This window comes from Cucurbita maxima, unplaced genomic scaffold (assembly GCF_002738345.1).
Source record: "Cucurbita maxima cultivar Rimu unplaced genomic scaffold, Cmax_1.0 Cma_Scf00013, whole genome shotgun sequence".
Lineage (NCBI taxonomy): Eukaryota > Viridiplantae > Streptophyta > Magnoliopsida > Cucurbitales > Cucurbitaceae > Cucurbita > Cucurbita maxima.
Window position 1 is genome coordinate 1964860 of NW_019272029.1, and position 117904 is coordinate 2082763.

A 117904-nucleotide genomic window follows, 5' to 3' on the forward strand; every position below is an offset into this window, starting at 1 on the left:
GCATCTAATTTTAGATCAAAACAATGTAGCTAATCTCTTTACGTAATCAGCAAACCCCAGAAATCGCACATGGAATGATCTATGATCTATAACAGAAGCTGGTACACAAGAAACGTATGCTTACAGAATGCACGGAAAAGAGTCGAAATAATGACTAACAGCAGAACAGCAGCCCCCACTTGAAAATTTTAATAAGTCAATGTCTTTACATAAAGGATGCCATGTTGCATAGCCAAATGACGAGAGAAAAGTTCATTCATTGATATGTAAACATACAGAAAATGTAACGTACCTTGCGCATTAGATACAAGAAGTCTTCCACAGATAGTTTTCCCCTTTTGGATCCAATTTCCTGGGCTTTATACACCTGAAAAGAACATAAAATTCAGATTATCCTTACTCTACCACGTCGGTTTAGCAAGGAATACTTAATTATTGCACAAAAACTCTTACCAGTTCAGTTATGTACTCCACAACTATGTCCTCCATAAGTGCTACAGATTCTGGAAGGGGCTGTAATGCATACAAAAACTCATGAGTAGCTATTTTACTTATAAATGAAGTATGATAAGGACACAAAGACAAGAATTTTTCCTTGCTCTCATTGTACTTCTGATCCAGCTCTTAATAAATATTAAGAACCGTAACACAGCCATTATAAAGCTTCAGGATTTCGAAATCATAGTTCAGCTCTTTTGGCTTGCTTGTTATCTGATTTCTCTATTGTCATTCAGGTATTGAAAGCTTTAGAAATTTTGGAAAATACATGGAATATTGATTAGTTCTTTCCAATTCTCTTCAGGCAGGTATGCATCTTTCTGGGGGGATGGGATAGCAACTTGCATTAAAAATTTACATATCAGGCATCATGGAGATGTATGTTCTTATGATGAAAATATCTCCAAAGAATCGTCGTCCAACTATCCTAGACTCCCAAGAAGAGCTAATGTGAGATCCTAAGTCGATTGGAGAGAGGAACAAGTGCCAGCGAGGATGTTGGGGGATTGTGAGATCCCACGTCGGTTGGGGAGGAGAACAAAACATTCTTTATAAGGGTGTGGAAACCTCTCCATAGCAGACACGTTTTAAAACATTGAGTGGAAGCTCGGAAGGGAAAGCCCAAAGAGGACAATATCTACTAGCGGTGGGGTTGGACTATTACAAATGGTATCAAAACCAGACACCGGGCAGTGTGCTAGCAAGGACGTTGGGCCTCGAAGGGGGTGGATCGTGAGACCCCACATCGATTGGAGAAAGGAACGAGTGTCAGCGAGGACACTGAGCCTAAAGGGGGGGTGGATTGTGAGATCCCATATTGGTTGGGGAGGAGAACGAAACATTCTTTATAAGAGTGTGCAAACCTCTCCCTAGCAAATGCGTTTTAAAACCTTGAGGGGAAGCCCGAAAGGGAAAATCCAAAGAGGACAATATCGGCTAGCGGTGGACTTGGACTGTTACAGCTAAACAATCAAAGTTTTATCTACTAGAATTTACTCACTTTCTAAGGTCTACATAAGATTTCAACGAAAGATATACAGCCATGGAAGGTGAGAAGCAGAAAAAACCACAAAAAGTACAAAAAGAAAATTTCAGGTTTGAATTTCCATGGAAACAAACATAATCCTCCTTTCTTTATAAGTTAGAACAGAATGAATATATGATAACTTTCACTTACATTGGCGTCATCTCCAAAACCATACATCATGTGCTGCACTGAAAGAACAGAGGACACATAATTACATTTTCACATACAAATTTGCGCTGAAAAATCAAAGAGGAAGAAAAGGAAAACTAGTTACATTCTTTTTGAAAAACCCCTCTCTTGCGCTTAAAAGAAGTTTCAGAGGGTTGAGATGATCCAGTTCTTTGCTTTGAGGACGATCCAGCTGATGGATTATTCATCTTCACGATCTTCCCACAATAATCAAGGCGAAAAATTACCTAAACGCGAAGATAAAATCATCAAATTAAACAATATCAAACATCTATAACCATCGAGCCACTAAATCGAAACATTCCTATAAGAAAATTCCGACTATACGGAATTATAGCCGAAAACGTTAAAGGGAACAAAATCCCGAACTCGAGGGAAAGAAGATAAACCCTAATGAAAAGTTACACTATCAAGCAAACATTCGAAAAAGAAAGGGGAATTTCAAAGTGGAGCGCCTCGGAAGAGTGGTGTAAATTTACTTGTCGATAAAATATACGCCGATAAAGATGAAAAGAAAGAGAAGTATTAGGATCTGCAGAGATTGGGTCACGATTCTCACCGGAGATGGAGAATTCGAGTCACCGCATGAGATTCGCCGGAGCTTAAACTATTCTGCCGCCAAAGGTGTTCAATTGGGAAATTCCAAAAAGCTGGGGCATTAAAAATAAAAATAAAAAGCTAGTTTTTTCTTTTAGCCCATTGAGCTTCAAAATACCTTTAAAATCGATTTTAGGGTTTATATTGGAAAAAAAAAATGGCTTACTACTAGTAGATAGTATCCATTTTAGTTTATTACATATTGCCATCAACTTCACGATAGTAGATATTATCTGCTTTAATCAGTTATATATTATCGTCAACCTCACGATTTCAAAATGCATCGTTGGGAGAGGTTTTCACACTCTTACAAGAAATGATTTGTTCTTATCTCCAACCAATGTAAGATTTGACGATATTAAAAGTATGCTATAAAATAAAAAAATAAAAAAAAAATTATCCACGAATAAATACCTTTTAAAATAAAAAATAAAGAAATTGTTACGTTTATTATTTGATAAAGTCTTCGATAAAATTTCATATAAAATTCAAAATGAATTAATACTCCAAGACGATGATGAGCTTTACAAATAAGTTAGAAATAATAATCAAAATTCAATAACGTAGAAACTAAAAAAACGACATAACATTATCCAATTCTAAAAATTGAAACAAACTCTATTTTGAAAAATAAAAATAAAATATCCGGTCTGAAAAATCGGACGGGTTGAAAGTGTGCCACGTGGAAAATCAGACGATCGAGGCGTCGGGCAATCGGGCGAGTTCAAGTTTATCTGTACTCGCAGGCGAGTAGGAGGATGGCCACCATGAGAAGTCGTGTACAGAGAAAGATAGGAACGTAGATTTTGCGGACACGTCAGGGACCTGTGTTGTTATGTGGCACGTGATATTCACGCTCCTGACGTGGCGAAAACTGGGATGAGCCCACTCACGCGCTTTCGTAGGAAGAGACTAGTGCAAAAGTGCGTCGTTTAAGGCTATCGGATGCTGACGACGTCGTTTGTACTTGTAAGAAAATTCATGGAAGGTAGGTGACCTGTTTGGATACGTAAATAGCATAGCCCTCCCCTTCGGCTTCCTTGTATAAATGCACACTTTCCTGGCTTCTCTCTCTCTCTCTCTCTGCCTCTCTCTCTAAATTTTTGTTAGAAATTCTCGACGGAGTTCAACAAGGCAACTCAAATTCAAAGATCGTGGTGATCATCGGAGGCTTTTTTGTTGGCTAATTCTCGCGTGAATCTCGTTTAAATATCGGAATCTGATTCAGATTTTTATAGAACGATCAATTTTTTATACTTGAAACCAAAAGAAGAGACAGAGTATTGTATTGGAAATCGGTTTTAGAGAAGACGAAATGATGGATAGCTTCTGTTTGAATCCTGGAATCCATGGAATTGCTTCGTCATTATCAGTGAATGCGGCTCTTGATGTTCGTGGGAATCCGTCTAAGGTCAGTACGGCCGGTCGGTCCTCATCGGCAGTTGAGAAATCGCAGAAAACGATTTCGCCGTCTCCGTCGTCTACGTCGTCTTCTTCATCATTTCTGAAGTTTTCTTTGAAGTATCCCTTGCAATCTCTATGGAATCGGAGTGGTGAGGGTGGGGATTCGAAGCGTGGCGGTTTGGCGCTTGACGAAGCCGTTTTGGTGGAGAGTGAAGACGGTCGGAGAATCGTTCCTGAGGAGGAAAGTAGAAATGTAGCAACCGGATCGGAGTGGAGAAGTGAAAACTGGGTGATGAAAATTTTGCATGTGAGATCTCTGTGGAGAGAGGAGGGGAAGCAGGGAAACTCGGAAGATGAGCTTAGAAACGAGATGGAAAAAGACCGTGTGGCGGAAGATCGGGAAATTTCTTGTGATGAGGAAGAGTTTTGTGATACTTGCAGCATCGTCGAGGAAGAAGACGAAAAGGAGATTGAATTTGATAAACACTCGTTTTCGAGATTGCTTCGACGGGTTTCCTTGGCCGAAGCGAGATTATATGCTCAAATGTCGTATCTGGGAAGCCTCGCATACTCCATTTCCGAAATTAAGGTACAAAATTTGATTAAACAACGACAATTTCGTTTTTCACCGTTAATTAATGAATTAGAGAACTCCATGTTAAGATTTGTGTGCTAATCAAGCAATCTAAGTGATAATAGACTATAAATTGCTGTTATAAGAATTAGTAAACGATCTGGATTGCGTCTGCTCTGTACCTCTGTTGGTTTATCGAATCAGTTGTTAATTTTTCAATCTTTTGTTGGCATCAGCTTATTTTTCTTTCATGTTATTGAGCTTCAGCGAGCTTAAACAAATAAGTTTTGATTGTTTCGTTGGAGATCCTTTAACATCTGATTTCATTTTTGTTAATCCAGCCGAAGAATCTGCTGAGACATTATGGTCAACGTTATGTAACTTCTTCAATAGAAAAGAGAGAATTGGCTATGAAAACTGAGAAAACCCAAGAACTAGCTGAATCTAAAGAGGCTGAAAAGGATTTAAACAATGATGAACAGTGGGAAGAAGTGCAGAAAAAGAATGGACATCAAATAAGTGCATCTACTGCTTATGGGATTGCTGCTTCTGCTGCTTCTTATTTGCATTCTCATACCAGAAGAATACTGCCATTCAGATCCACTAAAACTGAAAGTTCACTTGAAGCAAATCAGGACAATGTTGATAAGATGAACTCAGATATGGCTTCTTTGATGGCAACCACCGACTCGGTTACTGCTGTTGTTGCTGCAAAGGAGGAAGTGAAGCAGGCCGTTGCAGACAATTTGAATTCAACTCGGTCGTCACCGTGTGAATGGTTTGTGTGTGACGACGATGAGAGCAGTACAAGATTCTTTGTCATTCAGGTACATTTCCCATCCCCTTGCCAGAAAAATAAGAAAATGAAGAGTAGCCTAGGCGTGAGATTACTCAAGGCTGGCATTTGATCGATTTTAAATATCTTTTGTTATTTGGATTGGTTCTTCTGAATGTTAATTTGATGCTAAAACAGTCTTATAAATGTTAATAAGCACCTGTTACTATTTGATGTAATTGACCTAATGTATATGGTCTCTCTTTCATTGGTGCAGGGATCTGAATCACTGGCATCTTGGCAAGCAAATTTGCTTTTCGAACCAGTTGATTTCGAGGTACAAATTCTGGCTTCGAGCTTTTTAAATCGAATGCTGTAATTTGTTGCATAGCATGCCATAGATGTTGAGATATGATGAATCTAATCTGCAGAAAACTGATCTCTGTGTGAATGTCTTGTTATATAGGGACTAGGTGTCCTTGTCCACAGAGGAATCTATGAGGCTGCTAAAGGAATGTATGAACAGATGTTGCCTGATGTCCTCGAACATCTAAAGTCTCACGGTGACCGTGCAACCTTTCGATTTACTGGACATTCTCTTGGTGGAAGCTTGGCTCTGCTTGTAAATCTCATGCTCTTGATAAGAAATGAGGTTCCAGTGTCTTCCTTGCTTCCTGTCATTACATTTGGTGCACCATCCATAATGTGTGGAGGTGACCGCTTACTTCGCAAGCTCGGTTTGCCTCGGAACCATCTTCAAGCTGTAACATTACATAGAGACATAGTACCACGAGCCTTCTCATGCCAGTATCCGAACCACGTAGCTGAACTTCTTAAAGCTGTCAATGGGAACTTCAGGAATCATCCATGTCTAAGTAACCAGGTGAGCTTCAAATCTTTTACTGATCAGAAAATACAAATGTCTGGTAGGTGCCATAATCTAAATTATGAACTATCTGAACTGCAGAAATTGCTGTATGCTCCAATGGGCGAGCTTGTAATTCTGCAGCCCGATGAGAAATTCTCTCCAAGCCACGATCTTCTTCCTTCAGGTAGTGGCCTGTATCTTTTAAGATGTCCACAATCTGATGCCAATGGTGCAGAGAAGCAGCTCCAAGCAGCACAGATGGTATTCTTAAACACGCCCCATCCACTTGAGACCCTTAGCGATCGATCCGCTTATGGTTCGGGGGGAACAATCCAGAGAGATCACGACATGAGTTCCTACCTAAAGTCAGTTCGAGGAGTGATTCGTCAAGAACTAAACCACACAAGGAAAGCAAGGAGAGAACATCGGCGTAAAGTCTGGTGGGCTCTCATGGCTCCAGGAAAGGTCGATATAGGAATTGTGATCGGACGGCCTACCATTTCGATCAACCTCGGGCAGGACCAGTTCAAATTCTCTGGGATCCTGCAAACGGGAAGAGAATCGTTTCAACGATTCAGTAGGCTTGTTGCTTCACAGCATATGAATCTGCTTGTGTTGCTGCTGCTCCCTGCTAGATTGCTACTCTTTGAAGTCAACAGGGTAGTTGGTTAAAAGTTATTGTTCTTGTTCTTACTGTTCTTCATCTGGTTTCTTGTCGCATTTTTGGTGGAGCTGGATGGATGGATGGGCCGTCTGTACAAATGTGGGTTCAATTGGTTGGCCAAACAACAGTTAGAAGATTCTTTATTCATTGGTTCCAAAATGTAGACAGCAACAACAACTCATGTTGCTAATTCAATGTAATGTAGCAAATCATTTGTCAAAGTCAATCCTTTTACGAATCAATTGCTTGTACGCTACTCTTGTTCTTTCTCTCCTGTTAATTTTCATTGGCCCTCTCATTGACAATGATCCATCGTTCGGTTACGGATTCAAGTGCTCAACTCAATCGAACTCTAACTCAATTTTTGACTAAGGGTATAGAAAATGTCCAGGTGAAATGGGTAGAAGTAAAAAGGAATACCAACCGCGAAAGCACTTTACCAGGTCGACAGCGTGTCGACCTTAAGAGACAAGTTAGCATGACAAATTATATAAGTACTCCAATAGTCCTAGCCGTAAACAATGGATATTAAGCAATGCGTAACCCCGTATAATATTATAGCTAACGTGTTAAATATCTCATCTGGGGAGGTGATAAAACTCAAGAGAATTGACAAATACTTGTACGAACGGAGGAATCTCATACCATATACATATAATTCGATCGAATTCCAATTCATATTTGTTATACCAAGATACATTTTTATTTAAATATAAACAATGTTCTATTAAAGTATTTACTAAAATTTGCATGAAAAAACATATTTATCTAAAATGAAAAGGTGAGGACTTTTTTGGGCATACAATTATTTATAAATAATAATAATAATAATAAATAAATAAAACAAAAAAAAAAACATTTATAAAGGAAGCAGCCGACCAAGCATCCTTCAAATTACAATCTGTCCACGTTTTTTGTTAGACAATCTACGTGTTCAGCACGTGGCTAGCGACATGTAGAAGTCAGTCCAAGGGAACTGAATCCGACGTGTCGGAAAATAATAGTCACTGCCTTTTCTTTTTTTTCTTTTATTTCCCCCTTTTAATTTTATTTTTCTTTATTAATCTTTTTCCATTTACAGACAAAAAATGGCTCCTTTTTAGTTTCCATATCTATCCATCCAACAAGGCAACTTAATTTCTGATATTCAAAATGCATTTTTTTGTTTTAATTATTTGTATAAATTTATATTAATATCGGTGGGTTTAAAATTTCATTATGGGTTGTTTTGATAATAATTCTGGGTTTTTAAAATTAATTTTGTTAATTAATTCGATGTAATTTAATTTAAAAATCAATAATAATGTCTTTTTCTCGTTTAAAATGGGTTTTTTCTTAAGAAAATAGAAAATTTTGAAATATCTAGAATTTGTCGAATTAAAGTGCTTTTGACTCGAGTCAATAACTGCAACTTGGGATAAGCACCACCCTACGCGCAGTTCACACGCGCGTCGGCATCGTTTGTAGTTGTACAACTAAGGCTAAATTATCAAATAATAATAAAATAAGGCTAAATAAATAAATAAAAAAAAATATATATATATAGTATACATTGTCTAATGTCTAGAAAAACACTTTTATTATTGATTTTCGACTTAATTCAAAAATATCTTTAAATTATAATATTTCAAAAAATGCTTTTGAATTTTAAAAATGCCATTAATATCCTTAATTTTTTTAAAAAAATTCAAAAATACCTTATTCATATGACATATGAATCTGTTGACAGGCTGTAGTTATTGAAGTGAGTTACCAACTCAAATCACGAATCTCTACCATGTTGATATTGTCACTTTGAGTATAAACTCGAATGTCTTTGCTTTTGGCTAAAATGCCTCGTACCAATGGAGATAGTATTTCTCACTTAAACTCAGGATCTTCTACTAAATATAAACTTACGATTTTCCACTAAATTAACCAACGTGTGACTCACTTCCAATAATCCTCACCAATTCTAATCTCAAACAAAGTACATCCTTTATTCAACACTTCAGTCACTTTTCACAACTCATTGACCATTTTCACATAGGTCCACAATCAAAGGCCTCTCATCATTTGTTCCGTAATATCAATAAGTGAAAAGCAAATTCAAAATATATTAAATTTTGATCCACATATTACTATTATCATCAATAGTGTTACATATGTCTACCACTCAAGACCGACATTAGAACTTGCACTTCTCCTTTGTGTAACATAATATTGATAAAAGAAAGGACCAAAAAAAAAAAAAAAAACAGAGCAAATCCAGCATATAGTGATGTTTAGCTGTAGTTGGGTTGAAATTTCTGTCATTTATTCAATTCCTAAACAAAATAGGAATAAGATTTCACACGGTATCGCGAGAATAGTTCAACTAGCAAACATGATGGATCAAAAAATCAGAAGTATAAATCCTACTAGAACGTGTAACTGGTGCAGAATAACAGGCTTAGGAGTATGATTTTATGAATATCTTGCAGAAATTAATAAACAGTCAAAATCCATTTGCAGCATAGGAAAATAAACATGGACAATGATGTGGATACAACTTTTATTCTCACTTTGTTCTTTATCAAACCATTCAAACAGGCAATTCTATTGTCCTACAGCAATATATGACAGTGTAACAGAGGAGCAATGGGGCAATTGCTTAAAGGGTGTAAATTACTGTCATACACTTGTGAGTTACAGATTAATTTTACCTGCCAAATACCAGGAGTGCATAGCCAGACTACCAAATGCTAAGATATTGGCAAGAGATGACAAGCCATGAATCATCCCGAATTTCTTGTTCATTGCTGCAAGTTTTGGGTTCACCTTTGCAACTTCTACATTTTTTGACAACCCAACTTCGTCGCCAATGTTAATTTCCTTCTCAACTTTGTACCTTTGTTTCATCAGCTGAAGAACAATAATGGAAAGAACAGAAGAGATGGAGTTGAATTGTGTTACTGTAAATAATGTTGAGATGCAAAAAGCTCAAAGCAGGTAAAATTACGATCAATTGAGTTGTGACACGATCGAGCTGATGAAGCACTGCGGTGGGACGGTGGCGTGTTTTAAGTGATCGTAATAATTCAATCTTAAGAAATGCTAGAAGTGTTCTTGTCATTTATATCAATGCAGGCTCTTTATTCTCCTTAGACTACATGTTTGTCCATTTAAAATATTACTTCAGAGCATCTTTAGAATGGTGTTAACAGTACGAGAAATATCTTCTTCTTCAGCTCATCTTTAAAATTTATAAAGATTATCTACAAATACCTGATAAGTTCTAGTACATCTAAAATACCTTCTTCTTCCTTTTCTTGTAGAAGTTATCTTCTCATATTTCTCTTACGAAACAAGCTATTCATGTTTCTGTCATTTTTTTAACAGAAGTATATTTCTATTATGTTGTGCTACTTCCACATGTCCCATCGTTAAAGATCTACCTTTATATGTTATTGTGGATGATTCGTATAATTCTAATGGTGTTGTTTTCTCTACCCACGGTATATCAATGCTATGTATATGCTATTTCCTTATGCTATCAGTGCTATGAATATGAAAATTAGCAAAAATATCAACAAATGTTAATATGGTATCAGCACGGATAAGGAAAAGCATGTATTAACAAACTTATAATTAAAGGTTTAAAAGTAAATAATCATCAATCTCTGTATATCTTGTCATGATAATCCTTGATTATGACCAATCTTGGAGGTAATTTGATTGCCTCGATAAAAAACTTGGACATCATAAGGTTACAAAACATCTTGAATTCAGAGATCTTCGTAAAGACATGGCAATCCATGACAATTTAGAAGGCATCAGAGTAAAACCAAACAGACAAAGGCTGAGTATTTAACTAGAGTTTCCCCAGACCATTGGAAAACTGTGCCATCTTATATTAATTTATTACTAGATATCCTAAAAAAATTCTCGTTTACTTCAAGAAAAAGTTCAAATGGGGCGAAGAGAAATTATGAGAAGCAATTTCAACAACTAGATGAAGACTTTTAGACCCTACTGTTCTGAATTTAGGATTGAATCACTAGTTTCTTCGGTGCTATTGTGAGATCCCACATCGATTGGAGAGAGCTGGCCTCGAAGGGGTGGATTGTGAGATCCCACATTGATTAGAGAGAGAAATGAGTGCCAGCGAGAACACTAGACCCCGGAGGGGGTGGATTGTGAGATCCCACATCGGTTGGAGAGAGGAACGAAACATTCTTTACAAGAGTGTGGAAATCTCTCCCTAGCAGACGTGTTTTAAAAAACTCCCCTCAAGGGGAAGCTCAAAGAAAACAATGCATGCTACCAATGGGTTTGGGCCCGTTACAACTATGAAACTAGAGTCGTAGCTTTTAGCTGTTTTGATAAGACAAGTTCATGGGGTCATTTTCAGGGCATAAATTTTCCATTCAAACATAAAAGAAACCACGTGATACACGTTGTCTCTAGTGAGTGAGAAGCCGCACACACAAAATATCACAACAAACATTTTCACAGCATAATATCAATTACGTATGTATCTTGTGGGGGAAAGAATTCCAGAAATATGAGACATTACCTCGATGGTCATGGGCGTGAACACAAACAGGTTGGCCAAATTAAAAGCAAACGCCGAGATCAAAAACCCAAGCTGGTACCTCTCAGGAGTTGCTGAAGACTTCCATGGATGAAGATAACCAAAAGCTGCAACGGATGTAGCACAGCAAACTCCAACCAGTGAGAAAAAAGCAGGGAACATCTTGCTTTGAAGATTCCCGAATTGGTGCCTCGGCAGATTCCTAAGATTGATATACGATAAGAGTAAATATAACATATTGAAAGCATAACAATCGTTGAAGATTGCCTCTAGTAGTATCTGAGACATAAGAAAAAATCATCCTCTGTACAAATTTAGAGATGTCCAAGACACTGAATCTCCACTCAGTTGATTGACGCGCAAGAAAAAGTTCAAAATAGCAAAAGAAAATCACTCAACTAGATTGAAAGATTAATCCATAAAAAAGAACAAAAATCAAATTCGCGTTTACTAAAAGTGTAATTCCTATTGCCTGCAATCATAGCAGAAAAGTAATTCTGTACTAAGAAATGGAAAACGAGGAAATACTTGAACGAGATGACGCCGCCGATGAAGGAGACCCAAAGAGAGACGCCCCAAGCAGTGGAGTAGCTGAGGAGGTGAGCCAGTTTGAGATACATCGAAACATTCGGCGCATTAAAGGTTTTGGAGTTCGATCCAAAGGTATCCGGCGAAAATACCACTCCGATTGCGAGAAAAGCCACCGCCGTCAGGAATCGAGTCAACCACGCCATTTCTTTCTCTTTTTCTCTCGAGTTGGGTTGTCTGCAGCTTGTGCAGAAGGAAGTAGATATAGACGAAGAACCGAGAAGGTAAGTTGTTGGTTCTTGTTGCTTGCCCGACGCAAATTTTATTATTTATTAATTTTATTATTTATTAATATTATTATTTTCCACATTTATGACCGTTGTTAAATTCAAATTTTAATATGTTCGCACTAAAAAAACAACAAAGACAAGGTAAAAACATATGAATATTAAATTAAACTGCCCGGTTTTGCCCGCAACAAAAACAAGTAGTGTGTAGTGTTATGGTTAAACACGACTTTCCACAATGATATAATATTGTTCACTTTGAGCATAATTTTTTCCTAAATTAATAGATGTGTGTAGTGTTATGGTTGAACACGACTCTCCACAATTGTATGATATTGTTCACTCTGAGCATAAGTTTTCCTTAAATTAGGGAATGTGTGTGTAGTGTTATGGTTGAACACGACTCTCCACGATGATATGATATTGTCCAATTTGAACATAAGCTTTGACTTTTTGCTGATGTGAGATTTTTTTCCCTAAATTAGCCGACAGACTTTCAGACTCTTCACAATGGTATGATATTGTCCACTTTGAGTATAAATTTTCCCTAAATTAGTCGATGTGGGACTTTCATCAACCAACGACTCTCCACAATGGTATGATATTGTCCACAACGAGCATAAGTTTTCTTTAAACGAGGGGATGTGAGACTTTCATTATCCAATACCTCTCCTTGAACAAAGCACCCTTCCCCAAAAAACTTCATATGTATAGAGATAGTATTTTTTTTATTATAAACACATGATCATTTCCTAAATTAGCAGAGATAGGCCTTTATGATTTTAATTTTTATAATAATAACGGTTTATTTCACGAGTTCATTCGCAACTCTTCCAAATATAGACACGTGTAGATAATATGGCGGGTAATTATTACTAATTTTCTTTTATTATATTTTTGTTGAATTAGTCCATGCTTAATCATTTTAATATTATTTTTGAATGAATCCAACGTTATTTGTCAATTGTATATAACAAATTCCCTATTTGGTACAAATACAGCTAACTTACTATATTTAAATTACTATTAAAAGTTTTATTTGAAATCAAAATTTAAAATATAATTTTTTTTATTTTTTTATTTTTCGTTTAAAGAAAGTATAGTTAATGTATAATGATCTGATAAATAAATTTAAAAAACATAAAATTTAAGGCACACAATTTATAATATATTTAGTAATGAATGAAAAATAAACTATATTAAATTTATAATTTATAATTTATAATTTGAATTCATAAAAATAAAATAATAATAGTTAATTATATAAAATTAATATTGCAACAAAGTTGATGAAAGTAATTATGAAAATCAAACAAAAACATTATTTATTTATATGAAATTACCAAGCAAACCTTTGAACCAAACCCGGTCTAAAGGCAATATAAAAATTAAGAAATTAAGAACTTTATTTAAAATATAAAAAAAAAGGAAATTTTAATAAATTTAGTAATTATTATAATTGAGAGGGACCGGTCGAGTAGAGTTTGATTCAAACGGTCCGGTCTAGTAAATTCGATTTATTTTAAGGGTTGAAGTAGAGACACGTGTCGAGAGATGATTATAACAACGTGGCGCAATCTTACAAAATCGCAAAATTCAACCCTCCCGCCATCGGCACAGAAATCAAAAAGCAAAAAAATTGCCCAATTCCCTCCTTTTTACTTCACTTTCCTCTCTCTCCGACCCTCGTATCTATTTTCATCTCGCTGTCGCCATTATTCAAACTTCCTCTGAAAGATTCAGCCCGGAATCAACAAAATCGCTCTCTGATTCTACTCCATTTCCACACTTCCAAAGATCTTTGCCGGATTATCTCTCTCCATTATTCAAGCTTCCTCTGAAGTTCCGAATTCTGATGTTTTACACTCTCTCTGGCTTCCTAGGGTATCGTTTCGTCTATCGTATTTGAGTTGTCGATGGAAATTGACTCTTGCAAAGTGTTTTTAGGTGTTAAGTTCGTTCTATTTGGATTCAATAACTTCGATGAGAAACAGGTATCTCGTTTACTTTTTTCATTCTCTGTTGATTGTTTGTTTGTTTGATAAGACTAAGAGTTAAGCAGTTGAAGAGTAGAGTTGGTTTGAAACGTTATTTTGTTGTTCTTATCTCTCTTTTAGGTTCGGTCGAAGCTAATCGATGGCGGAGGGGTTGATGTTGGTCAGTATGGCCCGAGTTGTACTCATGTGATCGTGGATAAGAATAAGATTGTTTATGTAAGCCCTAATTCGTTTCCCAGTCAATTGAAATTTCAATTTCTCGATTATTATGTAACTTGTTGTGATATTACAATGCAACAATGCCTTGTGAATTAAATTTTACCGTTACTATGTATGATATGTAGGATGATCCTGTTTGTGTTGCTGCTCGAAATGATGGCAAGTTGCTTGTCACGGGCTTATGGGTTGATCATAGACATGATTCTGGGTTGCTCGCAGATGCTAGTTCGGTGGGTTTTCAACTCTTTTTTTTTTTTTTTTGGTATTGTTCTGCGTTTCAATTGGAGCGATTGTCTTTATATTTCGAACATGGGTCGCAATATTGTATATACCATGAGAAAAGGTCTCTTAGATTTCTCATGCCAATGTTATTGGATGTAAGCTTAAATACTCTGACTGCAAAGTCCGAAAGGCATGGTTTAATTGAATGCAATATGATTAAAATTGCCATGTTCTTATTTTCTATTTGGCTGTATTTATTAACTAACTGAGCTCGTGGGGAAATAAGAAGTTGCTTGCATAAATGTACTTACAGAATTCAGAGTGTCTTTGGTCTCGATTCTATACCTTTTGTTATCAACATACTTATGGGTCTATCTTGTTAGCCTTTTAACAGGTATTGTACAGACCCTTGAGAGAGCTGAATGGTATCCCGGGGGCTAAAAGTTTGATCATGTGCTTGACTGGGTATCAACGACAGGATAGAGATGATGTTATGGTATTAATTATGTGCATTTATCTCTTTTATTTTGCTTTGACCACTGGTAAATTATTTATGGTTACAATTTTACAATTGTTTTTCATGTGCTTCGCAGACAATGGTTGGCTTGATAGGTGCTCAATTCTCTAAGCCACTGGTGGCAAATAAAGTTACCCACCTCATATGTTACAAATTTGAAGGTCTGTCTAACTTGATTCTTTTTATATGCTTTGATACCCATCGTTTTGTAGAGTGTTTATTGTACTTATTTGTTATTTTTCCACTTGGGCAAAGATTTTATGTTAGTAGTTATTGAACATCAGTATGATTTATAATCGCTAGTACGTCCACTTTTCATTCAACCAATGTCATTCTTGCTTCATTAACTATTGGTTCTTCTGATGCAATCAATAAATAGAAGGGGATTTAATAGTTCTGGATTTTAAAATACTGTTAATGGTTGTGAATTATTTGATAATTTGGGCAACGTGGGAATGCAGTTTTAGGTTTCTTGTCTGTCTATGAATTTGATCCAAACACATTAATGACTTCTGTCTTTAGTTGTGATTTACTAGTCGTTAGTTTTTTGAAAGCAAAGACTATAATTTCTAGGCTTTTTTTAATTTCAAACAAATAGTTTGCTAGATTATCTAGTTAGCTATAGTTTATGTTCACTTTCCCATATTCGTCTGTTCCAAAATCTTAAGGGGGATGTATGCACGGGTTACAAAACTTATGGCTGAGAAGATTAGTTTTATGTAATCTAAATTTGGTTGTGCAACTTATGTTGGTAGCTTCATGATCTCGAAAAGTTAATTACATAATATAAAGGGTGTTTGACAATCCTTGATTTATTATTCAACATGGGTTTATAGACCAAGCCATGCGAAATTTATTACTTCTCGTAAGAAAACATAATATAGCCATATAGGCTCAACTTCTCAACATTAGATTGCAAAAAATTAATTTGTGAGCCAAACACTTCTTAAAAGATTTGTTTAAAAATTTATTTTTGTTGTGTGTGCTGGTACGGTTATCCAATTTCTCTAATAGAGTGAACCATAATGATGAATACCATGTACAGGGGACAAATATGAGCTTGCTAAAAAACTGAGGACCATAAAGCTTGTCAATCATCGTTGGCTGGAAGACAGGTGCTTATTATTTGTATTCCCTTGTTGAATTCTGTAATATCAACTCATTTTCATGTGCTCTGTAAACAAATATAGATTTTATTTATTTGTTTGATTTGAATCTTGTTTCTCCTCAGCTTGAAGGACTGGATGCTACTTCCAGAATCAAATTACAACATGAGGTATGTAGGCTCATTGTCTTGGTCCCAACGCATGACAATCTTGTATTGAACACTGCATGGAACTCTGTTAAATTATTCAGTTTTGGTTGGCTCGATCAATTTTTCCCTTTGGTTTACCCCTTTTATTAGTGGAATTCATTTGGGTTTCAGTAATCTTTAATGAAATTACCCTCACTCGGTAAGAGAGAAGACACCACCCTTTGTCTGCAAATGAAGAATATATAGCTAGTCGTAGCTTATCAGGATGGTGATGCTAAATGATGTATGCTTCTATTTGGTTATGGTTTATCCATGGAGGCATTGCCTTTTTGACTAGTGAGACAGTAGGCATATGGTTATGAAAACCTTGATCTCACTTTTTTGAATGCTGGGTGTGTCCTAAATATTTGTACTATGTTCTTCTGCATGTTAGCCTGCTGATTATATATCTATTCATGTTCTCAAATCTCTTACGTTTCTCTACAGTGGATATGACATGGAAATGTTTGAAGCTGAGGCTAAGGATTCTGAAGAAGAATCTAACAGTGACATCACCAAACATTCCGCGAAGAGAAACACGAAGAGTCCTGACAACATGAAATTTGGTTTGCATTCAACCAGTGGAATACCTAAGACACTGCCAGCTTCAAGGACATTAGATGACCGCACAAACATTGCTGATACTAAGATCATGTTGACAGTTCCTACTACCGACACTAAATTTAGTCCTTCTGGAAAGTTTGACAAGCATGGTGCTGTCGGGAGACCTACTTGTCAGGAAGATGATGTTTTTAGTGCTCCTTGGACTTTTATGCCATCTGACATGCATATCCAAACTTCTGAATCTGAGAAGCCGAAAGTGAAAAATGAGGTGGTGACAACTCCATCAATTGCAGCGAGGTCCCCGCGGCTGTGTGCTACCAGTTACTCTAGGAAAAGCTCATCGAAGTCACCACTTCCACTGTTTTCAGGAGAAAGAATGGACAGAGCTGATATCTCATGCAAAATGGCAGTAGTTGAAATGAAAGATAATATTAGTGTTGATGTATCGTCAGCAAAAATGGAGAAAGTGAAGTATGCAACTTTCGCAGGCCATGAGCAAAATTCTTCGTGGGGAATTGATTTATTTGGCACAGGAGATTCAACTGCTACATTGCCTCTGAAAAGGATTTCAGATGTATCTTGCGACGTTTCTCCATCTCATAAAATGAGCGAGAACTCAAAATCATGTACCCTGAATAGCCCATCCGTAGACGAAAAATTTTTAGGGTTGGAAATGAGAAGTGTTTCTTTAAACAACAATGATTATAGTGAGCGTCGTGCTAAGAACTTGCAGCATAGTAGGGCTATTACTGACACCCCTAGTTCTATCAAAAAACCATTGACATGCGACTTACCTATCAGCAATGGTGTAAGCTCTCCAACTGAAGATGTCTCTGAGGACAGCAAGAAGACTCCTCGAACCCCCTTCCAGATATCAGGAAAAGTCTTGTCACCTGATAAGCCTGACAAGCTAAATCATGATTACGTGATTTTGGGAGATGTGGTTGGAAAAACTAAAGAAACAGATAGGCAGCAGAATGGTGTTTCGGCTACATCTGAAAGTGATAGAGGTACCAATGCTACGAACTCAGCTTCGCCCACTAATTTGAATTTTTCTGTTCAAAGTAGCGACTTTCCTTCCAAACAACAAAGAATAAAGATGTTCGCCAAAAAGAGCTTGGGTTCTAGACCAAAGTTGGGCAGTGCCGGTCGCAAGGGTTCTATTCTCACGAATAAAACCACTTCCTTGAATTATTCAGTTTCTTCATCTTTTGGGAATGATGAAAAACTCTTCAGCTCATCTCCTCAAGATGTCAGTATTGGAGTGAAACAGGTTGTGGAGACGACAGATATGGGGGATATTTCTCACAACTATGAAGCCATGGATGAGGATGACAAAACTACAAATCCAGAAAATAAAGAAGCAGATTTTGAGAAGTCAACGATGGATAAGGAGAATTTTGAGGAAGTTCAGTTAATGAGCAATGAGGATAAGCTAGCAAAAGAGACTGCATCTGGAGTAAAATGTAACAATAGTACTAGTTTACTTGATGATACGATTCCTTCGGGTACAGCAGAAGTGATTGAACCCAGAGAACCCATTTCCATTGGGGATGTACAGCTGGATGAATTAAGAGTAGAAGATGAAAAATCAAAATTGAACGTAGGAGGGAGAAGTCCAACGGAAGAAACAACGTTGATAAACTCATCGAAAATGAAGTCTAAACAAGGTAAGGTTGGTAAAGCACCCCGTAAGAAAACTGAGAAGACTGGGAAGAAACCCCAGTTGCTTGCTGCAGGTCCTCATACTGAAGTCCATACTATACCCGATTATAAGTCAGAGAAGGAAAATGAGCCATGTAATGTTGGTGACAAAACTACCGATCTTGTCGAGCATTGTTTAGCTAAACCTGCGGTCAAGTCTAATACAAATCAAAGAAAGGCCAATAAAAAATATTCAGAGATCAGTGTCAATTCTTCCATGGAAGTTGAAGAAGTTCTGAGAGAAGTAAAACCTGAACCTGTATGTTTTATCTTGAGTGGACATCGTCTACAAAGGAAGGAGTTTCAGAAGGTAATCAAGCATTTGAAAGGTAGAGTTTGCAGAGATTCTCATCAGTGGTCATATCAGGCTACACATTTCATAGCCCCCGATCCAGTCCGTAGAACTGAAAAGTTTTTTTCGGCTGCAGCATCTGGAAGGTAACATGTTTCTTCCGTCAATTTTGTTTTTTAAGAATTCATGAAATCCAAAGATGAAGTAAAGAAGTGATGGAGGTATTATTTATATTGTCTTTTCATGTAAGATATTTAGAATTCAATTGCTGTATGCTACTTTTTAACAACTTAGTCTACATAAAAGATCTGAAGTACAGGGTTTAACGGTGCAGGTGGATTCTCAAATCTGATTATCTTACAGATAGTAGTCAGGTTGGAAAACTCTTGAAGGAGGAGCCTTATGAATGGTACCAAAATAGCCTCACTGAAGACGGAGCAATCAATTTGGAAGCACCTAGGAAGTGGCGGCTCTTGAGGGAGAAAACGGGTCATGGTGCTTTCTATGGAATGCGTATTATCATATATGGGGAATGTATTGCTCCACCTCTGGTACGTCAGTTCGGAAGTTTCAAAATTTGCCGTCGTACTTTACAGCCACTTAAGCTATAATGCTCCTTTCAAACGTTACTTGGTGAAGATATTGGTTTTATTGACATATACATCATCTGCTAACCATGAAACAGGATACTCTCAAGCGTGCTGTTAAGGCTGGAGATGGAACAATACTAGCCACATCTCCACCTTACACTAGATTCCTTAACTCTGGAGTTGATTTTGCTGTTGTCAGCCCTGGCATGCCACGTGCTGATATGTGGGTCCAAGAGTTCTTAAATAATGAGATACCCTGTGTAGCAGCTGATTACTTGGTTGAATATGTCTGCAAACCTGGCTATCCTCTTGATAAACATGTTTTGTACAATACTCATGCATGGGCGGAAAAATCTTTTGGTAACCTTCAGAGTAGAGCAGAAGTTTCCAAAGACGAGAGCCCACAGGACGATTGTAGCGATAACGATATAGCTTGCCAAGAGTGCGGGTCTCAAGATAGAGGTGAAGTGATGCTCATTTGTGGCAATGAAGATGGTTCAATTGGTTGTGGAATTGGTATGCATACAGATTGCTGCAATCCTCCATTACTGGTTATTCCAGAGGGTGATTGGTTTTGTTCAGACTGTATTAGTAGTAGAAACAGCAACTCTCCAAATAAAAGGAAGAAGGGAGTGTCAGTGAAGAGGAAGTAACATTAGATTTTGCATATTAATTTTAATGATCAGAAAAGTTGTTTTGTTCTAAATCTTGTATATTTCCGTCTTGCTTAAACAAATGAAGTTGAATGTACTATTCCAGGTCTTTTAGATGGCATGGGGGGTTTCCTCAGTTGATGGTCTGCTGCGGTTTGGATCTTTTTCTCCAATCACTCAGGTTTGCAAGCTATTTACTTTGGATGGTTGGTAATGGTAATGTTTACCATTCCAGGTTTCAGTTAGGTTCAGCTTTAGTTGCCATTTCTGCATACATATGCTATCCTTGAAAACTTCGCTTTGTTTATGATTCGAGTTTAGAAACCCCTTTTCTTTTTGCCTAAAATATTTGCATAGAAACGTATTTTCACGTTGGTCTTACCATGATATTTGCATGATTTATGATTTAAGTTTATGCATTCCAACTTGAACATCCATGGCACATGAATTTTTTGAGTTCAAGAATCATGTGGGTGGAGATTTAAATTTTTTACCTTTATTTTGGAAATATATGTTTTACTTGAAATATGTTTAGGTTGACATGTGGGTCGAGAATTTGAACCTATGACTTTAAGGTAAGTTATAAATTTATTTTATCATAAAGTTATGTTGATGTTGAATAAGTAGAAATCTTGTGTGATATTTGCATAAATTAAGTTAAAAATCTTGTTTGATGTTGGAATAAATTTGTGACCTAAAGTTCAAAGACGAGCCAACTTAGAATTATGCTAGATGTACTAGATGACCAGAAACTAAATTAAGTATTATGGAATTGTGGGGAATTGGAACAAAGTATATAGAGGGGAAAGTGCTTAAATAATCCTATGAAAGAGTAGTTAAAGATTGAAGTTTAGGGATTGAAGAAAGATTTGATTTATATTATCAATGAAATTATGTTTTGATACTTGATAGTTATATTATTATGTTTTGAAATAACTTGATTGTAGTTTTTTGAAATTTACTTATAAATCTTGATTAGCTAGGGGGGTTGATTTGGAAGTATGAGGTTGTGAATAGTGACATTTTCCATCACGTTTGAATTACCTGGTTGGCAGTTTCTTTAAATGGCCAAGGCTACACCATGATAGAAAAGAGTAGGCTTTACCTGCTTTGTGGAAACTTCTTGGGCCCCATCACCCTTTTATCTTCAACCAACTCTTCCATCATATCTGCAGCCTTCCTCTCTCACATAAAAAGCCAATAAAGTTATTAGGATGTACTCAAATTTGGTAACTTTTGCAATGCAATTGTTTCAAAAATGAGAAGTTGACTTATGGTAATAGTGAAGGGATTAGCATACTGTTAAAGGGGTTTACTTAGATTGTTACATTAAAGTTTGGCAGTTTGTTCATATCCTCTAATTAAAATCTGTCATTATTTCTTTATTTCTTATTATGATTATTTTTTTTTACCTACCATCATTTATCTTGACTTTGCTTTTAATATATGGAATGTATTTGAAGGAACTGTTCTACTGAGATCTCTCGAATGATATTTAACATTATAATGAGCATTTCTATTAACTAGGATTCCTATTCTTTTATAATATTTATATTAGGAATCACAGATCTCTACAATGATATGATATTGTCTACTTTGAGTATAAGCTCTCATGGCTCCAAAAGGCCTCATTACCAATGGAGATAGTATTCCTCACTTATAAACATATGATCTTTCCTTAAATTAGTCAAGGTGAGACTCACTCCCAATAATTTTCGACAATTTATTATTTTTTTTGACAAGTAGGTGAAAATATATTATATTGATTCACTGTTTTATCATTGAATTTACCAATTCCTCTTCATGTGACTTTCTTGCTATTATTGATTTATCACCTATTAGCCAAAAAGTAAAAAAAAAATAATAATGTACTTATGTTAATCTTGTTTGTTTTTTTAACCCTTTTCCCCAGTTAAAAGCTGAGCGAAAAGGTGGGGTAAAAAGTGAAAATAAAATTACAGATGTGGTAGTGAAGTGATATGGGAGATAACAACCCTTCACTTATGTTCATAACGTCTTTTACAAAATTATTTTTATATTTACAATTATTTCAAAACCTACTCTACTCAAACCATTGTTTTTTTTTTTTTTTTTTTTGGTGCTTTTTTAATTAAAAAAAAAACCCTCAGATCTCACACAATTCAAACAAACTTAAAAAAATACCCCAAAAACTGAATTAAAATACCCAATTCCTTATCCCCCACACACATTCTAAATAGTTTGAATTAAAGTTATTATTATTATTATTATTTGGAATGATTTGAATTTGTGCAATGTGAAAAGAATTTGTCAGATCTCCCCATTACACCAAACCAGCTCTGTTTTTTGACCAAAACCCATAAGAAAAAACCCCCTTTTTATTTAAAATTAAAAAGGAAAATCCCATTTAATTAATTAATTATTTATTTATTTATTTTAAATTTTGTAGAGAGAGAAAAAGGCACATGACATGATAGCATCACATGGTGTAACTGACATCATCATATCTGGCCACGACCTCCAATATTCTTAATATCACGTGTTTCTTTCCTAATCACTCCCTTATTTTACATATTTACACAAAGGCCCCTACTCTTATTCTTATTTGCAATTCATTCAATATATTATAAATATGTTTTTTATTTTTTATTTTTTATTTTTCCCCTCGTGAAAAACAATTGCAAATCCCAACCCCCCCTTTCCCTTTTCTTTCACCACAAGAAAAATAAAATTTGATTCCCAAATTAAAAAAAATATATATATATATTTTTTAATAATCAAGTACATTTTTTATTCAATTAATTTATTCGTATATATGATTTAAATCTAGAGACTAAAATAAAAATATTTAAGAATTTAGAGATTAATAAAACTTAGAAAAAAAAAAAGTTCGAGTTTGCTAATAATTACAACATGTTATATATATATTTGTATTGATTTGATTTTTCATGAAATATATTAAAAAATGGGGAGAAAAGAGGAAAGAAAAAAGAAAAAGAAAATAAAAGAAGAGAAAAGCAAAAAAAACCCTCCCATTTGCTATTCTCTCAAGTTATTCTAAAGGGAATTTGGTAGGGAAAAACTTTGCTTAAAGGATCGAGACATGTGAAATGTGATCGAGTCCACACCATCTCTTCCAAGCAAAGATAAACACTTTCTTCTAAAACGTCAATACATTTTTTTAATTCTCTTGAAATTTTATTTTATATCTTCTTGCACGTCAGACTGTTGTACTGTTTTTATGATATAAATTTTACAGACGTTTATTTCTAAAATTAAATTCGACTGATCTAACATAGAATAATTTATAGATCATCGATTTTACCTTAAAGAAAGTAATGACAAAGCTCGTTGTATCGCTAAAAAAATGCAAAAGAAAAGATGGGGTTGGGTGAGGGCCATCAATTCATCCAATCCTTATGATGTTAAAGTGACAAAAACAAGAATCAATTCCATATATTGATTCTATACCTTTTTTGTTCGTAGGTGGCAGGAAAATTACCACACCACTCCTTGAAATCATTGAATTTACTCACCATTTTTTAGGTTAAAAAAGGTGGAAAACAATTGATTGCCCAACAACCCCTTTCATTGTATTTGGATTTTTACCCCAAAACTTACCCTTTTAATGGGTTAAAAATGCAAATTCACCTCACCCTCCACTCTATTTTAGGGGGCATGGTCGTGAAATGTTGGAAGAGTTTCCACATCTTTACAAAGAATATGTTTAGTTTCGGTCTCCAACCAACGTGAAATTTCATAATTCATTTCCTTTTGAGGCCTACTATTCGGTGCCTGGTTTTGATACAATTTATAATAGTTCAAGCTCACTACTAATAGATATTATTCGTTTTAGCATGTTACATATCATCATCAGCCTCATGATTTTAAAACCGTGGCAATCCCATTAATTTAATACCCACCAAACTGATGAACTGATAATGATTCTGTACATTAAGTTCTTAAAAAAACAGTACAAATGAAGAACAGAGTGAAGAACAGTGACCAAAATTTTTACGGCATTAATTTGAAAGTTGTTTTCTTTTTTGCTTTTTTGTTTGTACAATAATAAAAAAGAACCTCAAGATTTCCAAAGCCCATGTTTTACATATAGATTTGGTCGTGAATTCAGCAGCTCAGTGCCTCGTACTTCAGTGGCAGCGGTCGGTTTAATCCGGCCTGCAATAGCAAATTACCAACTACGGTAAGATCACGGCAGAATACTCCTTGGAATGTCGATTTCTCCGTCGATGATTTGTTGTCCGGTGCGCCAATTCGTTCGGTTTTCATAGGCTTCGACGGCGTTCTTAACGCTGCTTTGATGAGCTCCCTTTCTAGGTGACATTCTTGAGCTTGTAGTAGCTGCTGCTGCACTTGAATTGCAGCAGCCTGTGCTGCTTGTAATGCAGCTGCAGCCTTCTTCCTCTGTTTCTCAGTCGCTTCCTCGTCGTTGATCGTCGCCATGATGCTCGAATACCCCTTCTGCAGCATTCTATACAGCAACAATGCTGACATTTTTGCCTTGTCTCGAACCGAATCGAGATCACGATCATCTGAAAGCTCGCATCGCTCGATAAAGTTCGTAGCTTTATCGGGTTTGTGACGTAAACATAGCAGCAAATGAGCTCTCTCCAACTCCGACCTCGAACACCCGCGTCGGAGCCCGATCAATGAATAGTAATCCACATTTCCAGTTTCTCCTGAAGCAACCCTTTGCTTCAATTCTTGAATTTTCACTGTTAATGCACATAGCTTCCCAGGAATCTCTCTGTATCTCATGTTCTGTCTCTTCCAAGCTGGACCCGGCAGCTTTCTGTCTCTCAATATGGTATTATACAGAAGCTTCAAATGTTCCAAATCATGCAAACAATCCGGTAAGCATCGAATCGATTCGAACAGCACGGCTCGAGTCTCTAATGCTTGAATGCAGCTAGGATTAAGTGCTAATGTTCGATTACAATCCGCAATCGACTCAGCAATTCGACCAGCCGATCGATAAGCAGAGGCACGGTCCATGTAACATTCAGCAAGGAAGCCTTGAGGCGCGCCTCGACGACTATCGACAATCTTACTGAAATGGCGAATAGCCTCAGAATAGAGACCAGCATCAAGAGCAGCAAGAGCCGCCGTCCTCCGGCGAATCAGAAGCTTAATGTGGCTAAGGAGATTACTGATTGTTTCCGAATCCGACAGGGCTCGTGGCGGCGTATTCGGCGGATTCGTAGTCGAAATGTCACTGGAGAAAGGGAAATCAGACAGCGAGAAGCTATCTTCCGACCGGCATATACTCTCACGGCGGAATGCCGCCGTAGCTAGCCGCTTTCCGGTCTGAAGTAGAACCATGGCGTCTTCCATCAGCCCCAAATGACAACAAGCTTGACCCAAAATCAAGTATCTAAAACAGAGCAAAACAGAGTATTTAGAACAGAGTGGTAAAAACAGAGGAACTTGCAGAAAAAGTAAGCCCAAAAGATCGAATAATGGGGTTTTTTACAGTTCTTTGAGCATTGAATCATAACAATAAATAACAAAAACGCCACAACATAAAAAGCCGAACCCAGAAAACATTTAATGCACCCAAATCAAAAACGAACCATTACCCAAGAAAAAGAAAAAAAAAAAACCAATGAAACAGAGCATTTTCCATTTATGAATACCTCCAATGCCCTTCTTTGTTGCCATTTTTACAGAGCCCAGCCATGACCTTCTTCTTCAAATCAGTAACAGAGAAGCATTTAAACGACGAGTCACAACCGTGTGACTCAGACGAGCCAAGAAGCTTAACTCGGTCCTTGGAGAGCTGTTGGGAGGAGCCATCAGAGCCGACGGAATCCTCGCCGGAAATCTTGAAACTGGGAATATAATCCTGTAGCATATCGGCGACATCTTTAAACCGGCGAAGACAGAGCAGAGCTCGAGCTTTGAGCTCGAGGGCTTGTTCGAGACGAGGAGAGAGAGCCAAAGCCGCATCGATGAGATTAAGAGCGGCGGAAACCTCTCTGTGTTCTTGAGTAGCGATTAGGGTTCTTGCATCTTTGATGTATTTATCAACAATCTGAAATTTAGGGATTGAAAATCAGAAACCCATTTGAGAAAAATGAAGAAACAAGAACAGGAGTTATGTTAATGTTACCTTTCTGTTGGTGAGCCACCAGTTTTTCTTGTCAATGGAAGAGGAGTATTGGGAAGAAACCGCCATTGTCGTTTCTGGGGGCTCTTCCCTCAGGCCTTCGGGGGCTCTGTTTTTTTTCTCTCTCTCTCTAGGGGGGCGGAGAGAGTGGGGGAGAGATTTGAAATGTGAAGCAGAAATGGCGGAGAGAGTAAATAAAGGGAAGAAGGAAGATGAAGAGAGAGAGAGAGAGGAGAGAGAGAAAATAAAATGCCAGCTTTGACCCCAAGGAAAGCTTTGATCCTTCAGCTTCATAGCTGGCAACACACCATAGATTCTCTCTTTCTTTCTATTACAGTGGGGAGGGCTGATACAGGCAGTGGGCCCCACATCGTTTATTTATTTATTTTTATTATTATTATTTTTAAAGCTAAATTCGTTAAAAAAAATATCTAATAATTTGTATTTATATTTTCAAATATATATTTACTGAATTTTGATTCTCATTTATATTCTTAAACTATAATAAAACTAATATTCTTTTTTAATATAGACTATTGAATTAAATATTTTGTTATATAATATATATATATTTTTTTAATTTAACACAGATGAAATAAATTCATGATGTAAAATACTATATTTATTATCATTTTTATATATATTTTTTCAAAAGTTATTTTTCGACATATCAAAAATCAAAAATCAAGATTGCCTACCAAATGTATATTCGCCAAACTCAAAGAATTTGAAAATAAAAAACATAAATTAAATTGCATACCAAATAAATATTAATTTCGTCTAATAAGTTGAAATGATGTGTCCAGTAATTAATAAATTTAAAATTTTTAAAAATTATAAACGAATCAAATGAGTAACAAAATAAATTAATAATTTAATCCAAACGGTACTTAAAGATTTGATTAATCGGTATTATCCTCTAATCTTATCTACGAACCTAGCAGCAAAATTGTTTTTTTTTTATTTTTTTTTTTAATGAAATTTGAAGACTAATATGGTCATTAAAAAAAATAGAAAATAGAATAATCTTGGATGGCAAAGAAGGAAGATGGAGTTGATAAGTGACCGGGTACAGGCAGTGAGGAGATGGGAAGTGACCGGCTATTGCGGGTAATTATGTTATCACGGGTCATTGGATTCAACCACCGGTTTGAAAAAGATATAAAAACGCCATCAAATTGCCTGAAAAGTAAGCAAATTACGAGTGGGAAAGATACCGGCTTATTTATTTCCGATTGACCCTTAATTTACCATTTTAGCCATCATAATAATAATTATTATTATTATTATTTTCTTTATATATATATATATATAAAAAAAAAAAAAAACAAATGATTTTCTTTTTTTTTTTAACTCATAATCTTTCCATACATCATTAATCTGAACAACTCTTTTATTGCAATAGGGACTATGTTGCAAAAGGGTTGATGCCCACGTTACAATTATTACATTTTTTATTCGCAAAAATATATATATATATATAAATATATTAAAATTAAATAGGTATTTTAATTATATTTTTAACCCGCGTAAATAAATCTATATATGTTATATTGTTCATTTTGGCTTGTTAAGTATCGTGTTAAGTTCAGCTTAATGGTTTTTAAGACATGCTTGTTAGGGAAAGATATCCACACTCTTATAAGAAATGTTTTATTCTCCTCCCGGTACTCTCCAACATCTTCTACAATAAGGTATACCTTACTTAACTTGACTTTGAGAAAGATATTAATTACATTATTTATTTATTATTTAGTACATAAAAATTAAAAAGAAGGCACAAGAATCATGCCTTTTTCTTTTGGGAGTTTACTTTTGATTTCATTTTCATGCTTTGATTTTAATGAATGCACATGTATTTTAGATAGCCACATCTACCTATCCCATATGCCCTTTTATTATTATTATTATTATTATTATTATTTTAAATCCAAATTGTGAAATTCCCATTCTACCCTCGTCCCCCCAACCCTACATTCCCATTTCTTCTCATTTTTATTTTTGGCTTTGCTTGTGCTTTCAGTTATGCCTTCTCTTCTTCCCACTTCTGCCACCTCACCTTGCCACGTCATCTTTTACTTTTAATTATATATTTTTAATTGTTTACTTGGGTACCTATTTTTGGCTTTTAATTGATTTTTTTTAAATATATTTTATTTTGTAATTGTATGGAGAAAACATAAAATGGAAAGTATTTTGACTTTTGGGTGATGATTTTACTGTATGAAAAATAAAAATTAATTTATTCTAATTTAATATTAATCACCAATAGAATCCATAGGTTTCCAAATTGACCCATTCAATTAAGTACAAAATTAAATTAATTTTTTCAAAAAAAGAAAATGAGTCACTAAACGTGCTCAAAATAAATTAATAAAATTCTGTTTATTGTTTTATTTTTTAATTTTCAATTAAATAATGTCGAGTTTTTTTTTTTATTATAATTTTTCTCGACACGCATCAGGATATATATAATTTATATTAATAATTGTCAATAATAATCTTAATATGTATATTTATTTTTTAAAAAATTATATAAATTATTACTTAACTTCAGCCACAAATAATGGGAATGCCTAGGTTCAGTTCCCAACTACAATTTAAATATAATGCATCCACGTGTCGACTTATGATTTGGAATAATTACAAGGATGACTGTGCATGCCAGCTCGGCATCAATTTTATTTTAGTTTTATATTTGTTTTTGTCTTGGTTTTCATTATTGCGTTGTTGCCTATTATAGGAACAATGATTTGAAATGTGCCAACAGTGGAAATAAAACGACAACGTTTTAACTTATAAGTTATAAATAGCTTATTTTATATTCTATTAATTCATTCTTTGTGAGGGAAGTTAGGGAAAATATTATTAGGCGGAAAAATAATAATATTCTTTAAAAATTAATAAATAGCTGTTTTAAAAAACATAAATTAATGCAATTAATTGAATGATATTAAATTAATCACAAATTATGGAAGTTTAACTTAATAATTATAATTTCATGATTATTTTTAAGTGGTGTAAAGAATTTTTTTTTTTTTTTTTTTAAATATTCATACCAACCGATTGTCAATGTCGATATTGATTGTAACAACTTAAATCTACCGCTAGTAGATATTGTCTTATTTTGATTTTCTAATAAGATTTTTAAGACGTATCTATTAGGAAAAGGTTTTCACATCCTTTATAAGAAATATTTTGTTTTTCTCTCCGATCGATGCCGAATCTCACATTTCAGCCCAAATAGTATTAGAGGCAGACATTGGGTGGTGTGTTAAAGAGGAAGTTGAACCCCGAAAGGAGGTGGACACTGAATGATGTGCTAGCAAGGATGTTAGGCTCTGAAGGGAATTGGATTGTATAATCTCACATTGGTTAGAAACAGAAACAAAACATTTTTTTTATAAGGGTTCAGATACCTCTCCCTAGCCAACGAATCTCGAAATGAAAAAGTAAAAAAATTACAATATCTACTAGAAGTAAACTTGAGTTGTCCCAAAAACATGAATATAAATAAGGTACATTTTATTAATACGAGTTCTCTTAGAAGATAAATGATTGTTGGAAGTAGGAGCGTAGGAGAATGATGACCGGACAGCGGACCCTACAAAAGAGGGGGGGGCAGCCCCTTGGGGTTGTGTCCGTGAAAGAGGGTAAGGTTGTGGGGACCAGTGGGACTTTTAGGACCAAAACCAAATGCCATTTCTCCATTCCCACATAGGGTCAAACCTAAGGTCACTAACCCTCCAATAAACTGCCATTGGAGACATGGCTTCTCTGTCACAGCTCACCTTATCCTCGCTGTCATCCACGTATACATCGCACTCTCTTCTTTTTTCCCAATGCACATACACATCACTCTCCATTATTATTATTATAGCTTTATTTATATATATATATATATATATATATAATTAAATAACGTTCATCCTCACATTAATTTATGTTTTATTATAAAGTTTTATCGTCACCCTATATTTGTTTCGAGTTTTCTTGATTTTCAATACAAACTTATACCTTCATCGAAACCCTATACAAACCCAGTTTTACGATATTAGATTCAAGTTAAAAAACCGAACAACAAAAGATAGCAATTATAGAATACACGCGCGACATACGACATCTAATTACAACACGAGCCTTGTTCGTTGTCTCAAATAATTTCCACTTATGTTGGCTTTACGGGGGCCACTCATTTTGGCTCGATTCAAAACTAGGGTCCTCCATCTTCCTTGGTGTGTTCTTAAATATACGAATGAATCTTCTCGATAGGCCTACAAAGCAAAGACTTTTTTCCCTTAGCCACATTTTTGTAGTATATGGAAGTTGTCCTCCTAGAAAGGAAGCCTTTGTTTTGCATATGAATTTGCCCAATTTAATTATTTTATTATATAAATAAATAAAAAAACCCGAATTTAATTACAAATTTAATTATTTATATTATTTATAAACACATGTGCTGTCTGAATGAGAGGAAAAATAACCATATGAATATATTTTCATAAATGGGGACATTGGCATTTGCTTTCAATTAAATTGTTTTTAAGACTATTTATTTTCTTTTTTCTCTTGTCATTTCATTGGAATTATTTATTTATTTTATTTATTTTTAACTTAAAATTCATGCATTAGGGTAGATGGTATAATAATGAATGGAAGGCGTTTGAGAAAATTATTTTTGTTTGAAATTATTGGTGGCTAAACATGTGTATTGTTGAATTTATATATGTTTTTTTCAAGATTTATTAAATAATTATTATAATTATTATTATGGTTTGACTTTTGATTGGAGTCAAGCTTATGCTTCAAGATTGTATGGGAATTCTACTTGGAGGACTTAGGGTTATACACTAATTATTGGCCCAATCATTTTAGCTTAAATTTATTATTATTTTTTTTCATTAACAATTGAAAGAAAAAAAAAACTTGTCCGATATAAGTTTGAATTTTTTACCTCTTAATTGAAGATATATGTTGTAATGACTCATACCCAGAATTCGAATTAGGATTCAGAATCGAGATTCGGTACTTAATGGTCCCAACAATCCCCTGAATCCCTTGCGACAAGTTTGAATTTTTTACCTCTTAGTTGAAGATATACGTTGTAACGACTCATACCCAGAATTCGAATTAGGATTTAGAATCAAGATTCCGTACTTAATGGTCCCAACAATCCCCTGAATCCCTTGCGACAAGTTTGAATTTCTTACCTCTTAATTGAAGATATATGTTGTAACGACCCATACCCAGAATTCGGATTAGGATTTAGAATCAAGATCCGGTACTTAATGGTCCCAACAATCCCTTGAATCCCTTGAGACAAGTTTGAATTTTTTACCTCTTAGTTGAAGATATATGTTGTAACGATTCATACCCAGAATTCGGATTAGGATTTAGAATTGAGATTCGATATGTAATGGTCCCAACAATCTCCTGAATCCCTTGAGACATAGTTACGTCATTTACTCCTCACTTCTAAGAGTAAAAATTATCTCTACTAACCCAGACATGTCCTTTTAGTATGTTTTGTTTTCACCCAACGTACATTTGTTCCAAGCAAAGTACGTTTAACCATAAAGTTCCTACGAGTGAGCCACTCGAAGGTGCACCTTGTTGGTATAAATAGTAACTTTCATTTCAAGTATTTTGTGATCCTCTTATCTTTAAGATCGTTCTTATTCGGACGTGGTTGGTTGAGGTCGATTTAAAACAAATAATTAAGAAGAGAGTGGACATGTTTGCAAGGAAGGGGGCAAGAAGAAAGGCATCGAAGTCCTAAAGATTCCCCAATATTGAAATCATACACCATTTTGGATAAGGTTTTTCTGTTGCAATTATAAAATATATATATATATATATGTGGCCTTCTTCACTCTGCACGAAGCTCTCATAAGCTCCAATCATGAAGCTCTCATAGAGCTTCCTCCAATGGCGTCCTTTCCCTCCCTTCATTCTCGATCCAAACCAAACCAGAGGCCATTAACAATGCCACCAACAAGCTCTGGGGATTTCCTGCTCCATGCCCACCCCACGTGCTCCCCGATGAACCTTCACGTGCCCATTCGACTTTTTTTACTCTCCATTTCCCATGTGCTTCCTCTTACCCTCTTCCCTTCTCTGCACCCTTTCTGTAAAAACTGCTTTTTTTACCCTTATATTTCTCTCTCTCTACCTTACTCATAATTTACCCATCTTTACCATTAACCCACCTCCATTTCCTTTGTTTATAGCAAAACCATTATTGGGTTTCTATAAATATTTTAAATTCCGTCATATTTTCAATCAAGTTTTCATTTTTATTTTGAGGGTAAGTATGAGATTACACGTCCGTTCGAGATGTAAACGAAGTATTCCTTATCAAATCGTAGAAGCCTTCACCTAGGAGATGAATTTGGCCAAAACTGACAATATTACTAGTAGTTGCCTTCCACTGTTACACGGGCGGTTATATTAAGTAATTGAAGAAATTTAAGAGTCAACTCTCACAATCGCCTTTTCCCTGGCAATAGATTTGACGATTGTGCAGTACTCACTCTCAGCACTCAGTGAGTCAAGCCAACTTTGGACTGTGTCGCTACGGTCAAACAACGTAAAAAAAAAAAAAAAAAAAAAAAAAATGACTTAAAAATAATTGANAAACAACGAAAAAAAAAAAAAAAAAAAAAATGAAAATGACTTAAAAATAATTGAAAAAAAAAAAAGAAATGCACCCACAACTAATTAAGGTTGGTTTCTTGTTATTTTATGTCGTAAATAAGTAGCCATTCATTTAGAGGAGGGGGCCAAAATTAATTGTCACCTTGAAAAATATGAAAACAGTACACTACCAAAAATGAATGGCCTGCTTCTTACCAATAAATAATAATAAATAATAACAATAAACATTAAGATAACAAATTTTATTATATAGCATATATTGAAAATTTCAAAATAGAGATTAAATTAATAAAAAACATTTGATTGTATTACGTACGTTAAGAAACCAATACCATTACATCGTGAGACACGAGAACTAATATTTTACAATTAAAATAATTTGAAAATAAATCATATCGTAGCGTAATCCAATGTTTTAATTAATCGAGTAATTTAAATATTAATTATATACACTTATTTTGTGTTTATTGATGGGAAAAAGGTAACAACTTCTTGAACCTAATTTCTTATTTTATAAATTAAAATTAAAAATAATATAATTCAGTATAGTAAAAAGTAATCCTCATGAAAAGCTGCTTCATCAGTAGTAAGATTAAGATTTAAGCATTTGAATAAATAAATAAATAAATAAATAATGACGTATATTTATTGGTGGGGTTTATTTTTCTTTTTCCAACGTGGATTCCACGTGCCAATCAAGTTCAATAGATGATGTATCCACCCCTTCTAATGGGGTGTGATGGGACTTTCATTCTCCAGCTTTTCAAGTTTTCAACTTCCTTTTAATTTTACATTTAGTAATAGTTTATTTTAAAGGCAATTAAAAACACTTTTTTAAATTCTCTTAATATTTTTTAAATTCTAAACCTATTACATTTTTGTTTGGTTTATTTAGTTTTCGGGTTTGTTCTTATTACTTATTTCCATGTATAATTAGTCTTTACCTTTCTGTAATGTAACCGTCTTGTTTCTTTAGATGGGAGGATTTACCTCAATAAATAAGGGAAGGTCATATCGGTTCCGGGGAAGGTTCAGTCGCTTCTCTTTCTTTCCTTCCTGCCTGCCAGTTCCTTCAGAATTACCTGAAAAATGATCTTTTACAGTCATATAGGATAGAATTTCTTTTCTTTCAGCAGCTTTACCGAGGGAAAAAGCTCTTTTAATGTTTTACCCCTATGTTGGATAAAATTTCTTTGCTTTCCCTCGTTCTCGAGTTCCATCAGGGACAGTAACGCAAGAGAAAGAAAAAGAATATGCTATACCTTCCTTCTTTCTTCAAGAATAGTAAATAAATCGTTCAATCAGTAATAGGAAAAGGAGAATCTTGTTGAGTCTCATTCATAAGGAGTAAGGACTTGTTTACGAGGGTCAGGTTCAGTAGTTCTCTCTCATTCATCTTTCGTTTAGTCTTTCAAAGCTGTTACTGCTAATTCATTGATTCAAACAAAGACTGTAAAGGAGTAGGATCATTCATCTTTACATTAGATTCTGTATAGGTTCCTGATTTAATTTTTGACTACGATCAATGATTAGTCAAAAGTCAAACTCTAAATTGACCAACGTTCTTTGATTCAGTTTCACATTGATGGTATAATAAACTCGAGTGTACACAATTGGAACCTAAAATCGGGGTAGAAGCGTAATTAGGAAAAAAATAAGGGGGAAAGAGGATAATTTAGATTTTATTTTATTTATTTTCAATTTGTTGGGAATATTTTTTGAGCCCACCCCTCTAAGTCAGCCTTATTGCGAAAGGCATGTATTTTCCAAATTAATTTATATATTTATATTAAATATATATAATATAATAAATATGTCCATTTAGGATGGGAAACGTATGGGTTACTGTTATTGCTTTCGTCAACTCTTTTGCTTGTAAGGAAAGTTTGGTGGGCCAATACGGTGAAACCACGTGGCGTTTAGATTGAATAAAAATATTTGGTGGTTTTAGGGGAAAGTTTATTTTAAATTTTTTATTATATATTTAGATTATTGTTTTTAATTTAATTGAACTTAATCATGAATTTGACTAAGTATGAGAGTAACCATTTTCATATGCTCGCATAAAATGGAGCAAATTAGGGTTTTAATAAGGAGAAAAAATTGGCGTTCAAAGGTCAAAACCAACGTATAATTTATATGAGAGTTGACTTGGGATTTTTTGCTTCTCTCTCGAATAAGGTTTAAAGAGTTGAATTGTGAGATCCCATATCGATTGGAGAGGGAAACGAGTGCTAACGAAGACGTTGGACCCCCAAAAGAGTGAATTGTGAGATCTCATATCAATTGCAGAGGGAAACAGAGCATTGTTTATAAGGGTGTGAAAATCTCTTTCTAGCATACGTGTGTTTAAAAACCTTGTGGGAAAGTTCGAAAGAGAAAGCCCAAAGACAATATCTGTTAGTGGTGGACTTGGATTGTTACAGGAACGTAGCTGGTCGAAAGCTTCCTGGGGAAGGGGCATTTGAGACGCACACCCTCTTAGGTTAAAGGCTCACCTCGGCCTCAACCACCCTGACTCTAAGGTGGATTTTTGGACGTTTGGCTCATTTTTCTTCTACCTTCTGGGTTTATCCTTTAGATCCAAATTATCCACAAACACTCGTATCTTATATTTGATTACATACGATGTACTCATAAACGAAGCGTTGTAGATGATGGGATGCACATGGCAGCTTGAGTGAAGGGGCACATGGGGGATAAAGGGGTGATGAGTTGGGTAGGCATCAGGGGATTTGCCAATTATTGAAGCCCTTCCTATTTTTGGACATACACTTTCTCCTTTAGGAACTGTTTTTGTTGATCATTCATACTTGTACTTCCTCTCCTTTTACTATTCATCAAACACGCCATCTTCTTCCTCTCAATTCCCTCGACACCTCCACGTGTGTCTCTCATTAATCCATCGAACAAACACAGTCTAAAAATGCGAGATCTTACATCTCGAGATGATAACGAATGAAACATTCCTTATAAGAGTGTAGGGTTCCCTAACAGACACATTTTAAACTCACGAGGCTGATGACAATACGTAACGAGCTAAAACATACAATATCTGCTAGTGGTGGCTTGAGGTGCTACGTATACAAAGATTTGTTGTCCCACTTTGGCAAAAACTTTATAATTAAAAGGAAAAAAATTGTTATTTTTTAAAATTTTCTTTTGAAGTTTTATCAATGTTTGATTATTGGTAGGCCCACTTACTTTGGGGCAGATACAAGTGAATGGGCTTCTTAATGGGCTTATTAATGGGCCTTATACCAAACATGGGCTCCCACCGGCATTTCCGTAAATATAACAAAGTAAACTCAAATTATAATATTGTTTAAATATAGAATGTGAAGTAAGTTTATAATCTCCCAACAACCTCATGATTTCATTGGTTGGTGATTAGATCTTAGGAACAAAAATTAGAATGGTTGTTGGAGGTTGATATGTTATGATGATGACGGTGAAGTTGGTATTTTCCGTTCGGGTAGGTATTTCATCTTATTTTTCAGAATCCTTCTTATTCAAATGTAGTCTCGGTTCATTCATATACCAATTTTTTTAATAGTCACATGAAACGGGATTGTCGGGCTGATTCTTTAGTGAGTATAATTAGGCTATGGGGAACTAGCCCGCTATCCTCCCATTAATAGGAGTAGAAGGTTACGTTGCTCTAGGAAGCCAACCCGACAAGGTTAACTACGTCTACATGGATCGTGGACCCTGGGCTTTCGTCTAAGGCATACGACCCAAACCCCTAATTAGAACCGTACATACAAGATTAACGCGATCTCGACGTTATATAATATTATAATATTAACTATTTTTTATCAAATATTTGGATCATATATGAAAGCTTGGTTTCTTCCAAATGCCTTCAAAATTTGAACAACCAATGAGAAAGTTTCTTCTCAAATTTCTTCTCTTTAATTGTATCCAAGCTTGGTTTCCAGGCTTTGCCGGATAATTGTCTGCTCAAATACTCCGGCCTCCCCTCCGCGGCCATCGTCATCTCCGTTTCCCATCTCATTTCCTCTCCGATCGTCGTGGGATCTTTCTTTTTAACATCTACTCCGACTGCCCCTGTCGTTGCCGAGCGTGCCCTTGCCAACCAAGGAAGAACTTTGGAAGAAGATAGGAGGAGCGAGCGCGACCGTAAAGCTGAGTTGGCGCAGAGGAGAACATGGCGGATTTCCTCCGACGACAATGACATTGGCTTGCCTCCTCTTATAGGTAGCATCATATAAACCTTGTACATTAACAATATGTAATAAATGATTGAACATATTGTAACCTTAAAAACTCAAAAAATCTAAAATGTACCTTTTTCAAATCGAGCTTTAGGTCGGCTGGCAATGGAGTCGGCCGTTTTTCAGCGACGGTACTCGAGCGGAGCTCGACGACAACGTGACGTGGGTGTTCGAGCATCAACTCGGCCACTGTCAAGGGCTCGTTGAATTCGTGAATGGAACCATCAGAGAGGACGACTTTGCCGACGCCGGATACGGAGGTGACGTTGCCCATCGGAGAGTGGTCGGAGGTGAGGAGGAGGAGAAAGGAGAGGGGAAGAATAAGAAGAGATGGTGGGGAAGAGTTTGTTGAACAGCTCCATTAATTATAATGGAGAAGCTCTTGTGTTTTTGGCAATGGTGGTGAAAATTAGATGGTCGAGTGGTTGGGGTTTGAGTTTAAAGGAAGCTTGATTTGTTGTAGAGAGAGGGATGAATGAATGGATGATGATCATGATGATCATGATGATCATGATTATGTCGGATTTTCTTTAGATCTGGTCAACAACAACATGAGATTTGGTGGAAGAATTAACTAAAGTCAAAGAGATGGTTCAACTAATTCAATAACTATATTAACTAACCATCTCAACTTTCATCGGAGTCGGCGAACAGTGGAAAGACAGGAGTAAGACATTCTATAGTGTGAGTTATATCTCTCTGTTTGTGGTATATTATACCTAAAGGGTAACACTTTTGGGAGAGTACTCTTCTTTTTCTCTTCTTAATTTAATGGATGGACGAAATAATATTAAAATCTCGAGAGAAAGTCTATAAGGAAAAGTTTAAAGAGGATAATATATGTTAACAGTGAGATTGAGGTGTTATAAATGGTATCAGAGCCATACACGAGACGGTGTATTAGCGAAGACGCTGGGCCTCCAAGGGGGTGGATTGTGAGATTCCACATTGGTTGGTGAAGGGAACGAAGTATTCCACATTCGTTTTAAAACCGTGAAGCTGATGACAATACGTAATGAGTCAAACGGACAATATCTGCTAGCGGTGGGCTTGGACTATTACAAATGGTATCAAAGTCAAACACCAGTAGGCGAAGTATTCTTTGTAAAAGTGTGGAAACCTCTCCCTAGTAGACGCAGTTTAAAGTTGTGAGGTTGACGACGATACGTAACGGGTCAAAGCGGACAATATCTGCATGGTGAGTTTGAGTTGCTACATATAGTATTTATGTCTCGATGTTTTTCATGTTAAGGACTAGAGGAATACTACAATGTTAGCTGGCTTGAGATCGCCGTGTACAAATCATCGTTCATGAATACTACAAAGCCCTCTCACGATCATTTTAAGATACTCTTTCACCTCACTTTTAGGCAACCTCTCTCGTCGTCATGTAATCAAGTCATTTAAAGTACGTTCGGTAGAATACTTCAAAATAATCCTGAAATCCATTTCTAATTTGCAATAGGAATTAAAATACAAAAAGAATTAATTTAAAGTATTTTATTTTTAAATTTTAATAGGGACTAAATTCATTTTATTTATTTTAGTGAATTAAATGCAAATTAATTAGATTAAAATGGGAATTAAAATCTCAATAAATAAATTATTAAAAGATATAATAAAATAAAATAATAATATGAACATAACGCACATTGCCATTGCCAACCAATTCGAAACTATGGACGTGCCCGCCACTCAGCGTTCATCTTCTTCCTTCTCCTTATTTACATTCTCAAATCCCCAATTCCTTCTGCAAATTCAGAGCTTGGCTATGGCGTTCCAATGGCTGCGAGATCTCAATTTTCAATTCAAGAAGCTTTTTCATCTCCTCACAGTCACTCTCCTCAGTCTCTCGCTTCCATTTTCATTCATTATGTTTTGCAGGCTCGTTCGTTCTCGGTATCTTCAGGTTCTTCTCCCTCATTCAACGCCTCCTACTTCTTTTGCTTCCGTCGTCTCTGCCGACCGAGTTCTTCTTTTAGCTCTCATTTCGCTTATCGCCATAGCCGCTCTTCTCGATAACTTGTTCGGTAAATCCGTTGTTCTGACTAAATCATCCGGCCTGAGCGCGGCTTGGCTTGTTCTGTGTGCGTTACATGTCGGTATGGCCCTGGCGATTGACCAGGGAATGGCGATTGCAATCGACGCCTCGAGCTTAGGGCAGCGTAGAAGTTTGTGGTGCCGGATGATGTTCTTCCTAGGGTGTCATACGGCGATGATTCATTGGTCGAAGTCGGCGGTGAAGCCGGTGGTTGACGATACTGTTTTCGGAGCGCCGGTGATGGAGAGTTGGAGTGAAAGAGTCGCCATGGCAGTGAGCTTTGGAGGTATATGGTGGTGGAGGTTGAGAGATGAAGCTGAATCTCTGGCGATGGTTACGGAAAGCATGATGGATCTTCTTATGGATCCAACTATGGCGGAGTTCTCTGGTTTGGCTCTCTATTACCTCATCGTCGCGATCGGTTTAATCAAGATTTTGAGAAGCTTTGCTTGGTTTCTGAAGTTCTTGCTTCGCGACAGGAAGGATAAAAGTTCTTCCCAATCCAAACGGATCGAAGTCGTTTGAATTTTCCTTTTCTTGGTAAATCTCTCCATTCAAATCAAAGAAAGATAAATTTGTCCAAAATTTTCGAATATTCCATCGATTTGATTAGATCATTACAGTCAACTGAATTCCAATTTTTCCTTTCCGTCTGAAATTTCTCTGCAACTATCGAAAATGTTGATCGTGATTTTCGATACAGAAAGATCATAGTCTTATTGTATCTCTATTATTCGTAACCATACTGAAAAAAGGGAAGGAGACAACAAATCGACCTCTGTTCTTTGTTTGTTTTGATGGCTTAAATTTCAACATTTTTTGGTTGTCTTGTTAGAAAATGACAAGCAGAGAGGCTTGTTTAGTAGTTTATAAACTTTGATTCTTGGTTTTTTCCTTAACACTTGTTTGAGAATATCGAATATAGTAAAATAATCCGTAGGGATAATTTTTGGCTGATTTGTTTACAGAAATCTCTGCAGTGACATTGAGCTTAGGTTTGTTCATCAGCTTGGTTTAAATCAGAATTTTGACTGTTTTGTTTAGAAAAATCTGTTCATAGGTTCATTCATCAGCTTCCTTCTGCTCTTTAATGGCTGATGATTTTTTTCCCTTCACACCATTTGATTTCAATGGCTCACTTGCAGGAACTTTCTTCCCCTCTAATGGCATCCACCAGAACCAGGAGACTGAGCTCAGAGGGAAAGAAGACGATTGTCCATTTGGAGAGTTAGGAGACTTCAACTTTGTCTCACCTGATCAATCTGGTTTTTACCAACAGGACATTCTCAAGATTGGAAATGAAACAGACTATCCACAGCCCAATTCAGATTGTCTGATTCTTAACGAAATTCTGTTCGGTATCGGTAACGATTTTACGCTTTCGGAATTGATTCAAGAGAAGTCAAAGATATCAGATAATCTGAATGCAGATTCTATCAGTATACAAGTTTTGAATCCATGTTTAGAATCTTTGCAGCTGCTAAACAGCTATGGCGCCAAAGTCAAGAGGATGAAGGGGACAAATCTTGAGAAAAGAGGCGGTGAAGCCAGTGAGGAGAACAAAAGCTTGTCAACTGAAGAGATATTGAGGGTAGCTGGAGCGAGATATGTCCATTTCTTTCCCGAGGGGCATGATGAGTTCTACATGCCAATGCATCCTTGTGACTTTGCTCTCGCCGGTCTATCGGTGGACGAGCGAAACGACGTTGAGCTTGCTCATGTCCTCTTTGCTGCAGCTGAGAAAGTAAGCTACCAGCAATATGAGCGAGCGAGCAGGCTGCTTCAACGCTGCGAATGGGCTGCATCCCCCTCCGGTAATACCGTCCAGCGCCTCGTTTTTTACTTCGCAAAGGCCCTTAGGAAAAGAATCAACAGAGAAACAGGAAGGGAAACAATCAAGGAGCCAAAAGTAGATGAGGTAATGAGCCTTGAAGCACTTAGAGGATTCATGAAACTCCCTTTTCAGCAAGTGATGCATCTGACTGCTGTTCAAGCAATCTTTGAACATGTTAAACTGATCACCAAAGTCCATTTGATAGATCTTGAAATCAGGAGTGGAGTCCATTGGTCGGCTTTTATGAAATCGCTTGAAGATTTGAAGGATGAGCTGCCTATTAAGCTTCTCAAGATCACTGCTGTTGTATCAGACAAAGGCCACTTGATAGAACAGGTAGGAAAGTGGTTGGAAAACGTTGCTGAGTCCCTAAACATACCCTTCTCATTCAAAGCAATCTTGGTATCAGATATGATGGAGCTAAAAGAAGAACTCTTCGAAACCGAAGAACACGAAATGGTGGCAATTTACTCGCCCTTAGTGTTGAGAACCATGATCACAAGGCCTGCTAGCTTGGAGAATCTGATGAGAGTAATCCGAAAGCTAAACCCATCGATAATGGTCGTTTCCGAGATCGAGGCAAATTATAACCTATCATCATTCGTGAATCGCTTCATCGAATCCTTGTTCTTCACCGCTTCGTACTTCGACTGCTTGAAAACTTGCATCGAAGAGGATGAAGACAGCAGAAGGAAGATCGAAGGGTTATGTGGTGAAGGGATTGAAAACGTCGTTGCATCGGAAGGTAGCGATCGGGTGGTGAGGAGTGTGAAGATAGAGGTGTGGAGGGAGTTCTTTGGAAGGTTTAGAATGGAAGAAATGGAGCTGAGTGATTCATGTTTGAGCCAAGCAAAGTTTGTAGCTAAGGGGTTTGCTTATGGGAAGTTCTGCAGTTTGGAAAAGAATCAGAAATGTTTGATTGTTGGTTGGAAGGAAACTCCCATTATTTCTGTTTCAGCTTGGCGGTTTCTTTGACCTATTAGGAATATTGTGTTTTATGGGAATAAAAAGTATTAAATAATTTTTTTTATTTTTATTTTTTAATTTAAGGGTCGGGATGAAATTAAAAAAAACTTTCATTTATCACGCATCAAACTTAGGTAAGTGTTACAATCTTAACCTTAATCCTAAAAAGATATTGTAATTTTTATCGTTTTTTCCCGTTTCCATTAATTATAAAATAACATTTTGATTTTTACGTTGGTAAAAAAAAAAAAAAATCATTATAAAATTACTAATTTTATATAATATCGTATTTTGAAAAAAAAAATTAATGCATAAATTTACAATTGTTATAATAAAAAGATAGTTTTATTTTTTATTTTTATTATGATTAATTTTGTGTTATATAAATATTGGAAAATGAATGCACCTAAATAAAAATGGTTTTAAGTTTTTTTTTTTATTATTAAAAAAAAACTATTTTTTCATATATTTTCATATTAAATAAATCCTGCCGCCAACTCGACTCTCTCTCTCCCAACAGGCTGCTTCAAGTGAACCTCACTCTCTCAATATTGAACCCTAAACCCTCTCAGTTCGCGAAGCGCAAATTCAGACGAGTTTCCACCGCTAGATGGTGGCGGCCGCAATCAGAATACCATAAGAAGTTCCTATCATCTTGTACCATCCGATCGCTTCGATCTCCTCCGGTAAGAACTTTGAGTTCTTTTCTAGATCCACCGTTTTCTTTGATTTTCGATATTTTTTCGTCGGATTGTACGTATGTTGAATGTATGCGTTCTCTTTTGTCTCTTATTTGTTGAACTGGTGATCTGTACTCTTTCCGTTTTGGATTTTTTGGATTTGAATTTGATTTCGGGTAGGTGCAAGGGCTGGTTTTCTGTGCATTTTTGTTTTTTTTTTTTTGTTCGGAAAAACCTAGTTTCGATTTTCCTGGGGTGTGGATTTGAGAGACTGCGATGGATGGTGTAGTGTTTAGTTTGATTGTATTTCATGGTTTTGGAGATGTTGAATGGAAATTTGGTGTCCTTTAGTGTAAATAAGCCAAAAGGCAGCACTCCATCAGAGCAGTTTTACTGGAATGGGGAACATACAGCAGAGGAGGGGAGGATGAGATTAGTATATTACAAGAGATACATAACAATATCAATAAAAAGATAGCATAAGAACCAAAATCAATGAGTTTCTGTGATACATAACTTTCAAAGATGAGGGAGGTCACACTTCCTTTTGGGTGTTTGGAACTAGAAAATTTGATGGTTATTTCTTATTTTAAACCATTCAAGCCCTTTTTCTGTAGGGCCTTTTTCCTTTTGTCTGATATCCATCGAGTTAAAATTCTAAATTTGACTGATTCATTAGATACATATTAGTCAAACCAAGATGATTTTCATGGAAGTTGTTTAGATAGTATGCTACTTGAACATTCTTATAATCCATATATTAAGGCTAGTTCACCGGTTCCACCGAATGCTCCTATCTCTCGTCAAAGATCGCGTGAGTGTTCAGTTATGCTTCAGATGCTTCGCCATAGAATAGATCAACCCAGTTCCCGTTCTTTTCTGGTGCACTCGCTTTATATCTCCGACACACAAGGAAGAGCGCGGTGGGAAGAAAGCAGCCCTAACCTCTGTCTGGCCGATCATTCCGCTAGCATCTTGCATTCATGCCTCTGTTTGACTGCCGCTCGGGGTTGTAGTTGTAGATTATATTAAGGAGATATTCCATCTAGTTGAAATTTGACTGATTCATTAAATACATGTTAGTCAAAACAAGTTTTGAGATAATTTGTTTGATTTATAGATATCGAATGGAATTTTTATGGAATAAATGTTCTCATAAATGATTAGATTGTGCGTTAACACTCTTTTTTAGACAGGAATTTGGAATTTGGTATCGATCATTTTGTGCAAGAGTGGCGCTTGCACCCTGTGATAACAAATAAACAGAGAGCCAAAGAAAGAAAGCGAAAGGGCTGAAAAAGATGAGGCTACTTACACACAACATGCTCTCCTCCAACATCAAGGGCGTTGTCAATGGCTTCCCTCTCCGAATCGAGGTTGAGAAAGTTGTCGAGAAGCAGGTCGACTTCAACCCGGACTTCCTCAAGAACATGTTCTCCAAGATCGAATGGAAGCCCCTTGTTGATGCCTCTCGCACTATGGGCTATGCCGAACTTCCCGAGGAGGCGGAGTCGTCGAAGCTCGATTCCCATGACTTTTTGCAACGATTCCACCATGCGCTTTTGGAGCTACATCTCGAGGAAGGCGCTCTTATTTGCCCGGAGACGGGCCGCCGATTCCCTGTCAATAAAGGTATCCCCAATTTGCTTCTTCACGAGGACGAAGTATGAGTTCGAGTTTCATAATGTATGAATTCCTCCGTTATATTCAGTGAGAGAAAGCAAGTTTCCAGAATTCATATCTGGATGTTTGTTTTTAGAATTCATATCTGGATGTTTTTGTGAATTGGAAAATTAGGATTGAAGCTAATTTATTATTTACTAAAAATAGTCCATTTTTATTCTAACTTTTCAGCTGTGTGACATTTTTTAAGTGTTCAATTATATGAAATTAAAAGTTTATCAATTTTTACTTTAATAAACTTTTATTTTTACCATACACCAAATTTGGATATATTTCATTTCATTAAATTGGATCGTATGTAAGAATATGTTGCAATTTTTATATTCGGTTTAATTATTACAATTCTCCATTAATTTTAGTAAAAAAGTAATACAAAAACTCTTATATAAACTTACTAATTTTATATAATATCATATTTTGTAATATATACTTTAAATGATGCATAAATTAACAAGCGTTAAAACTCACAAATTATAATAAAATTGTAGTTTTTATTTTTTTAATCTTATTAATTTAGTTTTATACATGAACACCTTTTTTTTTTTTTTAACAAAATTTTTAAAAAATTAAATGAAAGGGTAAAAATGGTAAAATATTGTTATTTTTGAAAAAAAAAAAAAAAAAACTAATTTTTCATATATTTTCATACTAAATAAAAGCTTGTTGACGTGTTCAAGTGGACCCTACTCTCTCTTATAGGCGCAAATTGGAACTCAAGTTTCCACCGATAAAAAGCCGAAGGCGCACTCCGAAGACCATAACAGTTCCTATCATCTGGCGCCAGCCGGTTGCTTCTCGATCTCCCTGGTAAGAACTCTGAGTTCTCTAGATCCATCCTTCTCTTTGATTTTCGATCTTTTGTCTCTACCTTGTTTATTTTTTAATCTTTGGTGTGTGATTTTGTGCTTTAATTTGGTCTGATTATACGTACTTTGAATGAATGGGTTTTCTTTTGTCTCTTATTTGTTGAGATGGGGATTTGTACTCTTTTCGTTTTGGATTTTCTGGATTTTAATTTGATTTGGGGTATATGCAAGGGCTGGTTTTCTGTGCTTTTTGTTTTTCTTTTTTCGGCAAAACCTAGTTTCGATTTTCCTGGGGTATAGATTTGAGAGACTGCGATGGATGGTGTGGTGTTTAGTTTGATTGTATTTCATGTGTTTGGAGATGTTGAATGGAAATTTGGTGTCCTTTAGTGTAAATAAGCCAAAAGGCAGCAATCCATCCGAGCCCTTTTACTGGAATGGGGAACGTAGTACAGCAGAGGAGGGGAGGATGAGAAATTTAGCCCACAGCTGCAAGAAAGAGGGTAGATTAGTATATTACCAGAGATGCATAATAACATCAATAAAGATAGTTTGATTAAGATGGCCAACCATCATCCGTTGTTGCTTTTTCTTCATTTCCCATAAGAACCAAAATCAATGAGTTTCTGTGATAGATTACTTTCAAATATGAGAAGGTGTCTCGTAGATGATGACCCCTTTTGGCTATTTTGTAGTGCATTTGACTTGATGGAAACAGAACGACTTTCAATATAACTTGGGAGGAGGTTTGATCTCTAGGGAGGTCACACTTCCTTTTGGGTGTTTGTAACCATTAAATTTTATGGTTATTTCTTCTTATAAACCATTGGAGCCCTTTTTCTGTAAGGCTTTTGCCTTTTGTCTTGGCCTTTGGCTTGGGCTGATTTCTTTTGTGTTGTGTACTGCCCATATGCATATTCTTTCATTTTCTTCGTTTAATCATTTATTATGATCATAACAATAAATGAAGCCTAGTTTCCTTCACTTCGTTTCCTAAGTAGGGAGGGATGTTATTGCTTTTTAAAGGATGAAAGTCCTCTTTGAACTTGCCCTTGCCCTTGCAAATATTGTATTCAAGTTTCCTTGTTCTAACAAGTGTTCGCCTTCGATATCTTGGGCAGATTTTCTTACCGTCTTAAAACTAGAAAAGAAAATGGCTGCTGGAAGGGTAGCTCACGTCACGCTTAAAGGACCGAGTGTCGTCAAGGAGATATTGATTGGAATGGGAGTGGCTTTGTTTGCTGGTAGCTTTTGGAAAATGCATCAGTGGAATGAGCAGAGGAAAGTAAGAGCTTTCTATGATCTACTCGAGAAGGGTGAGATCGGTGTCGTTGTCGATGAAGAATAGATCTTACATTCTATCATGATATTGTTGAACACATTCACCAGTTTGTTTATCATTTTTTGAAAACCTCTTTGTTTTGCTCTTTGGATTAGAGATGATGACCTGTTTATCTTTTGCATCAGTTTCTAAAAATAAGATATGAGAGAGATTTTGGTGGACTTAATAATAAACCTTATTTCATGATTTATTAGCCTTTTGTGCATCATCAGAGCCAAAAGGCTATCCTGGAATTCTGCAATGCAGTGATTTTTATGGAGGGCATAGAGTATTTGTTATGATTTGCTAGACATTTGTGGATCCCTTCCAGCGTTCGACCTTTGGAGTGCTTGATTTGGTCAAATGAACATTGGTTGTGAATCAATCCATATATGTGAATGCATACAATTTCTTTTCCATATGGAATTATTTCTTAGCTCAGCCGGGAGAAGATGTGAACTTTATGAACCAGAAATGTTAGTTGTTTGTCGAATTCTTCCTTGATTATGAAATGATGAACGATATATGCAGCACTTGCGTCGTTTTTTAGTGGTTTTGAGTGGTTTGGTGAAGAACCGTGAAACACGATTGCAATCATGATAACCTAGAAATTTGAATGGTTTGTCGTGATGGTTTATTCGTGGCATTTCCTTTGTGAAGGACTTGTTCGTTGGGTTAGAAGTTGTTGCCATAAGAGTGGGTTAGAAGTTGCCGAAGAGTGGGATTGCGACAAATGGTCAAATGGTATGTCAGTTGAAGTTTTCAATTTTTTATTTTTTAAAAAAATTAATTCTAAATCTTAAAAAATTAGGTCTACTACTACTACACCTTCAGTTCACACAACCTTCTCCCTCTCAACTCTTCGTCTTCCTCATGCAAAGGCAATCGCAAAAACAAAACAAAAATTGGTCACACCTATGATTTTCATTTTATGGGAACCGATTGTTCAGGTTTTAGGTGCTAATTCGTGTACTATCAACTCGGGAATTTACCAGATCTGAGAGCTAAGAGACGTTTATTGATAGAAATACATTCTCGCAAAATAGCAAACTAATTTTACGCGAAAACGAAGCACATAACTGCTTCTGAAGATTCAGGTAGCCATTCTTCAAATTGTTTACATGTAAATTTTCGCCTCCATAAATCGTATAAATAGCAACCAGAACGTGACTTACCAACTATGTGTCTCTTCAATATGATGTAAAATTCTTACCAAAAGCCACTTTTTATTTTAACCTTCAATGATACAACTTCAGAAGCATGGATCAGTATCTCCCCATGCACGTTGTTGTGCTTACTCCATGCTTCTTATTTTTACAAATGAACTCCCCACTTCAGTCTTGGCCGCAAAAGATCAGCAAGAACACCTGCGCAATAAAAGCAGAATGTCTCAGGAGTTTCTTTTTTTTTTTTTTTTTTTTTTTTTTTTAAGAGAGACAAAAGCCATGCAGACATATGTAAGAGGAACTATTTTTCATGTCTTTCCTTCCTGTTTTATAATTCTAGGTTAAAATAGTTTGTTCACTTATTTCAGATATTAAATGTAAAGCACTTACCACAACAATGATCTTTGAATAGAGTAAAATCCATCATGATCAGGACTTTAATTCTCTGGGCCACCACCTCCAGAACCAGCAACAACTTTCCCTTCGGAATCTCCTGCTTCATTGCCTCCCTCTTTGCTTTTATCCACATCTTGACCTGAATCAGAAGGGTTAGATGAACAGTATTTGTTCAGCCATCGATCAGTTTCCCAGAGGACATGCATGATACTTTCTCGTGCAGAATATCCATGGCTTTCAAAGGGAAGAACCACAAGGCGACACAATGCTCCATGGCCTTTCAAGGCATTGAAAAATCGATCGGACTGCAAAGCATGCAAACCCACGATATAAGTTTCTTAGCAAGTTAAAAAAGAAACTGTAGGCATTAACTGCTTGAACCTCAGCAAAGAGAAAGGGACTAGAAAATAATAAGGTTATCGTTTCATCATTTATCGGTTCAAGGAAACAGAACCAAACGGTTAAAATTCCATACCATACCTGCATGGGTAAAGTTCCTGGGTTGTTGTCTTCTTCACCATGAATGAGTAAAATTGGCTTCTTTATTTTATTTGCTGATACAAATGGACTCATCTCTACGTATGTGTTGGTTGCTTCCCAAAGAGTTCTATCCTCGTTCTATGACAATAAAGTATGACCGCAGATAAGCAGAACAAATGATAGGTAGAGTAGAAATGTGTGGTGTTGGAACATTTTTAAGCATTGGAATTTAAGACATATCACTTTCGTATGGTCACAGTATAGAGAAAGACAGCAGTTAAATATGCAACTACCTGAAAGCCAAAAGGGGTCAGTGTTCTGTTATAGGCACCGGAGCGAGCAATTCCACAGCAAAAAAGATGGGGAGCATGAGCCAGAAGGTTCGCAGTCATAAACGCACCATATGAATGTCCACCAACTGCAATCTTGTTAGGATGAGCAACCTAGTCATGGTGGCATATCAACATGGTTAATTATTTTAAATACCAAGAGAATATTTATAAAGAAAACACAACACTCACCCCCCGTCTAATGACCTCCAATACCGCAGCCTCTGCACTCGCAACCAATTGCTCTACATATCTAGTAAAATATGTGTTTTAGTAATTTTAACAAAATTGAATTATTTAAAGAAGGTACCGAATGAAAATATTTGAATGAGTACGGACAGATAAGAATAAATAAAACCTTATAAATGTTCAGTTTCAAGAGAAGGGTGGTCAAGGAGAAAGGCCTAAATACTAAATCGTGCACAGCAAGATACTTTAAAGATATAAAATAAATTGGAATGGGGGAAAATAGTCGCAAAGAGTGCTGCTCGAAGTTCCATTAGTATATAACCTCAGGTCCTCAGTTTTGAGAACGATCTATATTACATCAATCTTTTCATATCTCAAATCTTGCGATAACTGCATGTAACTATTTTCATTGTGAGATACTCAGAACTGCATGTGTGTAGAACAGATATTGAGGATATATAAAACTACTTATGCAACAGTGTAGTAGTTTGTGGTTAATGATCTGCACATATACCAAACCCCCATGTAGAACAGGAGGAGTTCGATTAATCATTTTTCATTTATAGAATCTTTATTAGCTATGTAAGACCTAGCTCTAGTGTTACCCTTACTATGGTTAGACACAACTTTAATGCACCTAAGCACATAACCAAATATCCAAGAATCACTCATTGCAGCCTACTTTCCAGATGAGTGCTGACAAATGCTTTAGTTTTTGTATCAATGTCAAAAAATATGGACAAAAGCAATGTAAGCTTTCTGGAACAAACTACATAATTGGGGTCGAACAGGGAAAAAGAACCATGATTTTAGTAAATATGCTACCAATTACCTATCATTGGCCTCCTCGTTACCTTCACCTATGATAGGTATTGTTGGTCCAGCCAAAATAGCAAACCTGAAAGATTGGAAGAACTATGTTCAGAACAAATAGACTATGATCCAAAAATAATGTAAAGTCAAGAATCTTGAAGAAACACTTCTACCTGCGAGCCAACCAAAGAAGAGCAGATGTTGAACCTATACTGGCAAACTCATTAGGGGAACCACGAACTTGTCCAGCTGCAACTTTGCTTTTGAACTCCCCAGGGTAAGACCAGATCAAGCAGGGAAGAGGGCCATCTTTTGCTGGATCATAGTTTGGTGGCAGATAAAGTGTAGCTGTCAATTGAACTCCATCTTTTCTCTCGTATCTGATCATCTCTTTCTGCAGTGATTTCAGCTGTGGATATGGATGGGGGAATTTTGTAATTTGACTTGCTTTCTTATCAGGCCACCTCAGAATGTAGTACTGGGTATTTTCAGTTTTGGATTCTTTAGAAATCAAAAATTTCAGCTCATCAAGATTTAAATCTCCTTCTTTCTTGTCAGACATTAAAGCCACAACGCACTCATAATATGTTTCTTTGTCGCTCTTCCATATTCTTTCTTTGCTGCCTGTGTTTCTGAAGGAATATTTTCAGAACCGTTGTGGCATTAATAGCACTGACAAGAGAGAGACTTAACAAGAAATGATTAAACTAAACCACTTACATGTCAAATAAATCAATAAAAGGGATGTTCCCTTCAGGAGTAGCACCACTACCATTTAGTAGAACATATGTGCCTTCATAATTTTCCTTCTTTAACTTTGCAATTACGTATGTCCCAAGAGGAGTCCTCCGCAGCATCGGTGACCCAGGGTCTGAATACACATCTTCTGATGACCTATCAAATAGAATGCGAGGATTGTACTCTTTAGATCCAGGAGAGATTACCCAAGTTTGTATTCTGCGCGTCTTGTACCAAGATTCATAAACTAGAGCCAGTGAATCATCACACCAATATATTCCTCTGCAGCAATAAACAGGATGAACGTATAAAAACAAAGTTTCCAGGTTGTCCATTCGATTTAGAAGATTTATAAAAGAGAACCCAAAACTGAAACTACTCTATACAACATTTTAAGATAGCAGGCAACCTCAAAATAAAGAAAATAGATATGTAGAACACCAAAAGAACCACAAATTTATAAGAAAAATTGATATTTTTGGTACGAAAAGATGTAAGAGTAATTGAAGCAGAAATTGAGAAAGAAATATTTTAGGGACTTCAACAAAATTATGTGATAAGAGAATTGGATAAGCATAGGCAAGACCATGTATGATTTGAATTTCCGAAGGTGGACCAGTTTCCATCTTTAATATACTATCAGTTTTTGCAGACATCTTCAGGGTGTTGTATCTCCAGGGAACATGTTTAACCGAATACGTGATTGAGATACAAATAAAATAACGTTCTGTTAAAGTTAAGCAATATCATAGTAAAAGGCTGTTTTCACCTTTACAAGCGGCTATCTAAAATAATAACCAGGATAAGAGGAAGGAAAAAGATACCCATAACGAAGATCAAGTTTATGCAGTATCTCTGGCTGTTCACCTTCGACTGGTTCGGCAGATTGTGTATAACCAATATCACGAGGAGAAACCTCTATTCTGGCATCTCCACCATCTTGAGTTTCCACCCTACGAATTTAGAAAAAGTAAACAAAAAAAAATTAAATGAGCACAATAAACAAGAACAAATGCTGACAGCTAGTAGTAAGCATGAACCAATTATCTTCCTTAAATGGTGGCATATGACATACAAAAAAATTTAAATGATAAGTAAACATAGAGAAAAGGGATGTCCAAAAATATGCAAATAGCGGTAAAGAACAAGGAACTCAAATGCACACCAGTAGAGTGTGGATGGCTTATCTGCTCTCCAACTGATGGAACGCATCCCCTTTCTTACACTGTTGAATGCAATGGGGATATCCTCAGCAAGAGGCAAATGACAAAGCTCCCTAACAAATTTTCCATCAGTTGTCCACACAGCTACCTTTTTAGGAAATCTACTACATGGAACGGTAAAAGAATACGGCCGGTGAATGGTACTAATCAAAATATATTTCGGATCAGGGGAAGGGTCCAGTGACGTATATATAGCTGGTGTGCCGAACTCCATAACTGTTCCATCCAATGAACCCAAAACAAGCTGGATAGTGGCGTAGTAGTCGAATAAATCTTCATCATATTTGTCCTTTAGCAAATCCTGAAAGGTTCTAGCTTGAATAATGTTCTTCTGCTCATTTGATTGAACTTTTGGACCATGGGGAACTAAAGGTTTCTTTGGTGGATCTCCACGAGAGGAAGGAATGGTGCATACTAACAAAGTAGAATCGTTTACCCAAACAAAATTCTCAAAAACTGCATTCACATAGATGTCTGTATTCTGAAACAAAGGTCTAGCTTTCCCAGTTTCGACATCAGCAACCCAAACTCTAAGTTTACCGCTACTGCCATCTTCCTCGTCAACTCGCACGCTGAAAGATAAATGGCGGCCATCGGGTGACCAGGTAACGAAATTAATCTTAGCACCATCTGGTAAGCCATGAACCTCCTTCTCTGGACCTAAGGAATCATCAGGCATCAACTGATGAATGCCTATTCCAGTATAAAACGACATTCGACTTCTGCAATTGCACTGTCCATCAATACGTATACCAGCCAGCTTTTCTTCTGGTTTTGCAAGTTCTGATATTGGACGCAATGACCTCCGCTTGAGGAACAATAATTTATCCCTGTGTGGCGAGAATGACAATATGGGAAGCGGTGGAGCATCAACAATGTCCCTGATTTCAGCGGGAGGAAGACGATACCCAACCCCAAGAACTGAATTCTCTGAATAAAAGTATCGCGAGTTAGAAACACCATTGCAATCATCAAATAAAAGTTCGAGCAAGGATTTGATTTCACTAGGCAAGCCACGAACAAACTTAATTACAAAGCTCAAAATTCACCAGTGGGAACATAATGAATTTCAACTAGGCATTTGTTCATACAAGTAGCATTTGTAATATATATCTTAAACGGAGAAAGAGGAAGTAGCTTCCAGATTAGAAAAGGCGCGAAACGAAAATCTTAACGCATCGAGTAGGTACGAATCACGATCGAAGAAGAGCAATATAATCTAATATGATTCGCCGAAGTCCGTGATCTAAGATTAATAAATTCATTCCCACCAATTCTCTGACTAATTCAACTAAACATATTTGAATCACCAGTTTAAATAAACAATCGCAGATAGACAGCCACGAGAGAACGAAAATAATAATAATAAAAATAATCATAACAAACCGATACTCAGATACGAAACTCTCTTCCAGTACCGTCGTTTTCAGTATCTACTAAAGCTGAAGAGGACGAAACGGAGCCATTGGAGCCACCGCCACCGCCACCGCCATTCTCGGAGACGATCGCGTTAAGAGGAACAGAGCTGCTGAATCTAGATGAAGCCATGAGGAACGGAGTCGAGAGTGGTGTAGCGTGCAATATGCGGCGAGTTCTTGGACTGATAGGATGCGAAATGGAGGAGGAGAGAGAAAGGGCGCGCCAGTCAGTGCAAGAACATCGTCGTCTTCATCTTCATCGACGGTGAGACGAAGAAAGCGGTTGGATTGGCGGACCAGTTGCAATTGCCCAAAACCACTTCCACTACTCTCGACCGTGTTCAATCATACCCCTCCACAGAATATCAAAATTTTCTTTAATTTATATATACTCGAATATTAATTTTTTAAGTTATAATGGAGTTTTAATTATTCAGATTTATGTTTATTAAATTATTAAATTTTCAAAACTAAAAATAAAAAATATTCACACAAATTTATATAATTATTTGTTTTCATCTAAAAAAACAGAAGAAAAGTAAAAAGAAGAGAAAAAGATTCGCAGAAAAGTGAAGACCTTTGTATTTAATAATGATTCTATGCAGCAAAATGATTCCTTTTAAATAAATAAATAAATTATAAAAAATAAAACTATACATTACTTTATATTTTGTTTTTTATTTTAACTTTCTTTTTATATAATAAAGTTATAATGATAATTAAAAAAAAAAATTGTTAAAAATTGTAGACTATTAAAGATTAGTTAAAATCTTATAATTTATTTACATTATTTGAATTAATAAATTTACCAAACGTAAACATTAAAATATAATTAATGAAACAAACGTAGCAGATATTGTCCTATCGCGTCTAGTAGGGGAAGGTTTTGGTTTCCACACCCTTATAAAGTGTGATTTGTTCTCCTCCTCAATCAATGTGAGACATCACAATCAACCCCCCTTCGAGACCCGGTGTTCTCGGCACTCGTTCCTTTATCCAATCGTGTGGGACCGCCCCCAAATCCACCCCTTTGGGACCCAGCGTCCTTATTGGCACACCGCCTCGTGTCTACCCCCCTTTCGAGAACAGCGAGAACGCTGACACATCGTCCGGTGACTGGCTCTGATATCATTTGTAACAGCCTAGATCCACCGCTACCAGATATTGCTATCTTTGGGCTTTCCCTTTTGGGCTTCCCCTCAAAGTTTTAAAACGCGTTTGCTAGTTAAAGTTTCCACGCCCTTTATAAATGGTGGTTTGTTCTCCTCCCCAACCAACGTGAGACATCACAATCCACCCCTTTTGGAACCTAGCGTCCTCACTAACACTTTTTTCTTCCTCCAATCGATGTGAGATCGCCCCCCAAATCCACCCCCTTTGGCCCTAGCGTCCTTACTGGCACACCACCTCGTGTCTACCCCTTTCATGGAACAGCGAGAAAGGTGACACATTGTCCAATGTCTAGCTCTGATACCATTTAACGATCTAGGCCCACTGCAAGCAGATATTGTCCTCTTTGCACGTTTACTTACTAATTTTAACCTGTAACATTTGAGAGATTAATAATTGACTTTAAACATAAAAGTTCAATTTTCTAAAATAATCAAAACTTAATTAAGTATATAAGATATTAATTATCTCATTAATCATAAAAAAAAGTAATATATTAACTAACTCCATTGTATTTAATTTTTTAAATACTACTTTAGTTTTGATTTAATTTTTGGATTTAAATGTCTGTTAAAATTAAAGAATAAAACGAACTTTTTTTTTTAATATGGAAAATTAAATTGAACCAAATTTATAAATGATGATTTAAAATTATCCTAATTGAGTTAAAACAATCTAAAAAATCCAGATAATATGACATGACAAACACGTGGCCATTTTCCATTGGCCACCATCCGATAAGAAATATGTGCTCAGGAACGCATGGCGGATCCCAGTTATATATATACCGAAGAAGAAGAAGAAAAATCTCATTTATTTTGTTGTTATCCAATCCATCGTCGTTTCAGATCAAAGAATAAGAAAGTAAAGAGAATGGCAGCGATCTCCGGCGCGACTATGGCGGTCTCAAAAGCGGTGGCTGACTCGCCGAAGCTCGAATCGCCGGTCCTTCGATCCGCCCGGCTCAACTACCCATGGAAGAGGTGGAGTGCAGTTCGGTTGTGCGCCGTTGGACCGGTGTCTGCCGCACCGGACCGGATATCGGAGAAGGTAGTGGAGAGTATAAAGAACGCGGAGGAGACGTGCTCGGAGGATCCGGCGAGCGGCGAGTGCGCGGCGGCGTGGGATGAGGTGGAGGAGCTAAGTGCGGCCGCTAGCCACGCACGTGACCGCCTCAAGGATTCGGATCCGTTGGAGGATTTTTGTAAGGATAATCCGGAGACGGAGGAGTGTCGCACGTACGAGGACTGAGTAATTTCTTTATATTCCGAATTTATTTTAAACTTTTTATTTATTTATTTTTATTTAAGGTAGGAATGGATCTGGTTTGCGTTCGTTATGTGAAATAAAAATTACTGGAAAATATTGTAGTTTCCACTTATTAATCTTTTCTGTTATTTTTAGTTAAAATAAAGTGTGAAAATATGAATCTCATGGACTTTTTATTAATTTTGATTGTTCATAAGTTGTAAAATGCGAGGGCATTTTCTATTAGAAATCCTGACTCTCTACAATAGTATGATATTGTTCACTCTTAGTATAAGCTCTTATGGCTTTATTTTGTTATTGTCCACTCTTAGTATAAGCTCTTATGACTTAAACGACCTCATATCAATGGAGATATATTCCTTTACTTGGAATATATATATATATATATATGATCATTCTCTAAATTAGTCCGTGACTCACATCCAACAATCCCGTCTTTTCATGTTAAGACAAAGCTTTATTATTATGTTATATCAATACGGAGATCTACAAAATTAAAATGCCTCAAAATGTATGATGAATGTGGTGGTTAGTCTTAAATTCTTCTATCGATATTACAATCAAATGACAGATATTGCTATTTGCTATAATATTACATTCTTACCTACCAATTTCCAAAGACTTTTCTAAAATTTTGTTTATTATTATTTTCTAAAATATATATTTTTAGGAACAAAATCAAAAGTAACTTTGGTTGAACGAGCTTATGATAATGACAATCTAAATTTTAGTTGTCTTACTCTCACAATCGTATTGCGAGTTTAGATATAGTAAAATCGTGACACTGGTATCGTATATAGCCATCGGTAATTGGATGAACACCGAACCACGTCATTATCTTTGATTAAATCAAAATTTAACTGATTTTGAAATTGATAAATTCAAAAAATTAATCTGAAATCATAAAGGGAGGAAAATGTGAGCGTTAGGGTACGATTGTAAATATTTGAACAAAATTAAGAGGATAAATAAATTATAGGAGGAGCTTTAATCAACAAAGTGGCTGTAGTTTAGTGGTGAGAATTCCACGTTGTGGCCGTGGAGACCTGGGCTCGAATCCCAGCAGCCACACATTTTTGTTAATTTTCCCTGTTATTTTTCTATTTATTTATTTGTTTATTATTTTTATACGACCCTAATTTTCCCGCCAAAACAACACTTCATTTATCCTTTGCCGCCAAGTCATTTGCGCTCAGTCGTATCCTCAGAATCTCCATTTCCCTCTCTCTGCTTCTCCATCTTCTTCTTTGAGGGTCAGCCATGAAAGATACTGGACCTCTGGACTTCAGCGCCGAAAGAGGTAATTCATATCTACGGTTTATCGCCTTTTTCTTTGTCTCGAAATCGTATTTTAAAGCTAGCTGTGGTTCGTTTTCAGTTCTCGCAAAGGAGTTCCTTGCGAACTTCGCCGATGCAAATGGTGAAGCGAAGTACTTAAACATCCTGGTAATGCTTCCGCATTTTCGTTCGCGTTTCTCTATTGTAACTGTAAATTTGCTTGGTGGTCTAGTTTGAAAACCCTAAAATTGCGATTACTTCCTGTGATGTACTCGTTTTTTTTTTTTGGTCTGACGATCTATTTTGTTTCTTTAAACGTTGTTTCTTGTTTTTTATTTCGATTGATTTGTTTTTTTTAGCAAGATGTTGCAAATCGCAGAGTCCGTGCAATTCAAATCGATCTCGAGGATCTCTTTAATGTACGATTTCCTTACTCTTGCCCCATTCTCGATATTATCCCTTTGTTTAGTCGAGTAACAAAGTTGCACTATTGGATTTCAGTATAAGGACTTGGACGAGGATTTCCTCCAACGTATTACAGAAAACACCCGGCGATATATTGGAATTTTTGCCGATGCTATTGATGAGCTCATGCCGGAGCCAACAGAGGCGTTTATAGATGATGATCACGACATACTAATGACACAAAGGTCTGATGACGGACCTGATACTGTCGATAACCCTGACCCACGCCAAAAAATGCCGCCAGAAATCAAACGATACTTGTGAGTTCATTGCAACTCCTCTTTCTTCAGAGTTCATAGTTGAGAGTATATAGAAAATTAGTCCAGCATGACTAGTCACTTTTTAGTTCAATACACAACGGCTATTACTTTTGTATCGGGCTTTATGATATTTGGTACTGCGTTTTCTATTATCTTTTAAAAGAAGTTCATTGGAAACCTGTCCAGTTGGTTCTGGATTAGGACCACTATATGGGTGATGTTTCAGTTCTTAACTTGGTTTGTCTTATGAGTGCTACCCAATTGTCGTTCTTACTTGTCTGGCTTAAAAGACTAACGTGTTGAATTACAAACATGTTCATGAACAAATAATTTTGTTACCATTAATCCTAATAGAATTATGTGGCGGTGCATGTCATTGTGTATCTATTTGGATTCATAGTATAGATAACATACCCCAGCTGATAATTTAATATCTGTGCCAATGCTATTGTTTATTCCGTTGGATTTTCATCCGACCGTCCATTTTTCACTGATTTACCTACTGTTTGCTTTTATGCTTCAATGGGATTCTGTCATTTCCAAATTGCCTTATGCCCGATCAATCTTCTTGCAGTGAAGTTTACATTAGAGCACCTTCAAAGGGCCGTCCGTTTACCATAAGAGAGGTCAAAGCGTCATATATTGGTCAACTTGTGAGAATATCTGGTATTGTGACACGCTGTTCAGATGTTAAGCCGTTGATGCAGGTGGCAGTTTATACATGCGAAGACTGTGGTTTTGAGATATACCAGGTCATCTAAATTTTAAAGATGTTGATGCTTACCATTTCTTTTCAACAAGATATAGAACTGGGGAAATGAATATTTTCTCAGTGATAAATTATGATTTTATTCTGTGCATTAAAATTGTGCGGTCCGTCCCCCAATCCTAATGTCAACTTATTTTTTTCTCCCTCTTGGATACGTCATTTCTTCCCTACTCATGTAGTCACTTTTCTGCTTCACAGGAGGTAACAGCTCGAGTCTTCATGCCTCTATTTGAGTGTCCATCTCAGCGTTGTAGAACAAACCAAACGAAAGGCAACTTAATTCTTCAACTCAGAGCATCCAAATTTCTGAAGTTTCAGGAGGTTTTTAATTAACTTCTTCAAAATGATTGCTGGAAAAATATTTCTATTTCAATTTCATAATATGATTGATATTGGTACTAATGCATGCCATTACATTTGGGTTGTAGGCCAAACTTCAAGAGTTAGCTGAACATGTTCCGAAAGGTCATATTCCCCGGACAATGACTGTTCATCTCAGGGGTGAACTAACAAGGAAGGTTAGTTTTCTTCTAATGGATCTTCACCGGTTATTCCGAGAGTGACTGGGATTTTTGTTTAGTGTGGCTGATTAATCTATATCTAACTGGCAAGTAATGCTTGTGACCTTGAAATGCTTACTGGATTTGGCCATCATGCCAATATATTCCTTTTTTCCCATGGCTATGTCATCTTGAAACTTCTAGGAACAATTCCAATGACTTTCAATAATAATTTTAGAACATTCAAGTTTGCTTTCAGCTTCTTCGAGTGCAGGAATTTAATTTCTGTTTCTTAACCAGAAAATGTCGAAGTTTAATATGACACCCATTTGTTAACATATGTAGATGCAATTCTTTCGCTTTATGTGTAATGGTTACATGATAGTTATTTGTTCACAAGTCATTTTTCTGACCGTTATCAGGTAGCTCCAGGTGATGTTGTTGAACTATCAGGAATTTTTCTGCCCATTCCTTATACGGGTTTCAGGGCAATGCGTGCTGGTTTGGTTGCTGATACATTCTTAGAGGCCATGTCAATCACCCATTTCAAGAAAAAATATGAAGAGTATGGCAGCTTTCAACCCTCACCCTTTTACTGAAATAAATTTCATCTACAATCTGGCTTTTGCGACATTTTCACTTTGTTCTCAGCTTTGTTTCTTTATGAACACTCTCTTAAAGTGCCCTATTGTGTTAACTTAGTCGAGGATAAAGCTTACTTGTTTAGTTGTTTCATATTGCAGATACGAACTTAGAGGAGATGAGGAGGAACTAATTGCACGTTTGGCTGAGGATGGTGATATTTACAACAAACTGGCACGATCGTTGGCACCTGAAATTTTTGGTCATGAAGATATTAAAAAAGCTTTACTGCTTCTTCTCGTTGGTGCTCCTCATAGAAAGTTGAAAGATGGGATGAAGGTAAGAACATAAAATTGTTCAAGTATGTAGGATGCATACGACGTTCCTGTTAATTTCTGATGCTGCAATATACGTGTTCCTTACAAATTTCCATGAAACTTTATTTCCTACCTCCTTTTTCCGTAGCGATTAAGTTTTGTAAATAATAAATTACCTCAACTCTTTAATGATGGAATTAAAATTTGCAATTTCAAACTCATTGGTCATTTCAGATTAGAGGAGACTTGCATATATGTTTAATGGGTGATCCTGGTGTTGCAAAGAGTCAACTTCTTAAACACATCATCAATGTTGCTCCCAGGGGAGTCTACACGACTGGCAAAGGTAGCAGTGGTGTTGGTCTAACTGCTGCTGTTCAGAAGGATCCTGTCACAAATGAGATGGTCCTTGAAGGAGGGGCATTGGTGAGGCACATACTTCACGTCTCAATACAAATTTTGTTCTTTCTTTCCCTGGTTTCATCATATAGCTTGTGATATATCAAAGTTTCAGTGAGTGTGAAATTGACTTTTAATTCAGGTGTTAGCTGACATGGGAATATGTGCAATTGATGAATTTGACAAGATGGAAGAATCTGATCGTACAGCAATACATGAAGTCATGGAGCAACAGACCGTGAGCATTGCCAAGGCTGGAATCACCACGTCTCTAAATGCCAGGACTGCTGTCCTTGCTGCGGCCAATCCAGCATGGTACTTGCCTATCTTTTTCGGCCATTTTCTGATTCTCTCATTCTACTGGGTTTCCATTTCAACTTTTCTTCAAGTTTTAGGGGATTACTAAGTATGCTTACACGTATCTTTACAGGGGAAGATATGACCTCCGTAGAACTCCTGCTGAAAACATTAACCTTCCTCCAGCTCTATTATCAAGATTTGATCTTCTTTGGTTGATCCTAGATCGAGCTGACATGGATAATGATCTTGAAATGGCTAGACATGTTGTTTATGTCCATCAGAATAGAGAATCTCCTGCTCTTGGCTTCACCCCACTTGAATCATCTGTTCTTCGGTAAACATCACCATTGCCTTTTTTTTATGCATAATGAAATAGGAAGTTTGGCGATTTCAGATTGATAGGAGGGTTTTCTTTAGTTTATTTACAAAATAAACAATCAGAATCCTCATACGTGCTCTTTTGTATGCTTGAAACTACATTAAAATATAATTAGCAATGTACCATCTTTTGCTTTATCATCCATTTCTGTATAATCAATCAATAAGTTATATATTTTTTATTTCGAGAATTACCTCAGAGTTCTGTTTATTATGGAGGACTGCCATTATCATCAAAATTTCCACCATTGAAAGAGATTTTCCTAACAGAGATCTATTGATTCCATATACGTTTTTTTTTCAATTATCAAATCTTAGATTATAGTATGCCTGTGTATTAAATGCAAGCATTAGGACCTCATTATCTTCAATTCTCACCTTTTAAATTTCTACTTTGTTGTTTTGGTGGTTGGGTCAGAGCTTATATTTCCGCCGCAAGAAGATTGTCTCCTTACGTTCCCAAGGATCTGGAGGAGTACATTGCCAGTGCCTATTCCAGCATCCGTCAGGAAGAAGCTAAATCCAACACTCCCCATTCATATACCACAGTGAGAACTCTACTAAGCATTCTTCGGATATCAGCTGTAAGTTTTATTTGGCATTTATTCATATGAATACCCTATATACTCTTCCATATTTTATTATTCCCCCATAGACTACAATATCAAGCAGAGGCAAAGATGTTCATTCCCCGCTGTTCTAATATTCAATTTTATTGAGATGCTTTTGTCAAAGCTGAACCCTTATGCCCAGCTTGGTTGGTAGCCTCAAGAGTGCTGAACACTTTGGTCATAGTAGGCATCCATATATGTATTTATTATTGATGAACTCATGAAACTTTGAAATGAACTCATCCTTCACAGGCTCTAGCAAGGCTTAGATTCTCCGAGACTGTGGCCCAAAGTGATGTTGATGAGGCTCTAAGGTTAATGCAAATGTCAAAATTTTCTCTATACTCAGATGACCGTCAAAAGTCTGGTCTAGATGCTATCTCAGATATCTATTCAATCTTGCGCGATGAAGCTGCCAGAACTAATAAAATGGATGTGAGCTATGCACACGCCCTTAACTGGATTTCTAGGAAGGTCAGTTGTAATTCTTATTCTTATAGTTTACCGTTGGCAATCCTATATCATTCTCGACCCAGTTAGACCCATTTGATAGAATAAACATATAAAAGGAGATACATCTAGTCTGTTATATTTAAATGAGAAGGTTCATAAAAACACTCTATAAAGTTTGCTGAAGTCCACAGTTTGTGGATTTTGATCCAAAGATCCATTCACAAGAACTTTCGTCAAAACTGCATCTTAATTATTCGAAATTGAAATGTTTGCCTTTTTCTTTTTCAGGGATACAGCGAAGCTCAACTAAAAGAATGTTTGGAGGAGTATGCTGCCTTGAATGTGTGGCAAATACATCCACACACCTTTGACATTCGGTTTATAGATGCTTGATGTGATATTTGCATTATTGAGTTACTGACTGAGAGGTAGTTTAAATTGGTTTAGGACGAGGGCTGACCGACAATCATTTAGAATATAGACCGAGTAAAAAGCTAAAAAATCATGGAGGTTTTCATGTTGTATCTATAGCGTAGATGTGGATGTTATCACGATTTGTAAAAGTGTTGTACAATGTTTAAATTTTAAGGGATTGTTTATTTGCAGCCACTTGTTTCATGTGTTCCAAATGTGCATATGCTTGCTTGGCCTTTTTTTTTTGGGAGATAGAGATGATTCCATTGTGTTAAATAAAGTTCTAAAAGGAACAGAATAGCAATTGGAAGTTGCTTTGATCATTTAGCTTTCTTAGTTAAATTCAACACAAACAATATTTTCTGTTCTCACCCTCTTTTGTTATATATAAGGGAGTAATGGTGGTTGTTTGGTATGGGCTGTTATTGTTCTGCAACATTATTATTAATAACATGCCATTCTTCTCTCTGCCGCCTGCTTTAATCTCCAGGGATCTCAATTTCTCTCCACTGGTCTGCTGTCCTTCAGCTAGCGATCTGATTCCTCTCTCTGCCAAAGATCATAGTCAGAGGTATGATAACCCTATTCATCACTTTCGTTATTGCCATTTACATCAAAACAAACTTTCCTAGTTTTATTGATTATTTGGTGGTCCAGGCAAGCAATGATTATAATAGTAATGCAAGAAGTGGTTGCAATGTCCGGATGAAACGCTATAACAAGAATATTTTTAGCGAAATCGACTCACTCAGATCTAGATCATGAATATTTGAAATCCATAGGTGATATAAAATCTCCATAGTTTGCGGTGTATTCATCATACTTAGAAACTCCAGCTCTATATCAAGGTCATGGTCGATGTTGTCACTATCATCAATATCGCCACTATCATCCATATCGTCACTATCGAAATTTGTGAAAGGAGTTTATCACTATAGGTATTTAACTGAATAGGATCGTTCAGTTCGGATAGAATCTATCACTAAAATACCCCTATTGGAAAATATGGCTAAGTAAAGTGAAAAAGGGGTCTTCCCTCCAATGGGAAATTCAAATTCAAACTATTAGGTGGAGGGAGGCACTTTTGGCGGTGTTCTTGGCCAAACCTATTAATAAATCATCCTATTGGAGATAACGATAATCTGGAGTATGTGGCTCAAGTAGCTTCTGGAGGTACATTAGCCGACTTGATTAAACAACATAAGCAAGCAATTGCCTGAGGAAGATATTCCAAGGAAAGATTGAGAAAATGTTGTGTATGCACATATAAATGGGGTAGCATTATAACGAATGGGCGGCGGACCTGGAACAGATCCAAAAACATTTCTTCCATCAACGTCTCTGCAGATATACATCTATCTACTCTAGCTTCGTTTAAATGTGCAGAGAATCAACGTAACGAAATGCAAACAGAAACAAAAGGCTAGAGATTCATGGTATCAAAATCTTCTAGCACGTAGTAGTTTCTGTCAACTGCTCTTGAATTGCTTTGTAACACACGAGACTGCAAAGAGGAAGCTTCGACTTCGAATCTCGATACTTGTACGGATTTAAACACGATGGACCCGCACAGTTTTCCCGCTGTGGTGGATATCTGAAAGCATACATTGTACAAAGATTTTCACACCATTAACAGTTTACTGTGTATGGGGCAAGTCGAGAGGCAGTGAAGAAGATAAATACCTGCACGGTCGAGACTCAAATATGCTTGGAAGTCCCATATCATTCGGGAAGGTCACCACGGTACCAGAAGGACCCATCACCCATCTGATGGTGTTTGACAAAAGCTTCTCGGCATTTGCAGCCTTCTCCTGTGAAGAGTTGAGGGAACAAAAATCGAACTTATGGTCTTGTACTATTCATAGCACTAACACAGAATTAGAAGTTATAAGATTACGATACCTGAGCTAATTCTTCCTGGCGCTTCTTCATTTTATCTTCTCGCTTCTTTCGGCTTGAATCTTGACCGAGTATCTTTCTGATCGCCTCAGCCTACAGGATTTATTTAAAACAGGCTTAGTTCCAATCAGGAATAGTGTATAAGAATATGAATGAATCATAGTGCAAACAATATCGTGAAGAGAACAAACCTCGGATTCCCGAGCAGCCTTCTCAACTTGCATTCGTCGTCTTTGTGCAGCTTCCGCCTTCTTAAGTTGTTGTTCCACATCGGTGAGTTTCTCTTTTTGCTCTAAGAACAAACAAAATGTAAACAATTAGAAATAGTAACAATAAATTTTTGTGATTAATGCAGTGTCAATTTGGATAAAGTTGCTTACTTCGGGGTGGAGCAGGCGGTAAACCATTTGGGAATTCGATTAAACTAGCACCTCGAGCGGACGTTGCATCTTTGCTAGACTGAAGAGCTCTTTGACGTGTCGTAAGAGTCATTTCTCTCTTACCGTCCATCAATGTATCGATTGATTCCTTCCTCTGCTTCTTATGATTGGCTTCAACATCACCATCAGAAGCTGATTCTTCTTCCTCATAATCCTTGTCTTCCGACGCCATATCAGATCTAGCCTTCTTCCCCTCTTTGTCGTGCTTCGATACACCATAATTCTCTACGCTAGAAATGCTGGAGAGCTTTCGCTGCTTCTTGATCGGTTCATCACCATCATCACGGTATCCTGCATAAGCCTTCGAAGTTTTAAGCTTCTCCAAATACCGTATCTCATCATCTTCGTCGTCATCGAAATCCCCATTAAGAACACGCTTCTTTGAGGCTCTTTTACTCTTTCGAACCGACTCTGCTCCATGCTTCCCAGCAGAATTCCTCCCAGCCATCTTCCCTGTCAATGACTCCTCCTTTTCTAGGCCAAAGCCACCTCGTGAGAAGTCTCTCCATGGAACTCCATGCAGTCCGCCCCGTCTTTCTGAAGGCGAATGATTTCCCGTAAAGTTTTCCTGCTTTTTGAAACACATTGGAGGAAAAAAAAATATCAGTTACGAGTGTTACTAACTTATTTGGTTATAACGTGCACGATAGCACTAACATAAACTTCCATATGACTAACGTTCGAATGTACCTGAAAGTTAAGCTTGTGCTGCTGCCTATGACCATCCGAAGGTTGAGAACCCTTCGAAGAACTGCCTTTCGACGTGCCATTGGGAGGGGAATTGGCTCGAATAGTACGGGTGACCCCACCAACCCTAAGTTTAACCTTCTTAACCTTGCTATCATTTCCTAATCCTTCAGCATAAAGTCCTTTCTGTCCAGAACTCGAACTTTCACCACCATACCTTCCACCATATGGGTCGATGCTACTCGACTCCGATTCAATACCATCTGATGCCTTGCTCGTGCTTCTCCAATTAGCAGGAGCAAGGACACCTTCGCTGCTGCGTTTGTTATCGTTAGCACTTTGTCCCGGTTCACTACGGTAATATGAATTATAACTTCCATCTTTTATGCTTCTTTTGAGAAAATGTTCGTTTTCAGCCCCATTAACAGATGAGCCTCTGGATACACATTGATTGAGACTTAATTCTTTTCTCCTAGAACTACCATCACCACCACCATTCTCATCACTGGAGAACTTGACTGCATCATCAGAAGGTGGCGTTGAAGATGACGGTGAAGGATCTAAACCTTCAGCTAGTTGCTGTGACTCGAGTCGAGGGCGACGGGAAGTTCGACTCCTTTTCCTCCTCATAGTAGAGCTTCCATAAATCCCCGATGTCCGAAACTCTTCCATGACTAATTGGCAGTAAGACCACACAACACTAAGCCTACAAAAACCGAATCACAATAATAATAGCAGACTATTTCAGCAAACCTGAAAAGAACCAAAACAGTGAACCATTCAGTAACAATAACCAGCACAAGAACTTCCAATTGACTAACTTCAAACATGAACAATCCACAACCATTCCTAAAGAACAATCAGAAAAACAAATAGATAAAAGGAAAACACAAAACCAATCCAAACAGAATGTAATCCGCAATCAATTGCAGCCTCAACAAGAACAAATCAAAAGGATCTCGATTAATGTATTCATAACACCTCCAAATCAAAAGCCAAAAACACAACCTCCATACAAATTTCTCATTAAAAAAATCCACAAACATGCATCGTTACACACGAAGAAACAAAACCAACAACAACCCACCAAGCCAAACCTAAAAACAGGGCAAAAATCAACAAACCCAGATGCTAAAACCCAAAAACGAAAAGAAAAACAAAAACCCAATGAACATTTAAAGGAGATCACCCATTACCTGGCGAAGAACGAGCAACACCACCGTCCACCACCAAGAAATCGCCCGACCCACGAACCCACCAGGGAAAAGAGAGAGACCCAGATGGAAAAACGCAAAGAAGAACAAAAGAAAGGGAAAAATTAAACAAGAGAACGATGGATTGAAGAAGAGGAAGGAGAAGAGGAGAAGAAAAAGGAAATTTAGGGTTAGAAGAGAAGAGAAGAGGAATTGGGGAAAATAATGGGAATGAGAGAGAAAGAAGAGGGAGTGGTGGTGGTGATGGTAAAGGAGAGGACTAATAATCTCCCTCTCGTTCACCATTTTTTTGGCTAATTCCACTCCACCCCCTCTCAAACCCTCTCCCCAAAATCCCACGCTGTGATTTTTTTTTCGGGGTTCCCTCTCTTTGTCAAATGCGGTCACCGACTCACTGAGCCAACTCGGAGAGACCCATCTTTCTCTCTTTCTCTTTCTCTTTCTCTTCGCCCCCTTCTCTCCATTCCTCTCTACTCACGCTGCAAGTATGTGCGCATTTTATTATCCTGCGCCCATTCAGCGCATTTTAGTGTCAATGGAACGCCCTTATTCATTACGCGTGTGGTCTGGATTCGTCCATATAATGACTTAAATGCCCCCTTCATTCTTAGAATACTACGGAAATGCCACTTGAAAATTTCAGCTTTTTGTAAATGAGCCGCTTTTGGCGGGTTCCAAGAATCGGTCGGGTCGTTTATTAGAGGTTTCTACGTAAATTCGTTGAATTGCCTTTTTTTGGTCATTCTATTATTATTTTAACTTTAAATTTAATTGTCTTTCTCATTTAAAAAAAAAAATATATTTTTTAAACTTTAATTTATATTATTTTAAAACTTTTTAATTTTATATTTACATATTCACTCCCATTAAATTTATATGATATTATAAATTAAACATTAGTTTGTCTATCTGAGTTTAATTTAATAGATAAAATACTGATAGTTCAAGAACATCTTGCTAATATGCTACACATATATCATTTATTTGAATAGACGTATAGAGAGTATGATGTACTTTGACACTTATCTTTCACAAAAATGCTATAGCAAGTAGGTTGATAAAACCGAGCGAGAGTTCGAGCTATTAATTTCATAGGGGCTATAAATTTTCTTAAAGAATATTACATCACAAATATAATCTCATAATAGAAATCGAGATGATTCGATTGACGCGTTTTAAATGACACCTACAAATTCATAATCTTTGATGAATCATTTACTCATGAGTTAGGGATTAAGCGGAAAGTGACCGGTTAAAATAAGCAATGTTGTGGCAGCTCAAGCTCATCAAACCTTATCATCAAAGGATTGTTGGGTGATGTTTTTGGACACTGGGTTGCGTTCATCTTCCTGGAAGCTTCTCTTCTTCTTATAGCATTAGGAACATGTCTCCGAGCAATCCATCCAACATTATAATGAATATCTATTTCTTTTAGATAGTTTTGAAACGTTTATAAGTAGTCCAAATGAATGAGGGATGGTTAAGATGGGTATCATTAAATGGTTGATAGGTGGAATAGAATGATCATTGGATTTCATTTTAATCTAATTATCTGAACCTCACAAATATTTTGATCAAGAGATTCCTGGAGATTGTTACAATATCATGGAACAAGAGTCATATGTTCCACCCATGGTGTCATCCAACAGCAGAACAGACGTGTTGAGCTAAGTGACAGAATTACCTAACAATGATAGTCATCACTGTTTGGCTCCATTAATAGAGTGTGAGATCCTATAAGAGCGTGTAAATCTCTCTCTAACAAAGCACATTTTAAAAATCGTGAGGCTGACAGCGACGCATCACATGCCAAAACAAACAATATATGTTAGCAGTGGGCTTTGAGCTGTTACAAATGGTATAAGAGCCGTACACACGGTGTGCCTGTAAGGATGTTGGGCCTCTAAGGGGAGTGGATTGTGAGATCTCATCAGTTGGAGAGAATAATGAAACATTTCTTATAAGGGTGTGGAAACCTCTCCCTAACAAACGTGTTTTAAAATCGTGAGACCGACAACGATACGTAACGAGTCAAAATGAATAATATCTATTAGTGGTGGGCATGGATTGTCAAAATGGTTGTTGAAATTCATGAACATGGAAGTCAATAATTCATACCCCACCTTGGCAAGACGATCCACAAGTAATTCAATCGAATTTACAATACAAGTTCCCATGAGCCATTGACAAGTCATCTAGGTCAAACCTTGCTTAACACAAGTAAAAAAAAAAGTCCAAACAAATGAAAATTAACTGATTTCAAAATAAGTCTTAATTTATATTTGAAACTCTCAAGAAATTTCCCTGAAATTTTTACTAGAGATTAATTTCTTTGAAACCTTTACTAGAGATCGAGGGTAATTATATGTCGTAATTACCAACCATAATGACGACTGTTTTCCCACTAGTTATAGGTGATATCAAAATTCAATGAAGTGTTGAACACAACTATTTTATGAGAAACACTCGGGGGAACTCTTGCTCACAGATTCCGTGAGATGCAATAGATGCATAGAATACTATGGATGAGGAGAGTGAGCCTCTCTCCTATGTCTAGGAGTAGAGAAGAGAGCACCTTCAACTGACAAAGTATGTCTTTCTTTTACTGCTTGGCTAAGACATGTTAAACAAAACCTTCTTCAAAAATCTCTCTAAAGGTGGATAATGGGATGGTCTGATGCTTTGACTTTTTCTTTTTCCAATGTGACTAAACACAGAACCTTTGAAGATAATGAGACGGTCTACTGCTTTTACTTTTTCTTTTTCCAATGTGATGAAAGAAAGCAAAAAAACTCAACTTCTTGCACGTCCCAATAAGCGGGTAACTAAGGTCTACTCGTCTTAGAAAACCTCACTTTTTCAGCAAAGACCCGAACTGATTCAATCAATTGAAATCAATGTAAGGCCCACCAGGAAGGAATGAGGGGGGCAAGGAGGGATGTAATTGGAATTTGTTGAAATATAAGGAGCTACATTGGAATTTTCGTAACAATAGTTACTAAATTGAAAAGAAAAAAAGAAAAAAAAAAACCTTCCCATTGGGTTAAAGCATATAAATATTTAGCCCATTAAACTTTGAAATAATTATGTTTCATGTATTATTTTTTTTCATTACCTAAGGTTTTTATATCTATTATTCGCATGACCTAACATTAAACAAGATGAAAATTTTGTTAATTTTGTCTGAATTTAATTTAAAGGTACTAAACAATTCATTTTTTTATTTAACTAACCCGAACATAACTTTACTAATTATATCGAAGTCGAGTCTATCCAACCTGCCTACTCACCTAGGGCAAGGAACTTGGGTGGGCCAACCTCATTATTATTATCAACAATATTTTCTACAACTGTGATGTCTCACATTAGTTGAAGAGAATATCTACTAGCGGTGGATCTGGGTCGTTACAACAACTATCCCATGATGAGTTGATATACTTTGATGATACAAACTTTGAAAGCCAAAGATTCAAACTTAATGAGCATCAGACAGCTTAAACTCTTCGAAAGTTCCATCTAAACTAACTAAAACATCTTGGATCAAATAATCTCAATGATCTGAAAGGCTACTATAATTTTGAAGTTCATATACAATGGTGGTCATCATTCATAACAGATTCCAATAATGAACATATGAAAGTTTTTATCTATCAATTACCCACAAAAGAGAAGTGAAAAGAATCTCCCTAATTGATGAGTTCTGATGGCCACTCAAAAATCCAAGAACCTGCTGTATAACATTTCAAAGTTTATGAAACAGGTGAAGTAACTAAATCAAGTCACCAAATAAAGCATATCACACAAAAGAAAAAGGAATTTGACAAGCTCTTCCCTCTCCCAGCCCAGCCACCAGAGGCTAACACTGTGGTAACGTGGACGAACACGCTTGAATGAATATTCCAAGCCATATCTCTATCTGAAAAATTACCCCTACAATAACCGATATGTCAGTTAGGAGAAGAGGAAACAATTACTTGAAAGGTAGAAGCCCAAGATGCCAAATGCTCTTCCTTCATATTTTCATTCTCAAGGTTATATCGTTTATTTTGATTGTAGATTTGGGTCGATAATGCTCATCCGTGTCCACCTCTTCAATCTCCTGAGGAATACAATGTTTCACAGACATCAATATAATGACGATGTTCAACCAATGATCTTGCAGGAATAATTACTACATCTAGTACAACAACCAAATGAAATGAAACAGAAAACAACTTAATTAGGTGTATCGATTCCTAAAAAACTGTAAGAAGATGTCAGGTAAAGAATATATTCTAGCAGAAGAAGTTCAGTCAGGTCTGAAATTTGAATTTGAAATTTCTCACTCACTAAACTCAATTAGAAGTGAACATGTTAGAAAGTACTTCACAACGTAAAACAGAAACCGAAGTTATTCTCACCTGTACAACGTGTTCTCCCTTAATTACTCGCCCAAAGATAATCAGCTTTTCGCTAAGATCTGGAATTGGCGCAGTTGTAATGAAAATCTCGAATCCCTTGTTCTTGGGATTCCCCCTTGGGGTCCCAACTAAAAAGGCGTCATGTTTTAAACTGATTGTGCATAGAAAGTACAACTATCAGGTACAAATGAAATTGAAAAACTGTAACATATCAAACGTTAATGATGAATTGTGAGGCACCAACCTTGCATCAGGCTGACTATGATGCTTTCCTCCCAGAATCCAATCTTCTGCGACTCCAAGATCTTGGCTATTTCCCACTTGAATTGAATAGTGTTTTATCACATGGTGAAACAGCATTCCACTAAAACGATTCTTTTGACTGAAAGTCCAATGTTTCAAAGGAGAACGTTTAATTCCATGGGAAATTGTAATACTATTTAAAAGAATAATTAAAAGAAAGAAAGAAAAACCATGAGAAACTATTAAATTAGAGTTTCAGACAAGCCATGGGAAATTATTAAATTAGAGTTTCAGGCTAACATTATGCCAGGAAAAAGTAAATGCACAATGAACCCCTTTTGGAACTTCATTTTTTGAAGGTGGTGTCAAACGGCAGCATTCAATTTGACATGTTTTCCTCAAGTCACTATTAAATCAAAATGAAATGAAGACCCACCACAGTATGTAAAATTATATGTTTCATACTTATAATGCTCACCATAAATAAATAAACTCATCAACGACTTCAGGGGCACTTTCTTTGTAAAGTTCCACAACGATTGTGCCCTTTGAAGTACTGAAAACCTAAGAACAGTGAGAAAATATGACGATTATTATAAATTCACATGTTCATACTGAAGTAGAAGATAAAATTTTGTTTTAGAAAACATCTAAAGATATATAAGGCAGATGGGGGATAAGGGTAAACCTACAGCATATCCAGGTAGATCTGGTTTTTTTGCATACAAATGTAAAGCTTCGGTCTGTAAAACAAGTAATGATCAGACTCAAAAAGTAGAGATAAATCATGAAATAATACCAAGCTCTTAAAATGCAATGAAAAATTTGCGTTATGAAGATAAACTTGCACCGAGATGTGCAAAATTATATTAAGGATTATTAGGGAGAATATTATAAAATGAAAAAGTGAATTGAATCTGCTAACAAATATACTTAGAAATCATCAACTTCATTCTAAAATAAGATTCAAAATTGACCTACGTACCTCAGAACCTGAAAACCCATTCTCTGATTGAAGTTTTGACCTGAATTGGGACGAAGAAAAGTTTAGCCAGTAGTTGATATTTCAAAACAGCTCCAAATTCCATACAAACAGACCAAACAATTATCATACAGAAATATTGAATTATATTCTGAGTCTAAACCAAGATTGAACAATTTAATCAGTAAGGTATAAGTATTGAAATTCTCATCAATTTCATGAGAATACGAAGTCGGGAAAATGACCGCTCTAATACTAACCTGTAAGACCAATGTCTGTATGTGGTATGAAGGAGAAACACGAACAAAGCAACAATCAAGCTGCATGTCAGAATTGTTGTAAGACTAATCCGGGAGGGTCCTTTCTTCTTTTTGCTTTGTTGAAGCAAAGTTTGCGGCTTAATCCTTGCCATAAATTCGCTTCAGTTTCAAGCTAGAGAGAGTTCCACTGCAGGAATCCATAAAGAAGAATATGAGTCCTTAGAACTTCATAGTTTATACAAGTCATTCCAAATCCAAATTTACAGAATCAGAAAATTGTTCCACTTTACAAAATTCTTACAACTCCAAAGCTGGAAATCCATGCAGCGCCGTAGCGAGCATATGAAGGTAGGTGGCGTTTAAAACACATGATTCACTAGTGTATGGAAAAAGTAAATCAAGAAACTCATCAAATAATTACTAAAAAAGGCAAATCTCTCGTCTAAACACCATCAATTCTGAACTATCTAACAATAATCAACTGAAATCTACAAACAAGCTCTAAACCACGATCCACCGACCAACCCACAAGAGTGCAAGCGAAAACCAGTCCATGACCTCGCATGATACTTAATCGAATCAAATAGATCAAAGTTAAATGATCCAGTTATCTAAACTAATCCCCAGATAATGAAAATTTTCAAGCAAACCAGATGCCGAATGATTCAACAAACTTATGGAATAACTTCGATGAAGAAGCGTTGTGGATTTCAGGAGGGAAGAATTACAATAAGTACCTGAAATGTCTCAAAGCGCCGCGAATTTCTCTGCAGAGGCAATAAATCTGGCAGTTGAAAAGCCTTTTCTGAATTCAGTAGCCCTTTTGTTCGAAACAGAAAGAATCTCGAGTTCCAAGTTTTCGTATTAAATTTTTATTTTATTTTTTCTTCTCATTTTCTACTTTCTCTCTTTTTCCAGGAAAGAGACGCTGGAAAAACGACATGGGCCGGGTTTGGTTTATCCATGGACCGGCCCAATTATGATGACTCATTTCCTTAAGATTATCTATTAAACTTTTATTTTGATATATATTAGGTTTATACGGTCTATTAAATCCCAAAATTTTTAAATTATATTCAATTTATTTTTAATATATTATTCAATATTTTTTAAAATTTATAAGCCTAGCCAATACAAAATATTAAAAAATTAATTTCATATTACACATAAATTTAATTATCATTTAATAAATTTATTCATTTAAAAAAATTAATTAAATTGAGAGCGTTTAATTTATATAAAATTAAAAGTTTAAACTTATTAATATATATATATATATATATTTATTATTTTATTTTTTAATTGAATTCTTGAATTTAAGGATTGCAGAAATTAAATTGTATTCTATGGCCATAGCTGAAATATCATAAACCTCAGTGGTGACTCGCCGGAAGGCCTGTAGTCGCTGTAGTAAGGCCAGTTCTTCCATTCTCCTCTTTCTATGCTAGTAACCAGATCTACTCTTCCCGGTCTGATAGTAGCGTGAAGTTCCAATCGTTCGTAAAATGGTGCTCGAAGCAGCTGCACTTTGCTTTGCAATCTTAATCTATTCAATTTCAGTGGCTTCCGCCGATTCAATCCACGGCTGTGGTGGATTCGTCGAGGTAAATGGACTTGCTTATCCGAGTCGTTAAATATGACTAATCGGAGAATGCGCGGGAGTTTCATTTGGAGCTTGGAGTTTGGAGTTTGGACTGAGATATTAACCGTTAGATGATGTAGGCTTCGAGTGAGAATGATAGAGCATGAGCTGCGAAGCATCTTAGAAATATTAAGCTTGCTTGTTTTTGTAGCACCTGATCTGAATTTTAGTTGACATGCTCAGGATTTGAAATGTTGACTGGACCTCGTGAACTGCGAGATTTAGATTTATGGAAGCGGGAGTTTTGTTTTCGTTCTTCTTTGTCGCTACTTAATTTAGATCTTTCATGTTGCAGGCAAGTTCGTCCTTAATCAAGTCCAGGAAGCCGAATGACGGAAAGTTTGATTATTCTCATATTACGGTATGTATCATTTTTTGTGCCTCTTTTGTTACTATTTCAGCTCGACAACCGTTTTTGGTCAAAAGTTTATGATATATGATTCCTTGAACTTGGAATTTTCAATCGAGTCCAGGAAGCTGAATGATAGGAAATTGAATATACTAAACTTTAGTTTCTACATTCGAATATCTGCTGAGGCAACATTGTAACTAATACTCGAGTCATATTTTATTCATTATATTGCAGGTTGAGCTTCGAACGGTGGATGGATTGGTTAAGGACAGAACTCAATGTGCTCCTAATGGCTACTACTTCATTCCAGTGTATGACAAGGTAATTTTAACGTAGATATTCGCAGAATACATTTCTCACGACAGACTGAATGGGGAACTCCACTCTTTCTTTGGTCTACGAGTGCTAGCCATATTACTTTTGGAGGATATTGTTTTATTTTTCATATTGATCACCTCAATTTACAGGGTTCCTTCGTAATTACGATAAATGGACCAGAAGGGTGGTCTTGGGACCCAGATAAGGTTAATCACCTGCCACTTTTTTATAACATTACTATCAAGCATTTCAAATTTTCTTGGATACATGGCTCAGTTGTAAATATTGACTTTCCTTAATTTTCTCCATGGACAAAATTTTCTTAGGTTCCTGTTCTTGTTGATGACACTGGCTGCAACGGGAATGAGGATATAAATTTTCGTTTCACAGGGTTTGTTTGTTTATTTTTTGTCGAGTTTTTCCAAATATCTTTTTATTCCTCAAAGCATATAATTGTGTATAATAAAATCTACCGTTGAACATCTTTTATTGCAGGTTTACATTATCTGGTAGAGTTACGGGGGCTGTCGGGGGAGAGAGCTGTTCAAATATGAATGGTGGTCCAGCAAATGTAAACGTTGAACTTTTGTCTCCTAATGGTGATGTTGTAACTTCGGCATTGACTTCACATGAAGGGAATTATCTTTTCTCAAATATTATACCAGGTTTGAAGATTTTTTTTTAAAAAAATTTAATTAGCTTAAAGTTTGTCCTATTACATGTTCTCCAAATGCTAGTTGAGTTTTCAAATTACCGTTTAGACCTTTTTCCAACTTGTAGTGAAAAAAGAATTGGAATTGACTATACTGGGTAATAGGGTTAACATATGACCCGTTAATTGCAGTGTAAAGTGTTATAAGATGCTACTAAACTCTTATCCATTTTGAAAGGCTGCTTTTTTCTTTTATTTATTTATTTTCTTTTAAAGAAAAAAAAAAAAAAAAGACTTCACGAGACTTTTTTAATTTTTTAATTTTTTAGAAGGCTAATTGCCTTTGGCAGATCTGTTCAATCATCTATATGTAGTACCTGTATTTTGTTGGTCCCTCAGATTGTGATTTCCCCCTTTAGACCACATTCCTTAGAAAACGAGTGTCCAAATTTTTGATGCATTAGATTTACGTTTTACATGTACACTCAATGGTGCAGGGAGATATAACTTACACGCTTCACACCCCGACTTAAAAGTTGAAGTTAGAGGTTCCACAGAGGTGTGGTGCTTTTCATCCCTTGACTCCTAAATCATTTTTAGTTTTAAGGTTACCATGCCCCTCTATTGGTGATTTTAATTTCTACTGAGTCACACCTCTAGTGTCCTATTCCACAGCAAGTTTTAATATGATTATTGACAGGATTGGGATTTATGGATCATTTATAACGAGGGATCTTATATGCAGGTTCAATTGGGCTTTGGAAACAGTATTGCCAATGAATTCTTTTATGTCGCAGGTTATGATGTCCGTGGATTTGTTGTTGCTCAGGTAAACAGTCCTTTGGGAACAATACTCACAGTTATTCCTCCATTATTTTTTTCTGAACATTCTACTCTCTTCTATTATTTTATTTTCATTTGGTTGATATTGTTGTGACCAGAACACATTTTAATCATAACCTCAAAGTGTTGCGTTTTGAGAAAAAAATGCAGAAGCCTTCTTTTCTTTTTGTTGTTGTTGAGATAATTGAACTAGCAAATCCATTAACGAACCCTATCTTATAAGATGAGTTTTTTTGTTTTCAGCTTTTGGATTTCCACTTCAAGCAAGCTTTCTTTTCACCATCTTTTATGTGTAGACAGTAAGTTTGTGTGTTTGTTTTGGTAGGGAAACCCAATTTTGGGAGTTCATTTTTATTTATTCTCAGACGATGTTAAAGAGGTTGATTGTCCACAAGGTCCTGGTAATTCTCCTGGACAAAGAAAAGCTCTATGTCATGCGGTATCTGATGCTGATGGGATGTTTAGATTCCAAGCGATACCTTGCGGTAATTATCTATTTATTGGTTGTCAACCATTCTAATTATCAAAGTTCTTCTTTGGAGTTGAATTAGGGTTGCTTGTTTCTCTGGACTATTATTCCAGTGGCTAATTGTAGGAGACTTAGTTTATATTTTTGCTTTAAACCTTTTCTTTTGGATGTCATTGACATTTAAAATTTTCCCTCTGAGTTTTAGTTCTAATTTTTTTTCTGAACTAAAAAGAAATTTTCTTTGTCTGAATTACAACAAATATCAGCAGCTGTAGCATCTTTCACGTGCCTAATCTTAATTGGTTAATTTTCCTACAGGCCGTTATGAGCTTTTGCCGTACTATAAGGGTGAAAATACTATTTTTGATGTTTCACCTAGCATCATCTCTGTGAATGTTGAGCACCAACACATTACAATTTCTCAAAAATTTCAGGTACCGAATGTTATTTCCACCATGTACTGTCAGCAGTTTATTGAACTTGAATTAGAGGATTGCATAAGTATACGATCTAGCATGATCCCTACGTGCTATCGAAGTTTCTTGTCATGGTGCTTCTTCACTTTTTTTTTTTTCTTAATAATTTGAAAAATGAAAAAAACTTCAAAGCAGGTGAAACTAAGGCCAAATCAATTAGTTTGGTCTTCTGAATTTCCTCGTGCCTATATTCTCTTTTTCTCTGTCTCCAATATAACAGCGAATTTACATTTCATCAATGAAAAGTTTCATTTCTTGTTAATAAGAAACAAGTCAGTCTACATATAATTTTGTTTCCATTCTGACCGATACCCATAATTGAGTTGGGTTTTAGCCTTTTATGTAGTTTATCCAAGTTTACTTATATACGGAGTATGGAGCTTCTTTTTTGTTGGTTTGTTTGTTTCTAAGTCTTTCGGACAAAGTTGTTGGAAAAGTTCTTGCTTCTTTAAATGTCTATTTATTTTCGTGGCTAATCTCTTTTTGGTAGTATTTGATATTTGTATTTTTTTTTTCTTTTTCACCCCCTTTGGGAGTTTGTATCCCTCGAACATTTATTCCTTTTCATTATATCAATGAGAAGTTGTCTCTTGTTAAAAAAAAAAAAAACTGCCACTTTTAGTTATTATTCTGATGATAGTGAAGAAACATTGTTGATGTAAAAAAGAAAATAAAAGACGAGAAAATTTTCATTGGGTTAAGCTTCATCAAGCAAGTAGAAGAGAAAAGCGTAATAGGGTTAAGATTCACCAAAATGTCATCATCTTAATCTTGTACCTTCTTTAGGCATGAATTGAATAAGTTGGAAGTTACCATGTATAAGTGTAATTTAATGAGTGTTTATTTACTTTGACTTAAAAAAAATCGAAGTTTTCTGATTCTTGCTGGTTTGCTTAGGTTACTGGATTTTCTGTTGGCGGCCGTGTTGTTGATGCGAATGACTCAGGAGTTGAAGGTGTCAAAATTATAGTGGATGGTCATGAAAGAGCAGTCACTGACAAGAAAGGGTTCTACAAGCTTGATCAGGTATAATATATTGTTTCATGTCTCACTGATTAATAAAGAAAAAAAAAAAAAAACAAATTGTACTACTCAAGAGTTTAGTTCTTGTTTTGTGCACACTGGAATTGCTATGATAGCTATTCGAATAAATGGTCAGTGGTAAAGCAATCTTATCTGTTCATGAAGTTTTTATGTAATTTCTTTTATTTTAGTTAAATATCATCTGGTTGTAGTTAGAACTCAGAACACTTTTTATTTAATTTAATTAATTAATTAATTATTATTATTATTTATAAGAAACTTACAAGGAAGTATATTCAAGCCATCCAAACATGTCTAGTACAGGAAACCCCCTCTCAGAGAAAAAATATCACATAAATGCTTTCCAATTTATAATAATTATGGAAATATTGTGTTTATAAAAGATGTTGTGGTTTGAACTCCATCAAGAGGCTAAATTCTGTATACTATAAACAAAAGTGGCCTTGTTCCTTTCTGTTAAGTCTTTTTCCTCTCCTATCCACTCATGGGGGTGACACACCTGTGTATATACATCAAGTGACAGTTATAAGAATGATTTTGTAATTTCATGCTATCGATGAAATTCTCATACTTCATTTCTCTTTCAAAAAGCAAACACAAAAGTTATAAGAATGATGAGGAAACACCAATATCCAATGACATTCAGGGATAGAAGTACCCATTGTGCAGGGACAATCATTTTGGTCCCAATAAGGTTGTGATCATTCTTGACCCACAAACATCTGAACACTAGATTGATATTAGCCTCTGCAGAAAATTTTCTTTATTATTAAAAATATCTGAAGGCCTTCGAACTCTTCAGCAGATTAATCTTTTGGCTACTCTAAAAATTGGTGCCGATTTCTTTTAACAGTTTTTAATAATCTTATGAAGCCTTTGCTAGCTCAGGATACCTTCAGCATTAATACCCTGTCAGCTATTTTATTCAAATGGTTTTTTTACGCCTTATCCATCAAATTTGAAGCCAAACATCTGCTAGCTCCCCTGGCATAATTTGAAGTTGAAATGCCTGAAAGATAGTTGTAAATTCTTGTTAGAGTTGAACAGTAGTTTATTTTAGGTTACTCTTTAGCATGTGTTTGTATGATTAAATTTGTTTTTCTATTAATGTATTATATATAATTTTGATGATTGTGATCATTATTTTAATAATTATTTTAATGTTTTAGGTTACTTCTAACCATTATACGATTGAAGCTAGAAAGGAGCATTTCAAATTCAACAAACTGAACAACTATTTGGTAGGGTATCAATTAAAAGATATATTCATGCCTGTTCTCTTAAGCTTCAGTAATATATATTACTCTTGCTGCGACACTAAAGTCTATGTAGGAATTAGTAGTCTTCAATTCAATACGAAGGTGTTATTTTCTTGTCCTTTCTTATTCCTTCTTTATTTGCATATTCAGGTACTGCCAAACATGATTTCTGTTGCTGATATTAAAGCAACTTTTTATGATGTCTGTGGTGTTGTTCAGACTATTGGAGATGGTTACAAGTCCAAGGCAATATTTATATCCCTTAATCTCTCTTTGTAAATGTACTTTGCATGTCAAATGATTTGTTTCCATATTATGGTCTGACCTTTAGGTAGCATTGACTCATGGACCAGAAAATGTTGAACCTCAAGTCAAACAAACTGATGAAAGTGGCAACTTTTGTTTTGAGGTATGTTTCTCCGAAGTAGTGGCAATACTTTTTACGTTCCTCCTATTAGCCAAAGTTGGATGGAGATTTTTATTTATTTATTTATTAGTTTTTTGGAACAAGAAATTGAGTTTTCATTGAGAAAAATGAAATAATATAAAAGGGCATAGACAAGAAGCGAAAGAGAGTACCACAGGAAAATCCTCAGGGGAGTTAGGGGTCCAAAGCCTAGAGATTAACAAATGTGGCGAAGAGGATTTGAAGTTTTTGTGGTGTTTGATTCCTTATTAGGTGAATGGAAGATTAATAAATATCCGTATGCTAACTATATGGTCCAAGTTATAGTTAACACTTTGCTTTGTATTTTGATATTTTGGCAATTCTGCAAGTTATTTTTGTTATTGAGATCCTTTTACCTTCTAGTCATCTATCTAGCCATGTCTCTTATTGTGTTATGCATCTTTCAGGTCCCACCTGGTGAATATCGCCTATCTGCTATGGCAATTTCTCCAGAAAGTGCTCCTGGTCTACTGTTCTCGCCATCTTATGTTGATGTTACAGTCAAAAGCCCCTTATTGAATGTTGCTTTTTCACAGGTAATATTCTGAATTTCTGTGGAGCTTTAGTCTTATGATACTCTAGCTGCTTGTAAACTATTCATGAAGCCATGAATAATATTAAAAAGGATATTCTCATCTTCCTGCTTTCAGACTATTTGTTGGTTTCTTCCCATGATAAGGTTTTCTTTATCTGCTTCTGTTGATTTATTTTATTTCTTACAATTGGTTATCAAGGCAGTAGTCAATATACTCGTTTCTGTAACATGCAAAGAGAGATGTGGTTCATCAGTATCTATTACCCTTCAGAGATTGGCTCGTAATCTTATTAGTGAGAAGAAGACTATCAGTTTGCCAGAAAAAAGTAACGAGTTTCAATTTCAAGGTGTCATCCCTGGTAAATACAGGATAGAGGTATAGCTATCTTACCTTGCCGTTTATATTTTTTCTTTGGCTACTTCTTAGTTTGTGCCTATTTGATATGGTCATAGAAAATTACAGAACTTGGCTGTAGATGGAATTTGTGCATAGTTTTCCCATGCCCTGCCCTTTTTATTTTGAATTTCATCTGAGTTGTAGCGTTGTTGTTGGTATGGGTGCTGGAAATGGTTTATGTCATTTGGATCATCCCATCATTTTACTTATTAATATAATGTTTCTTTTCCATGTATTCTTTTTTTAAAATTTTATGTGATTATTAACACTTTCTGTCTCATCATATGTTTTGCTTGGGCATCCTTTCAAGGGAAAAAAGGGATTCTTTGGTGCAATCTTATTAGAGTTTTATTTTGAACCATTTGAGGTAGAGCAAACTTTCTTAAATATTTTGAACTCATATTTTGTGAAAAGGAGAGATCCTTTAATCGTTTTCTTCAATCTCTGGTTTTTCTGGTATAAAAATTACCCTTTCTTAAATATTTGACTGTCTCTTATCTCACATCCCATTGGACACTTTCTTTTTGTAATTCCGATGTCATAGGAAATCTGCCTTCTTTTTGTAATTTCATCACATAGTTGAAATTATAGTCATTTTTCTCTCTAAATAAGCTTTTTTTTAAGCTCCATATCCTTTGGTATTTGAATTTTGAACATAGATAAACATGCTGAGCAATTATCTTTTAATAGACCTCACACTCTTCCACTCAAGGCGTGCTTGGTAACGATGATTGGTGCTGGGAGCAAAACTCAATTGAAGTCGATGTTGGTATTGAGAATGTACATGGAATTGAATTTATTCAAAAAGGTTACTGGGTTAACGTTATATCTACTCATGATGTGGATGCCTATCTTTCTCAAATGAATGGATCACCTATGAACTTGAAAATCAAGGTTAGTTCTTCTTCAAGTTTCGAGATTTTGTTTTACTTTCTATGGGTGTACCAGGCACGACACTGTAATTGGTTCCTGTGTTATGCAGAAAGGTTCTCAGCACATATGTGTGGAGTCTCCTGGAGTGCACGAAGTTCAGTTTTCCAACTCTTGTATCTTCTTTGGGAGCTCATCCACTAAAATAGATACATTAAACCTAGAGGTATTGTACTGTTACAAATTTGTGTTTGATGATTATACTTATGTATATTATTTATGTGAGATCAATTTTTCCTCTTCTTTTTGTCAAATATTTGACAGCCCATCTATTTGAGAGGAGAAAAATATCTACTGAAGGGGCAAATTAATGTTGATTCAGTCTCACTTGGTGCATATGAATTACCTGAGAGTATTCTGTTGAACATTGTGGGTGCTGGAGGCAGTGTGATTGATAATACTGAAGCCAAACTTACCTCCGATGTCAAGGATCAACTGAATTCTGCCTTGTACGAGTACTCTGTTTGGGCTAGCTTTGGAGAGGAAATTACCTTTGTTCCTGTGGATACCAGGTCTGCATACTTTGAATACTATCTAGGTGCCACTTTTTGATGAACTAAACTTGATTGTTTGATATTTAAGGATAGAGAGTCTTATCCCTCTGATTGAAACTTACCTGTATTTTTTCACTTGCATCCTGAACACCCATTCTTACATTTTAGTGACACAAATACAGTAATGGAGGATTACTTTCTTTCTATTAGGTTCTTGGGAGTGATGTGGGATGTTCTTATTATTTAGCTTCGACTTTGTCCTTTCTTGGATATGTCTCTCTGTGTGTGCGCGTGCAATCCCTTAGCTTGGGATTTGTCCTCTCTTTTATATTTAGTTGACGGCCTTTGCTTTGTGTGCATATCATTTTAGCTGATGTTGAATGAAGAATTTGTTGGAGGTTTGAGTGAAATGAACTTCCTATGTCTTGCACCCCCCCTGCCTCTCCNCCCCCCCCCCCCCCCCCCCCCAAAAAAAAAAGAGACAATGTTCGGGTGCCATTAAAGAAGAATTTGAACCTTCGCTTATCTGATCACTTTTAAGTTAAATACTTTGAGCTATTACTGCACTGCAATGTTTTTGACTCAGAACTATGGTTGTAGGAATCAGGAGAAGAAGATCTTATTTTATCCTAGACAACACCATGTGAGCTAGTTTTTCTTTTTCTTTTCAAGTATAAGAGGTATTAAATGATCATTACTGTAAGCTTAATGTCCAATATGTCTTCATCAGGTCTTGGTGAAAAATGATGGATGTCAAGATTCTATCCCTACATTTTTTGGTAGGTTGGGTTTATACATTGAAGGATCAGTTTCTCCTCCTCTTTCTGGGGTTCATATCAGGATTATTGCTGCTGGAGACAGTTCCACTGCTTCCCTCAAGAATGGGGAGTTGGTATTTCAAACTGCCACTGATGTTGAAGGCTCGTTTGTTGGGGGACCTTTATATGATGACATAACTTACAGAGTTGAGGCTATGAAGGTCCGTAATATTTATTTTGACAGTCATTTTGCATTCTCTGTTAATCGCCTAACGTAGTCAAGAATTTATAATTTCTGCTTTCATTTGTTAGTGCTCTTGGAGAACTCCCATTCTAGGTTGCACCATTCTCTCTGCTGATTACCATGACTAGCAGTTACTCAACTTTATACTGATTTCACTCTTACCACACATATAATAATAAAACAAATTTACTCAGATTGCACACATATGATAAATTGATCAGTGAGCCACCATGTAGTTCATTACCTCCGAGACTTGAACTGGACTATTCTAACCGCATGATGAGCACTCTTTGATTTACTTTCTTATCTCTCAATGCCATTCCTCATCAATAAGAGAGATTTTAAACCTTATCATCTCTTCTTCAATGAGCAAGATCGTAAATCCATACATCTTTATTTTTTTGTGCTCAGGCAGAATATCTGTTTCTCATCTTTGCCAACTGTTTTCCCCATTTTTGCTAACATCTCAATTTGCAGTCTGGCTTTCATTTGGAGCATGTTGGACCTTATTCATTTTCATGTCAGAAGCTTGGTCAAATTTCTGTGAAAATTCATGCTAGAGATAATAGTGAAGAACCTATTCCTTCAGTTCTATTATCTCTGAGTGGTGACAATGGCTATAGAAATAACTCAGTGTCTAATGCTGGTGGAGTTTTCCTCTACAATGATCTTTTCCCTGGAACTTTCTATTTGCGTCCACTACTGAAGGTACTTGAAAATTTTATTTAAAACGTTCTGTTTTGTTTCGTCCTTGGTCGTCTGTAGTAGCATATACAATAGTTGGGGCCATATTGGTGGTATGAGGATTTAACATGAATTATTTTGATACTTATTTTGAAATTCCTTCGGCCCCTTTTGGATGTTAAACGTTTCATTGTTGATAATTTGTGCTCGTTCAAAAGAATCCATCATATTTGCTTCAATTTGGTTATTTGGAAATTTCTGGGAAAGAGCCTACCTTTCACATTTGATTCTTCGTCTTTTAGATGGTCTAGTTTGTTGTTACTTCTTTTTCCTATTGGAGGACATCTCATCCTCCGTCTTGTAATGTCTAAAACATGATTGTCAGTTAAAAAAAAAAAAAAAAAAGGATTTTTCTTCCATAACGTTTTAATTTGAACTTCTTAATCTCAGGAGTTATTTACTTTTATCTTGATGAAAAGATATTACAATCGATAGAGAGGAAAAGATTTAGCGTTGGCTCTTGAAAAAACGAAGTCTGAAGTATCCTTGAAATTGTCAAAACAAGATTAACTTAATATCAGAAAACTCCTTTGTAACTTTAGTTACCTTATTCTATGAATGACTGGGGTTGATATTGCCTTTTGTCGAGGATGCCTTCTTGTGGAACATAATATAAATTTGTGTTGTAAGAATACTAATAGTCTAATATAGGGGACTGGAGTATAATATTCAGTTGTAAGTCATCAAAAGTATTTAGGACGCTTTGCAACAATATTATTTATTTTTTAATTTTTGATGAGAAACTGAAGGTTGTAATCATAAAGTGTTTTGAAACTATTGTTGTAATTTATACTCGAATTTGATAATTTACTCTGTTTTGTAGGAGTATGCCTTCTCACCTGCAGCTCAGACAATAGAACTTGGTTCTGGGGAATCCAGAGAAGTTAATTTCCAGGCTACCCGTGTGGCTTACAGGTTTCTTATTGCCTCCTCTATGTGTTTTTTTCTTTTTTCATATTTATTGTGTGTTTTTGGGAGTAGGTTTTTGGAGTGCTTTGAGAATGGCGTGTTTAAATAATTTTATTTTTCCATATTTGTAGTATTTTTCACAATTTTTAAAAACACATTTTTATGTACTCAAAATTTAAGGAGTGTGATTAATTAGTTGAATTTGTTCTAGGATATTGAAAAATACTTCCAGACACATTTTAAGAGTATATTATCTAAAAAAACTTGACGTGCTTGTCTCTAGATTCTATTTTTTTCAATATTATTACGACAATTTACATTTACGGAATGGTAGCTGATTGCGCAATTTACATAGTAGGCCACTGTTAACATTTTCCTGAATCACAATTCGGATGTCTAACATTTTCGTAGTGTCATTCCTCTTACATTAAAACCCTAGGGGAAACCCTTGAACTATTCAATCCTCTAGAAAGGAGGAAAAGCCATTTTGAAGTAAAACACGTTGAATTAAGTTAGATTTGTTGTATTGCAAGCTGCTAAAGTTGTTCCTTTAAACTTGTTCAGCGCTATAGGTGTGGTGACGCTATTATCTGGCCAACCAAAAGAAGGTGTGTCAGTTGAGGCCAGATCAGTAACAAAGGGGTATTATGAGGAAACGAAGACAGATGCATCCGGAAATTATCGTTTGAGGGGGCTGCTCCCTGAGACGACTTACACTATAAGAGTAGTTCAAAGAGAGGATCAGGGCGGTGCCAGAATTGAGCGTGCATCTCCTGGAGCAATAACTGCCAAGGTCTGATGTAGCCAATTTACATGGGAACTTCGTAAAACATATGCAAGTGTATCCATTCCTAGTGCTACTGTTTTATACATCTGAAATTTATATATTGAACAATTTCGTAGGTTGGATCAGAAGATGTCAAGGGATTGGATTTCCTGGTCTTTGAAAGCCCTGAATTTACCATTTTGAGTGGCCATGTTGAAGGAAAGAAAATTGAGGGACTAAAGTCAAGTTTGCAAGTGGAAATCAAGTCAGCGAGTGAGACTTCTAAAGTTGAGTCCGTATTCCCCCTTCCACTATCAAACTTTTTCCAGGTGAAGGGCTTACCTAAGGGTAAGTACCTTGTGAAGCTACGATCAAGTGAGCCGTTATGCACCATCAAATTTGAGTCGAGCACAATTGAAGCTGATTTGGAGGAGAATAATCAAATTAACGTGGGCCCACTGAAATACAAAATTGAAGATTATCACCACAAACTGGTTAGTGTTACTCTCTGCCAGATAGCACTTTTGTTCTAATCTTCCAGGAAACTTAGCTGAAGTTCATCTCAATTTTGTTGTACTTCCACTTGGCTAGTTTAGTAACTAAACGGCTCTCTTTCTCCCTTCCTCCTTCCCAACCTCCCCCATCCTTGTTCTGCAGGACCTGTCTCCAGCTCCGGTACTCCCGCTCGTTAGCGGAATCTTCGTGATCATCCTTTTTGCCAGCATTCCAAGGTAATACGAATACATTTTCTTCAAATCAACTATTCTGGATTATAACTCCTTTAACCCATCTTTTGTTTAAAGACTCAAAGATTTCTGTCAAGCCACGGTGGGAACATCATCATCTGGGTTCACAGTAACAACAAAGAAAGAAGTACGGAAACCAGTTTTGAGAAAAAAGACATACTGAGAAGCAAGCAACTTCCATTTGTTCAAATTTCTGATTAGCTCAATTGGCAACCAACCTAACGCAGCTAGGGGACACTTCCACGGTAGGCTTACAATTTTATTATGTATACTTAGAGGTCAATGTTTGGCATAAATTTTTTTGACTGACTGGTCGCTGTAGGAGGCAGGCTTGGTGCAATGTTTATTCTCCACCATGTCAGTATGATGATTCTTCTAGCAATTACTCAGGTTCTTAGTCAACTCATTTTCACATTTAGAACATAATGAGTGTTAGAAAGACATTATTTTTAATGATGGACCAGGCAATGTGCTTCAACTTCGGCCTTTTTGCTTCAAAATTTACAAGATTTCAAGAAGAATATCTTCAGAAATGTAGAAAAGGTACAATTTCAATATAGTTTCATTGGTTACCATTGGTTTTCTACTTTCTACTTTCTACTTTCTACTTTCGTGATGTTGATCGACATATTTTTGAATACTTTATTTCTAGTCGTACCTCGAATAATTGAAACTTATAATTGATACTTCGAGAGTATTTTAAATTTATAATTGTATCAATTATTCTGAATATTTTTACGAGCGAATGAATTTTAACCTTCTATTAGAAAACCATTAATGCTTCAATTCTTATAGGTCGGTGGATTTCATTTTTATTCTATTTTTTTTCATTTTTTTCACTCTGTTTTGAAAAAAATTAGGTAATTACATATATATGATAGGATTTTTTTTGGAGAAAAATTTTGTTTTAATAAATTTTAGTTGTTTTTAAAATTTTAAAATAAAAACCAGTAAATGGTTCTGAACTTTTGTTCCTTAAAAATGATTGTTAAGTGTAATTTGGTTGACCTAATGATTTGTCTTTTTATAATTTATCATTTCATCATTTTTTTAATTACTTTTACACTATAATCTCTGAATTATTTTCGAGGAATGTTTTATAAAAAAAAAAAACCCAAATAAAATAATTAAATAATAATGGAATAATAAGTTACCACCATAAAATTTTAAAATTTGAATTAGTTGATATCATCTTCCAAACGACACAAACAATTCATCCTTCTCACTCTACCCTAATTCATTTCATTTGATTCTTATATTCATTTTTTAGTGTAAATATAATATAAAGTCCTATTTATTTATTATCCTTAACACGATTAACATCCCTCTTTTATTTGTCGTGATTGATATCCCTATTTTAATATCCCTATTTTAATGGTCCTTTGTTATAACTTCTCACCAATTTTAAATTTTGATATAATTTTTTTTTTGTAACTAATTTTAAATAAATAATAAAAAGTAAATTAGACCTATTATGTTAGAACTAAATCATATACACTAATCTCGAGAGCCATGCCCTAAACTTAGTTGTGTCTCCAAAAGAAAAAAGTCGAGCCTCCTCGAAGGCAGTAAAAAATGACTAAGATTCCAAAGAAGTCTAGCATCAATTAAGGGGAGGCGTATTTTGTTCGATTCCAAAGAAGTCTAGCATCAATTAAGGGGAGGCGTATTTTGTTCGAGAGGAGGTGTTGGATGATGAAAGTCCCACATCGGCTAATTTAAGGAATGATCAAGGGTTTGTTGTCCCACATTGGCTAATTTAAGGAAAGATCAAGGGTTTGTTGTCCCACATCGACTAATTTAAGGAATGATCAAGGGTTTGTTGTCCCACATCGACTAATTTAAGGAATGATCAAGGGTTTGTTGTCCCACATCGACTAATTTAAGGAATGATCAAGGGTTTGTTGTCCCACAGGACTAATTTAAAGAATGATCAAAGGTTTGTTGTCCCACATCGGCTAATTTAAAGAATGATCACGGTTTATAAACAAAGACTTTGAGCATCATACTAATTAAAAAATTAAAATAGTTATTTGACATTTTTATCTTTTTAATGCACTAAAATAAGAGTTAAAAAAGCTTGAAATCAAAATAATGGTGGCGATAAGAAAAAGGAGTCAACATTTTGAGAGTCCGTGTGGGACAAGGTTGGCACAGTGCCATGGATGTAACAAAAAGGGGCCCAGAAAGAATCCAAAGGCGCAATCTCTGATCGTCTCTGGAAGCGGAAGGCAATGGCTGATGAGGCATGGGGGTGGGTATTTCAATACTTCCCATCCCACCTTCTTCTACACTTCATCCATCTTTCTTATCTCCTTCACCTAATTACTCTCTTTCTCTCTCTAGATTCTTACCCATATCCAGAATTTCATCTGGGTAGTCCGCCATCAATGGCCGCCATGGCCTTCATGAATGTTTATGCCCTTCAATCACTGTAAGTAAGTGTTTCTCTCTCTTTCTCTCTCTCTGGCGTTGCTTTGTTTTCTTGTTTCTCTTTCGTTTGAGGTGTTGCAATGGCTTCCACTCCACCGCACTGTTCAATCACCACGGCCAAGCCCTACCAAACTCATCAATACCCACATAATAACCTAAAAAACCATCGGCGACAGAATGGGTCTGGGACGACGACCCACGCGGTTTCTCTTGTCAAACCATTGCCCCCAACTCCGAATCACAGTGCGGCTAAATCCGCCTCTACTTCTACTTCTACTTCTACTCCGCTTTCCCAAAGCCCTAATTTCCCCTCTCTCCGGTCTCTCTCCACCTCGAAATCCGAGCTCGCTTCCAACTTTTCCGGCCGCCGTTCAACTCGATTCGTCTCTAAGTTTCACGTTGGACGCCCTAAATCCTCCATGGCTACTCGTCACACTGCGATTGCTGAGGAGGTGCTGCACCAGGCCCTTCAGTTCGGCAAGAATGACGCCAGTTTGGATAATATTTTGCTCAACTTCGAGTCTAAGCTTTGTGGGTCGGAAGATTATACGTTTCTGCTTCGGGAACTTGGGAATAGAGGTGAATGTTGGAAAGCAATTCGATGCTTTGATTTTGCTCTTGTTAGAGAGGGAAGGAAGAATGAGCGAGGTAAATTGGCTAGTGCGATGATCAGTACGCTTGGTAGGCTTGGTAAAGTGGAACTTGCTAAAGGGGTTTTCGAGACAGCATTGAGTGAAGGGTATGGGAACACTGTTTTCGCATTCTCAGCTTTGATAAGTGCTTATGGAAAGAGTGGTTACTTCGACCAGGCTATTAAGGTGTTTGAGTCCATGAAAGATTCAGGATTGAAGCCAAATTTGGTTACTTATAATGCAGTGATTGATGCATGTGGAAAAGGAGTAGTTGAGTTTGGGAGAGTGGTGGAGATTTTTGAAGAAATGTTGAGGAATGGGGTCCAACCTGATAGAATTACCTATAACTCATTTCTTGCTGTGTGTAGTCGAGGAGGGTTGTGGGAGGCCGCTCGGAGCTTGTTTAGTGAGATGACAGATAGAGGGATTGATCAGGATATATTTACTTATAATACACTTTTAGATGCAGTTTGCAAAGGTGGGCAGATGGATTTGGCTCATGAGATTATGTTAGAGATGCCTTCGAAGAAAATATCGCCTAATGTGGTTACTTACAGTACAATGGCTGATGGGTATGCTAAGGCTGGTAGATTAGAAGATGCACTAAACTTATACAATGAAATGAAGCTTCTGGGCATTGGTTTAGATAGGGTTTCGTACAATACATTGGTTTCGATCTATGCCAAGCTTGGAAGGTTTGAAGATGCTCTGAATGTTTGCAGAGAGATGGGGAGCTCTGGAGTTAAAAAGGATGTTGTTACTTACAATGCCCTTCTAGATGGATATGGAAAACAGGGGAAGTTTACTGAAGTTACCAGAGTATTTAAGGAGATGAAAAGAGACCGTGTATATCCGAATTTGTTGACGTATTCTACCTTAATTGATGTATACTCTAAAGGTAGTCTATATGAGGAGGCAATGGAGGTCTTTCGTGAGTTCAAACGGGCTGGACTGAAGGCTGATGTAGTTCTCTATAGTGAACTCATCAATGCTTTATGTAAAAACGGTTTAGTGGATTCTGCTGTATCGTTGCTTGACGAGATGATAAAAGAGGGGATTAGGCCTAATGTTGTCACTTACAATTCCATAATTGATGCCTTTGGTCGTTCTACAACAGCCGAATCTCTAGTTGGTGCATCTAGTGACAGGCAAAGTGAATCCCCATCGTTCATGTTGATCGAGGGTGTGGATGAGAGGGAGACGGAGAACTGGGATGATGACCATGCCTTCAAATTTTATCAGCAGCTTGTTTCTGAGAAAGAAGGGCCTGCAAAGAAAGAAAGACTAGGGAAGGAGGAGATCGGGTCCATCTTGAATGTCTTCAAGAAGATGCATGAGCTGCAAATAAAGCCAAATGTTGTAACCTTTTCAGCAATTCTAAATGCATGCAGGTAAAAGTCTTTGACCAGCATTTTCCCTCAACATTTTGCTATCTTTACTTATTTTCTACCAAATCAAGTTATTTTAGCCATGCTTTTTTTAATCAATAGCCGCCGCGAACTTATAAAACTAGCATTTTGACCTGTTATTAGGATGCAAGATGAAAATTTTCCACATAAACAAGTTCTATGAAGATTGGAGATTTAGGGAAGACTATCCGTGCATATAGTCCTTTTCTTCTATTGTCCGTTATAATTATCTCTTAGAACGTGACGTGCATTTAATTTTGTATATCGTTCTGGTATATTTAGATGGCCTTGACAAGGTTGCCCTACGAGTCAAATATTTAGTATAAATAATCCTCTGTCGTATTTTATCTCATTCGCAAGTCAAATATACCACAAATCACATTGGGCAATAGTTGGTGACCTCCTTTTGTCTCATTTTTTTATAACCCTTCTCTTGAACAAGGGCCATCGAGCCAGAGCCTCACGTCAACAATCTTTCTACCTGGTATCGTTTTGCACTTCAAAGCCTCTTTGTATAACTCTCTCATTTCAAAGCCTCTTTTGTTAGTCTTTGTGGTTGCTTGCTTTGGTCTTATTCCTTATTATTCACTACAATCTCAAGGTGAATTTTGATCCTAATTGTGGAATTTGAGTTTTGGGTGCAGCCGCTGCAAATCAATTGAAGATGCTTCAATGTTATTGGAAGAGCTTCGGTTATTTGATAATCAAGTCTATGGTGTAGCTCATGGACTCCTGATGGGCTTTAGTGAAAATGTGTGGATCCAAGCACAGTATCTGTTTGATGAAGTGAAGCGGATGGACTCTTCCACTGCATCTGCTTTCTACAATGCTTTGACAGACATGCTGTGGCATTTTGGTCAGGTGATGTCTAGGAAATTTCAAGCTGTTCACTCCCATTCTCATATCCCACTTCTTTGATATACTAATACTGGTTTTGATATTTGAAAATTTTATCTTCTCTATAGAAACGAGGGGCACAATTGGTCGTACTTGAAGGAAAAAGACGCAACGTATGGGAAACTTTATGGTCCGATTCTTGCTTAGATTTGCACCTCATGTCTTCTGGAGCTGCTCGTGCCATGGTTCATGCTTGGTTGCTGGGTATTCATTCTGTTGTGTTTAATGGTCATCAGTTGCCAAAATTATTAAGGTACGTTCATTCCCTCATTCGCTCTTACTAATAATTCGTTATGCATGTTATTAGATATCGCTACTTTTCATATTACTTTTAGTCGTTCGTTCGATCTCTTAGTTATTATTAATTAATTGTGTTAGCTTTCTTCGTTACTCGGGTATTGACTTGTGTCTTCATGGACTTGTTTGTACCTAATGCTGTTTATACCTTTATTAAATGACTAAAGGCTTGTTTTATTCACCAAGGCGTAATGTGGTATCTTCGCTTCGATGGCATGTCAACGAGTGGCCAATTGGCATGAAGGGAAGTAGGACTGTATTTCAAGGAGCATAAAATTAAAACGAAAAAAAGCAAAACAATAACACGTCCAATTTCCTATAGCGATTTGGGACAGATTCCTAGAGTCTTTTTGTAACGGCTCAAGCCCACTGCTATATGATATTGTCCTCTTTGGGCTTTCCCACAATGTTTTTAAAACGTGTATGCTAGGGAGAGATTTCCACACCCTTATAAAAGATGCTTCGTTCTCGTTCTCCTCTCCAACCGATGTAGGATCTCACGATTTTGATATTCAGATGGCTTACGACAAGTCGTACAAGGCTATGATAGAGGGGGTGATAGCACCCCCTTATGTGATAGAGGGGCGTTTCTTTGGCGGGCAACATTCTTTGCGTCGTCTTAGGATCTTTGGTTAGAGATAAATAGTAGATTGGTAAAGTCCTTCAGAGGAGGTTTGGGACCTGGTTCTGTATCAATGCCTCTTTCTAGATCTGGTTTCCCTTTGTTTGTGTAGTCTTTTTTGTTTTTCTCTCTAGTATTCTTTCATTCGTTCTCAATAAATATCGTTCTTTTCGAGCAAATTTCTTACGTTTTAGTCATCGTGCCAGCATTCTGACTGGATGGGGAAAACACAGCAAAGTTGTCGGGGACGGAGCTCTGAGACGGGCAATCAAGGCACTTCTAGCTAGCATGGGGGCGCCATTTTGGGTTGCTAAATGTAATATAGGTAGGTATGTATCAACAGGCTCTGTGGTGGCTGCCTGGTTGAAAGAGTCAGGTACCTTAAAATTGCTTGTTCTTCATGATGATAGAACTCACCCAGATAGTGAAAATGTGGATTTAATTTCCGAACTGCAAATGGTTTCCTTGTAGCAGAATTTGTATAATATTATCTCACACATCAGAGTTATGAGAAAATTTGGCTCAGAGAAAGGTTTACTAAACATTAGAACAATGCCTCTCTTATCTTCGATCTTACTCGAAAAATATATTTGGTATCTTTTTCTTTCGAGGATAAGTTTTGCCCATATGCTTATCATATCCATTCACCATCGAATCATTACTTCGAACAACATACTATCTAAGATTTAAGATGCACCATAGTGACTCAGACAAGGACGTCTCTAAACGACATGCTTTGATCCCTTAGAGGCATCACCACAACTATTGTTCTATTATAGAGGGTATTGTACTCAATCGATAAAATCCTTTCCCGTCATTATTATACTTCCACGAGTCTTCAGCGTATATCTCGAATCTCTTTCATCAAAACATCTCTATCAAAATTCTTCTATGACAAGATAGACCAATATAGTTTATCCCCTTCATAAAATACCATCTCTAAAAGTTTATCTCAAAATACTTCAATCGATCTATGTGGTTCGGGATTTAGAATCCTCACCATTAGAATGGTTAAGAATAAGAATTTGTGTATAGGTTTCCAAATTCTGGAAGAAACTTAAAAAGTGAAAGAGATAGAATAAAACAAAAGCAAGTGAATATAGAAAGGAGATGCTAATTAAAGAGAAATTCTTGCATACATTTTGAGGAAGAAAACAAAGCCGAAGTATCAATCAATAGATCACTCATTGCTTTGAATATTGAAGCCAATGCCTCTTTGGCCCTCTTGACAACCGAGGAGTTGCCTCTCCATCGTATTTCCAAACACAAACCGACCACTTCATCATTTGGTATCAGAGAATTATAATTATAAATAAACGATCTTAACAAGATTTATGGGTCCAATATCAACTTCTACCGACGAACATAACTAACTAAACTAACTCCTTGTCTAATTTAATTACATTCCTGCAGGTGGCATCCATCACTCTTCTTCCAAATCTTCCAACCCTTTTAGTTTTGTATTATCATTCGCCTTCTTCACTCCTCCCTATAAATCCTTTCCATGCTTTCCATGCATTCTCTATACAATCCTTCTTCTCATTCCAAGCTCTCTGTTAAGCATCTCCCATGGCACCTCCAAATGACACAGCCACCTTAAACTCCTCTGTTCTGAAATCCGACAGCTTGGAGAACCTTATTGATGTTTCAGATGGGAAGCTCAATGTCAAAGGCGTTCCATTGCTGTCGGATGTCCCAACCAATGTGTTTTTCAGCCCCTTCTCTTCCCTATGCCAATCCTCCGATGCCCCACTTCCTCTGCTCCAACGAGTGCATACTCTGTCCCATAAGGGCGGATTTCTTGGCTTTCATCAATCGCACCCTTCTGATAGGCTGACCAATTCCTTGGGGAAATTCAAGGGTAGGGAGTTTTTGAGTGTCTTCCGGTTCAAAACATGGTGGTCGACCATGTGGGTTGGGAATTCTGGTTCTGATTTACAAATGGAAACTCAATGGGTCATCTTAAATGTCCCTGAGATAAACTCATATGTCGTTATCATTCCCATTATCGAAGGCAGTTTCAGATCTGCCCTTCATCCTGGAACTGATGGACAAGTTTTGATTTGTGCTGAAAGTGGCTCAACTCATGTGAAAGCATCGAGTTTTGATGCTATAGCCTACGTTCATGTGTCTGATAATCCTTACAAGTTGATGAAAGAGGCTTATGCTGCCACTAGAGTCCATTTAAATACTTTTAGACTCTTGGAAGAGAAGCCTGTCACACATCTGGTGGACAAATTCGGTTGGTGCACCTGGGATGCTTTTTACTTAACAGTTGACCCTGTTGGAATTTGGAATGGTGTAAATGATTTTGTTGAAGGCAGCATCTCGCCAAGGTTTCTCATCATTGACGATGGGTGGCAAAGCATCAACAAGGATGGCGAAGACCCGTCTCGCGATGCAAAAAACCTTGTTCTGGGTGGGACTCAAATGACTTCCCGACTCTATAGATTTGAAGAGTGTGAAAGGTTTAGAAAGTACAAAGGTGGGTCTTTATTGGGTCCGAAAGCTCCATCGTTTGATCCAAAGAAGCCAAAGTTATTGATCGCAAAGTCAATCGAGATTGATCGTGTCGAGCAAGATAGAGACAAGGCCATTGAATCTGGAGTTACTGATGTGTCTGAATTTGAAACCAAAATTCAGAAGCTTAAAGCAGAGCTCAACGATATTTTTGGGAACCAAGAAGAAGAAACTAGTTCTTCCAACCAGGATGATGACTCTGGATTAAAGGCTTTCACAAAGGACTTGAAAACAAAATTCAAAGGTTTAGACGATGTATTTGTTTGGCATGCTCTTGCTGGTGCTTGGGGTGGTGTAAGGCCTGGCTCTACACATTTGAATTCCAAGATAATTCCCTGCAAGCTTTCTCCTGGCCTCGATGGCACGATGGAGGATCTTGCTGTCGTAAAGATCATTGAAGGTAGCATCGGACTCGTTCATCCCGACCAAGCTGACAATTTCTTTGATTCCATGCATTCCTATCTTTCTAAAGTTGGAATTACAGGTGTGAAAGTTGATGTGATACATGTAAGTATCTCTAAAACAAAATCTTTATTTTAATTTTTTCAACGTAGTGTCATGACTAACTAATATACTCTTTTGACGTACTGTTTGTTCAATTCAGACTCTAGAATATGTTTCGGAGGAATATGGAGGAAGAGTTGATCTTGCAAAGGCATATTATAAGGGTCTCACCAACTCTCTTGTTAAGAACTTCAAAGGGACGGGACTTTTCTCTAGTATGCAACAATGCAATGATTTCTTCTATCTTGGTACAAAGCAAAACTCCATAGGAAGAGTTGGTGAGAATTTCAAAATTTTACATTTCTCGGTTGTTCGGTCATTGGAATGTTACATAAGGGTCCGTCGAAAATTCACTCCAACAAATTTTTGTTGAATAGGTGATGATTTTTGGTTCCAAGATCCACTTGGTGATCCCATGGGTGTGTATTGGTTACAAGGTGTTCATATGATTCATTGTGCATACAACAGCATGTGGATGGGGCAGATCATACAACCTGATTGGGACATGTTCCAATCAGACCATCTATGTGCCAAATTCCATGCAGGATCAAGAGCCATTTGCGGAGGTCCTATATATGTGAGTGACTCAGTGGGCTGCCATGATTTTGATCTCTTGAAGCAACTTGTGTATCCCGATGGAACTATTCCAAGATGTCAATATTTTGCCCTCCCCACTAGAGATTGTCTCTTCAAGAATCCATTATTTGACAACAAAACTGTTCTCAAGATATGGAATCTTAACAAGGTACTTTCGAGTTCCATCTTTTACTAGTTAAAACGCTCAAGCAGGTATATCTTTTCCAAACATAGACATTTATTTCATCTTCTTGGTTGGAATTTAACTGCAGTATGGAGGCGTAATTGGGGCTTTCAACTGCCAAGGAGCCGGATGGGATCCTAAAGAGAAAAGAATCAGGGGGCGTCCAGAATGCTACAAGCCAATGTCTACAACAGTACATGTCAACGATGTGGAATGGGACCAAAAACCAGAAGCAGCTCCAATGGGAAATTTTGTCGAATATGTTGTGTACTTGAACCAAGCCAAGCAAATTTTCCACACGACTCAAAAATCTGAACCACTAGAATTGACCCTTCCACCATCTACATTCGAGCTCTTTAATTTTATACCCCTAAGAAAGCTAGGTTCCAACATCAAATTCGCTCCCATTGGTCTGACCAACATGTTCAACAGTTCTGGAACTATTCAACATCTAAAGTATAACGAAAAGAGTGTGGAATTAAAAGTGAAAGGAGTAGGAAATTTCTTAGCTTACTCAAGTGGGTCGCCGAAGAAGTGCCTTTCAAACGGAATGGAAGTCGAATTTGAATGGAATTCAGATGGAGAGCTGAGTTTTGAGCTTCCATGGATTGAAGAAGTTGGTGGAGTTTCAAATTTGGACATTTTCTTTTGAGAATTTTTACTACCGAACTTAAATTTGTATGCATTTTCTTGTGTTGTGTTAAATGTTATGTGTGCTCACCAGAGTTATTTCAATTAAATAAAGGCTTTTTATCATTATTGTATTTTTTTTTCTTCGTGTTCATAGTGTTTAACGTTATATTTAAAATTTTATGGATATTTTTCAAATATGTTATAGCCGTAACGATATAAGGATATTATTGAAACTATAGCATTTTAAAAGAAAAATAATGATAAAAAAAAAAAAAAATACAATAATGATAGAAACATTTATTTCATTGAAATGGCTATCCACATGACATTCAACACCACACTTCACTAAGATGACAATTTCTCAAAACAAAATATCCAAATTTGAAACTCCACCTGCTTCTTCAATCCAACAAAGATCAAAACTCAACTTTCCATCATAATCCCATTCAAATGCAACTTCCATTCCGTTCGAAACACACTTCTTTGGCGACCCACTCGAGTAAGCCAAGAAATTTCCTCCTCCTTTCACTTTTAGTTCCACATCGTTTTCGTTATATTTTAAATGTTGAATGGTTCCAGAACTGTTGAACATGTTCGTCAATCCAATGGGAGCAAATTTGATGTTGGAACCTAACTTTTCGAGCGGTATGAAATTGAAGAGCTCAAATGTAGATGGTTGAAGGGTCAGTTCTAGCGGTTCAGAATTTGGAGTCGTGTAGAGAATTTGCTTAGCTTGGTTCAAGTACACAACATATTCGACGAAATTCCCCATTGGGGCAGTTTCTGGTTTTTGGTCCCATTCCACATCGTTTACATGTACTGTTGTGGACATTGGCTTGTAGCATTCTGGATGTCCCTTAATTCTTCGTTCTTTACGATCCCAACCAGCTCCTTGGCAGTTGAAAGCTCCAATTACACCTCCATACTGTAATTAAATTTCAACCAAGAAGATGAAATAAATACTTTGGTGTTTTAATTACTAAAAGATGGACGAGAAAGTACCTTGTTAAGATTCCATATTTTGAGAACAGTTTTGTTGTCAAATAAAGGATTCTTGAAGAGGCAATCTCTAGTGGGGAGGGCAAAATGTTTGCATCTAGGAATTGTTCCATCAGGATAAACAAGTTTCTTTATGAGATCAAAGTCATGGCTACCCACGGAATCACTCACATATATAGGACCTCCACATACGGCTCTTGATCCTGCATGGAATTTTGCACATACATGGTCTGATTGAAACATGTCCCAATCAGGCTGTATGATCTGCCCCATCCACATGCTGTTGTATGCACAGTGGACCATATGAACACCTTGTAACCAAAACTCACCCATGGGATCACCATGTGGATCATGAAACCAAAAATCATCACCTACTCCACGAAAACATATGTTAGTACTCAAACTTTATGATAGAATTTCTGTTGTTATTAACAAGTTTTGATGCAAATGTTTATCATTTTTTTGTTTTGGCTAACTTTTCCTTCAATAATGACCCAGAGTTGAGAATCGTACTTGCTCTTCCTATGGAGTTTTGCTTTGTGCCAAGAAAGAAGAAATCGTTGCACTGTTGCATGCTGGAGATAAGGTTAGTCCCTTTGAAGTTCTTCATAATAGAATCGGTCAGACCCTTGTAATATGTCTTTGCAAGATCAACTCTTCCTCCATATTCCTCTGAGACGTATTCTAGAGTCTTCATTGAACAAACAGTATCACAAACAAGTTGATAGATTAGTTAAGTTAAATAAAGAACAAACGAAGTTTTTGTTATGGAGAAACTTACATGTATAACATCAACTTTCACTCCTGTAATCCCAGCTTTAGAAAGGTACGAATGCATTGAATCATATAGATCGTAGGCCTGATCAGGATGAACGAGTCCGATCTTACCTTCAATGACCTTTACAACTGCTAGGTCTGTCATTGTCCCGTCAAGTCCCGGAGAGGATTTGAGGGGAGTTATCTTGGATTTGAGATGGGTAGAACCCGGCCTTACACCGCCCCAAGCACCAGCAAGAGCATGCCAAACATATATATCATCCAAACCTTTGAATTTTGTCCTCAAATCCCTTGTGAAAGCCTTCATTCCCATGTCATCCCCGCCTTTGTAACAACAGTTTTCATTACGGTTGTTTTCTTCTTCATCTTGATCATTCCCAAAAATATCCATCAACTCTTGCTTCAATTTCTGAACTTTAGCTTCAAACTTAGATATGTCAGTGACTCCAGATTGAATGACATTATCTCTATCTTTCTCAGCATTATCAATCTCGATCGACTTTGAGATCAACAACTTTGGTTTCTTGGGATCAAATGGTGGAGCATTTGGACCCAGCATAGTCCCACCTTTGTACTTCCCGAACTTGTCACACTCTTCAAATTTGTAGAGTCTAGCAGTCATCTGATTTGCACCCAAAACAATGTGTTTCATATCTCGATGTGGGTCTTCGCCATCTGCATTGATACTCTGCCACCCATCGTCAATGATGAGAAACCTCAACGAGACTCCACCTTCAGTAAAATCATTCACACCATGCCAAACTCCCACGGGATTGACATTCAAGAAAAATGCATTCCAAGTACACCAACCAAATCTATCCACCAAATCTGGCACACTCTTCTCTTCTAAGAGCCTAAAAGTATTCAAATGGACTCTAATAGCAGCATAAGCTTCTTTCATTAAATTGTACGGGTTATCAGACACATGAATGTAAGCTATAGCATCAAAGCTTGATGCTTTCACATGAGTTGAGCCACTTTCCGCCCAAATCATGACATGCCCATCAGTCCCAGGATGAAGGGCAGATCTGAAACTCCCTTCTATAATAGGTATGATAACGACATATGACCTTATCTCAGGGACATTCAAAATGACCCATTGAGTTTCCATTTGAATATCCGATCCAGAACTCCCAACCCACATAGTTGACCACCATGTTTTGAACCGGAAGATGCTTACAAACTCTCTACTCTCGAACTTTCCAAGAGAATTGATCAACCTATCAGAAGGTTGACTTTGAGTTTGGTCAAAACCAAGAAATCCACCCTTATGAGACAGAGCACGGACTCGTTGGAGTAGAGGAAGTGGCACATCGGAGGATCGTACCGAAGAAAAAGGAGTGAAAAAGACGTTGCTTGGGACTTCTGATAGCAAGGGAACTCCTTTTACATCGATGTTCCCATTGGAAAGATGAACATAGTTGTCCAACCTCGTCATGAAGCTAGGTGCTTAAAAGACTTACAGACAACCTAGGTTAGAGATGGTTCTAAGTTCAAACAGAATCTAACCAATTTATAGTTGCAGAGAAGTAATATATATATATATATATTCTTTTTCTGGATAATGTATATATATATATATATTCTTTTTCTGGATAATGTTTTACACCTCACGATACCTTAAAGTTTTATTAAAATGTTTTTTTTAATAATAAACTAATGAGTTTAAATATAATAAACTAATTTTAATTTTAGTCCACTCATTTGTTCACACACAGAAAAAAAAAATACAAAAAAATACAAAAAAAAAAAAATACAAAAAAGTAATAAGAGAGGCACATAGACCAATATTTAAAATTTTGAATATAATATTTAAAATAATAAAATAATATTGAATAAATCTCATTTTAATTTTAATCCAAAGAAAGCTTATGAAATTCATTGAATACATAGAAGAATAGTTTGAACAAAACTTATTTTAATTTTAGTCCACACGCATGTTCATGTTCACACGTAACAAAAATAATTACAATTAAGAAATTAAAAGTTGAAAGAGATATGTTATGATTTTGTTTTATAAATATGTTTTATAATTTATTAAATAAGAATGTGAATATATATGTAAATTGCAACTTTTTCTTTTTAAAAAATTAAGGTTAATTAATATAATTCGACAAATTTAATTGTAAAATTGTTTTTTTTTTAAAAAAAATATATGTATAGCATATGATTTAGAAAAAAGTATAGTATTTATTTCAAAAATCAAATATATTATTCAAAAAATAAAATATTAATTTTAGTTCACACCGAAAAAGAAAAAACAAAGAAAAACAAAAATTAACAATTAAAAAATAAAAGTGAAAGATATGTTATGATATTGTTCAATATTAAATAATAATAATAATAATAATAATAATAAATAAAAAATGCAACATTATTGAAGGGGTGCAATTTAATGAAATGAAAAAAAAAATAAAAAATTGATATAATTTGATAAATTTAATTAAGTATTTATTTTAAAATTCTAATATAATGTAGAAAATAATAAAATAATAAGTTGGAACAATATTTTAATTTTAGTCCAACTCACTTGTTAAAAAAATATAATTAAATAACAAAAGTTAAATATTTGTTATGATTTTATTTAGTAAGTATGTTTTATAATTCTTTAAACTCATATAAGAATATTTTTTAAAGCGGTTTTTCAAATAAAAGTTTATTAAATAGTAAAATTGTAACATTTTTTAAAATTGAAGGTTATAATTTGATTTAATTAAAAATTTATGAAGAAATTGATATAATTAAACAAATTTAATTGTAAAATGCTTTATAAAAATTACATGTATTGCGTATATTATTTATTTGAAAAATCGAATATAATATTTAAAACAATAAAATAATAAACTCAAACACGTGGCTTATTTTAGTTTAATCCACGTTCTTATACAAAACAAATAAATAAAACTATCCATTTCCTGGAAAACGCGTTAGTAATAAAAAAATTACATTTTTTTTAAATTTCTTGTATAAGAAGTAGTTAGAAATATATATTATTATTATAAAATATTACGATTCAAATCAAGCTATAAATATAGATATCTGTTTAATATTTGGGATGGATCGAGACAAACCCTAATTTAAACGAGAATAGAGAAAGTGAGAAGAAAAATTTCACTCCGACAACTAAATAAGAATTTTCAGTCTGCTATCACTTTTCAATTCTCCCCACTTTTATAATATATTATATAAGTATCAGTATATAATATGAATAAATATATACTATGCATTCTATGATGCAATATTTAAGAATGAAAAATAGAATTGGGATGGAAAAGGTTGAATCCTTGTTGATATTCACAACTTTAAATACGATACAAGATACTAACTAATACCTACAAACAAATAAAATATAAACTAAATAAATCTTGAAAATAAAATATACAACTATTCAAATTTAATTAATTACGAATATCTAAGATATATATTCCCTAACTAACATATTTTTTTTTTCAAATATTAAATGATTACTAAATCATATATTTTATAACTAATTCAAATTAGAAATAAATTGCACTCATTCTCACATTATACGATTTACGCAAAAGTATCATAACAATATGGTAAATATATATTAGGTATATATATATGATAGTGTCAAACTTAATGTTTTGTTTTTACTATAAAATTTGAATATAATATTTAACATAATAAAATAATAAGTTTGAACAATGTGAACTTATTTCAATTTTAATTTATTACCTGTTCACACATAATAAAAAAAAATTAAAATTAAAATGACAATTAAAATGTAAATGTTAAAAGATATATTTTATAATTTTATTCTATACACATGTTTCATAAATTATTCAATGCATACATGTGAGAATATTTTTTAAAACAAAAATGTATTAGAGGGTAAAATTGTAATTGGATGAAATTGAAAAATGAGAAGATAATTATTATTATTTAATTATTTTTATATAAACTCGGGATATAGTATAATAAATATATGCTATGGAGTATAATATTAACGTACAATATGATAAATATAATGACAAAAAAAAAATAATAAATAATAATAATATATATATATATATATATATATATTTATGGTAACAGAATCTTCCCAATATGTTTTTGAAAAAGACCAAAATAATCTATAATGGTTGGATGATATATGAAAACTTTGGAAATTGAATAATTCTTATCTCAAATACACCTTGTTTATAGTCAATCGTTTTTTGTACCAACAGTGACGTTATGTTATCCCTAAAATAATATTGAACGCCAAGTTTCTAAACAATGTCAATTTAATCAACTCTAGAATCGGGCGACCCTTGAGATTCCGATGCTCCATGATTGCGGGCCGATATCTACGTGGGTCGAATACCAACCCTTATCTAATTTAATAAAGCCTTTTATACAACATTGATGCACGTGGCATCTCCTTGAATTTGGATAGCTTATTTTATTCACTCTTCTCCCTATAAATCCTTTCCATGCTTTCCATGTTTTCTCCATACAATCCTTAAACTCTTTACCTCTCTCTGTTAAGCTTCTTCTCATTCCAAGCTCTCTGTTAAGCATCTCCCATGGCACCTCCAAACGACACAGCCACCTTAAACTCCTCTGTTCTGAAATCCGACAGCTTGGAGAACCTTATTGATGTTTCAGATGGGAAGCTCAATGTCAAAGGCGTTCCATTGCTGTCGGATGTCCCAACCAATGTGTTTTTCAGCCCCTTCTCTTCCCTATGCCAATCCTCCGATGCCCCACTTCCTCTGCTCCAACGAGTGCATACTCTGTCCCATAAGGGCGGATTTCTTGGCTTTCATCAATCGCACCCTTCTGATAGGCTGACCAATTCCTTGGGGAAATTCAAGGGTAGGGAGTTTGTGAGCGTCTTCCGGTTCAAAACATGGTGGTCGACCATGTGGGTTGGGAATTCCGGGTCTGATTTACAAATGGAAACTCAATGGGTCATCCTAAATGTCCCTGAGATAAACTCCTATGTCGTCATCATTCCCATTATCGAAGGCAGTTTCAGAGCTGCCCTTCATCCCGGAATTGATGGGCATGTCATGATTTGGGCGGAAAGTGGCTCAACTCATGTGAAAGCATCCAGCTTTGATGCCATAGCCTATGTTCATGTGTCTGACAATCCTTATAATTTAATGAAAGAGGCTTATGCTGTTATTAGAGTCCATTTAAATACGTTCAGACTCTTGGAAGAGAAGCCTGTCACACATCTAGTGGACAAATTTGGTTGGTGCACTTGGGATGCTTTTTACTTAACGGTTGACCCAGCTGGGATTTGGAGTGGTCTAAATGAGTTTGTTGAAGGCGGCATCTCGCCGAGGTTTCTGATCATTGACGATGGGTGGCAGAGCATCAACATGGATGGCGAAGACCCGACTCGAGATACAAAAAATCTTGTTTGGGGTGGAACTCAAATGACTTCAAGGCTTTATAGCTTTGAAGAATGTGAAAAATTTAGAAAGTATAAAGGTGGGTCTTTGTTGGAACCGAATGCTCCATCGTTTGATCCAATGAAGCCGAAGTTGTTGAAGGCCAAGGCAATTGAGATTGATGAGGTTGGAAAAGACAGAGACAAGGCCATTAGATCTGGAATCACTGATTTGTCTCAATTTGAGACCAAAATTCAAAAGCTAAAGGAAGAATTGAATGAGATTTTTGAGAAATATGAAGAACAAAGTCGTGCTACAAGCAAGGATGATGATGAGTTTGGACTGAAGGCTTTCACAAGGGACTTGAGGACAAGATTCAAAGGTTTGGATGATGTATTTGTTTGGCATGCTCTTGCTGGTGCTTGGGGTGGTGTAAGGCCTGGCTCTACACATTTGAATTCTAAGCTAACTCCGTGTAAGCTTTCTCCGGGCCTCGACGGCTCGATGGAGGATCTTGCTGTCGTGAAGATCATCGAAGGTAGCATTGGACTCGTTCATCCTGACCAAGCTGACGATTTTTTTGATTCCATGCATTCCTATCTTTCTAAAGTTGGAATTACAGGTGTGAAAGTTGACGTGATGCATGTAAGTATCTCTAAAACAAAGTTTTCAGTTTAAGGGTTGCAAGTAACTAATATGTCAACTCTTTCAGACTCTAGAGTATGTCTCGGAGGAATATGGAGGGAGAGTTGATCTTGCAAAGGCTTATTATAACGGTCTCTCCAACTCCCTTCTCAAGAACTTCAAAGGGACTGGGCTCTTCTCTAGTATGCAACAATGCAATGATTTCTTCTATCTCGGTACAAAGCAAATCTCCATAGGAAGAGTTGGTAAGAATTTCAAAATTTTACATTTATGGATTATTCGATCATTTGAATGTTGTCACAAAAGACAGAACTTTTTCGTTAAAAATTCATTACAACAAATGATTGTGGAATAGGTGATGATGTTTGGGTTCAAGATCCACAAGGTGATCCCATGGGTGCGTATTGGTTACAAGGAGTTCATATGATCCACTGTGCATATAACAGCATGTGGATGGGGCAGATGATACAGCCTGATTGGGACATGTTTCAATCAAACCATTTATGCGCCAATTTTCATGCAGCATCAAGAGCCATTTGTGGGGGTCCCGTTTATGTGAGTGACTCCGTGGGCGGCCATAATTTTGGTCTCATAAAGCAGCTCGTCTATCCTGATGGAACTATTCCTAGATGCCAATATTTTGCCCTCCCCACTAGAGACTGCCTTTTCAAGAATCCTCTATTTGACAACAAAACTATTCTCAAGATATGGAATCTTAACAAGGTACTTTCTAGCTCCATCTTTTACTAACTAAAACACCTAAGCATTTATATCTTTTCCAAACACCGGCATTTATTTTATCTTCTTGGTTGGAATCTAATTACAGTACGGAGGTGTAATTGGAGCTTTCAACTGCCAAGGAGCAGGATGGGATCCTAAAGAGCAGAGAATCAAGGGACGTCCAGAATGTTACAAGCCAATGTCCACAACAGTACATGTCAACAATGTGGAATGGGACCAAAAACTAGAAGCAACCCTAATAGGAAATTTCGTCGAATATGTTGTGTACTTGAACCAAGCTAAACAAATTTTTCACATGACTTCAAAATCTGAACCACTAGAACTGACCCTTCAACCATCTACATTCGAGCTCTTCAATTTCATACCCATCAAAAAGCTAGGCTCCAACATCAAATTCGCTCCCATTGGCTTGACGAACATGTTCAACAGTTCTGGAACCATTCAATATCTGAAGTATAATGAAACAGGAGTGGAACTAAAAGTGAAAGGAGTAGGAAATTTCTTGGCTTACTCAAATGGGTCGCCAAAGAAGTGCCTTTCAAATGGAATGGACGTGAAATTTGAATGGAATTTGGATGGAAAGCTTAGTTTTGAGCTTCCATGGATTGAAGAAGTGGGTGGAGTTTCAAATTTGAACATTTTCTTTTGAGAAATTTTACTATCTAAATTTAAAATTTATATGCATTTTGTTGTGTCGTGTTAAATGTTACGTATGCTAAGAGATCGATAGTCATTTTAATTAAATAAGGCTTTTGTTTCCATTGAGATTGTTTCTACAAAATAAATAAATGTGATGAGACATTTTATGGCCATTTTAGTTTTGATCCAATTTCTATTTTCAAGATGCTTATTGGTATGTTTAGTAATTATTTTACCATCATTATTTATTTACTTTATCTAAAAAAAATGTCTCGATAATACCTTTAAACTATATACTTTAAATTTTAAAATAAGTTTTAAAATTTTAAAAATAGCATTAATACTATTAATATATTGACAGAAATCTTTTACCTACACCTCATAAATCATTTTCAAACTTTTAAATTTTTTTCTAAATGTCTAAGGGTATTAATGTTATTTTTGAAATGTGGTACTAACAGTTCCATTCATATACTAACAATTTCGTTCCTAAAGAGTATTTTTAATAAAATTTAAAGATATTTTTAAGTTTTTGAAAAATTATTTTCTTAAAACTCTTTTGAAAGTTTAAGGGTATTTTAAAAACAAAATATTAACGGTTACATTCAAAACTAGCTCTAAGAGTATTTAAAAAAAAATAGAAACTCTTGAAAGTTTAACGATATTTTTATTAATTTAGTCTATGGATTAATATTTCGATTGCAAGAAGCCAGGTGTAAAGAAGGAAACTTATAGGATCCCGAGCTAATTTGACCTATTGTGAAAATGCTATTCCAAAAATAGTACTTTTAACGGAACAAAATGGAAAGTGAATTTAAAAAGTCGAATATCTCAAATTTGAAAGATAAGAAAGGTACAAAGGTATAAATTTCAATTCTTTTAAATTTTTCTTAGTCATCTTCACTCTCATTCAAATGTGGTTTCAGATCCTTCATGTAACTCTCGTCTACCCAACTCATAACTTTTAAAAGTTCAAATATATTTTTTAATCGAAGCAATTAAATTTTTTTTTTTTTTTCTGAAGATTTAAGAATATTATAACAAAATTGGATGTTATTTTTATTATTTAGGAAATAATTTTTAAAAGGAAGAAATGATTAAATTTTTAGAATTTATTCCATAAAAAGAAGAATGTTTTTTTTTTGTTGGCATTTTATGAATAAATATAGCCACGTATTTAAATCTTTTGAGTCATCATCTCTATTGGATTTGAATTTTATCTCTTCCTCGAGAACAAATTCTTAGGTTTGAAAGCTATTCAATTTTCACCCCATTCTCAATATTTCTATTAAAAAAAATTATACATTTAATATATTATTTGAATATGATATATTAAAATAATAAAATGTAAATTTTAAATAACGTCAAATTATTTTAATTTTAGTCCACTCACTTGTTCACACTCCAACAAAAAAAATAAAAAATAAATAAAAGTTACGAGATATATATTATGTTTGCGGCGATACAAAACAGACAATATCTAATAGCAATGGGTTTGAGCGGTTATAATTGGTATAAGAGTCTGACACCATATCATGTGCCAGCGAGGATGTTGGGCCCCCAACTGGGTGAATGAGAGGAGAACGGAAAAACATTACTTATAAAAATATGGAAACGAGTAGATGTGGCTAGGAATAGGCTTAAACTGAAACAATCGAGACCTATGCTTTTTTTTTTATAATAAAAAATAAAAGATAAAAAGAAATTATCTTAACAAATTTAGTTGTAAGAGATTTTTTTAAAAAAAAAAATATATATATATATATATATATATATAGCAGATGAGTAGATAATATTTATTTCAAAATTCAAATATAATATTTGAAATAACAAAATAAACTTATTTTAATTTTAATACACTCACTTACTTACACCAAAAAAAACAAAATTGATATTAGAAAATAAAAATTAAGAGATATATGCACGTGTTCTATAATTTAGGAGTATTTTTTTTTATTAAAGGGTAAAATTAAAATATTTTTTCAAATTAAGATTATAACATTATCTCAATCTAAAATATAATTCGATAAAATTAAAAATTTGTGGTGAAAATTGATACAATAGGATAAATTTAATTGTAAATTTTTTTAAATATATATATAACAAAATTTAGATTAAATATTATATTTATTTTAAAATTTGAATATTTTATTTTAGTAAGGTTGAACAACTATAATTTATTTGAGTTTTAGTCTCCTCACTTGTTCACACAAAAATAAATAAATAAAATAAAAAATGACAATAAAAAAATAAAAGTTACAGTATTAGTTTCAAACATTTATTTTATAAAGTATTAAACTGAAATACTTTTTTAAATTAAAAATTATAACAATTAAAATTTAAAATTGAGATTGCAGTGCTTATTTAAAAAATTATAAAATTGTGTTTATTTAACTCGTGCGATCTAGATGGGTAATAAAAAAGAGAGCGATAGAGAGATTTTGTTCTATTAATTAAACGATGATTCTCCACCTCAACTAGGCTTTGTCCAAATCTCCATCCCGCCTTACGTTCATACATATACTCAATGTATGCATATGTACGTACGCACGCATATATATTAAGTATTCACGAGGTTGAATATTTAATTATGTTTGGATAACATATATTAAAATATAAATATATTTGGATAATTTATTTTATTCCCTTGCAACCCAACAAAATGGGAAGGGAAAAGAGTTGAAAATACATTAATGATAGTAAAATTGAGAAACAATGCATAAAAATAAACTTAGTCAAATTTCTCAAAAGAGAATATCCAAATTAGAAACTCCACCAACTTCTTCCATCCAAGGAAGATCAAAACTCAGCTTTCCTTTGGAATCCCATTCAAATTCAACTTCCATTCCATTCGAAATGCACTTCTTCGGCGACCCACTCGAGTAAGCCAAGAAATTTCCTTCTCCTTTCACTTTCAATTCCACTCCGTTCTCGTTGTATTTCAAATGTTGAATCGTTCCAGAACTGTTGAACATGTTCGTCAGGCCTATAGGAGCGAATTTGATGTTGGAATCTAGCTTTTTGAGGGGTATGAAATTGAAGAGCTCGAATGTAGATGGTTGAAGGGTTAGTTCTAGCGGCTTAGATTTCAGGGTAGTGTGGAGAATTTTCTCAGCTTGGTTTAGATACACAATGTATTCAACGAAATTTCCCATTGGGGCTGTTTCTGGTTTTTGGTCCCATTCCACATCGTTTACATGTACTGTTGTGGATATTGGCTTGTAGCATTCTGGATACCCCTTGATTCTTTTCTCTTTACGGTTCCAACCTGCTCCTTGGCAATTGAAAGCTCCAATAATACCTCCATACTGTAATAAATGTCAATGTTTGAAAAGTTATAAATGCTTAGGTGTTTTAATTAGTAAAAGATGGAGCTACAAAATACCTTGTTAAGATTCCATATCTTGAGAATAGTTTTGTTGTCAAATAAAGGATTTTTGAAGAGGCAATCTCGAGTAGGGAGGGCAAAATGTTGGCATCTGGGAATTGTTCCATCAGGATATGCAAGTTTCTTTATGAGATCAAAGTCATGGCCACCCACTGAATCACTCACATACACAGGTCCCCCACAGATGGCTCTTGATCCTGCATGGAATTTGGCACACATATGGTCTGATTGAAACATATCCCAATCAGGCTGTATGATCTGCCCCATCCACATGCTATTGTATGCACAGTGGACCATATGAACGCCTTGTAACCAATACACACCCGTAGGATCACCATGTGGATCATGGAACCAAAAATCGTCACCTGCTCCAAAAATCATTTATTAGTATTCCAACTTAATTTGAATTAGAATCAAACTCAAATGACTACAGAGAATGGAGAGAAGGGTATAGTTTAGAATCTTACTAACTCTTCCTATCGAGTTTTGCTTTGTTCCAAGGAAGAAGAAATCGTTGCATTGTTGCATGCTCGAGATAAGGTTAGTCCCTTTGAAGTTCTTCACAATAGAGTCGGTCAAACCCTTATAATATACCTTCGCAAGATCAACTCTTCCTCCATATTCCTCTGCGACGTATTCTAGAGTCTTGATTGAACAAACAAGTGGATAAATTGATTAAGTTTTTTAAAAAATAAATAAAAGAGAAAATGAAGTTTTCATTAGGTAGAAACTTACATGTATAACGTCAACTTTCACTCCTGTAATCCCAGCTTTAGAAAGGTACGAATGCATGGAATCATATAGATCGTAGGCCTGATCAGGATGAACGAGGGCAATCTTGCCTTCAATAACCTTTACAACTGCTAGGTCTGTCATTGTCCCGTCAAGTCCAGGAGAGGATTTGAGGGGAGTTATCTTGGATTTGAGATGGGTAGAACCCGGCCTTACACCGCCCCAAGCACCAGCAAGAGCATGCCAAACATATATATCATCCAAACCTTTGAATTTTGTCCTCAAATCCCTTGTGAAAGCCTTCATTCCCATGTCATCGCCTTTGTAACAACAGTTTTCATTACGGTTGTTTTCTTCTTCATCTTGATCATTCCCAAAAATATCCATCAACTCTTGCTTCAATTTCTGAACTTTAGCTTCAAACTTAGATATGTCAGTGACTCCAGATTGAATGGCATTATCTCTATCTTTCTCAGCATTATCAATCTCGATCGACTTTGAGATCAACAACTTTGGTTTCTTGGGATCAAATGGTGGAGCATTTGGACCCAGCATAGTCCCACCTTTGTACTTCCCGAACTTGTCACACTCTTCAAATTTGTAGAGTCTAGCAGTCATTTGATTTGCACCCAAAACAATGTGTTTCATATCTCGATGTGGGTCTTCGCCATCTACATTGATACTCTGCCACCCATCGTCAATGATGAGAAACCTCAACGAGACTCCACCTTCAGTAAAATCATTCACACCATGCCAAACTCCCACGGGATTGACATTCAAGAAAAATGCATTCCAAGTACACCAACCAAATCTATCCACCAAATCTGGCACACTTTTCTCTTCCAAGAGCCTAAAAGTATTCAAATGGACTCTAATAGCAGCATAAGCTTCTTTCATTAAATTGTACGGGTTATCAGACACATGAATGTAAGCTATAGCATCAAAGCTTGATGCTTTCACATGAGTTGAGCCACTTTCTGCCCAAATCATGACATGCCCATCAGTCCCAGGATGAAGGGCAGATCTGAAACTCCCTTCTATGATAGGTATGATAACGACATATGACCTTATCTCAGGGACATTCAAAATGACCCATTGAGTTTCCATTTGAATATCTGATCCAGAACTCCCAACCCACATGGTCGACCACCATGTTTTGAATCTAAAGATACTTAACGACTCTCTACCCTTGAACTTTCCAAGAGAATTGATCAGCCTATCAGAAGGTTGACTTTGACTTTGGTCGAAACCAAGAAATCCACCCTTATGGGACAGAGCATGGACTCGTTGGAGCAGAGGAACTGGTGCATCGGAGGATCGTACCAAAGAAAAAGGAGTGAAAAAGACGTTGCTTGGGACTTCTGATAGCAAGGGAACTCCTTTTACATTGATGTTCCCATTTGAAAGATCAAAGTAGTTGGAAGACATGAAGCTAGGTGGTTAACAAGGAGCTAGTTGGAACTTGAATCACTCAAAAACTGTTCAAAACTTACGACAACCTTAAACACAAGACAAACAACCTAAGTTGATATACGAGGATGATATCAAAGATGGTTCATAAGCTCAAACACAACCAACACTTGATAACTTGTATGGAAAAACTATGCCAACAATAAAATCATTTATAGTTGCTCATAAGTTTTTTTTTTTTTTTTTTTCTGAATAAAATTTCACACCATATCTTAAAATTTTATATGAGAATAAAAAAAGTAAGCGAATAAATCTTTATTTTGTCACTTTGGAGACCAATAAGAAAAAACAATGGAAGAAATGTTTAAGTGGATTGAGACATGAAGAAATGATTAAAAAATTTAGAATTTATTCCATTAAAAGACTAATGTTTTGTTGGCATTTTATGGAATAATATAGCCACACATTCAAATCTTTTTAAGCTATTATATCCATTGAATTTATTCTCGAGTACCCTATAACTTTATATCTTTATCAACGAGTTATGAATATGCTAACATTATCTCTTCCTCAAAACTCTTAAGTGTTACGATACGTCGATATTGAGATACCAAAAAAGAAGATACACATTGTTGGTATAGGCAGTGACTTTCAATTCTTATAAGTCTTTATTAGTCATCATATTCTTACGATTCTTCTCATTTGGATATGATCTCGGTTCATTCATGTACCTTTTTTCCTCTAGTTGAATAACTATCAATTCTTCAGAGTGAAAACTACCCCCATAAACCAACCCGACTCATTTAGCATATTTTACTCACTCACATGTTTTTTCAGAAAATTTTCTAAAACGTAACCTAACATAGGATTGTTCCAAGTCATCACGTTAAACCTTGGAGTTCTATAATCGAGCCACTAAAAGAAATATTATTATATCATCCGTTCATCCATGTATGATTATTTTATTCGGACATCACATCTTCAAATTAAAATTATTTATAAATCACATATTAGTGGAGAATTTCTCTTTTTAATATATAATAAAAGGAAAAATAAAAATATATGAGGAAGGAATCCCAAGAGTGAATACGTGTTATGTTGTAGATAAATGGGAATCACTTTTATTTTAATTCCCTTGGAATCACCTTTGGAATAATATTAAATATTTTATCCTATTTAGAATATACTTTTTATTACCATAGACTATCGCTTTATGTATTTTAACTTTTACCACATTTTTATTCTCATCTAATGTGCAGTAATTAGTAAAAAAAATTAAAATATTTAATGTTTAGTAATTAGAAAAAAAATATAAATTAAATTTCTCTAAATTTCCACATGTATATTGGCATATTATTCCCATGTGATCGTCCACATCATCCATCCAATAAAGTCAAGAACCCACGTGGACTTTAATTAAGCTAATGTCTATTATTAATTAGCTCTTAATTTTTTATTACATCCATAATTTCTCTTAACATTAAAGAAAATAAAAGAATTATCTTTGGTCAATAATATGATATAATTATTAAACTAATTAATGCCTTCACCAATAAAATGCGAGCGTGTGTGCTTGCTTAAACATTTTTTATTCTTTAAATAATGATAATTAAGGAATTAATTCCCTCGCCAATTAAATGCAAACATGTGTTTAATTATATATAATCTTAGTAAATTGTGAGATCTAACATCTGTTGAAAGGGGGAACAAAACATTTGTATAAGGGTGTGAACTCATGTCTAGTTTTAAAATCGTGAGATTGATGACGATGCATAACGGGTCAAAGTGGACAATATCTACTAACAATGGGTTTGGGCTGTTGCACTCGATATCGCTCTCATTTGAATGGAGTATCAGTTCATTCATGTATTCATCTTTTACTCGAATATCACAACCGAACATATTCATACCAATCGACTCAAACGTACTTCAACTCTTTCTCTTCGTCTTTCTAGAGTAGCTTTAATAAAAACCCATGAAGCTAGCCTATTAAATGGCAAGAAATTGGCCACCCTACAACTTTCTTATAATTTTTCATAACATGCCCCCCAACTCCAACTCATTTCTTAACCTTTTGGTTGATTGATGAGTAATGCATGTGACCCTCTTTTAGCAAGTTCCTTCAATTTATACAAAAACCCTTTAAATTTCCCTAATTTACATATAAACACATCCCAATACACACCCACCTTTAAACTATGCCTCAAGATTTACAAAATTCACTTATAAATATTTTTAGTACATAGAATTTGATTCATATTTTTAGGTTATGATCTTATAATATGTTTAGAGAGAGAGAGAGAGAAAAAGGATTATCTTTGTGTTTGGTTGAAATTGTTCGATGAAAAATATGTATCCGTACAATGAATGAACCAGACATGTCCAAACATGTACACGAAATGAAAAAGTCTCTTCCTTTCCAAAAGAGAAAGAAGAGAGAGAAAAACCCTAATAATTTTGACTCAAAACTTGGAGATTCATGAATGTCACAAACAAAATCCCAACCCATATTATCCACATTGTTCCCACAAATATTCACAACTCAACCTTCCCAAAATACCCTTCTCTTTTCGTTCGAGACCGTAAAATGTAGTTGTCTCGTAATAATCATTAAATACAAGTTTGAGATGTTTGATGAGTTTTTTTTTTTTTCATACGTTCATAAGTGCAAGCCTCTTAATGACGAAAAAAGCAACTATTAATATGATATTTATGTTTTGATACCATGTTAAACGAACGTGGGCGGTGTTGTTAGCTAACTAATATGTTATATAATGTGGGTATGAGTAAAGTTTAAAAGATAGGGACGTAGTGATAATTTTAATTAATGAAATGAAATGTGTGTCTCTCTCTTTAAATGATGTCCATTGAACTTGGAAAGTGGGGGAGGGGGAGGAATAATCCAGAGTGTGAGAAGTGGTTTAATGAAGGGGGGCTGAGGAAGAGGGTGGTGATGGTGGTGGCGATGGTGAGAAAATCATGTGGGTGCATGTGCTTTGAGTTGGACAACATGCCCTAAAGCAATCCCCCACCATTCTTACCCTCTCTTTTCTTTCTATCCGATAAATTTATTCAATGAAACCGTTACAACGTATCTGTTTTATAATAAAAACGGTATATATAATCGCTTAAGTTCATTCCCAGCAAATATTGTCTTCTTTCAACTTTTCCTCAAGATTTTTAAAACGCGTCTGCTAAGCAAAGGTTTCATACTCTTGTAAAAAAAAATGTTTGTGGGATCTAACAATCTACCCGTTCAAGGCTCAGCGTCCTTGTTAGCATATTGTCAAGTGTCTAGTTCTGATACCATTTGTAACCGCCCAAACTCTGATATATTGTTTTCTTTGGACTTTCCCTTTAAAACTTTCCCTCAAGGTTTTTAAAACACGTCTGCTACAGAGAGGTTTCACACTCTTATAAAAAAAAATGTTTCATTCTCCATTCTAATCGATGTGGAATCTCACAATCTACCCCTTTCAAGGCCCAGCGTCCTTATTGACACAATGCCCAGTGTCTAGCTCTGATACCATTTGCAACAGTCCAAGCTCACAACTAATAGATATTGTCATATTTGGATTTTCCCTTTCAAGCTTTCTGTCAAGGTTTTTAAAACACGTCTACTAAGGAGAGATTTTCACACTCTTGTAAAGAATGTTTCGTTCCCCTCTACAATCGATGTGAAATCTAACAGTATATCTCAATATATAGTTGTTACAACGTAGTTATCTCTTCTGAACGATTCCTATCACTTGATGCCGAGGGGTATAAAATAATAACCATTAATATCATTATACCAACCTTCTCTCAATCATTTCTCTTTTTGCAACTTATCCTCTCTTTTGTCACCAACCAAGTTCATAAATTTCCTCCATATAAAAACCCTAAGTCCCCATTGCCATCAACATCCAAATCCCAATTTCTCTCCCTCTAGTTTCCTCACCACAAGAGAGAGAAGAAAACAACACCATATGGGAGCTTTCCCAAAGACCCTTTTGCTACTTCAACTCAACATGGAAGAACCAACACAAGATACCATCATCAATGGATCCATATTGAAGAAATCATCAATGGAAGAAGAACAAAAAAACAACAAAAGTTGCAGAAGAAGAAGAAGAACAAGAAGATCATCAGCTAGAATAGTGCAAAGGGTCACCACTTTGAGAAACCTCGTACCCAACATGAACAGCGACAGCGACAGCGACAGCAACAGCGACAATGATGGCTCATTAGAACAGCTTTTCACTCACACAGCTGATTACATATTGTCGTTGCAAACAAGAGTGAGATTCATGAGGACTTTGGTTGATGTCTTGTCCGGTTCTTCTTCTTCTTCTTCAAGAATTTGAGAAGGTTTCATTTTTTAATTTTCATATTATTATTATTATTATTATTATTATTTATATAAAATTGTTGTAAAACCCATATCATCATCTATCTGTAAAGATTGATATATGTGATTTTATTATATATATCATTCTTCTTTCCCTTTTGCTTTATTTGTATTTGCATCTCTCTCCTGTAGTTCTAGAGAGAGAGAGAGATTTAACTTTGATTTTATTTTTATTTTTTGAGTGTGGAAAAGATTTGACCTTTGTAATATTATTGTGTATCATTATTGTATAATTGTATTTTATATTTATATTTATATAAAAATCTCGGACTTGCAATTGTGCGGTACTCACTTCCCAGCAAGAAGTGAGTTAAGTCGATTCATTTTTGCGTCGTCTACAACCAAGCGATGTATGTTCGAGTCTCTAGCTCTGGTTCAAAAATAAAATTTTAAAAAACAGGATAGAGAAATTTCAAAAGAGAGTTTTAAAAGCAAGATTTCAGAGATTGAAATTGGTGTTACATGGGATACAAACAAAAATACAGCAATAACAACACCTTACAACATATACCTATCAGGTAGGGAGATATGACTCGACTTTAATCTAAAAAATTATAATATCGATAAGGTTAAAAAAAAAATTGTCAATTTAAGTATAATTAAACATATTTTTCTAAAAATATTTTAGAGATGCTGTATTTAAAAAATATTCATGAAATTTTTTAAAACTCAACTATTTTTAAAAGTTAAAATATATTTTTTATTTTTTAGATTTTTTAAAAATTTAGAATTTTTTTTTTTATTAATTTAGTGAATTCTTTTTTATTATATAAAAGCTCGTGTGTTTTAGAGTACGATGAAATTGGGCTTTCAGGCCCATTATTCCCTCACAAGATTGGGCTCATTTACATACCATAAATTTATTTTTAAATAATATAAAACTTAATCCAATTTAAAGATTCAATATAAATAAATAAAAATAATATAATTAACCAAAAAGACTCTTTTATTTTTTATTTTTTATTTTTTAATTCGGATTGGGTTTCAAAGGTATTTCGGTTAGCTTCAATAAAAAATGTGGGGTTAAATTAAATATAATATAAAAATAGTATTTTTAATTTTCCACCTTCTTTTTTTAATAAAAAACTAAAAAATAATTTTGAAAAAAATGGCATGCTTTATTGTCGAGTGGTGTCATATTTGAAAGGGACCGACATTTGTGGTTCAAATGTGTGCAGTTGTCGACTCTTTAATAAGGTGTCGGCAAACAATTTCATGCCTATTTAGAGTTTGGTGACGTTGCCCTCTCTCTTTCTCTTTCATTTTTTTAATTTATATATAAAAATAAATACTTTTTGGAATTTGATATATATTAAAACATTTTATTTTAGTCCTCAAAATTTAAAATTATAAAACTAAATATATAAAAGTAGTAAATTAAAAAATAATTTAGTAGATAATTTATATGAATCAAACGGATTTTATTTATTTTTATTTATTTTTTAATAATTACAAATTTTAAATGAATCATAAATTATATTGTTTTATTAATATATTTTAAGACTTTTTGTTTACTTTAAACCATATATGATATAAACCAAGAGACATCAATCATACAATATGCTTTAATGAAGATGTGAAGAAAATATTGTTGAAATTATCCAAAGATATTTCAATTCAATTCATGTCACATTGAAGAAGAATGAAGTTTCATGTTTTAAGTTTTTGGTGGACTACGTTAATTAAGGTCATTAAGTATGAATGTTG

General features: G+C 35.6%; 21 protein-coding genes and 1 non-coding gene across 30 annotated transcripts in view; 13 read left to right on the forward strand and 9 right to left on the reverse strand.

Moving 5' to 3' along the window:
- LOC111488122 (transcription initiation factor TFIID subunit 13) overlaps positions 1-2383 on the reverse strand; it is a 3165-nt gene extending 782 nt beyond the window's left edge. Inside the window, exons 1-5 of one of the 2 annotated variants that reach the window (XM_023135770.1) lie at positions 2274-2383; positions 1800-1941; positions 1676-1713; positions 454-513; positions 293-367 (exon numbers count right to left, since the gene is read on the reverse strand). In XM_023135770.1, the coding sequence (XP_022991538.1) occupies positions 293-367; positions 454-513; positions 1676-1713; positions 1800-1902 (276 nt within the window). In that variant the 5' untranslated portion in view covers positions 1903-1941; positions 2274-2383. Of the gene's footprint in view, positions 1-292; positions 368-453; positions 514-1675; positions 1714-1799; positions 1942-2269 lie in introns of both variants that reach the window. The other variant, XM_023135769.1, reaches the window with a different exon arrangement.
- Positions 2384-3367: 984 nt separating this feature from the next.
- On the forward strand, positions 3368-6852 carry LOC111488121. Its single transcript, XM_023135768.1, has 5 exons — positions 3368-4304; positions 4631-5116; positions 5342-5401; positions 5531-5947; positions 6032-6852. The coding sequence occupies exons 1-5, from the start codon at positions 3627-3629 to the stop codon at positions 6602-6604; spliced, it is 2214 nt and encodes a 737-aa protein (XP_022991536.1). The 5' UTR covers positions 3368-3626; the 3' UTR covers positions 6605-6852.
- A 2246-nt stretch (positions 6853-9098) lies between these two features.
- LOC111488346 (transmembrane protein 205-like) lies at positions 9099-11965 on the reverse strand. Its single transcript, XM_023136043.1, has 3 exons — positions 11680-11965; positions 11134-11353; positions 9099-9479 (listed from the first exon to the last, which is right to left on the reverse strand). Exons 1-3 carry the CDS (start codon positions 11883-11885, stop codon positions 9264-9266), a joined length of 642 nt encoding a protein of 213 aa, XP_022991811.1. The 5' UTR covers positions 11886-11965; the 3' UTR covers positions 9099-9263.
- A 1658-nt stretch (positions 11966-13623) lies between these two features.
- LOC111488182 (BRCT domain-containing protein At4g02110) lies at positions 13624-20154 on the forward strand. 2 transcript variants are annotated; one of them, XM_023135851.1, is made up of 10 exons: positions 13624-13960; positions 14084-14179; positions 14308-14412; positions 14799-14900; positions 14998-15082; positions 15967-16036; positions 16153-16197; positions 16663-18921; positions 19110-19326; positions 19461-20154. In XM_023135851.1, exons 1-10 carry the CDS (start codon positions 13883-13885, stop codon positions 20016-20018), a joined length of 3615 nt encoding a protein of 1204 aa, XP_022991619.1. In that variant the 5' UTR covers positions 13624-13882; the 3' UTR covers positions 20019-20154. The 2 variants fall into 2 exon arrangements, with proteins under 2 accessions (XP_022991619.1, XP_022991620.1); XM_023135852.1 differs by lacking the exons at positions 13624-13960; positions 14084-14179 and having other exon boundaries at positions 14317-14412; positions 14788-14900.
- Positions 20155-23882: 3728 nt separating this feature from the next.
- LOC111488307 lies at positions 23883-26395 on the reverse strand. Its single transcript, XM_023136006.1, has 3 exons — positions 26131-26395; positions 25655-26052; positions 23883-25392 (listed from the first exon to the last, which is right to left on the reverse strand). The coding sequence occupies exons 1-3, from the start codon at positions 26194-26196 to the stop codon at positions 24126-24128; spliced, it is 1731 nt and encodes a 576-aa protein (XP_022991774.1). The 5' UTR covers positions 26197-26395; the 3' UTR covers positions 23883-24125.
- A 9913-nt stretch (positions 26396-36308) lies between these two features.
- On the reverse strand, positions 36309-37487 carry LOC111488113. The gene is made up of 2 exons (XM_023135753.1): positions 37096-37487; positions 36309-37021 (listed from the first exon to the last, which is right to left on the reverse strand). The coding sequence occupies exons 1-2, from the start codon at positions 37294-37296 to the stop codon at positions 36650-36652; spliced, it is 573 nt and encodes a 190-aa protein (XP_022991521.1). The 5' UTR covers positions 37297-37487; the 3' UTR covers positions 36309-36649.
- A 1201-nt stretch (positions 37488-38688) lies between these two features.
- Positions 38689-40267, forward strand: LOC111488112. Its single transcript, XM_023135752.1, has 2 exons — positions 38689-39603; positions 40209-40267. The coding sequence occupies exon 1, from the start codon at positions 38701-38703 to the stop codon at positions 39586-39588; it is 888 nt and encodes a 295-aa protein (XP_022991520.1). The 5' UTR covers positions 38689-38700; the 3' UTR covers positions 39589-39603; positions 40209-40267.
- Positions 39613-41915, forward strand: LOC111488111 (DELLA protein RGL1-like). The gene has a single exon (XM_023135751.1). The coding sequence runs from the start codon at positions 40154-40156 to the stop codon at positions 41870-41872; it is 1719 nt and encodes a 572-aa protein (XP_022991519.1). The 5' UTR covers positions 39613-40153; the 3' UTR covers positions 41873-41915.
- Positions 41916-42352: 437 nt separating this feature from the next.
- Positions 42353-46560, forward strand: LOC111488115 (multifunctional methyltransferase subunit TRM112-like protein At1g22270). 4 transcript variants are annotated; one of them, XM_023135755.1, is made up of 5 exons: positions 42353-42549; positions 43736-43786; positions 43825-44175; positions 44904-45033; positions 46154-46560. In XM_023135755.1, coding segments are annotated over exons 3-5 (462 nt in total). In that variant the 5' UTR covers positions 42353-42549; positions 43736-43786; positions 43825-43844; the 3' UTR covers positions 46155-46560. The 4 variants fall into 4 exon arrangements, with proteins under 4 accessions (XP_022991523.1, XP_022991524.1, XP_022991522.1 ...); XM_023135756.1 differs by having other exon boundaries at positions 42360-42549; positions 43740-43786; XM_023135754.1 differs by having other exon boundaries at positions 42360-42549; positions 43736-44175.
- On the forward strand, positions 46154-46567 carry LOC111488116 (cytochrome c oxidase subunit 5C-like). Its single transcript, XM_023135759.1, has one exon. It carries the CDS (start codon positions 46186-46188, stop codon positions 46378-46380), a length of 195 nt encoding a protein of 64 aa, XP_022991527.1. The 5' UTR covers positions 46154-46185; the 3' UTR covers positions 46381-46567.
- Positions 46568-47391: 824 nt separating this feature from the next.
- Positions 47392-53451, reverse strand: LOC111488071 (probable glutamyl endopeptidase, chloroplastic). The gene is made up of 11 exons (XM_023135694.1): positions 53106-53451; positions 51630-52617; positions 51289-51417; positions 50447-50746; positions 49900-50358; positions 49746-49811; positions 48917-48977; positions 48689-48838; positions 48396-48533; positions 47910-48220; positions 47392-47720 (listed from the first exon to the last, which is right to left on the reverse strand). Exons 1-10 carry the CDS (start codon positions 53233-53235, stop codon positions 47957-47959), a joined length of 2685 nt encoding a protein of 894 aa, XP_022991462.1. The 5' UTR covers positions 53236-53451; the 3' UTR covers positions 47392-47720; positions 47910-47956.
- Positions 53452-55088: 1637 nt separating this feature from the next.
- LOC111488107 (calvin cycle protein CP12-1, chloroplastic-like) lies at positions 55089-55722 on the forward strand. Its single transcript, XM_023135745.1, has one exon. It carries the CDS (start codon positions 55149-55151, stop codon positions 55524-55526), a length of 378 nt encoding a protein of 125 aa, XP_022991513.1. The 5' UTR covers positions 55089-55148; the 3' UTR covers positions 55527-55722.
- Positions 55723-56543: 821 nt separating this feature from the next.
- TRNAH-GUG lies at positions 56544-56615 on the forward strand. The gene has a single exon. It is a non-coding gene; the product is annotated as a tRNA-His (tRNA).
- An 89-nt stretch (positions 56616-56704) lies between these two features.
- On the forward strand, positions 56705-62476 carry LOC111488244 (DNA replication licensing factor MCM7). The gene is made up of 15 exons (XM_023135942.1): positions 56705-56844; positions 56923-56990; positions 57182-57241; positions 57324-57547; positions 58122-58299; positions 58515-58637; positions 58745-58834; positions 59239-59381; positions 59560-59737; positions 59950-60141; positions 60257-60429; positions 60545-60748; positions 61211-61376; positions 61656-61877; positions 62145-62476. Exons 1-15 carry the CDS (start codon positions 56805-56807, stop codon positions 62247-62249), a joined length of 2166 nt encoding a protein of 721 aa, XP_022991710.1. The 5' UTR covers positions 56705-56804; the 3' UTR covers positions 62250-62476.
- Positions 62477-63511: 1035 nt separating this feature from the next.
- LOC111488150 (INO80 complex subunit B-like) lies at positions 63512-66962 on the reverse strand. 3 transcript variants are annotated; one of them, XM_023135811.1, is made up of 7 exons: positions 66493-66962; positions 65300-66002; positions 64550-65180; positions 64361-64461; positions 64173-64262; positions 63954-64081; positions 63512-63864 (listed from the first exon to the last, which is right to left on the reverse strand). In XM_023135811.1, the coding sequence occupies exons 2-7, from the start codon at positions 65966-65968 to the stop codon at positions 63720-63722; spliced, it is 1764 nt and encodes a 587-aa protein (XP_022991579.1). In that variant the 5' UTR covers positions 65969-66002; positions 66493-66962; the 3' UTR covers positions 63512-63719. The 3 variants fall into 3 exon arrangements, with proteins under 3 accessions (XP_022991579.1, XP_022991580.1, XP_022991578.1); XM_023135812.1 differs by having other exon boundaries at positions 64550-65177; positions 65300-66049; positions 66493-66961; XM_023135810.1 differs by having other exon boundaries at positions 65300-66049; positions 66493-66961.
- Positions 66963-70055: 3093 nt separating this feature from the next.
- On the reverse strand, positions 70056-73259 carry LOC111488274 (peptidyl-prolyl cis-trans isomerase CYP21-4-like). The gene is made up of 8 exons (XM_023135973.1): positions 73133-73259; positions 72396-72582; positions 72139-72178; positions 71846-71896; positions 71632-71717; positions 71155-71292; positions 70911-71061; positions 70056-70609 (listed from the first exon to the last, which is right to left on the reverse strand). Exons 2-8 carry the CDS (start codon positions 72545-72547, stop codon positions 70523-70525), a joined length of 705 nt encoding a protein of 234 aa, XP_022991741.1. The 5' UTR covers positions 72548-72582; positions 73133-73259; the 3' UTR covers positions 70056-70522.
- Positions 73260-73756: 497 nt separating this feature from the next.
- On the forward strand, positions 73757-87007 carry LOC111488126 (nodal modulator 1-like). 2 transcript variants are annotated; one of them, XR_002719166.1, is made up of 28 exons: positions 73757-73999; positions 74333-74398; positions 74624-74710; positions 74857-74913; positions 75034-75098; positions 75203-75372; positions 75857-75918; positions 76105-76188; positions 76528-76687; positions 76990-77105; positions 78045-78173; positions 79361-79432; positions 79601-79696; positions 79782-79859; positions 80306-80434; positions 80633-80809; positions 81521-81724; positions 81813-81926; positions 82025-82272; positions 82855-82897; positions 82985-83233; positions 83734-83964; positions 84824-84915; positions 85474-85702; positions 85813-86169; positions 86333-86406; positions 86479-86666; positions 86744-87007. XR_002719166.1 is itself a non-coding variant. In XM_023135779.1 (27 exons), the coding sequence occupies exons 1-27, from the start codon at positions 73901-73903 to the stop codon at positions 86582-86584; spliced, it is 3594 nt and encodes a 1197-aa protein (XP_022991547.1). In that variant the 5' UTR covers positions 73757-73900; the 3' UTR covers positions 86585-87007. The 2 variants fall into 2 exon arrangements, 1 of the variants encoding a protein (XP_022991547.1); XM_023135779.1 differs by having other exon boundaries at positions 86479-87007.
- Positions 87008-88570: 1563 nt separating this feature from the next.
- Positions 88571-93321, forward strand: LOC111487979 (pentatricopeptide repeat-containing protein At2g31400, chloroplastic-like). Its single transcript, XM_023135509.1, has 5 exons — positions 88571-88675; positions 88768-90877; positions 91540-91756; positions 91861-92045; positions 92918-93321. Exons 2-5 carry the CDS (start codon positions 88935-88937, stop codon positions 93180-93182), a joined length of 2610 nt encoding a protein of 869 aa, XP_022991277.1. The 5' UTR covers positions 88571-88675; positions 88768-88934; the 3' UTR covers positions 93183-93321.
- A 959-nt stretch (positions 93322-94280) lies between these two features.
- Positions 94281-97254, forward strand: LOC111487981 (stachyose synthase-like). Its single transcript, XM_023135511.1, has 4 exons — positions 94281-95738; positions 95836-96013; positions 96113-96480; positions 96584-97254. The coding sequence occupies exons 1-4, from the start codon at positions 94281-94283 to the stop codon at positions 97145-97147; spliced, it is 2568 nt and encodes an 855-aa protein (XP_022991279.1). The 3' UTR covers positions 97148-97254.
- Positions 97255-97413: 159 nt separating this feature from the next.
- Positions 97414-100377, reverse strand: LOC111487982 (stachyose synthase-like). The gene is made up of 4 exons (XM_023135512.1): positions 98909-100377; positions 98641-98818; positions 98131-98498; positions 97414-98053 (listed from the first exon to the last, which is right to left on the reverse strand). The coding sequence occupies exons 1-4, from the start codon at positions 100340-100342 to the stop codon at positions 97490-97492; spliced, it is 2544 nt and encodes an 847-aa protein (XP_022991280.1). The 5' UTR covers positions 100343-100377; the 3' UTR covers positions 97414-97489.
- Positions 100378-103318: 2941 nt separating this feature from the next.
- Positions 103319-106397, forward strand: LOC111487980 (stachyose synthase-like). Its single transcript, XM_023135510.1, has 4 exons — positions 103319-104897; positions 104965-105142; positions 105253-105620; positions 105724-106397. Exons 1-4 carry the CDS (start codon positions 103437-103439, stop codon positions 106285-106287), a joined length of 2571 nt encoding a protein of 856 aa, XP_022991278.1. The 5' UTR covers positions 103319-103436; the 3' UTR covers positions 106288-106397.
- A 2488-nt stretch (positions 106398-108885) lies between these two features.
- LOC111488278 (stachyose synthase-like) lies at positions 108886-112001 on the reverse strand. Its single transcript, XM_023135977.1, has 4 exons — positions 110401-112001; positions 110133-110310; positions 109663-110030; positions 108886-109585 (listed from the first exon to the last, which is right to left on the reverse strand). The coding sequence occupies exons 1-4, from the start codon at positions 111823-111825 to the stop codon at positions 109022-109024; spliced, it is 2535 nt and encodes an 844-aa protein (XP_022991745.1). The 5' UTR covers positions 111826-112001; the 3' UTR covers positions 108886-109021.
- Between the last annotated feature and the right edge of the window lie 5903 nt (positions 112002-117904).

Excerpts from the sequence above, each read along its gene's own strand:
- LOC111488121 (XM_023135768.1), top strand. The coding sequence starts at position 3,627 with ATGATGGATAGCTTCTGTTTGAATCCTGGAATCCATGGAATTGCTTCG. Across the intron at positions 4,305-4,630 it reads ACTCCATTTCCGAAATTAAG|CCGAAGAATCTGCTGAGACA; the intron begins GTACAAAATTTG and ends TTGTTAATCCAG. Across the intron at positions 5,402-5,530 it reads TCGAACCAGTTGATTTCGAG|GGACTAGGTGTCCTTGTCCA; the intron begins GTACAAATTCTG and ends CTTGTTATATAG.
- LOC111488346 (XM_023136043.1), bottom strand. The coding sequence starts at position 11,885 with ATGGCGTGGTTGACTCGATTCCTGACGGCGGTGGCTTTTCTCGCAATC. Across the intron at positions 11,354-11,679 it reads GGCGGCGTCATCTCGTTCAA|GAATCTGCCGAGGCACCAAT; the intron begins GTATTTCCTCGT and ends TATCAATCTTAG. Across the intron at positions 9,480-11,133 it reads TCACGCCCATGACCATCGAG|CTGATGAAACAAAGGTACAA; the intron begins GTAATGTCTCAT and ends ATTGTTCTTCAG.
- LOC111488182 (XM_023135851.1), top strand. The coding sequence starts at position 13,883 with ATGGAAATTGACTCTTGCAAAGTGTTTTTAGGTGTTAAGTTCGTTCTA. Across the intron at positions 13,961-14,083 it reads ATAACTTCGATGAGAAACAG|GTTCGGTCGAAGCTAATCGA; the intron begins GTATCTCGTTTA and ends TCTCTCTTTTAG. Across the intron at positions 14,180-14,307 it reads ATAAGAATAAGATTGTTTAT|GATGATCCTGTTTGTGTTGC; the intron begins GTAAGCCCTAAT and ends TATGATATGTAG.
- LOC111488307 (XM_023136006.1), bottom strand. The coding sequence starts at position 26,196 with ATGGCGGTTTCTTCCCAATACTCCTCTTCCATTGACAAGAAAAACTGG. Across the intron at positions 26,053-26,130 it reads GGTGGCTCACCAACAGAAAG|ATTGTTGATAAATACATCAA; the intron begins GTAACATTAACA and ends CCTAAATTTCAG. Across the intron at positions 25,393-25,654 it reads AACAAAGAAGGGCATTGGAG|ATACTTGATTTTGGGTCAAG; the intron begins GTATTCATAAAT and ends GCTCTGTTTTAG.
- LOC111488113 (XM_023135753.1), bottom strand. The coding sequence starts at position 37,296 with ATGGGCAACGTCACCTCCGTATCCGGCGTCGGCAAAGTCGTCCTCTCT. Across the intron at positions 37,022-37,095 it reads TAAAGCTCGATTTGAAAAAG|GTTTATATGATGCTACCTAT; the intron begins GTACATTTTAGA and ends TTAATGTACAAG.
- LOC111488112 (XM_023135752.1), top strand. The coding sequence starts at position 38,701 with ATGGACGTGCCCGCCACTCAGCGTTCATCTTCTTCCTTCTCCTTATTT.
- LOC111488111 (XM_023135751.1), top strand. The coding sequence starts at position 40,154 with ATGGCTGATGATTTTTTTCCCTTCACACCATTTGATTTCAATGGCTCA.
- LOC111488115 (XM_023135755.1), top strand. The coding sequence starts at position 43,845 with ATGAGGCTACTTACACACAACATGCTCTCCTCCAACATCAAGGGCGTT. Across the intron at positions 44,176-44,903 it reads CCGATTCCCTGTCAATAAAG|TGGACCCTACTCTCTCTTAT; the intron begins GTATCCCCAATT and ends GACGTGTTCAAG.
- LOC111488116 (XM_023135759.1), top strand. The coding sequence starts at position 46,186 with ATGGCTGCTGGAAGGGTAGCTCACGTCACGCTTAAAGGACCGAGTGTC.
- LOC111488071 (XM_023135694.1), bottom strand. The coding sequence starts at position 53,235 with ATGGCTTCATCTAGATTCAGCAGCTCTGTTCCTCTTAACGCGATCGTC. Across the intron at positions 52,618-53,105 it reads AGTAGATACTGAAAACGACG|AGAATTCAGTTCTTGGGGTT; the intron begins GTACTGGAAGAG and ends ACTTTTATTCAG. Across the intron at positions 51,418-51,629 it reads AAGCCATCCACACTCTACTG|GGTGGAAACTCAAGATGGTG; the intron begins GTGTGCATTTGA and ends CTAAATTCGTAG.
- LOC111488107 (XM_023135745.1), top strand. The coding sequence starts at position 55,149 with ATGGCAGCGATCTCCGGCGCGACTATGGCGGTCTCAAAAGCGGTGGCT.
- LOC111488244 (XM_023135942.1), top strand. The coding sequence starts at position 56,805 with ATGAAAGATACTGGACCTCTGGACTTCAGCGCCGAAAGAG. Across the intron at positions 56,845-56,922 it reads GGACTTCAGCGCCGAAAGAG|TTCTCGCAAAGGAGTTCCTT; the intron begins GTAATTCATATC and ends GTTCGTTTTCAG. Across the intron at positions 58,638-58,744 it reads AATTTCTGAAGTTTCAGGAG|GCCAAACTTCAAGAGTTAGC; the intron begins GTTTTTAATTAA and ends TTTGGGTTGTAG.
- LOC111488150 (XM_023135811.1), bottom strand. The coding sequence starts at position 65,968 with ATGGAAGAGTTTCGGACATCGGGGATTTATGGAAGCTCTACTATGAGG. Across the intron at positions 64,263-64,360 it reads AGGCTGCTCGGGAATCCGAG|GCTGAGGCGATCAGAAAGAT; the intron begins GTTTGTTCTCTT and ends TAAATCCTGTAG. Across the intron at positions 64,082-64,172 it reads GCCAGGAAGAATTAGCTCAG|GAGAAGGCTGCAAATGCCGA; the intron begins GTATCGTAATCT and ends AACTCTTCACAG.
- LOC111488274 (XM_023135973.1), bottom strand. The coding sequence starts at position 72,547 with ATGGCAAGGATTAAGCCGCAAACTTTGCTTCAACAAAGCAAAAAGAAG. Across the intron at positions 71,897-72,138 it reads ATGGGTTTTCAGGTTCTGAG|ACCGAAGCTTTACATTTGTA; the intron begins GTACGTAGGTCA and ends CTTGTTTTACAG. Across the intron at positions 71,293-71,631 it reads GATGAGTTTATTTATTTATG|TCAAAAGAATCGTTTTAGTG; the intron begins GTGAGCATTATA and ends TTGGACTTTCAG.
- LOC111488126 (XM_023135779.1), top strand. The coding sequence starts at position 73,901 with ATGGTGCTCGAAGCAGCTGCACTTTGCTTTGCAATCTTAATCTATTCA. Across the intron at positions 74,000-74,332 it reads GCTGTGGTGGATTCGTCGAG|GCAAGTTCGTCCTTAATCAA; the intron begins GTAAATGGACTT and ends TTCATGTTGCAG. Across the intron at positions 74,914-75,033 it reads GGTCTTGGGACCCAGATAAG|GTTCCTGTTCTTGTTGATGA; the intron begins GTTAATCACCTG and ends AAATTTTCTTAG.
- LOC111487979 (XM_023135509.1), top strand. The coding sequence starts at position 88,935 with ATGGCTTCCACTCCACCGCACTGTTCAATCACCACGGCCAAGCCCTAC. Across the intron at positions 91,757-91,860 it reads TGCTGTGGCATTTTGGTCAG|AAACGAGGGGCACAATTGGT; the intron begins GTGATGTCTAGG and ends TCTTCTCTATAG. Across the intron at positions 92,046-92,917 it reads CAGTTGCCAAAATTATTAAG|CATTCTGACTGGATGGGGAA; the intron begins GTACGTTCATTC and ends TCATCGTGCCAG.
- LOC111487981 (XM_023135511.1), top strand. The coding sequence starts at position 94,281 with ATGGCACCTCCAAATGACACAGCCACCTTAAACTCCTCTGTTCTGAAA. Across the intron at positions 96,014-96,112 it reads AAACTCCATAGGAAGAGTTG|GTGATGATTTTTGGTTCCAA; the intron begins GTGAGAATTTCA and ends TTTGTTGAATAG. Across the intron at positions 96,481-96,583 it reads AGATATGGAATCTTAACAAG|TATGGAGGCGTAATTGGGGC; the intron begins GTACTTTCGAGT and ends ATTTAACTGCAG.
- LOC111487982 (XM_023135512.1), bottom strand. The coding sequence starts at position 100,342 with ATGACGAGGTTGGACAACTATGTTCATCTTTCCAATGGGAACATCGAT. Across the intron at positions 98,819-98,908 it reads TGAAAGTTGATGTTATACAT|ACTCTAGAATACGTCTCAGA; the intron begins GTAAGTTTCTCC and ends TGTTCAATGAAG. Across the intron at positions 98,054-98,130 it reads AAATATGGAATCTTAACAAG|TATGGAGGTGTAATTGGAGC; the intron begins GTACTTTCTCGT and ends ATTTAATTACAG.
- LOC111487980 (XM_023135510.1), top strand. The coding sequence starts at position 103,437 with ATGGCACCTCCAAACGACACAGCCACCTTAAACTCCTCTGTTCTGAAA. Across the intron at positions 104,898-104,964 it reads TGAAAGTTGACGTGATGCAT|ACTCTAGAGTATGTCTCGGA; the intron begins GTAAGTATCTCT and ends CAACTCTTTCAG. Across the intron at positions 105,621-105,723 it reads AGATATGGAATCTTAACAAG|TACGGAGGTGTAATTGGAGC; the intron begins GTACTTTCTAGC and ends ATCTAATTACAG.
- LOC111488278 (XM_023135977.1), bottom strand. The coding sequence starts at position 111,825 with ATGTCTTCCAACTACTTTGATCTTTCAAATGGGAACATCAATGTAAAA. Across the intron at positions 110,311-110,400 it reads TGAAAGTTGACGTTATACAT|ACTCTAGAATACGTCGCAGA; the intron begins GTAAGTTTCTAC and ends TGTTCAATCAAG. Across the intron at positions 110,031-110,132 it reads AAACTCGATAGGAAGAGTTA|GTGACGATTTTTGGTTCCAT; the intron begins GTAAGATTCTAA and ends TTTTTGGAGCAG.